Source organism: Pholcus phalangioides, unplaced genomic scaffold, assembly GCF_987345545.1.
Source record: "Pholcus phalangioides strain wild (caught in Gottingen) unplaced genomic scaffold, Ppha-v1.0 ptg000004l_1, whole genome shotgun sequence".
In the NCBI taxonomy this organism is placed as follows: Eukaryota; Metazoa; Arthropoda; class Arachnida; order Araneae; family Pholcidae; genus Pholcus; species Pholcus phalangioides.
This window is the reverse complement of record NW_028301597.1, coordinates 21,442,316-21,563,176: the sequence shown is the minus strand read 5'-3', so window position 1 is coordinate 21,563,176 and position 120,861 is coordinate 21,442,316. Positions and strand designations below refer to the sequence as shown.

Sequence of the window (120,861 nt, the reverse complement as noted above, 5' to 3'; positions counted from 1 at the left end):
CCCGCTCAATCACTTACTCACTCGGTCACTCAATCACTTACTTACTCGGTCACTAAGTCACTGACTGGGTCACTCAGTCACTCGGTCACTCACTCACTCGGTCACTCAATCACTTACTTACTCGGTCACTCAATCACTTACTTACTCGGTCACTCACTAACTCACTCACTCACTGGGTCACTCAATCACTTACATACTCGGTCACTCAGTCACTCACTGGGTCACTCAATCACTTACTTACTCGGTCACTCAGTCACTCACTGGGTCACTCACTCACTCGGTCACTCACTCACTCGGTCACTCACTCACTCGGTCACTCAATCACTTACTTACTCGGTCACTCACTCACTCACTCACTGGGTAACTCAATCACTTACTTACTCGGTCACTCAGTCACTCACTGGGTCACTCAATCACTTACTTACTCGGTCACTCAGTCACTCACTGGGTCACTCAATCACTTACATACTCGGTCACTCAGTCACTCACTGGGTCACTCAATCACTTACTTACTCGGTCACTCAGTCACTCACTGGGTCACTCACTCACTCGGTCACTCACTCACTCGGTCACTCACTCACTCGGTCACTCAATCACTTACTTACTCGGTCACTCACTCACTCACTCACTGGGTAACTCAATCACTTACTTACTCGGTCACTCAGTCACTCACTGGGTCACTCACTCACTTACTTACTCGGTCACTCAGTCACTCACTGGGTCACTCAATCACTTACTTACTCGGTCACTCACTCACTCGGTCACTCAGTCACTCACTGGGTCACTCAATCACTGACTCGGTCACTGGATCAATCACTGACTCGGTCACTGGATCAATCACTCGGTCACTCAATCACTTACTCACTCGGTCGCTCAATCACTGACTCAGTCACTCAATCACTTACTCACTTGGTCGCTCAATCACTGACTCAGTCACTCAATCACTGACTCACTCGGTCACTCAGTCACTCACTGGGTCACTCAGTCACTCACTGGGTCACTCGCTCACTCACCCAGTAACTCAATCGCTCACTCCCTCGCATTGAACTGTTGTCGGTGAATTGCTTTTCCTAGCGGTGAATTTTCCTAGTGGTGAATTGCATGGCGGTGAATTGTCGGTCGGTGAATTTTCCTAGCGGTGAATTGCATGGCGGTGAATTGTTGGTCGGTGAATTTTCCTAGCGGTGAATTGTTGGTCGGTGAATTTTCCGGCGGTGAATTGTTGTCGGTGAATTGCTGGCGGTGAATTTTCCGGACACGATTTCATTGATACTTGGTATATATGGTATTTGTACCATGGGAGAAAGATAACTGCGATAAAAAAGCGCCAATTTTTCACCCCTGGTTGTCAGAAAATTTTTTATCGAATCTTTCTTTACCCCCCATGGTCCATATGTCCTATGTACCACGTTTCGTCAAAACTCCTCCATCAGAATGGACGCTACATATGACTGAGTAGTGACAGTTTATTTATAACCACCCTGTATATTGCAAATATTGATGCATCTATCGTCGGAAAGACAGATGGCAGCACTTTTCGAACACGAAACATGCATGACTCTGACGTCATAAATGCGTTAAGGGCCACATTTATGCATACACACGCACACACCTTTCCGGCATGCACCAATCCGTTAGAAATTCTCCAGATGAATGTTTACGAGGTGAATGTACGGTGAAAGCACAGCTTCAGATTATAATCTCGTAAGTATAATATCGCGAATATTAAGTAATACTAATACGTCTAAATATTGTAGATGCACACACACCCTCGTAAATGTTCCTCAGAGGAATTTCTGCAGAACGTGTGTTCTGAGTGTATATATATGTTACTGCCAAACCCCGAAATTGGCCAGTTCACAAACTGACCAATTTAGTTGCGAATTGACACGGCCAAATGTCCGAATTTCGTGCTTTAGCCAGCCAATTCACGAAATAGACCCCTGACCAAAATCAAAAGACAAATAAAAAAGGTATAATTCGGATCATCACCATGTTGGTGTATTTTTCGTGGTAATTATGTCCACGTTAGCTATGGGACCCATTAAAACCACAGTCACGATGCTGCAACCCATTTTTTCCCAAAATTTGACAGAAAAAAACTATATATACATACTATTTTAATAGTTTCTTCTTTCGTCTGGTGGAGCTAGTCCAATACAGCCATGTGTCACACGTTGGCGATGGGAAAAAAATGGATTTGGGGACTCCCGGACCCGTCTCACATAAGCACATGGAACTTTGGCCAGGGATCTCCGGCCACTTAACGAATTGGTCGGCCCAAGCCCGGATCATTCCTAAAAATCGGATTTTGGCCAATTCGCGAATTGGCTGCACTTCATGCTTTGGCATTAACTCATATATAACTCGTAGCATATTTATTGTTGGCAGAGTCATGCGTGTTTTGTTTTCTGGCGTTTTCATCATCTACCTTCTACATTTTGAAGCGACAAACATTGAAATCTGATCATTTTTGATATTGTGTTACTTATTATGTAAAAATAGATTAGAAATTCGCAGATGGCTGAATGATCATGGAATGTATAATGTTCAAGGTCTGTCTACTCTGTACCGAGAGTTATTTTCAAACTGGTGATTGGCTCACATTCACGTCTCGAAGTTAACGCGAATGCTAACTGAAGTTGCTCCTATTATTATTGCTCATGCAACTCGTAAACATTCCTCTGGGAATTTCCAACGAATTGGTAAATGCTGGAAAGTATTGTTGCGTATGCACACATCGCCCAAACGTATTTAGGATGTCAGGATATTAAATACTGCATCCCAAGAAAAATCAAATCCTTATACTGTGTGGGAATGTTTTACAATGATCATTATATATTTTTTTCATTTTTACGCATACTATTTTTCAGATGGAACATTCTTCACCATGATGTTCATGCAAATCGAAATGCCGAAGCATAATATGCATGTCTAATTCCTTGAGAAGAACATTTTATACACAAGCAAGCAAGAAAACGTAAAATCTCAAAAATTTATCTATTTTATTATATACAACGATGAAGCAGGCACTTTGTACAGCGAGACTGAAATGACAAATTAATTATCATCATCACATATACAAGTTTGTGTACGACATTCACTAATAACAATTTTTTTAATTTACATAAAAAATATAATTTTATCTTCTAAGGCTTTTGTTGGTTAAAAAAAAACAATTCTAATACGTATTTACAACTATGATGCGTGCAGCCGTCGTTTATTAGCTGTAAGTAAAAATATTTTTTGATTAAAAATCTATATGCATTTATATTGATGATCAAGACATTTTTTTTAGAAAAAAAGTCATCGAGGGCTTCTAAGCTTTTTAAATCTAAATCATCTTCTATAATGAAAAATATGCAATGCTGATCGTCAATCTATTTAAATGCAACTGGGCAAAAACGCAAAGTTCTATGCAGGGTAACGCTTAAGTCCGTTTCAGCTCAAATAACTCATGAACCGATATTTATTAGGAACATACTTTCAATCAAAAATGTACCCAAATAACGTGCCCATTTTGATATGACATTTATTTTACAAGGAGCCTTATATGTTCCGAGATGCAAAATTTAACTTTTTATATGTTCTTTCTTTACTGTGAAAAGTTGTTGTCCTGTGTCTGCTGATATCGAGAAAATGTTTTTATAGACGATGATTTTTGCTTCGGGCAAGATGCATGAAATCAATGGGCTATCTGGGTATTAAGCCCAGGTGAACTTGGAAAGATTGTCGTTCTCTCCCAAGCGAATCGAACCCAGGATCTTATACACTCTCAAAAATCATCACCCGTCTTTACTGCAGCCGCCTGGAGGGCATTAGCTGAAGTTGAGGCTATGATAGCTCTACTGAGCAAGTCACGCTACTGTGTGTGCTTAAAGGATCGACTCTCTGTGGTACAACTTCCCTCTCGACATTTTATACAGAGGGAAAAAGTCTATTGATTTCATTCGAAAAAATTTTGTTTCCAAGTGTAATATATTTTGGCCGAAATATTTGGATTCAAAAATGCTGAAAATGAGGGTAAGAACAGAATATACAGCAGCAGTAGGGGGAGACACACGCTGTTATTCTACGTTGTTAATAGGCTATTCTTTATCTCGTTTTCAGTTATTTTTTTTACTCAAATATCTTAGCTAATATTGTGCACTTAGAAACATGGGGAAAACAATTTGTTGGGTTCCGGAGAGAGACAGAGCAACAAATTTTCAATCGAAATTTAGAGAACAGGATGACCGTATAAAAAGCTAATCTTGTATCTCTCGGTACATATACGGCTCCTAGTAAAATAAATGACGTGTATATAAACTGGGCACGTTATTTGAATAACTTTCAAATAACTCTAAGTAAAAATGTACGTTTCTGTAACCAATAGTACACGAGTTATTTGGGCTGAAACTGACTCAAGTGTCCATCCCCTCTACCCTCCACATCAATTTCATTACTTTGTCTTAAATATTAATTTCAATATTAGATTTGAAATATTAATTTCATAAATTATTTAATAAATAATCACCAATACTTAATTCTTAATATAACTAATGTCATTCTATACAACATCGTCATAAATATTAATTTTTAAAATAAAAATATTTGTTTATTCATTTCAATGAGATGAAGGCACAAGAATATATTCACTAGTGACATTTGGGATGATTTTCCGAAAAAAGGTGTATAGAATATATTGCGAATATATTTTATCCAACAATGCGCATCGACGAATTCTCCACCCTGCATTCTTCCGCTACAGCTGATATGTATGGTTACATCTCGGGCCTGATCCTGGATTTTCCGTTGAACCAATATGAGAAGCAGGAACTTCAACCATGGATGAAAGCATTGTATACCAGCCTCAACGGACAATATATTCTCGATCCCGCGGACTCAAACAAAACCAAAGTAAACCTAAGTGCAGTGTCGTCGAATGAAAAGGTGTATCGTATGTCCCTCTTCAATCTCAAGTATTATCTAGAGGGATGTTGGTGATCGGGAGTTCAAGGAACCTCGAGAAATTCGTGTTTTGTTGTTGCTGCTGCTGCTGCTGGTGGTGGTGATGGCGCCTGTTTGTTTTGCTGGAATTCTGATGCTTGTCTTCTTCTGAAATACTGAAATCGTCCAGGCTTTCGGCATCGATCGAATACGTGGATGCGGATTGCATGCGCTTAGCGAGCATCCTGGACGTTGCTGTAGAATAGGACGGTGGTGGAGTATATTTCGGCGGAGGATCATTGATAAAAGCGCTGTTCATGGACCCTTCTCCGACTGAAGAGGAAGACCTGAGCGATTGTCGAGACGTAGCCGAAAGCGGCGGAAGGTTCGGACAGCACAGGATTCGTAGCCGCTGTCAAAAAATAAAACATGAAACTTACATAACGATTTAAGTAGCATTTGGAATGGCAATTAAGACAAATTTAAAATTATCTGTTATTTAAAAATTGGATAAGCAAACGCTGTAAAACCTTTAGAACGAACACATTAAAATTTCATAAACTAGAAATTTGTGGAAAATACATAGCTACTGTATTATTTTGCTTGATTTTTCATTCGCCATAGAAATGCGGAAATTCCCTTTATTTGAACGTACAACACATTATTAGGATTTGTGAAACTTTTAAACATATGACATATATATATATATACAGGGTGTATAGCAAACAAGAGGTATGTCATTTTATTGGCTTTTTTTCCGCAACTTTCCTCCGTTCTTTGAATTCGAATATCTCAGTGAATATGGTACTTTGAAACGTGTAAATTTATCTGTTTGTCCCAGGAGGTGCAGGGCAACAACCTTCTAACTGGGATTTGTGGCCCACGGAGACAGTATAAAAAGTTAATTCATACATATTATGATAATTATACAACCCCTTGAAACGTGAATGATATATCTGACTATACGTTATTTGGAAACTTTTTCCAACTATAGAAGTATACCTCTAGGATCAATGGTTCTCCAGTAAAATTCCATACCTCCGTTTGCTATACACTCTGTACACTCGCGCACACGCACATATATATATTTTTTCCGTTAAGTAATCGATTATTAAAAAACTCACCTCACTAAACGGCAAATCAGATTTGACGACGAAAATTCGTATCACTTGGTAGACGAAGAAAACGGATATGATAAGAAGTGGGAATACTTGCAATGAGGACATTACTGTCTTGGCCCATTCGGGCCAGTACGTGTATTGATCACTAAACTGACTCACTGTAGAAGAATGCATGGAGCTTGACTGGAAAAATGAAATCGCCAGTATCTAAAACAAGCAGGAAAAAAGGAATCAATCTTCTCTTACTGTACAATACGAAAAACAATACCAATAACAGTACTAATAGATAAATAAGTCTGTCCGGTATCCATAAAAGAATATATTTTACTCCAATCTTCTCTACATCAGGGACGTTTGAGCCATTATCTGGAGATGACCCAACAAGCAAACGTGAACCAGTATAATTTACTAATATTTTTAATACAGATTCAAGTGAATTTCAAGTGGTTTTTTGTTTTTGCAAATTAAGGATAATGTTAATTAGCTTGGAATTTAGAATTATGGATTTTGCTTTAAATTGTTTTCATTTCAGTTTGACTTTTCCATTTTAAGAGTGGCCTAAAACAGTTTTTGGCGTGCCAAACGTAGCCCAAAATACTTTTTTTCTTTCACTGTGGCCCAAAAAAAAAACAACACAATTTCACGTCTTTTCTCTACACGTATTTTTCACACTAAATTTACGCAACAATGCGTTAGAAATTTACCCTATCTATAATACAAAACTTACATGAATGATCGGAACAGAAATTACATGAATTGAAATTAAAAATCAATAAATTGATTGTTTAATTTCAATTAAATCAAATTAAATTGGTTTTTTTTATTTTCAATTAAATGAAATTAAATTGATTTTTTAATTTCTATTAAATCAATTTAAATTAAATTGATTTTTAAATTTCAATTAAATCGTTATTCGCTCAACCTTGCAGCTAATATATAAATAAAAGTGGTTTTTTTTTTTAATTTTCCTTAATAAAGAAATACGATCGAATGTCACCAAACAATGTGTGTAGCACAAAATCAGATCGAAACATTTCAATGCACACATTTTCATTTTAATCCAAAAACGCTAAAAAATCTTCAAGAATTATACAATTATTTTTTTAAATAACCTAATAATATTATGTTATTACACAAACAGTAAATATTTTAAACACTTGGAAAAGAATTATTGATTCCATTTTCCGAATAAAACGAAAATAGTTTTAAACTATAATTTTAATAGAAGTATTTGTGCGCGCGTGTAAATTAAAATGCATTATTTTTAAACGGATAAAAACTAAGTATTTCAATGAGTTAGATTTTACATTCAAAGATAATATTAAGAGATAAAAGTACAAATACAAATACAGTAATTCGAAGATATATTCCATTTTCATCATATCTTTTTTGAATTAAAATTTTTATTTCACTTGAGCTTATTGAGTACCCATTACTCACTAGCAGAGCAACGGGGAGCATAATGTTCCACTGGAATGTAAAGAACGGTAGAAGCCATGAGCGAGTCACAGAACTGTGAGTTATCAGCTTGACTAGTTGTTCTGTTCCACAAGGCCTGCCTGAAAATAGAAAGTTGATTTTCCTTTACATACATCGCATATAATCTGCACATGCAATACAGGAGTATTAATATTCAACACACAGGAGAGAATGATCCATTCCCAAACATATTGGTTAAAAGAATAAATAAATTTTCTTCAGGTATTGAAATATATATATATTTCATGGCTAAAAACAGAATCTAAAAACGAAGTTGAAATTCAAATATTTACTTAAATGAATCATTTGAAATTCATGAGTTTGAATAAATAAATAAAATTTAGCGAAAGAATTTGCTCAAACTTTTTTTTTCATAACACTTATTTCTGGACCGAATTTCAATATCGTCACTGATAAAATTGCTATGGTAATAAATGTAGTATTTCTTTGGAGAAAAGAAATCTTTTAAAAAAATACATTTTCTTCAGATTCGAAATCAAATTTCGGAAAGTTTATTTTGACTTCCAAGAAATTAATATCCAGGAAAATGAAAAATAAATATCAAATTATTCACTTAAGCCTCATGCATTTTATATGTAATGATTTCCATAAGTGGAATCCAAAGAAAAAAAATATGATGAATATCGTCTATGCTAAAAAGTTATATTTTCACAAATATCCAAACAAGAATTTTTGAATCAAATTATTTTTTTTCTTTCCATCATATTGATAGAAAACTCGAAAATTTTCAGCTCATTATTACCGTTACAGATTCAATTGAATGCATTTTATCTTCTCTTAAAAAACAGAATTTTTCTGACATGATACGCCCATTCTAGAATAAAAATAGTATTTATGCAAGACCCCTTAAATCGAATGTAATTATGCACGAAATGAAGTTCACTACATACCATAAAATTTCTTTTATCCATTTCTAAACCAGCCTAACACGGGGGGAAAACGATATCTCATTTTCTGATATATTTGCTCATCCGCGCAGATTAAATACATAATTTATTTTTTATCAAATGGAATCTTGAATATTTTTCAAATTTTTAGTAGATTCCGTTTTTAAAAAATAATTCTCCGAAATGAATAACTTATATTGCTTTTGACAAATAGTTTAACTGACTTTTAAAAGTATAGTTAATTTGTAGTTATACTGATATTATGGAAGTGAGACATAACACATCTTGTAATATTTATGTTACGTAAATGTTATAAAAATCGGTAACAATGCATAATCAACGGTTACAGTCAGTAATCGTGTTGTGAATTTGATAAATTTCCCCTATATTTATCACTTTTACCTGTGAATATGCATAATTCCTAATTGAAATTGGTAATTTTGATAAATATGGAAAAATCATTAAATATCACCTAAATTAAGCCACTTCATTGGTATTGTCTGTATGGAGATACGTGCACTACACTAATTTCGCTAAAAAAAATTAAATTAAATGATCGTGAAGGAGATAGAAATATGTAAAAAACATTGTCTCGTAATGGTAGACTTTTTTCACATTTATAAACATGTGAAAACGTAACGAATATTGAAGATCAAATTCATCATTCTTCACTGAAGTTTATGCATAAAGTCTCCGTTAAATTTGAGTACTTCCGCTGAGGATTTTTATCATATCCACCTATACGAGTTGGGGATCGTACATAATTACCAGTAAATATAAACTCACAATATATGAAAAAATGTATCAAACGTACAAAAATGGTCAATAATTATGCACTTTTTCCTCCTGACCAGGTCATGGCCCGCCGCCCTGTCTCAATGAAGAGATATGAGCAGGTGGTCGAATAAGACGGGCCATATTAGAAAGACAGAGAATACTTTTCTTTAAATACTTGTACGTGTTGTACAAGTACATGAAGTTTGTTTCTGTATAATGCATGTTGTAGTGCTGCCATCTGCCATCATTTTTTGTAACTATGAGTGAAGTGTAATGATTGATGCACAATCACCGGATTTATCACATTTAGGGTAAAATTTATAACACTATTGTAAATTTCACAGGACTCCTTGGCCAGCCTTTATGCCGACAGTTGGCCCTTGTGGGCTGGTAATCGACTAAAAATTTAATTCTGGTCTGGTCTGACTGGAAAAAAACCTGTTGTAGCTCCAGGAAAAAAAAAGAATAAATTGATGCACGCTAATTTAATTATTTTAATTGAATGGAAGGGGAAAAAACTCACCTCGAATGAACAAAACTGTGAAAATCATGATGAGGTAAATGGCTAATATCCACCACAACATTCCGACACAGAAGTCAAAATAATGGATCATATGTATCCCAACCTGAAAAAAAAAAAATTTAACATACGAATTAAATTCTAAAAATATCCGATTGCAGTGATAACGCCTCAATTATAACATTATCCACGATTATAATAAGCGTAACTGTACAACAATTTCATGAAATATGTCACTTTTTCCACAATCATACTTACATTCGAAGTGAAAGGCAGTCCCAGAAGAAAAGCCAAGTTGCACGTCACGAAGGTGACGGTTGTTTGCCAGGCTTTGAACACACGGTAATGAATTGCCACAACTGACTCGACGACGCAATACCAAAGGACAGCCTGCAAGATTAAGGACACTAAAATACGTATTTTCATATGAATACTTTATGAGTTTTCGCTCAAACTGCCTCAGGTTGCAAGATGAAAAGCCGCTTGCAAACTACTTCTCGAAATTAATCTACGAAATGCACGTTTATTAGAAAAGAGTAATAATTCTGCGATATCGTTGTTTGTTTTTTGCCCACGTCAAACGGGAACAGGAAAATTGAACTTTTTATGTGCTGCAGTGATTGTTATACGGAATATGTCAACATTTCTTAAGAGAAAATTATTCATTTGCTATAATTATGGTAATTTATTTTCAAAGCCTCCATCAACAGTTGCTTCACTTATACGTATGTTGTATTTCTAACTTCATTCAGTGCTTAATTATAAAAAAAAAAACTAGCTGTTGTTATACCGCGGCTTCACTCGCGTTGATTTGGTTATTCGGCGATGATTCTTCCATACAACATTTGAAACTATCCAGAAATCTTGTTTTAGTGGGTGTCTACACTATAAAATATAATACTAACAAAATTTTATAGTTATAGCTTCAGTGGTTTCAGCTCGGTGCTATGACTGCCTCATATAACCTTTGAACCGCCTTATGACCCCCCCTTAGAGGTTGGCTTTTTTTGACTGAGTTTTGGAACACACGGGGAGTGTATAAAAAGTTATTTTTTTATTTCACTAACTAAACAACCCTTTGCAATGAATGACATATCTGAGTACTACACGTTATTTTGAAACTTTTTCTATTGGAAGTATGTCCTTAACATCAATGGTTCACCAGTAAAATTCCATATCCTCGTAACCTAAGCACCTTGTATAATCCGCACCAAGAAATTTAGATGGTTTTTTTTTTAATTTTAAACTTATAATCCACGGATTATACGTAGGTATGTACGGTGCATTTTTTATCCACACTCTAGAGTAATTTTAATGAAGGAAGTGAACTATTGCTGGAAGTACGGAAAATTGAAGATCAAGTTCCTTGTTCTAAGCTGTACACAGCCGGAATAGCTCATCAGAAAGCTATGAAAATTTGAAATGTCCTTATAAAATATGAAATTTTGTAGCGAATTTTAAATTAATGGTTTTATCTTGTTTCTCGATATCTCCTCATTTCTTCATCTCTCCAGAGACCCCCCCCCCTGAAAGGGTCCACAGACGCCTGGTCAAGAACCCCTGTAGTGATGGAATGACAAGAAGTTTAAGGTGCGGCTCTCCATAAAATTGATTCTAATCAGGCCTCTGCGAGTCACAAACGTTATGAATTCTTTATTTAGTAAAAGTGTCAAAACTGTCTGATGAATACTTACACAGGCAGGCAACTTTAATTACGTAACAATTGTTATAAAGAAGGGGGTTTAATATATGATAAGCTCCAATGTCTTATGGCTATTACATGTTTTGTTGAGTTAATGAAACCTCATGTTCTTGATCACTTCAAATTCAAATTTTTCAAGAAAAAAAAAGCTCATGAGGTTCAAAATGACCTTCACATTGTTTCAAGAGAGTAAAGCCTTTTTACTGAATTGCGTAATATTTATATTGTTTAAACCAGTGGTTCTCAAACGTTTTGAAGCATGACCCCCTTTTGCAAGAAATTTATCGTGACCTCCCCGCCCCATATACAGTGACTATATGTGCAGGTAATTTCACGATTTTTCCCTAGTAAATGTGCTACCCCAAAAGCAGTTTTCGGGACGCCTGTCTCTCTCGGTTTTAATTTCGCAATTATTGACTTTTAACAATATTAATTTTTTTTTTAAATAATTATAAAATTAGTTTTGTTTTTGTGATGTAGTTAGAGTTCCTTATGCAAGATGGAAGTATATTGAGGTGTGTGTTCCTTAATTTTGATATACGGGGTGGATCAGTAAGAACCATTAGATTAAAAAATGATTTTTCGCTTGTAACCAGCCATCCAGTATTGTTCATAAGATGTAGAAATTTTTTTCTTTGATATTCACATATTACTTATAACATTATAACATTCTCTGCTTCTAATTTTGAGAAATATATACCGTCAACCGGGGTGAGATTGTCCTGTCTGGGGGGAAATTTTTCAAATTAGCACTGTCTGTTATACCTTTTGGCACAATAAACTATTTGATAGAGCGCATCGAAGTCTTCAATTTGTGACACAGAACTAGCCGAAATTCAATGTTGTCCAGATGACAGCACCTGTTGTACATTAAAATTACACATTAAACACTTTCATTTTTATTCTGAAAGGGTGACTGTCTCAAAGGAAGATATTTCTTGAAAAAGAAATACGATTTTTACCTAGAAGACAAAGCCACATGAAGAGGAGGTGCCACGAAAACAAAACGAAAAAATTAACTGAATAACCGATTCAACTTATAATAAAGGTGTGAAAGCGAGTCGTTGGGATCTCAACCATACCAGAAAAAGTTTCAAACCAAAAAAAAAGTTGTAAGAGTTCACGTCATAAATAAGCAAAATTCCACAAAAGGTACTGAAAATTGAGATCAAGTCACCGCGGTTGACGGTAATTTTGAACTCGGATCTCTGAGTCACCCTGTATAAGTGTAAACTTTATATATTGATAATTCTGTGCTCAGGTGGCAAAATGTAATGTCACTTTTTCAAAGTTTCATGAGGGGAAATTTGTAAACAATATTTTGCAAAAATGTGATACTGTGGCTTTTTGGCGTAATGAAATTTGCCCCGTTGGTTCCTCATAAACCGAAAGAGATGGACGAAATTTTGTCACCTTCCAAAATTTTGACGAATGAGACTCCAGAATGCAAACAACTCTTTTTTTTAAGAAAAGTGACTTGTGACATTCTGCCATCTGATAACAGAATTGTACTCTAGTAGAATTTGATAAAATTACATTTATATGATACATGATAAGCAGCTAGCTGAATAAAGACATTTTTTTAGTTTTGTCATATTTCCATCCAACGTTGCGAAAAATAAAAATAAATTTCTCATTTGGACGTTTTAATATTGGAAAATCTCACGCAATGGGGGTCGCCTCAATGAATTAGGTGCGACCCACACTTTTGGGAACCACTGGTTTAAACTAACAACTCTACAATGTGTATAAGTGCACATGCATCTCCTAAACTAGTTTAGATATCTCACCTGCTGCCCCAGACTAAACATTATCATAGCAGTGTAAAAGCATATAGACCAGAATGAAGATATGCTCCTGACACCTTCCACGGCCAGTGCAGCTGGGAACACTTCCGTGGCGAGTCTTAGGATGTGGTAACCACTCAAATGAGACGTCACCGTTTTCTCGTTTGAAATGACACTTTCACCGACGAGCATCACAGAAACTGAGAAATTCTTATACGACGATGCTCCGTGCTTCAAAATGCAAAGCGCCGGCTCTTCTTCTGAAATTAACAACAACACAATGAAACAATTATTGACCAATATATGCTGTATGTAACTTTGAAGAAAAAAAAATGAAGGAGAAATGAAATTCCTTACCGTACGACGATATAGACAAGTATAGGTTTTTGTTGACGAGAACATGCGCTGAACATGAGAAGAGAAAAGCCGACATGACTAAAACGAGTATACTTGTTGACGCAACTGCTGCGAGCGCCCTAAAATTCAATGAGAAAAAATGAATGAAAAACGTTTTCCTGAAATTTATTTCATCGCCTACACTTCATGTGATAGATACTACATGTGAAAATACTTTGATAATTTCTTTACTAAATAAAATCCAAAAATAAAAAAATATTCGAATTCTCTCAAATTGTGCATAAACGAAGAGACAGCAAATCGAATCCGTTCGTTTTTCGAATGCTCATTACTGGACAGCAATGATATGTGTCCCACAAAAAAGTATACATATTTCCAAATGATTTTGATCTTTTGAACACGAACATCACCATGGAAAAGTTTTATTGGCCCTTGTTTTTGAGACATTACCCTGTTAACAGTTGAAGAAAAAGTGCTTCGCGAGTGTTGTTGTATGGTGAAAAAGTGGTAAAGACAAAAGAACAACGTTAAGGTACTGGCTGACTACTGTTGGGCAATTGTAAGAGATGCTCCTTACGTTCAGTTCAAGCGCAGCGCGAAAAGAAGAACGTGTCAGACCCCGGTAAATGAACTATTGTGCTGCAATACATTTGCGTTTCTATATATTTCTGTTGTGTTTTTATGTATACTAATGTGTTGTGGCTCTATATATGTACATTGGTGAAGTTTCTATCTGTGTTTTTTTTCTCTGTATATTCATTTTGTTTTCTGGATACTTTTCTTATGTTTCAATATATTTTATCGTATTATCACACGTACATTAAATGCGCAGTTTCCGAGTGAACCATGGACAATTCAGCCTTTCTATGGTCTAATTTATGTTCAGCCCACCGGATTATATAAAAATCGACTGTATTTATTCAGGACGTGGAAATTTTGTCAAAATTTGTTATTCGGTGTAATTTGTCTCACACGTGGTTAGAAAAATTGATGGCAGATAGCAGAACTACACATATAACAAGCATTACACAGAAACAAACTTCACATTAGGTTCAAAACACGTACACACACACATTCTGGAATGTACCAATTCGTTAGAAATTCCGTAGAGGAATGAGTATGAGGTGCATGTACGGTTAAATAGTAGTAGTGTCATTTGTCTCGGGTGCATTTTTAAAGTTGTTCGATCATCATTCCAACTATAGAAAAAATTCAGTTACAGTTGGAGAAGAACTTAGAAAATATATTTGAAATAAGTGCACAAAATGAACAAAAAACTAATAATAAATAAATAGTAATAAATAAATAATAAACTAAGGCAATAATACTTGAGATGAACTATCTATACATAAAAATTAAAAAAATGAATGTAATAAACGAATAGGAGTAGACAATATATATTTCAGTTGAACTATATCTATGAAATATTAAAAAAATATATTATCATAAATAGTTTTTGATTGCAAATAAATTGCAAGATCTAGTGTGGGTGCATTTGATGTTAAATTCTTTTTGCGTGTGATTCAGAAACTGATTCACAAATTTTTCTAAAATCTGTTATCATCATGTAATTTAGAGTGACTTTTTTTCCACGATAGTGTTGGCAGCATACTTACTTTGATATATTGGTCGACAGCTTATTATGACTGCATAGCTGTAACGCGACTGATCCCATCAGTCCCCACGTCAAGAAAACTTCCCGAGCAGCTACATTCCATACCTAAAATTTAACAAAAATAATATTTATAAATATTAAAAGAATAAAATATTTAAAAAAATAAGTATTAAAAATATTTATATTACAAGAATATTCAGAATTGCATCACTATAATTGGATATCAGAGGGAAAAATTTTTTTTTTCCTCAATACAGAGTATGTATAAAAAATTGGCATATTTATACGTATAAAAAAAGCGGTTATTACTGAGCCATGGCATGTAATAAAATAATCTTATTTCAGAATGTAATCATGAAATATGATACATCAATACAGTCGAATACCATTATAACGAACTCCAAGAGACAGGAGAAAGGCCTTCGTTATAACGAAATTTCGTTACAAAGGTTTTTCTAGGTGCATCGTCCCTATGTAAAATTGTCTGGAGGATTAGAAAAGTGTTCGTTAAAACGATATTTTTTCGCTTTAACGGTATTCGACTGTATATGCAATTTGATTAATTTATTATTCAGATATGTACATATATTAAAACGCTATAGTGTAACTCGCAATCTTATTCGAAATTACTTATCAATATTTCCTTAAATTACGAATGACATTTCTTAAAAAGTGTATTTTTCTTAGAAATATTTATATGATGTGAAATTCTCTCGTAGCCATGTTGAGAATGTGAACTTACAGAAGCGTCCATTATCACAGCTTTCCACGATGATGAAAACAGGTACTGAATTCCTTCTCCCCACTGCTGGCACATCCTCATGGTCAGCATTAACAGGAGTGCCACCGGAAGGGTCCCCAAAACATAAACGACCTATAAATTCAAATAGAGTACATGAAAGACAAATCATAAATAAAATTTCTGTGATTTAATTTGAAGTTTCCATACCGAAGGAATACGGTACAGCTACGAATGAACGCATACATGGTGCATACATGCATACCAAACAATGAAAATTTTATGGTTAATTCTCTAAAATCGAAGTAAGATGGGGGGGGGGGGGATCGCCAAACACTAAGGGAAATTAAGATGTGATTTCTTTTTTGCACTTTTGAACTGTACTTAATCGAAAATTTGTAACTTAGTAAAATTTCCCCTATCCACTACTATGTCAAAAAAATTCATGCCGTAGCAGCATTTTAATGGAAATTCGTCGAGGATATCGGTAGTTCTTGAATTTGTTACGACCATCTCCGTTTCTTTGAGAGACGGCCCGCTTATCTGTAATGCGACAATAATCAAGAATTTAATCGTTAAAAATAATATCTCGGCAAAATTTCATCCAAATGCAACGGGAGTAAATTTATTTCCATATTACAGAGAGAGGGGCGCAAACAAATTCGCTAATGTGCAGGTTATCCCAAAATTTACGGGCTGATTTGAAAAATGAATTTTAAAAAAATATGGGAAGTGATTGAAATGCACCGATTTTTGAATTGGTGCTTGAAAACAATAAATTTCCTGCCTGACAGAATTTCAAAATAAGTAATAAATTTTTTCAACAGATAAGCATGACAGTTAAGAAAAAACTTAGACACGATATTTCCAAAATGTCCACCATTTATAGCATTAACGTGGTGTAGTCCCAGAACGAGAAATTCTCAGAAACCCGTCAGGATTTTTAAATACCGCATTTCAGTTTTCCAGACTGCAGCGCCATCTTTTAACGAACTGTGTGCAACTGATTTCGAAATAAGTCTGTCTAAATTCAATGCAGGGCACGTTTGCACGGGTTTCTGCGAAATTTTTTTTCAGAGACTACACCACATTGTTACTGGATTTTATGGATATTTTGAAAATGTTCACATGTGGCAGCTTTTTTCCAGAATACAGTGCCATCTGTCGCAGAATTTCGTAACTAATTCTGAAATTTCGTCTGACTGGAAATTTGTAATGTTTTCAGAAATACAATGCAGCAAACGGTGCGTTTATATTGTTACCCGACAGTGATGGTAACCAAAATTTACTTCAATTTTTTTTCCTTTTGAGTAAATTTTTCTCACATATTCTGCCACAGAAATGTGCTGCCATCTACTGCTGAAAACACGTGCTCAAGTATTTACCATTACCAAACTATTGAACTGCATTTTTATATATTTTTTCTAAAAACTTCTTCCGTTGAATTAACTCCCAAAAGTTCCCACAAACGTTAGTGAAATTTCTAAGTGAAACAATTTTGGCAAAATTTTCCCGAACGTGGAAAGTTCCCTACGAGTTACTATTTTGTTCCCGTTGTGTTTGTATTCATTTTTCGAATAGGCCTGTCAAATTTGTGACACCCTGTACTTTATCATAATATCCCGGTAGTGGCATTACCGCGGCTAAATTCCCTTCTTTTTCATGATTTGTTTTTTTATATTCTATTTAAATTTAAGAATCAACCATAGAATTTCTATTACTTCCGACACTCATCGTGAAACACCCGAGTATAGTGAATGCAGTAATCACACAGGTAAATATACTTAAACTTCAATTTAAAATTCTTGTTCAAAGATTCATTATACGTATAATTCTTTACCTTTCCAAGAGTTTTTGGTCCCCTGCTAAGGCATACGAAGACTAAAAGCCAAACAAGGCACAAATTGAAGGCGACTTCGAATTTAAGCTCTCCAAAATTAGGTTCTTCTGATCTTCGGCCTAAAACACGCCCACTGCCAAAGAATAAAAAAAAATTAAATTGAAAAGCCATTTATTGGACAAAAAAAAAATGATTTTCCATCAGGCAATAAAAAATAAATTTTTACACTTCAAAGGCAGAAAAGAAAATGGAAATTTATAACAGGATTCGAACAAGTTTATTTCATTTTCACGCCTTTGATCTCTCTCGCGTGTGTTCAGTTCTTTAGTAAAATTCACCGCTTTGTCAATATAATTCTTCGGAATACTTTAGATGAAAAGCTTTTGGTTTTCACAGTTTCTTTTTCTCAGCAATGCTCATTGACGTATTTACAGGGTTGCTTATGTTGTTCAGCGGGGAGGCAAATTTGAGGAATGAGTGGCGAAGAAAAATTAGTAGAATGTGAGAAGGGTGCCAAAATTTGCGTTACCCTAAATAAATCTGCCTCTGCCGAGACAGTAAGGTACTGGGTCAACGAGTGGGCGAAAGAGTGACTTAGAGCTGGAGCAAGCATGTGAATGCACAAAAGTGACTTACAGAGCGACGGACTAGGTCAGTGAGTGACCTAGAGCGTATGCAAATGAGCGATCTAGAGCGCGTGCAAGCATGTGAATGATCGAAAATAACGGCATAGAGCATGTGTAAGCATGTAAATAATCAAAAGAGTGACCTATAAAACAATGGACCATGTCAGTTAGCGACCAAAAGAGCAGCCTAGAGCGTGTGCTAGTATGTAAATGACCAAAACGGTATGCAAGCATGTGAGAGACCAAAACTGTGTGCAAGCATGAGATTGACCAAACCGATGTGCATGTTTCAGTGACCAAAACAGTGTACAGGCATGTGAATGACCGAAAATAACGGCATAAACCATATGCAAGCGTGTAAATGATCAAAAGAGTGACTTATAAAACAACGAACCACGTCAGTTAGCGACCAAAAGAGCAGCCTAGAGTGTGTGCTAGTATGTAAGTGACCAAAACGGTGTGCAAGCATATGAGTGACCAAGATAATATGCATGCATGTGAGTGACCGAAACAATATGCAAGCATGTGAGTGACAAAAACTGTGTGCAAGCATGAGATTGACCAAACCGGTGTGCATGTATGGGAGCGACCAAAAAGAGTGCGCATGCACGGGAGTGACCAAAACAGTGTGCAAGCATAGGAGTGACCAAATCAGTGTGCATGCATGGGAGTGACTAAAACAGTGTACAGGCATGTGAATGACTAAAAGAGTGACCTTGGAGACACAGGAGTACTTGCAGGAGTTGGAGGGAGGGCAAGTGGATTATGGAAGAAGTTGACGAATTCGATTTATTAGCCTAGAATGGGAGAAGGACGGCCCAAAACCATAAATTCACCTCTGGCAATGCACATTATTGCTAGTTGTTTTTTTTTCCAGTTCCAGGTTGTTGTTGTTGTTTTTTTTCAATGTCCAGTATTCTCACATTCCCTGCCATCTTCATTTGGAAATCCAATTAAGTTCTGATCCGTGATCTAGACATTGGATTTAAACAAGGAATTATAAGCCAGTAAGCGACGAAGCGGTGACCATGGATAATTCGACTGATAATTTGCCGCGAGAAGTTCCAGGGATTCTCTCTCTCTCTCTCTCTCTCTCTCTCCCTTGATGACGAAGAGATCGACCTTTACACAAATTATCAAAAGCTTATTCGAACGCTTTTAAATGTCATCGGGTGAACGGGTAATATTCTATCACGAAATAGGATCTTCAATATTTCGCAATTTTATATCTGTATAATGATAACGCGATATGACACACTTCACATTTAAAAGGGATTGAAAATTATCAAGATGGGAGGACGTAATTAACGCGTTAATCTTTTCTCGCTAAAATTAATCGGAATCTAATCCATTTAAAAATTGGAATGAAAATAAATAACGTATTAGTAGTGACAGTATCATATTTTAATATCGTGTCAGGATTCATTCATTTTGTATCGTATGTTTCACCGGAATTGTTTTGCATTTTATTATGAGATGCGAGAAATCTATTTTAATTTTTTGTTAATTAAATTATTTTATACACAAGTATTACCTGTAAATTTATGCCATATGAATATAATAATGCTCTTTTAACGCAACAATATCGTACATAATTTTTTGCAGGGAATTCAGTAACTGATATTTTTCTCATTATTGAAAAATCATCGTTTAGGTTTGGCAGTTGCCATCGGCAATCGCTTATTGCACAAATTGGAAAACTTATAATTTTCTTTCCAACATTAGATTTTATATGTGACATGATGTCGCTCTCCACTTGTTTATGCAAGATATGCAGAAAACTGGGTATTGTGTGAAGATGCCGATTTTTTTTGGAAGGAAAAGTTTGCCTCTACCGGGATTCGAACCCGGGCCTCCCTCGTATGCTGGACGAGTGCTCTAACCACTAAGAAACTTTCTATCTCCTCTGTAGCTTAGTGGTTAGAGCACTTGTCCCGCATTCGAGGGGCCAGATTCTAGTCCCGATTAAAGCAGAGATTGATTTTTCTTTCCAAAAAAATCAGCATATAAAAGAAAATCCAAATATCTAAAAAATCAGCATATATATATAGTCTTAAAGTTCACACACCAATAAGTATAACTGTGTTGTAGTTGTCCTCCTACACCATTAACTATAACTGTTCACTTCAAATATAACCGCCATAGCTAGGCCTTGCACATGGTGTGTAATTGCACCTTATGCATCTCTATTTTATGTATTTTTATATGGACTGCAACTTTGCTTTTATCTTCAACTTGACAAAAAACATTCGATTTGGTTGTTTTTTTTTAATTCGATGGTAATACAGCAGAACGTCGGGGGATCGAGCTTCTATTTAGGCTATGGAGGCTAAAGAATTCTCTCAGAAACGATCTGTGTTAAGCCAATGTCAGGGTGTCCCCCACCCCTGATGAGAGCCCTATACATTGGTTATGACTTTTTTCATTTTTGAATTCTTATTTGAATTTTTCATTTCTGAATTCTTCGATTAATTTCTTTTCGAAATTTTCAATGTTCATATATTTTTATTTCTCTTTCCAGTTCACATAATTAATTTGTCTTCAGTTCTTCATATATATATATAAAAATGGAACTTTAACGATGTTTTTTCACTACACTGCATATTACAACTGCCTATGGCACTGGTATTGGTGAGTTTTGTAAAAAAATTAAATTTTCATAATGTACATTTTATATTTATATATATATATATATATATATATATATATATATATATATATATATATATATATATATATATATATATAGCCCTCCATTCGCGTACGCAGAAGATACACGTATATTTCCACCGCATCAATAATTTTAAAAATTAAATTGAATTCTCGATTTTTGAAATATTGAATTCGCTTAGAGATACAAAGCCCAGAAAATTAAATATAAAGTAATTAGCCGGACCTACTTTTGAGTTGGATATCCATGCAATAACGTTGATTTCTACTTTTTATTTATATCTTCTCAAGCATGAAAATCAATATCTCTGTATTGTCTTTTAATATTCAACTGCATAAACTCATTAGTTTAGGGTGTTTTAAAATTAATTATGGGCCCCCAAAGTAAAGTCCACAGCTTTAATTAAGCATGCAGGCAGGATAACTTGAAGTTCAAGACGGGGATCGAAATACCCAATTATATTCACATTTCTACGTTTCTTTTAAAAAAAATCGAAATGCCTATTACTCATCAGAAAAAAAAACTGTTCATTTCTGCCTTTCTTTCATTTGTTTCTCTCATGAGTCGCCATATTGGTTAACTTGGACATGGTTTGTATATCCCTCAAAGAAAGAAGGGGGAAATCACGTGATCCAAAAATCATCATTGAAGAAAACCCGGGCAGCACCGGGTATTATAGCTAGTACATTTTATATTTTGAAAATTTGGATAGTATTAATATATGATATACGTTGTATATCAATGGCGAAAAAAACTTACTGAAAATATGAAGGGACTGACCAACCATAATAATCAGGAGAGGAAGAGTTCAACGCCTTCAAGCATTCTGAAAGATACAGAAACGGGTACCAATCGTATAAAAGAAAATAATAACTTCGTAACTTTATTAACTTTCATCATTTTAATTAACTTTCTAATAAACTTCGTATAAACGAAAAATTATGCATATAAAAGTGGCTGCTAACTTACGTGAAACGCAAGGATAATTAATGCAACGAATTCTTTCACAGTTATTTAGTTATGAAGTAATAATCAACAATTGAAAAATAGTTACCATTTCTCGCAAAGCTGTAATGGCACCTTCCCCATTTGTAGGAGTCTTTCAAAGTGATGAAAGAGTCTTTGAAATACACAAATAACCAAGACAAAGGCACGGCACTGTAAACACCTAACAAGACATACACATACAACAAGGCAAATCCAAGACCTAGGTAAGAAAAATATAAATTTTTTGAATTAATTATATTTTATAACATCCAAAAGCAACAATATTGAGAATTTTCAACTAAAATGGAACATGTATCTGGGTTTAAAGTGTTTTCTGGATAGAGGCAACCTCGTTGAACCAATTCGTGGCCACTCACCCTTGAATGCCGGTGATATGTACCACATATCCATGAGACCAGTTCGGAGATATTGACCGAGCACCATTTGCAGGTAAAGGAACGGAATGCCTATAACCAACGACAGCAACAAGAACTGCAATATGAAACCTCCTAGAAATACCAAACAAACCACTTTCAATGGACAATAAAATCGATATACATATAAAGTAAAACGGCATCTTAACGAACACCCCTCTGATATGGTCACACCTCTTTTATGGCCAAATGATAATTTCCCATTGCATAACAAAATTATGCCTTTGTTTGGACGGATCCTGCTGATATCTTGGGAATGCGTGAGGATCACATATTTATATTTATTTATACCTTGATTAGCTCTCATCCCAATTTAACTGACGAATTTTTTTTTGTTCCGTTGGTGTCCGTAAAAGAGAGAGGGTGTCGTGTGTGTATTTTCTACACAAATCTACAATTTTAGATCGATCGTCGTCAAATTTTGCATACATACGAAACGGGACCCGACTTGAACGATTGGCTACTTTGGGGGGGGGGGTCTCCTACCTTTCAACATGGTAAAAAACTTTATGTACAAATATTATTAAAAATATCATTTATCGATCGATTTATTTCAAAATTTTTACTACATATATTTGACGGTGCCCTATTCCAGTCCAATTTTTTATGGCGCGTATACATTAGCGCTCCAATCTTGCAACGTAGATTCCTTACAACAGTGTTTCTCAACCTGGGCCGTGGCACCATTCATACCGGGCCGTTTCCTTTTCCCCCATTCGTGTTCCGTAAATCATGTGTTTGACCGGGCCTTCCACTTACAGAAATAAATGAAACCGGGCTGCGGGCTTCCAAAGGTTGAGAACCACTGCCCGGGAGCTGATCACAAATATCGAAAAAAGGAATGTATACAACAGTGCCAAGTTGAATATGAACAAATGTGTGATGATATGTCTAACAAGCCGAGATATCCCACTAAACACGAGGATCATCATAGAGCGATAAGATATCGTGCCATCGACTCGAACTAAGTACCTGAGTGTCACTCCTGAACCTCAGGAGTCGTACCAAGAACAAAATCAAAAGGCTCAGATCCTCTTGGAAAATCTATTGAGATACAACGGCCATTAACGGGACCGAGCGAATGTGGCCATTACTGGGAGGTTGCAGTTGTTAGGAAGTTCGGTATTTCCGAAAATATATGAATTTTTTCATGAACTAATTTCGTTCAAAAATTTCATGAACTAATTTCGTTCAAGAATTTCATAAAAAAAATTTCAGAAAAATGCTTACAGAGCTGTGCCGGTATCCTAGGACACGCATTCATTATTCAAATCAGATTCATCCTCCATATAACCTCGTTGGGCATTTTTCCTGTTGTGGCGTTGTATTTGTAATCAAGCTCTATTTTTTTTTGATGTAAGGCAGTATTTCCAATTACTGCTTACTCGATCGCCCTTGGTCAAAACAGCATGAAAAACAAGAACTCTCTGGTCTACATCGTCACTTGAAAAATTTTAACACTAAATTTTCTGCTTCGTTCTTCCTGGAAAGCGTCTAGTGGACCCGTCAGCGTCTACTTGATGAAACTACTGTCCGCGGACCACATTTTGGAAGCCACTGACGTAGGAAAGAACCCAGTTTTTATACGATAATGTATCATTTTGATTTCATTTTAATTCCCAAAAGTGGCCGTTATTCGGAAGTCGTTGTTCGGAGTTAATGTTAATCCAATGGGATGCGTTCTTTTCAGAGAAAATGTGGTCGTTGTTCAGAGGTGGTTATGGAAAGTTATACTGTACATATACAAAATATGTGTCCGAATTTTGAAAAATGTGTATGTGCTTGTGTACATATAACCTACGTATATATAGTTGTAGATGTTCAAACATTCATTAATTCATCTTTAAGACAGTTTCACGTACGAAGACATCAAATACGTGACGAACTGATGGATAAGATAATTTCCGCAAAAAATGTTATTTTCTTTGCTCTCTCCCCTCCCCTTCAAATATTATTTTATGTCGTATTTTATGCTAATATACTCCGAGATCAAAAATAGGGCTCTTTTGTTCTCGGCTCTCTGTATATCGGTCACGGTCACATGCATCAGAAGTTCATAAAAAGTCATGCATTAAAAATTTATTGAAAATTAGTCCTTAGAAATTTATTGGAAATCGTCAATAATAAATTTATTAATAATTCAATAATAATCATGCATTAAAAATTAAATAAAATTCACGCATCAAGTAGGTATTTATTAAAAATCGCTATACATATTAGAAATTTATCAAAAGCCACGTATAAGAAATTAAGAAATCGTGCACTAGAAATTCATAAAAATTATGCATTATACATTTATTTATTGAAAATTAGCAAAAATACCCTGTGCTTCCCGGGTTTTCTTCAATTACTGGGAGGATTGAAAAGTGACAAATCATTATAAAGGCATAGAAACTATTATTCATAATACTTTATAGCATTAAATAAGTAACAAACTATTGTAAAGGAATGTGCATGTCTGAAACGCATTGTTAGGGAACCACGGTAACCAAAGTAAACATTCCGAAAGAGTGATTTTTGGGGCCAAGAAACCATTGTTGCCCGATGATTTCTCACCCATTTCGGGCATTTGCCCAGCTCTGATGAACTTTTAACGTAGCCTATCGTTCAAGTCGGGTCCTGCTTGGTATGTATGCAAAATTTGGCGACAATCACATAATTTCACATTTATATATAAGATGATGCCTTATATATAAATTTTTAATAGCGAAATAATCTTTAAAATTCATAAAAAAGTATTCATTTGAAATTCATAAAAAAGTTATTCATTTGAAATTCATAAAAAAGTTATTCATTTGAAATTCATAAAAAAGTTATTCATTTGAAATTCATAAAAAATTATTCATTTGAAATTCATAAAAAAATATTCATTTGAAGTTTATTAGAAATTATTCATTGTGTGTGAAAAATTTATAAAAAAAAATGATGTGCATATATTTACCTTTATAAATGTATGCCAGAAATGAAAATCTGCTGATGTTGAACAGCCCCAGTACACAGCTAAGGCATGCGAATGTGGAAGACGTTTTGTGCGGCCACCGGGTCAAATGGCCTGGCCTCACACCACTGGACCCGTGATTTCGGCTCGGTGGATCGGCTTCGTCAGAATCACTGCTACTCCGCCGTCTCCTAGTTTCCTGACTTTGCTGCGAAACGGCCGTGTATCGGACGGGAATAGTATTCGGCAGGCTTTCATAAGGCGGCGGCCCCGTACTACTCGAGCCCTGCTGCGCAGGGGGCCTGCTCTGAGGGGTAGATGTCCATTGGGGCCGCCGACTCGTGGACGGATCATCCTGCTGGTTTTGCGAGGCTTCCCTCGGGCATCCCATGATGATCGGCTGGCAGCTGGGATCTTGAGAAACTCGAGAAACAACGGCGCCTTCCAGGAGTGGCCATACGTATCCTACATCCCAACCGAACATGCAGAACAAATTACGGGGCTCGGGTTACGAACTGTGGTAGTCTGGAAATATAACAAAAAATAAGAAGAGATCGTCAATTTTATAGATGTAACATTAATTACATAAAATGCTCAAACACACAATAAAATTAAAACTATTTCGTGAATTTTCAAAACTTCCCTACACAGTACAGTCGGCTCCGCTTATTTAAATCAAGGATTATGTTGTCATTTGAGTGTTGTTATCAACTGGGACTTAGATTTCTATGGACTTTGCATATTTTTTTGCATATCTCGCTATTTTTACGCGATATGGCTTTTTTTCATATTTTTCCATGATTTTCAGAATTTAACGCATGTTTTCATATTTAAAAGCATTATTTTGCGTATTTCAGCATAACGAAGAAGAGTGAACGCAGAAAGTTCCACGCTAACGTCTCACAATCGCTGAATTAAAATAATGCAGGATTAAATGAAAAATAAAGACGTTCCGTTTTAGAATTTAAAAAAATGGAACGATTGAACATTATGCGCACAATCGTGTAGGAAAGAAAAACAGAGTTGTCCCAACAATCTGCTATAGCAGGTGTTGGTTGTCCACACACATTATTACTAATATCCGTTTACCATAAGTGCCTCTCGACCAAACAGTACACTTCTCGACAATACAATGTAAGCTGACATGTATGGTCACGGTACTGGCGAACGGGATTTTTTTTTTTGCCATAGTTTTGTCATAGTCATAGTTATCATTCGGGTATGTTATCAAAAACCCCGAGTCCACCATGCGACCACATTAAGCGGCGTAGACGGAACTATGTAAATTCACCTATAGCAGAGGTACACAACCTCCAGCCGCAGGACAAATACGGCCCTCCAATGATTTCCACCCGACCCCCGAGTAAAAAAGAGGGTTCGGGTAAAAAAGGTATTAATATGCATAACACTATAAATGCTTCGGCTGACCATATTTCCTTCATTAAAGAAATGGAAATCGGGACCCATTCATGAAGTCACCAATTATCACAAAAAAATTGTCTAGACAAGTACAGTTGTCAATTAAAGCCCAAAAAATTGTCAAAAGCAAGTGGAAAAGCCGATTGCAGCCAAAACAATTGTCGAAGGCAAGTATAGCCAATTGCAGCCAAAACAATTGTCGAAGGCAAGTATAGCCAATTGCAGCTGAAAAAATTGTCAAAGACAAGTAACGTTGTAAATTACAGAGGAAAAAGTATTGTCAAAGGTTGCCAATAGTCACAAAAATTGCTGAAAAATCACTATCGGCGAGAAATAGGGAGCTACAAGTCACAATGGATTGGAACGTAATTCACCAACAACAACAAAAAAGTATATGTTTGAGAAACATATGAGACGAATATATTCATATATTAAACATGATAAAGTCATAATTATCAGAACATAATTTATTGATTATGAAAATAATCTCATTCCTTAATTTTGGAAAATATAGTAAGCCAAAAGGCATTTTTTATGGCACATTTAAGCTATTTAGGGATAAAGTAATGCATTTTTCATCAGATCATATTCTGTCGGTTTAAGTCATAAAAATCTTAGCCCTAGTTATCACTTTTCCAAAGAACGGAACTGACCAATATCATAACATGGGGGGGGGGGGATATGTTCATAGTTATCGGGACTTCGGATAATGTTGTCATTTTTTATTCCGTCTTTTTTTCCTTGTATTTTGAAGGTAAGTTGAACCAAATTCATTTTTTCCTCCTGTAAGTTATCGTTATCAGCCTACAAAAAGAATAAAAATTAAAAAAAAACATAATTCCCAAAATTATGGAAAATTCCTGTAAAATACTGGTCATATGGTCACCCCTATTTACACCCGCATATCTAGCCCGCAGACTGATAACGTTGTGCATCCCCTGACCTGTAGTGATGGCCTATGATAACTAGTGTGATTATATGACTGGTGTTTAACCAAATCACCATCACCGCATATTCCTGTAGTTTAATTTGTCCCGACTTTTTTTTTTTAAATTGTCCCGTTATTTCCTGTATTTCAAACGAAGCTCACTTGAATTGGTATCATCACCAACACTAAGGTGACCATACGTCCCGTATTTCCCGGTTGGTTTTTTTTTTTTTTTTCTTTTTTGACATCTCTACTTTTAGGCAAAATTGTCCCGGTTTGTCCCGTTTTTTACATGACGTCTTCTCGAATTTTTATTTTTTCTTGAAGCCAAAGAGATTGAAATTATTTTTCACCTAATAAATTATATTATAATTACAACATACTATAAATAAGAATATTAATTAACTACATTTGTCTTGGTGAACGTATTTATTCTATGGAATTCATTTTAATCCGCTGCAATTTACAGTTTTGCTTCATTTATCGCCATTGTGATTTTTGCACAGAAATATTTGGCAAATTTGTCTACTTTTGGCGTCATTTTTGGTGATAATTGGCGACATTCCGTTTTTTCTTTTTGCATTTGGAATCCCAACCTATAATCATAATCGACATCTTTCCTGAAATCTTGAGATAACTGATGTCATGAACGAAGAGAATTTTCACTGCTTATGAATTACATTACGATAATTATGACTACAAACGTGAATATTTATCTCGCATATCTGGTCATATTTTTCTCTCAACTTCCTTTTCTTTTTTCAGTGAAATGCATTTCAACTCGCTGCGATTTGGAGCATCCCTTTATTTGTTGCAGGTGGATTTTCACCATGATACTTACATAACATGATAATTCAAGCATTTGCCATATTCACTTCGAAATATGGAAGCCATACGGCAGCTCCAGCAAGAACACGAAACTAGCTCAACTCCGAAATATTGATACATTGGGACGGACATCTTCAACCCATTGCTCACGAGCACCGTGATGCTCCCTGAAACACCCAGAGTGCTCGATGCTCATGTCCGATTTCATGCTCGCGAGCACTTGATCAACGTTCCAATTCAACACGCTGTACGAATTGCATTGAAGCATTGAAATCATCCGTGGGGCCTACCATAATTCTGATTTCATGAATTTGTATGCCAAGCTTTCCATAAGGGTACTTTTTTTTTGTATGGTGGACACAGGCAGTGCTCACGAATAAAAAAAGGTCGAAGACGTCTACATTAGGACCACGCATACACAAACGCACACAAAACTTCACTGCATGTACCGATTCGTAAGAAATTCCGCAGAGGAATGTGTACTAGATACATGAACTGTTGTTTCTAACTCATCGACAATTTTAGTAGCAATTTTAACTATAGCTGGAAATTTCTACAATTTTAGCCACAATTTGCAATTTCTGTTGTAATTTTAGCTATAATTGGAAATTTCTACAACAATTTTAGACACAACTTGCAAATTTCTACAACAATTTTAGCCACAATTTGCAATTTCTGTTGTAATTTTAGCTATAATTGGCAATTTCTACCATGCATAACCCCCTCCGTTTTTGGCGAGAATTGGCAATGTTGCATAATATGCAATTGATAAATATTTTCAAGTATTTATTTATCTCCATAAAATACGTGTTCAGCGTAATTGTAACTAGTAACGACATCTATTCGGAGAGACCGAATTTAAAACCGAAACTATGACATTTTTTAACGACAGATGGCAGCAGATGTATCTTCCAAAAGTAAGGTATATTTTACTGGATATCGAGAATTTCAAACGCGCGGAAATTTAGATGATATTTCCTGCTCAAATTCATAACACTTCAAAGAATTAATAGAATAATTCTCATTTTAATGACATATCTTTATGGTAGTTATGGGGGTTTCACTCAATTATTTACTTGCGAATGCCGTTATGAAACAAATGGTAAAGGACGACTTTTTTTTATTGCTGTTACGAAAATGTTCCTTGATTTTAATACGAGCCTTGATCGAATTTCTCGAGGTCAGGCGGGGCCTACCATTGACCTAGAGATGAATATTTCTCTACGTTTCAATGTCAAAAGAAGTCCAACTCATTATTTTCATTTATTTTATTATTATTATTATTTTTAGCTATTCATTGATCACTTGAAGTTTCGTAGCTTTATTTCATGCGAACTGGGAATGATTCCCAAATGTGCACAAATGGGACACATTTGCCCCCATAATTTCGTGGGACCTGAATTCAAACAATATGTATTCATTAACTAACCCTAACCGGTGTTTGACTTCTATTCCCGTGGGGTTCTTCGTGCCTGCTGTAAAGCAGGGCTCCATCAAGTCAGGGCCGTCTTAAGAGCATCATGGGGGGCCGTACCTGGAAATTACCCAAAAAATTCACCTGCCTCTCATTTTTCTGAGACCCCCTCTTCTCTTGAGGCTACCGGGTCGTGCCTGGGTGGGCCCATGTGTTAAGGTGGCACTGTCTCAAGTAAATGTCGAGCCCTGCGCACTGCATGCATACATATGATAATTTTATTTCAATTACTCTCTCTCATACCACGTAAACAGAATATTTATTTCATCATTTAGGAATCAAATCATGATAATAAAACAAAATTAGTTGAAACGTTTAAAAATTTCAACAGGCCTGTTTACCCGTTAATCAATATGCCATAGTTTCCCAACATTTTTTTGTCGCCCATCGCCCCCTTCTTCAGAAATTTTTTTCTCCCATCGCCCCCCATACAATCTAACCCACAGAACCCTATATTATAGCCGTAGCTTGTACCACCCCCTGAAACATCTCATCGCCCACGTTGGGAATTACTGCAATAAGCCATCAATGTTCAAATGGAAGACTAACCCCCTAGTATGAGAGAATTAAGCCTACTAAAAGAATTCCGGAATAATTTCAATTTATTTGGTAAAGATTTTTTACCACTGTATACGAGTTTCTACTGAACATGAAAATATTTGACCATTAGTTTTATACGTACGCAATCTTACGAGAAGGAAATGACATGAAGTTCGTGTGTGTTAAGCTACAAGGTCAACCCGGCATTGATAATGCTCTGATTACCACTAAGAGGCACATCCCGTCCATTGACACCACCACTGCCCGATTACTTCGGTCACTGACTACGCAGCGGATAGCAAAGAGGAAATCAGCTGATTTAATATTCTTTTTAACCGATATCCAATGCGGTCAAACAAACTGTGAGGTTTTAATCGTGACCGAAATCACGCACTTATAACACGAAACAAGGCCGCCCTTATGAGACGCGAGGCCCGGTGCGAAAATAGTTTCGAGGCGCCTTAGCCCCGATTTTATGTTTTTGTGAGGGTTTAGGAATTGCCATCCAAAGATTCATGCATTATCACAGAATAGCAGAAGGCTGAAAAATATCTACTCATCAATGAAAATTCAGAATTAATGAGAGGAAAAGAAAATCCAGAATTTTGACGAAAATTCAGAATTGATACACACGTACACATTTTTTTCACTTCTGTTACCGTAACGGAGGGGCATCACAAAGTACGGGGCCTCGGTACGACCGCATCAGTCACACACCCCTAAGGGCGACTCTGACACGAAATACAAAACGGTCCAATTCATGTCCCATAAATTCGTAAATAGTTAAAAAATTCGAGGAATAAATTGGATTATTCCTCCATAAAAATTGGAGGAATTGGTATATTTGAGTGCGGTTTGCGAAAAAGTTATTCTCACGAAAGGGAGATTTCTTTTGCTACAGAAAATTTTTTTTTCAAATTTTTGTCGCTAGAAGACGTGTTAAAACAGTCCAGCGGGAGAGATAGGACCTCCCTGAACGGTTCACAAATCTCTTCTGTGTCCGTAACGTTCGTAAAGCTTCAGTCGGTAATTCGTGGCTGAGGTAAAACAACTTTACCGATAGTGTTTTATTATCCACCAATGTCAACATCACGATGAAAACCTTAGGTAAGCGCCAGTAACAGGAAAATTCAAAAATGAGCTGTCGATCGTACACCGTGCTGATATTTTATAAGACTCTGATTTGCATATTTCCAGCGATTTGCTTTCGTGCAGCTCTCTCTATCGACAAAATTCAAACTTTTTTTGCGGAAAACGTTACTTTTTTGCAAACCGCATTCAAATATAAAAATTCTGTACACATATCTACAGTAGCTATTTCAAACACAAATTTTTAAACATAAGACTGAATGCGTTGTTCAATGTTGTATCAAATCCTTGCGCGAACGATGAAAGCATGACATCAATGTAATTGACTATAAATTGATTCAAAATAAAGAGAACTAACTGTTCGGTTCATCAAATAAAACAAAAGATTAAAATTTCGTTGACAACTCAACTTCATTCAAAATCAAGCTCAAAAAACATCTAATTCATTTTTTCATAAATCAAATATTTATGAATGGATCTCAGAAATTTTACTTCATTTAATGAACTAAACAGTTTTCTTTATTTTGAATAATTTTTATTTAATTAAATTGACGTCTTAATTTTTTTTTCATTATTCGCGTAAGGTTATAATGTAATATCGAACAATTCAAGTTATCTTAATGTTTGGAAATTTTTTTTCAAAAACTAACTATAAAAGATTATGTATATGACTAAGGTGGGGTGTGTAGCATAGTTTATACCCGTGTTCAAGTTTTTTACACCTGCAGACCGACAGTAGAAATGAGAGAGAAATGCGGATCTTCAAAAAATAAAAAATTTTAGTAATTTGCGGACCGGCAAAAAATAAATAGGAGAAATAATTTGTAGGTCATAAAAAATAACTGAATAGGAGAAAAAAAAACTTAAGGACTAGCAAAAGATATAGGAAGAGAATATATAGGTATCGAGATATATTCAATTAAATAGAAGATAAATATGTAAAATAATTTGTGGACCCGCAAAAATAAATATGGGGAATAATTTACGGACCGGCAAAAAACAGAAAATGAGTTGCGGACCAGCAAAAGATAAATAAATGCATACTAGGTATAATTTCTGGACCTGCTGGCAGCAGAAACAGAAATAATAACAAATTCAGATATAGTAATTTATTTTTCAAATCTAGAATTATACAGCGGCTACATATATGAGGCGAAATTTTTTGAGGACCAGCGGTTGAAAAAACAGTGGTTTATACAATAAAAAATGTGTATACCAAATTCGAAATACATCAGTGGTTACACAATATTTTTGATGGCATTTCTACCAGAGCATACATAGTATTTACATAGCTTTCTGACCATGTTAAACGATATGACACCCCCCCCCCCCCAGTTTCGAAAAAAATTAATTTCATGTAAAATCAAGCAATTAATTTTTGGAGCATATTATTTCGACCTAAAAGGCAAAACTAATCGCATTCCGACTGCAAAAGAAAATTCTTACACCAAAAAAAATAGGTCGAATTCATTTTTTTTTTCTTTTTGAGGTTACGGAGTCGAACTCTATTCAAATCATACAGAAACAAACGGCTGTAAAAAAAATTCAGCATCAAATATACAAATAAAAAAAATGAAATAAAAACCGATCAGAAGTATATGTAATTTCAAATACGTGGATTACTGATAGTATTTTTTTTCTATATCTCATTATATTCAAATAATATTTTTTTTTCTCATTCTCACGCGAACTGACATCTTCAGCTCTTCAGCCGTGACCTCGTACCCTCGATAAGCATCAACACGACGAAATTTCAACACACGGTACTAAATCACCATTTCTCGTCGTATTTGGGTGTAAAAGTCCGTTTCCGAAAATCTTATTTAATTTACCTAGACACAATTCACAATGTCTTCCAAGCAGCTCATATAAGCACTTTCAAAAGCTTCATATATTTCATATATGCGTCTTTTTTTTTATTCTTGGTGATGTCTGAGAAACCGACGCGTTTCGCAATTGCTGCAGACAATCAGCCTCAGGGAGCCCATAAGTTGGAAAAAAAAAATATGATACATGAGAGTATATAGTAATAACAACGGATGAGGTAAGCTTCTGTTTCTCTCTTTTAACGGGCTAGTAGGTTAGCAGTGAAGGTGTTAGGCCGCTTGTTCCCAATAGCTAAAAATGCCCTTGAACGCATTTATTTTTCTCTCGAAATACACCTCGATGACTCATACTCTGAATGAACCCGGAACGTCAATAGGATCTAATTCTAACCCATTTACTATTTTTTTTCAATATTTTTCTACCTAAATAATCGTGTGTTTAGGGAAAAACAACCCCATTTCAGGTATTATTACGAGATATATCGATGACATACATTTTGATGGGAAATAGTGATATTTTGTAAGTGTTGGTCGAAAATCAAATTTTCAATTCTGTTTGAACTTGGTAAATTAAAATTTCAATCTACCAATTTTCTTTATTTACATGTTTGTAAATGTTATGAATATTTTTATGAATAGCAAGCATTTTTGAAAAATTCAAGAAGTTCCAATGAGTATCATAATGTTGCTTAAAGAATTCGTTTTCTATATTAATTTAGTTTTTATAATGAGTTTTAAAATTGTGTTCCCCATTAACTGAAATATTTTTCTTTTGAATAAAAAATATAAATTCATATTATTTCAACATAGTATATGCATTAAGTTTTCCCAAAATCATATATACTCGTTATTATACCAAAGTTTTAATAAGTGAAAAGTGCGTTAAAGTTTGTTAGTTTAAAATTAACTCCCCAATTTTTTTTTCGAACTTCTCAAATGTGAAATTCATATCATTAATAACTAATTACGCAAATAAAAATTTGGTCGCAAATTGAATTACCAGATTCGAAAACAGATACGAAAATATTTTTCCACAATTTTTTTTTCATTTCCTTATTGACAGTTAATTTTGAAATCTTATATAAAGTTTCATACAGTATTATAATGGAAATTTCCTTATATCATATTCATTTGTACGCCTATAGGGGCAAGCCAGGATATTGCTTGTGCTTTTCATATTCATCGAGGTTTGTGGAAATCGGAGGAATTCTCAATGAAACAGTTTTAAGTAAATAAAAATTACCAATCTTTTAACAGAATTTTTCAATTTACATAGTAAGATATTTTTAATGCATGCCGGTACAAAGCAGTTGAAATTCCGTACTTCTTGGCCTGTCCGCCCCGGTGCTTATGTTACAACATAATTTCAGTGGATTGAGGAAGGACACTTACACCGTTTCAAAAAATACTATCCTCAAGAAATTGAATATGAACATCAATCAATTGTACAACATTCAATTTTAAATTAATTATATTAAACTATTCAGAATTGGTCCAGAGTATTTATCAGTTTTACAAAAAAAATAAATTGTTTGTGGAATGCAAGTGGACGGTATCTAAATGAAAATTAAATCTCATCCTTAAAATTGCGGTTGGTACACCAATGTGGCACTTTCGTTAAGCATACAAATATATTTTAATATTTTTTTTACTTACTGCGGAGCATACGCCAATGCGGCGCTTATTCCGAGACACGATAGAACTGATTTGTGATATTTTATTATTACTGATGATTCAGAGAAATTTTATTGCTCTTAAATTAGCCATAGCTTGTTAAGATGCAGTGACGTCTTAACGGTTGGGCAGCAAACGGAGGTCAGGGACCCCAAATCATTGGTCATTCTAATATTTTTTCCCCTTCGCGCAAAATAATCTATTTCTATTTATTCAGCGTTTTTACTTTTTTTCCCCCCTAGAAATTGAAAAAGGCCCTTTCAAAAATATTTGGGCCCAGGGATCCCGAACTCGTCAAGCCGGACGGGTCTGTTTGAAAATCATACACATTTAGTGGTGCTTATACCTCTTAAATTGCTATAACTGCATTGCTAAAAAAAAAATCTAAAAAACTCAAGAACCTTTTCGAGACATTACTGTCTTCTATTTTTCTCAACATTTCTGAGCACTCATATAACATTTTATCCTGGATAATCGCTTATACTTTTAGACTCAGTGATTTTTTGAGTACAAAGCTGGCTTATTGTCTCCGTCAAATTTTTTCTAGACCATACGTAAAACCATTCATGGAATAAAAGTGGTGTCAAAACGATCACACAAACATATGGCTGCAGCAAGAAGTAGCCAACACCGAATGGTCAGAGCACTAACCTATCGGAAGAAAAAACCATTCAGAATCGGTTATAAACTGCTGATCTCGGTCAAGATTTTAGGGGTTCTCAACGTTTTGCATTCTATTAGACCTCTTCTATTAATAAAGCACGTTGTATCATTGAGAATCTTCAGAATAATATTCAGTAAGGAATATAATATATTTCTCATTATGCCAGAAACATGAATGTGCAAATTTCAAAAACCTGGGAAACACATGTTTACTCTGCCCACGTTACATAATCGATGTTTTTTCCTAAAATATATATTGTAACGTGTGTTTTAATAGGAAATTAAACACATTCGCATTTCTGGCGAAACTTACAAAGCAGCATAAGCAGTGCCATCTTAACGCATGGGCCCACCCGGGCACGGCCCGGGGGCCTCAAGAGAAAAGAGGTCTCACAAAAATGCGAACTAATTGAAATTTTCGAGAATTTTCCAGGAAGGGCCTCAGAAAATCCAATTGGCCCAGGGGCCCATGATGCTCTTAAGACGGCTCTGAGCATAAGGGAGAATTGTGTAAAAAATAATTAATCAATTGTTTTGTCATCCAAGCCCCACGGACCTCCTGAAAAGTCTCCCAAGGGGTCTGAGGGCCACTAGTCTAATGTGATCGTAAAATGACTATCCGCTCAAAAATGATAGTACATAATGATTTTTCCCTTTTTGGACATAAACTGCAAAAAAAACAACTTAATTGATTCTAATATCTGCTGAATATTTAATCCAGAATAAAATGTGTGCGCCCAATATCCACAATAGCCCAGAAATCCATACATAGAAAATTAATCATAATTAAATAAATGACTAGGCGAATTGTGAAAGCAAATACATGCAATGAGACATTTTAGCATATATCAATTGTATCAATTATCTATATATCAGTGGTTGGTAGAACCATTCAATAAAATTATTTAGGAAATTTTAATTCGATGATATAAATTCATAGGAGCACAAAAACAATCTTAATTTCACTTTTTAAGAAAAATTCAATAATTTCAATTTGCAACTCGGGTTTATCATTAAGATATTATTAAATGTAATTCGTATTTGTATTATATAATGACAAAAAAAATTATATATACTGATTTTTCCTTAAAGTTTCCCACAGAAAAGTTTCATATTTTTACTCAGTTGTAAATATTTCATAAATCTATAAATTTCGTAATTTCTCGTGGGTAATGATTCGTTCTATTGTTGATAAAATAAATAGCCACTACTATGGATGCACACTACGCATGCAGGTTATTTAATTTTAAATAAAATTGATATAAATGTGTAACTAAACAGAACGTGAAATAATTCAATATCAATGAACAAATTTATAAATTACGTTACAATGCATTTCAAACTATACGTCAGAAATGTAATAGCAAAAAAACAAACATTAAACTGACTAAATATATTATGTAATGATGTCACTTTATTCAGTTCAAAAAAAACAGTTTTAGGGAACAAAAAACCTAGAAATCCATTTCTTCTAATATTTTTTTTTTTTCCAACAAGAACGCAATGCAGTAAATATCTTAATGTGTGTTGTTTTTTGGTAGCGGCCATGAAGGGGTATCTTTACTCAAATAGTTCAGAGCGGAACGAAAATAAAGCGTTCAATATTATTTCCAAAGCAAATCAACCGAAACCGAGCTCCGGGTTATATGTTATCGAATATATGTATCATATCACCAGAAAAATAAAGATATTAGGGAAAATTATATATATCAGTGAGATTGAGACCATGCTTCTTATTTTTCAGGGGGGCTAATCTTCGATATGTATCAGTGTCAAAGGCGTACACAATTCATTTCCAGTTTAAGTTATCTCACAAAACAGTAATTTGAAGGGGAAAAAAAACATTTAATTTTAAAGTTCTTATTTTTTTTTTTTTAACTTTAAAGAATTAGACACGATGCAAATCTTAGTAAATCAGTAATAAAGGGTGGACGAGAAATCCAGTACACATTTTAAAAATTAACAATAAATCATTCGATCGGCATAAAAAGTGCGGTTCCATAGAAATATACGACATCCATATCTGTTATGGGAATTTTTTTTTCAGCCACTTCGTTGGGCATTTTCCCTGTCATGGCCTCGTATTTGCATTTATAAATTTTTTTTCTCTAAAACGAGAACTCCACATTACACGTAAAACGCAACACAAACAGTGCATAATTAATGTTCAAAAAATTATATATAAAAGTATCATACTTTTTCAATATAAGATGTAGCCCTTTTAGCTTGGGCTGCATCCAAACGGGTGAGAGGGTGTTCCTGCTCATGTTGAGAAACGGTAGTTTTATAAAACGAAAATTTTGATAAATATTAATTACTGTATTTTAATGTGTATAAGTAACCCCTCTCCTATTTTTGGAACCCAATTTTTCGCAAAAAAGACGGGTGTCCATTATGCATATTAAAATACGGTATACACTGTGTCACATTTTATGTGATGTGCCGAGTTTCTCGTTTTACGACGCAACCTGTGAGTGAAATGTGAATTTTTTTTAATTCATCGAAAAAAAAACAGAAAAACTCTAGGCCATGACGAAGATTTTAGTGCAAACTGCACCTTTTTAAGCCAATTGGTTGATTTGATATTAATTTTTAAAATGGTCCAAAACTTCTCATTCACCCTGTATTATCATAACAATCATACCATAGCTAATATTTGGGATCTCCCAAATACCCACGGATTACAGTCGAGTAATGCTATAAGCGCGACTGATTTTATGGCACATAATATGCATACTTTATTGCATATAATCCAGCCTCTTAAACGCTTCCGTAATAATAATAATTAACAATAATCAACGAGAAATGAGCTTGGGGTACACAATATAACTGGAGAATTTATTTTTCTAATTAAATACTTCAGTAGTTCACAAACTTCTCTGCCACCAACTGCTCCTCTACCCTAACAAAGGTTATCTTCGTCTCTCCTCAGAATAGTCTCAAAAAAGACAAACTTCAAAACACTGAATAGGGAATCATCAATGTCTACAACTCGCTAAAACGCCTTGAAGACCAGGAGTACACTACAAATGTTTGATAAAAGATATTTTATAGAACTTAAGAGAACAACCAATAATTCCACTGGTTACAATCACTCGAATGTATGTGATGCGTTTATTGGTTCCTTTTTTCTAGTTTCATAAAATAACTTTTCTAAAACTTTTTATACAGTGTAATCCCGGCCTAATAAAGGCTAGCGACGCACTCTTCGAGAAACATTAAAATACTGTATTGAAGATGCCTGATATAACAATTTGATTTTAATTTGAAATCAAAAAAATGAAAACTGTGGGGAAAATTAGTAATAGTATTGTAGGCTGGGATTACACTATAAAAGTTTCATGAAAGAGCTTTTACAAAACTTATAAATAACAAGCAATGATGAGCCTATTGTTACATTTACTCGAATGTAACCCAAAACACTTATTGGTTGCATTTTCAAGTTTTATAATATAACTTTTATCAAACTTTTAGTGTAATCCCGGTCTTAGAGAAAACAATATAGTTTATTTGGTTGGAATTCATCACCATTCATTTGAATCCACCATTCCTTATATACCCCCCCCCCCCCTTACACTCTCGTCATTGTGACGTACTATCGGCATCATCTGGTGGCTTCCTGAAATTTGCATATCATTCTTGCAGATGTGTGTGATAATTCTACAGGTGAAATTTTTACTTTAGATTTCAATTTCCGTGTGATTCTGAATTATCCTTAATTTATGGACATGAGTGTATTTGATTAGGTAGTTTCAAGTTCTTCTAAAAAAAAATTTGCCAAAACGCTAATATTTTTCTTGAATTTGTATAAATATTTTATTTTTCACGACTTTTTTGAACAGACAAAGCCACTTCGTTGCATCGAAACTCAACCAATTTTCTATAAAGGGATAAAATACAAATGTGGAAAAAAAACAAACATCATGTTGTTTGATTGCTAATCGATAAATTTCAGCGAAAATTAACTTTGGAGAAACAAAATCGATTCACTAAAAAAATAAGAAAATAGCGGAAATTGTATAATAAAAAAATGAAATTATTGAAAAGAAGTGAGATAAGAAATTGGAAAAAGAAGTAAAGTGTGAAGATGCTTTACAAATAATAAAAGATGAAATTAAAAATAAATAGATAAATATGATCTGCCTCATTTTTGGTTGATCATTTCACCACACCACGCTAATTTTCATGGGCATCTTTTTCTCAGCCACCTCGTTGGGCATTTTGCCTGTTGTGGCGTTGTATTTGTATTTGAATACTTTGAGCCTGTCATAGAATGTAATCCCTTTCAGACCTTGCATGCACAAATGTGTGCGGGTTGCTTTTTTAAACTGCAGAATTTTTTTTTAACCTCAGGGAATAAGCCCTAACTTAAAGGACTGTTAGTGTTTTGAGATAGAAATATGATAAATATGAACTTTCAGGGACAAAACAACTTTCATCAGAAGGCAGTACTTAATGTTGAACTTTCAGAGGGTTTTAAGATGGCTTCCAGGAGAGAAAGTGCTCACGGGAAAAGTGTGATTAATTACAAAAAATTTAGCAATAAAATTCTGGAAAAAATTGATGGATGAGAAGATAAATATACCCTGCATCATCTTAGCTGAAAATGTTTGAACCAGGTGAGAGTAAAAAGGTGAAAAAAATGTCAACTTTTCTACTCGAGTCTATGCACCTTTATAAATCTTTAAAGAAAAATACTTATTACAAATTATTATTTTTTTAACATTTCTATTCTAACCTCTAAGAGAAAAAAGCGGCAGATAATACGCAACGGTACATAATCTTCACTAAATAATTCAATTTTTTTCTTTTTAACGCATACTTCAAGGATTATACTTGACAAGGATATACTTATTATATACATACAAGAAAATATAAGGTAATTAGCTTTTTTAAAAAAATATAATCTATATTTTCCAGGGAAAATTAAAATTTGCTGAAAGATATCGACGGCCCAGTTCAAAAAATCTATAACTAAGAAAATTGCATGAGAACATTTTTGAGTCGCGCAAGCCATGAGAACGGTGGGAAATGCCTCTAGATATTGCAAAACGGCAACAACTCCTCACTCGGCTTATACTCTCCCTACTGTAATTAAATCTGAGTTGATTTCCATTCAGTTCCATACAAAGTGAATCTTTAAAATGTAATAATTCATACGTGAACAACTCAACAATACATAGAATTGTGAATCGGTGGTTTTTTTGAACTCGACCGTTTATATAATTGACCAGCGACACCGTAACTGTCACAATTCGAATCCCTAAGGGTCCACGGATCACGATTAAGAACCATATCCTTTACCAGATATTGCATGCATACTTCATTGCATAATATCTTAATAAATAAACCTTCAATATAATCAATCAGAAAAATGCTCAATATGAGCTATACAAACAAATTATTTGAAAAAAAATGCTATAAATTTCTATCAATTAAAGTAAAACTTTAATTGATAGAAATTACCCGGTGCTGCCCGGATATTCTCCAAATGCTGGAAGCGTAAGAGACATACCATTATAAGAAACGTGCATAAACATGTAATAAAACACGTTGTTAGAGAACCATTGTGTTCAATGTGTTCATACATTGTGTTCATACATTTCAAAAGTCATTGCTGAGGTCAAACAACCATTGTTGCCCGAAGTGTTTTTTTTTTTTTTTTTGCCCATTCGGGCATTCGTTCAGATCTGATGAACGTTTAAAGTAGCATACCATTCAAGTCAAGTTTCTTTTGGTATATATGTTACGGTAAATATGATAAATCCGGTAGCAATGCATAACTGCCGAGTTGATAAATTTAGGCAAGTTATTAGTTAAGCAAGTTGATAAATTTCCCTAAATTTATCACTTTTACCTGAGATTATGTCTAATACCCAAGCGTCGGTGGTAAATTTCATAAATTTCTCTAAATTAATCACTTTTAGCAGCGATTATGCATAGTACCTACAGGCGTCGTTGGTAAGTTTAATAAGTACTAAAAAATTATCACTTTTACCGGTGATTATGCGTACTACCCAAGCGTCGCGTTGTTGATAAGCATGATAAATTGTACTGTATGATATACTACACATGATAATTCATACGTGTACTGTATCATTATATCGGAGTGCGATCGTATAATTTGGTATCATTATATCGGAATCCGACTGTATTCATCATACCAGACTCATTTGGAATTTTTTTTTTCATATTTATCTAATTCACCAAGAGCACTAGGGTATTATGCGTAATCAGAGATAAAGGAGATAAATTTTAAATATTTATCAAATTCGCCAATGATGCTTGGGTATTTACATATCAGCCGGTAAAAATTATAAATTTATCAAACTTACCAAGATGATTGGTAAGTATCGTAATAACCGATTATTACATTAACCTTAACATATATATATGTATAATTTGGCGAAGATCAGTCTAAAATTTTAGATTTGTGGAACATGTCTATGTTCTCTGTACAAATCTACTAAATATAACTAATCACCGGTAAAAGTAATAATTTTTTAGTACTTATTAAATTTACCTAATTTTAGACTGATCTTCGCCAAATTTTGTATACACACCTACAGACAGACATGCACACAGAAGATAAATTTTATATATGGACGAATATTTCTGAATTTACAAATCATTATTTAAAATCAAAATTTGTTATAAAATGAATAAAGTAATAAAATAAATTAACAGCAATAAATGAATAAAGTAGTAAAATTACTTTTTAATTTGAGGAATAAATTACAACAACCACTTACCCCCCGAACAAATCCCTAGACAAGAACCGGCACAGAGCTGACCACTCGCGCACGTACACACACACACACCGACACACAAAAACAAACACGCGGATCTCGCGGTCAAGATACAAACAAAAAAAACCAACTCAGTTCAAAGCCAAATCGATCCATTCACTCCACAACCACACAAAAAAATCTCTCCTTTCCTCTCTCACTCACACATGTGAATCCTTCCTAATAACAAAAAAAAAAGAACAGAGAGAGCAGCGCAAGAAGAAAAAGACCCCGGCATCGACATGGCCGTAAACAAAAATAAACAAGGAAATAAATAAAAATAAAATAAATAAACCAGTCGAGCATCACGTGATTCTCATACGGCCCTTAAGGAAGGGAAAGGTAGATGTTAGTCAAAAGATAGTGTGTGTGTGTGTGTCCCGGAAATGCCCTGCGCGTACTTACTCGTTCGCTCGCTCGCTCACTCACATGCATGTTGTGTTGTGAATGTACGCATGTGATCGCTCTAAGCACGCACCCCAAGAACCTGGGAATCGCACTATGGCATCATCGCAAGGTCAACGAACCTCTCACAACACACACATAACCGGCGTATTTTTTTTTTTTTAACCGCGACCGTATTATTGGCATCGTAACCGTGACAAGACACGGGCAAACATCTTTTCTCTTCCTTGAAGAAAAACTGTTTTCTTTTCACTTTGATAATCAATGCCATCATTATCATCCTAACGGAGGATAACCGTCCGGTACTGTTATTATTATTATTATTACAGGATTTACTAATGGTGGAATTGAAAAGATAAGAGTGCCACTGACAAAAGTTACGGTTATAGAAGAAAAAAAAAGATAACCTGCCGGAAGAAAGAAATAAAGCACAAAAAATGATAAGAAATAAAAAAGGATAACATGTAAGAGTTAATGTAATCTCGTTCGAGTTTTGATAAGAAATGTTTTTCCACAATTATCTCGATAGCTATTTAATATTTACTTTTATTCCGTGTGAAAAAGTATCTATGTGAAAACCAGGAAGGATTATTGCGATGTTTCGGAAATACGAGAAATAAGTTTACTTTAAACTGAAGAAATGAGGTTATATTCGTTGATTTGACTATAAAAATGCCGGATTTGAATGATATCAAAATAAATATATACCTTGAAAAATAAGGAAATGAGAAAAAAAATATTTGGGCAGAAAGTAGGTAAATCTTAAATACAGTAAAACTCGGTTGTATTCGAAATTTTGGTTATAACTTAAATTGATGTTGGTTTGAGTACATGCTATCATGAATTGTTTATTTCACCCGAATGTAAATAAACAAATCTTGTATCGCCCCCAAGGAGATGCAAAGCACAACTTGGAAATCTGGGAGAGACTTGATGAAAAAAAAAAAAAGTATAGTAGACGCCGGTTATTAAAATCACGGACCAATATCACAACATGGGGGAAAAATTCGTTTATGGTTATCGGGACTTTTTTTTCTTAAAGTTTTCTTTTCGCCTATTTCGAAGCTAAGGTTGAACCATACTCATATTTTCCCTATAAGTTATTGTTATCAAACTGCAAGACTATGTAAGAGATCAAAAGCCTCTCCTGTTGACAAAAATTTCCGTACTTAGGTTCATAATGTCATTACTGGGCCGTAATAACCGCTGTGATCCGTGCACGTGTGTATCGCTGCTTTTTAATCTCTTACCAAGAGTGCAGGTATGCGTTAAGCTAAAAGGAAAGGTCCCTTTCTCTTCAGATCATTGTCAGTTTCTTTTAACTGACCACATTCACAGTTCCCAGGCCGGAATATTTTAGATCCAACTCCAGCGATAGTAAATTCCTCTACGGCGATACGGCTGGAAGTGAAGTGCTTTAAAGTAATAGTGTGTGTTTCTAATCACGTATAATACATCTGCGACACAGTAACATGCATATAGCAAATGTTGTATGAATGATGATAAATAACATGTTAATATTTTGTTCATTTTCATTTTAATTTTTGAATATATTCATATTATTATAGGAATTTTATTTGTTCATGTCATATTACTTGAATAAATTCAATATTTCGAACTGGTTTGCGTCAGTATGTTCCAGTCGATGTTTGATGTATATGTGTATGAATGTATATTTATTAAAGCAATAATGAGGTCTTAATGTAATAACCTCGGGAGCATGAAATTCTTGCTCGCGTGATGTTGTTAATGGTGCTGCCCGAGGGTACAATGTAAGCTGTAATAGTGGTAGTAATCTTTTGTTCTGTTATTTTAATTGTAATGCAATGTAAATTGTTTTAATTGTTTTGTAAGGTGAATTGGAAACCTCGGGGCCAATGATGCTCCCGGGGGTAGAATGTATATATATTTATATATTTTTTTTAATTGAGAAAATAGATGCTTCTTCCGGGGAACCCCAGTACGGCGAATCACATTCGCCAGGCCGGGGTAAATAACTCTGCGAAACCATTAAACTTTCACATACAGTCAACGCAACAGTTCCATTATAACGATGTCCTATATTTTCCTATTCGTCCCATGTTATTTTTATTCAATATAACGGCTTGAAAAGACCGTTCAACCCAATACAAAGTTCGAATTAAGCTCTAGCCCAACTCATTTCTGCAAAGAAATAAAAAAATCCATGTTTTTCGTCCGTCAAGACTGTGTTCCGACGGGCGTCATTTATATCGGAGAATTCGATATCTAAATGCGTGCATGTAATATAATTATTACAATTTCATCATTATTTTCTGTTATGATGCATTTTCACTGCAACTACTTAGTTGCATAAAGACAGAAAGAAAATATAACTCTTTTAAGAATTTTTTTTCAAACTTTCGATATAACGTACGTTTTCAGTGGTTTGAATGCTGTCGTTATGTCGTTATAACGAGTGTCGACAGTATAACCTATTTAATTTTTTATCTTAAATATATTTCAATTCTAAGCTTTATTACACAATTTTTAACTAACAAAAGCAGATAGAATAAAAATTTCAATTTCTATTATGCAGGGTGTCCTGTAACTGCTAATGCGGCCTTTATCTTATCAAACGTTCGTCACACAGAGGTATGGTTTCAATATAAAAAATTCTCAAAATGTGTTGAAAAATTACCCTGTACCAGTTTTGGGAGTGAAAATACAGGGTGTCATAAAATAAAAAATCTAAATTTTTATACGGTCCCCCCCCCTGTTCTCTAACTTCTAATTAGAAAGTCCGTTGCCCTGTCTTTTCCAACAGAAGAGATCCTATGTTTTTAAATGCAATATTCGCTAAGATATTCGAATTAGGAGAAAAGTCGGGAAGGACAGCTTAAATGAGGGAGAAGAACATTGTCGTTAGTTTTTTGCTGTTATTTCCCAACTTTTCTCCGATTTTTGAATTAAAATATATCAGTGAATATTGCAGTTAAAACATGAGATTTTTATGTAATTCATTTATTTATTTTTCTGTTGGCCTCGGAAGATGCAAGGCAACTGCTTTCTAATTGGAAGTTAGAGGACTAAGGGATCGTATGAAAATTTAGATCTTTTTATTTTGTGGCACCCAGTATCTTCACTCTTAACACTGGTACATGGTAATTTTTGAACGCCTTTGAGCAGTTTTTGAATTAGAATTATACCCCTATAATCAATGGTTGATGAGATAAAGCCGCATTAGTACTTACAGGACATCCTGTATAATTTTCCAGAGCAGAAATCAGAAATACAATACAATTGAATACCTATTCTTTTTCTTCTTTTCTGTTTTTCCTATTCAACGAATCTGACATAACACGCCGTCTCATGTCCTTTTGCATTAATCAGGCCATTGCCCGGCAAGCACGCGTCATCGATCTTGTACGTAATTTATCACAACGGAAAATGACCGTTATCTTTACTCCTCTGCTTTACTTTTTAGGATATAGTATTGCTTTTAATACGCGTCTTGAATGAATATCGGCTCGTTATAAGGATCGAGGCGAACGTGATCTGAAATCAAATAGGAATTTTCACTAAAAAAATAACCGTTACATAAAACGGATATTCCAATTATTACGTCTTTCCAACGGAATTCTAAAAATGCAGGAAAAGGGTGTTTATCGGGTTTTTTTTATATCCTTGAAATTTTAAGGATAAATTTTTCCCAGATTTATTTAAGGACGAGAAGAAAATCTGGGACAAATGTTTTACACAGAGGGATTATTAAATTATGAGCCCACTTTTTCAGTACATACATTTTTACTTTATAGTTAAAAATTTACCGTGTTTACACCATGATAATTTACACCAATATTTGTAAAAGATTTAAAATCATTATTTTTCCATACTAAATAAAATAGTTGAATTTTTTCTGACGTCAATTAAGTAAAATAATTGATTATTAACTGAACGTGGCATTGCAGAAACACAATGTCTAGAAGAGTTAATGCCACATAACCGTTAAGAAAAATACAAAGAGACGCTTTGTGAAAAAAATTTCATTGGATAATTCAATGAGAAGTCTATCAAAAAGAAATAACTTATTTTTGTATGAATGATCATTTACAATTGCAGAGATATTTAAAATTTGCAACTTTTTTAGTGTTAAATTCGTTGCAAAATTATTACTCGATAATTGCATAAAATAAATGTATAATTATTTATTCAGCATCAAAATGTGGGCTCAAGATCCCTTGGCTGTTAGTAGATTTTATGACAAATCTAAAAGCACCTGCCAACCAAGTCTGGGCCGTTACCATAGCTCGAGTCCCTGGTTAGTGGACTTTTACGACCCATCTAGGAAGCCCCTGCGAATGAAGGTTTGGTCTTGATCCATAGCTCAATATTCCCTGGCTTGGACTGGATTCGTCCGATCCTTTACGGAAGTCCCTGCGAATAAATCTTGAGTCGGGACCCATAGCTCAGAGTTCCTTGTTGTTAGTGGTTTGGACTGTTTGAATTTTAACAACGGCCCATCTCGCAAACCTTTCCGGCCCACGTTTGGGTCGAGACCCATACGTTACAAGAACACCTGCTCTAGTGGTTCTCAAACTTTGGAATCCGCGGCCCGGTTGATTTCTTTTACGTGATTGGAATGCCCGGCCATACACGATTAATGGGAAATAAATGGATAAAAATGAAACAATAAAACACCCCCAGTCCTGTCTGACACATATCAGGGCCCGGCGATTGAGAAACACTACTTTATAGACATGGTCTCCAAATCCGTACAGGTCCGGGATGAAATGGAATTATAAGTTTGTTAAAAAAATTCCTAAACGCGGAAAGAGAGATCCTAAAATTTTCATTACAATTACGTTCCTTTCATTTCGCTATAGCTAATATTTCTGTAATTCATCAGCTGTAAGGAAAAAAAATGTCACTATAGCTGATATAAATATAATTACAGTTTCTTGAACTAAGATCATGGTCGCATTCATCCATATAAAATCTATTCTGATGCTTCTTCAATATCGTTTTCTATTAGATCCAAACTCTATGTTAGGACTTTCCCTCTAAATATATATATTTTAATCTACTTACTAATAATAAATACATAAAATGGTATGAACTATGTTTAGAGCTCGGTGCGTGATCATTGAAATCGCGTCAGTGTATATAAATATTGAAATCACGATCGTTGAACTTGAACTGGGTTTAATCTCATGAAAGCAAAGATTCGTGCAATTTTCCAGGCTTTTCACACGAAATCAAATACTGTTTTTTTTCGCTTATGCATTTTTTTAATCAATGAATATCATATTCAATTAAATTATACTATTTCATGCTGGATTTTAATAGAAGTAAATCGAAGAATATTATTGCGAGGGGTCTTATTGTGGTCGAAATTTTTATAATAGTCTTTGCCTTATTTTAAAAATATCTCGGTCCACATAATAATTGGAGAAAGTTTCCTATTTTAGAATTATTTTATTGTTTTCATTTTCTGAGTAAAAATGTGAAATTTTAATAAATTTTCTTTTATTTTGAAACGTTTTAGAACATGAAACTCAATAATATAGCATCACATATAAAAAAATTATCATTTCATATGAAAAATGAAATTATCTTGCCATGTAAGGAATTCAGTCTCGTGTAAGAAATTAAATAACTAATTAGTGAAAACTTTAAATCATTTAAATATGTTGGCAATTAAATTTTATGCACGAAATTAAATCGAATACTAGAAATTAAATTGTTTTTAAGATAATCTAGAAATTAAAATGCATTATGTAAGAAATTGAATTATATTATGTAAGAAAATACATGACCTTAAAATGAAATTATATCATGGAATTATATCAAAAAAAAAGAAATTAAATTATATCATGTAAGAAATTAAATTATATCATGTAAGAAATTAAATTATCTGAAAATGTAAGAAATTAAATTATCTGAAAATGTAAGAAATTAAATTATCTGAAAATGTAAGAAATTAAATTATCTGAAAATGTAAGAAATTAAATTATCTGAAAATGTAAGAAATTAAATTATTTTAAAATTCTAGAAATAAGATTACGTTGTGCAAGAAATAGTTTATATTATGTAAGAAAATAGAACTTATAACTTTAGGATGTAAGAAGTACGTACGTAAGAATTTTTTAATCAAATAAAAAAAAATTCTGAATAAAAATTTTACTTACCTGATAATTTAAAATTTTTAAAACAACTTTTACTCTGTAGTTTCAAAGAGAAGTGTACCTTTTAAACTTTCACATATGTTCTAATTATACTATTAATTATGGGGAAGAATCCAAATTTTAAAAAAATATATCAAAATTTCTTTAAAAATCTGAAATGGATTTGGCTAAATTTGAGGGGAAAAAATTTAATTTCACGAGAAATTTTTCTCAGTGTCTAAAAATTTCAAAACATAATCAGCAATGAGCGGAAAAACCTGATATTTTTTTATGTTACGGTGTCTAATTAGTCATCAGATATTTGTTATCACACGAATCTATAATGTTCTAGAAAATAAAAAGAACTATGCAACGGATGAAAGTTCATTCACATGGCGGATGGATTCCTCTTATCTGACGGGAGTTGATGGCGTGTGCCTCTTGTGTACTTATCAAAGAACTCACTATACTCATGAGTGAGCGCCAGCAGGTGATTAACAAAAGTGATGGCTGCGGCCGAACAAAGTCAAGCCACGAGACTGTTACTCATTATAAAGAACTTAAAAAAGCACGCTAACAATACACTGCACAAATACGTCTCACACGTGTGAGCGATCAAGAGAAGTATCAACTAGAAAGGAAAGCCAAGAGTTTTTCTTTTCCTTCAAGATGCTTTCGACTGAAATCGGAAGTGGAGTCGCTCTTGTAGGAACTCATTCAGAACAACAACAGAATACGTTTCACGAGTTTTTCTTCATGTTCCTAGAAACTTGCGAAGCACGAAAGGATGGGGGAGGGGGGGAAAGAGACGCTAGAGATACGAAATAATCCGGAAGCGCAATACAGTCATACCTCGGCTTACGAATGTTTCGGCTAACGAAGATTTTTTTCGTGATTTTCCCCTGCCTCGGTTAACAAACATTTTCGTTGATATGGGTGCCTACGCTAGTCACTCGAGTCCGATTCATTCATATCTACCTCGGAATTTTTTTCGAGATATACCTCCATTTCTCTTTCTGAGAGTGAATCATTTCATGGAAATGAAAGATTCAGCTAATACAAAATGCATTAAAAAAGGGGGGAGCCTGGCGTTCTTTCAAAGTACAAGACTCAACATCAAACTGAACAATCTGGATCAAAGCTTCGATCTGGACACTCTCAAAGCTCGTCTTTTCTATCTGGAAAATTATTAGACACAGAAATGAGCTGACTAAATCGTAAATGGATAGGGACACCTACGAACGAACTCGACTGGATTGTGCCAATACCAGCCTAGTCTACTAAAGCTGGTGTTGCTTGTGTACATAGTGTAAAATAGAAAGATATCTTCGGTCTCTCATTTTCCTGGAAATTATCATTGATCCGGTTTTTTGAAGCTATTCATTTTAGCCTTCGGTCAGTTTTTGTCCTTTTTAGAACGCTCATTGTGTTTTAAAAAACTTGCCTTTGAATTTTGGGCAGTACCTGGAATGAATTAAACGATTTTCCATAGAAACCTATGGGGAAACCACGTTTCGGCTAACGAAGGTTTCAACTAACGAACGTGATTCAGAGAAACGAATCATCTTCGTTAGCCGATTCGTTAGCCTGTATCGCAAAACGGACCAAACAAATAATATAATCAACGATCTAAATTCTGGCGGAAAAAAAAGTCAATTTTCTGTTTCAAACAAAAAATCCTCTAAATGTTTAAAATTGAAAAAATTCCGGTAATTAGTGTGCGTATTGACTGAACCCTTTAGATACAGTACATGAATGAATTGAAATACAATAGTTGATCCATTCTAAAAAAAGAACCTAATTCATCATTACCATTACTATCACTCATTTTCATTCGAAATTTCGTGAAAAAAAACTTTTTGGATGAAAAGTGATATTATGATATGGATATGCTTTGATAGCACTTTAAGCATTTTCCAAAACCTATAGTAAACAGCCTCAACTTACGCTATAATGGGGGGGGGGAGTTAAAAGTAGTTACACTACCCTTCCAGGTTCCTTATATTCCTTCTGGCACACCCCCGGGGGTAAACGGCCAAATTAGCAATTTCACACCAATAACGATTGAATTTAGGTCAAAAAACGCCGTTTTTTCATCATATCACCCACGCTCATTCTGGCACACTCCGAGAGAATCAGCCGAATAACCACACCTATCGATCAGAGCAGGTCAATCAATGACCAGCTTTGCTTGCCAAAACAAATTTAAAGCAGCGAATGGAGCGAGGTGAAACGGCACCAAAAAGGCAAGTCTACTGAAAAAGTGATGGCCACATTTTTTTGGGATTCCCAAGTCGTTGTTTGTACAGACAGTCAGAAAATTGGTCAAGGGAATTGGAGAACATTATGCCATACTTCTGCGAAATTTGAAAGAACAGCTGCAGGTCAAACGACCAAGATTGTCTTAGTGAAATTAGGAGCTTTATTTATGCGCCAAAGTTCCACTTCACAGATCCACCATTTCAATGGCCAAGTTGCGTGAATTAGGCTTTGCACCAATCTCTCATCTACTGAATACTACAGATTTGATCCCATGTTACTTTTTCCAGTTTTTGAACTTGAAAGTTTGGCTTGGTGGAAAAATTTTTTTCCATCAAATGAAGAGGCCATCGCAGCTATAAATGACTACTTTGAGTGGTTAGAGGAAAAGATAAATTTCTGACGGGATAAAGAGTTTTAAAAATTATTAGATACAGGGTGGGGGAGCTTGGATCAGACAATATGTTGAAAAATAAAATATAATTTGTGCTAAAATAGTTTTTAAACTCCCTTTTTCACCTCACTTATCAACGACCCTCGTATAACAGTATTTATTAGCGTGATATTCAACCTAATTGAAAAAGTGTATATTCAATTTGACACGGAACCTGTAAAATATCAAAATGGATAGAAACTTGCACATCCGAGAATTAGAATCATTGGTATTTTTTCCATCCACATCCACTGGAAAAATTTCCGTCCAAGTCCCATTTTAGTCAATTCGGCTGTAACACCTGTTCATAAAAAATACGTAAATTGCGTTATGAGACTGAGTAAATGTATCTGAAGTTATATAGTATTGTAACCATAATCGTTAAAAGTCTTTTGTTTGCGAATAAAGCAACAGAACCTTGAACCTCGAGTCTAATTCGGCATCACAGCGAGCGGCAAATAGACAGGCGTGATATATAAGGAATACATTTCTCTCTGTTATGTTCTTTTATAACTGCCAAAAGTACATATGAAAAGAGAGCCTTGAAAGCGCCATAAAAAAAAAAGCACTCATACAAGAATGAAGCACACTGAAGTAATGACACTGGAGGTAAATTCTGTACCCTTTCAATTAATTTGTCGACCGTGACCCATAATAAAAATGAGAAGAAAGAAGAAATAAAGCTATTCGAAATGGGATGAAAATTGAGTTGAACTCCCTCGCACCGAAACCTTCACGAAATGAGCAAATAGGCGAGTCATGGGCACTCGTTACGTATGTACAAGCCGGCGTTTTGAAACGTAAGTTTGAATACAAAAGAAACAAACCTTACCAGCTAAATTAAAATATTGGAAAACCCAATTTTTGAGTCTGGGTCTGGGTCAAGATGCATTCAACTCAGTTAATTAGATTGAAAGCAGAGACTTCTCTCTAATCTTACAGAACATGTTTTAAATAAATGTACTACCCTTAAAAAAGATTTAATTGGAAGGGAAACATGCACACACATTTCATACATTTATAACAATTTGAAAATTATTACAATTATTGAAATTACAAAATCAAATATATATTTTTCTTTATTCAAGCATGACTCTATAGTTGACCCGCTTATACAGGACTGTCCCATATTTCATTACATGTCCCAGTATCTGGATTTCTAGAAATTCGTTATTACGGATAGAAAATTTTTGTATTAAGAAAAACCTGGTTCTAACGTGTTTCATTGATTGTATTATTGTAATACTCGGAATTCTACAATGTTACCTTTTGGTATTTTCATACTGTTCAACAATCAGTTTTTAAAATTCAGCCCGTCTTTTTAGAACTTTGAAATAAGGGCACCAATTCCAAAATATTTATAGTACATCTGTTGTCCGGTCTTCCTATAATGTGTCCAGTCCATTTCCATTTCAAACATTCCTGTCGATGGAATCATAAACTTTTGTTTGACTTCCAGTCAATGTAACTCGTTCTCTAGCGCTTCCCGTGACGCTCAAAATATAGCTTTCCATCATTTTTGAAAAGATGTATTCCTGTCTCATTTTAATCATATACATCGTGGAATAACTCGCGAACAGCTGATCCTAGAAGCATACGTTCGATTAGAAAAAGTATCCGAATAACGTGTAGATCTCAGATTTTCGTCATTCATATTGCATGGGCTAGTGTAGTTATTAAAATATAAAAATTAATGTTTCATTTGTTCATCCTGGCCTAAAAAACAGAATTAGAAATCTGTTGCCTTGTCTGTTGCCAACAAAACAAACCCATGTTTTTAAAGTGCGATATTCGCTGAGATATTTTAATTCGAAAAATCTCTGAAAATAACAAAGAATCTCATAAACTAGCGGACAAGCACATTCTACGCTTTTCATATGTTCTTTCCCTGATTTTCATCGATTTCCGAATTCAAATATTTCAGCGAATGCCCCACTTAATAACATGGAATATTTTTTGTTGGGCTCGGGACAGACAGGGCAACAACTTTCCCATTGGGGTTTTTAGAAAAAAGTGTGCGCGTAAAAAAGACCTTTTTTTTTTTGATTTTAATAACTATACACTCCCCTTGAAATATATTTAATGTATCTTCAACACGGTGCTCCCCGAACCACCCAGAGTGCTCGATGCTGCTGTCCGATTTTGTGCTCGTGAGCACTTGATCAACAATCCCAATTAAGCAACTTGTACACATTGCATTCAAGGATTGAAATCATCCTGATTTCATGCATTCATATGTCAAATTTGCTGTAAGGGTGCTCTTCTTTTGATGACGAGTACAGGCAGTAATCGCGTCTAGAAAATGATTGAACACCTCTGCGCTACACGTTATTTGGAAACTCTTCTAATTCAAAGTATGCTTCTAGGATCAACAGTTCGCGGGTTATTGCAGGATAAAGAGACTTTCCTCTGCACTTTGTATGTCAGTGAATATGTTTTTTTTATAATAAACATATATAATATTTTTTTTCCCATTACTATCTACCGTAATTAAAAAGACACAGATAATCAATCGTAATTATATCACGACATCTCTCATACCTTATGCCGTATTTTCCTAATAATGATGAATGGCGTTCACGGCTATTTAATGCACATGCACCGATATTTCCCATGATTGCGTGGATTCTCAAAAGCGATTTTCGTAATTCCTCTTTTTTTTTAATTCTAAGAATGTTTTTCCTGTCATGCGGTTGTTGTAAAGTATACGGGTGATGTGGAAACAAACGATCCATATATTATGTTTGTTTTGTACTCTTTTTTTGTTTTTTACTATTCAACCCATTTGCCATCATAGCCAGAGGTAGAACAAATCCTCATACATTACTTAACCATGCGTTGCACGCTGTTTGAAAAAAAAAAAAAAAGGATTCTGAAAACGAACAAAAACTTTCTGGAATTTCGTACCGAAACGTTAACTTGAACTAATCTTAATTCTAGGATTCCCGTGCTCTCTTTCAGTCCCTCTCACTAGATGTCGGATTAACGATGACTTTTACCGATACGGATGGAAAATCATTAATCCCTTTCAGTTCAATTGATTTGTAAGATGCCGACAAGATAACGGCTGATTTACCGAAGCTTTTTCTTGTACAGGGTGGTTATAACACCACCGCAACACTAATAATGCTTAGATACTCACAGTGCCTGTACTAATGAACCGTTTGAAACTTCATGATCTGTATGGGATTTATACCAAGTGCCATACGAATCGGTTCATTAGATCAAGCACCATGAATGTCTAAGCACTATCATTTCATTAATAACCAACCTGTATGTACGCGTTGTCCCGAATATGGCAAAATAATTTAACACGGGTAATCCTTCAGAGATGTTCCATTCGGCTGTTGATTGTGCACAGAATGCGATTCCTGGTGAGCAAGAACTGCAGCCACAACTAAATACTTAGGCAGCTGGAGCTAACGCGCATTTTAGCGCCCCTGTGTAGTATTGACGATCCAGTAAAGAGTGCAATTGGCGCCCCCTCATGTCTGGGGCACCAAACGCACCTAATCTCCCCTGTAAGAGCGGTGGGTACACATGACAACAATGAACTTCAACTTCTTGAATAAAGCATGATATTTCAGTTTATACATGTAACCTGCAGTTGAGGAAATAAAACCAGTATAATATTTCCATTCCGGTTCTTCTTCTTAACCGTGCATGAACCTCATATACATTCCTCTGCGGAATTTCTAACGAATTGGTTACAAGCACAGAAACATATGTAAATGAGTGGCCTGGCAAAAGAACATCAGAAACAAGTTCTTTGCCAAGCGCGCCTGGGCCGACCACCGATAGATGGCGATATATGACCGGAGTAGGAGTGCTGTAAAGCTGCTCGCATTCGCTCCTTGAAGTTAGAAAACCAATTTCAGCTGACCACCACTGTGCCATCAACGGAGTTTGAACATGTATCCTCACGGTGACGATTTTTTCTTGCGACCCATCTTGTCATCCCGGTTTTCAAGATCGAACTAAAGATGGATTTATATGATATTATAATCAGAGCTAGATTTTTAACATGGACAAGTGGGGCATTTGCCCAAGCCCCCCCCCCCCATTACTTTAGTGACTCCAAAATATAAACATATATTCCCTTACTAACCAAACATATTTGACCTGGTGCCGCTCACCGAATCCTCCTGCTTTGTCCACGTTCCCACACTTTTTTGAGACCCCAAAAATCATAATATTTACAGGAAAACGAAAAATCTTTTACCGTGCTCACAGGGTTCCTCCCATAATTCCTGCTTTGTCCAACGCCCCCCCTCATTCCAAAGTTAGGCCGAGTATAATCATAGCTTGTATAGCAAATCATCCCCTCCCCCTCATGCCAAAAGCATGAATGTGCAAATTTCCAAATCGTGGGAAAGGACGTTTGAATGTTTTCTCTGCCCATGTTACTCTATGAGTGTTCATTTCCCTAAAATGCTTTGTAACATGCGTTTCGATACCGGTTAAAAATTCGCGTTTCTGACAAAACTTAGCAAAATAAAGGATCCAATCAGCTGATATACCCAAAAAGTGAACATTCGCACATTCATGCTTCTGGTATGAGAGGGACGAAATATGGTAGACTATAAATATCAAGCGAGTTTGTTTTTTTCGGGCGTTATTCTCTCCTGCACGTATAACGCATATTATTCACACACACCAAAGTAGCCTGTAATTGTGGGCATACTCATTCCCGGTATTTTAAATTCCGAATATTTCGGGTGAAAATGAAAGATAAATCTGATGTTTTGTGCATATAATACGCTGAGAGTTATTGGGCAAATGGCGACAGACATAATGACGGCCAATTTCAATGGTTCTACTAAATGAGGCAACCTTTTTTCTCTCTCTCTCTCTCTCTCTCCGTCTCTGTCTCTCTCCGACATGACCTTAGCATTTCCGCGACAGTTGAAATATGGAAATTCTGTCGCGACGACAAGTACACGAAATTATTTTCATTCGACTTATGAAAGAAAGAAAGAGAATCATGGTCAAAAAATATTACTTTGAGGCAGTTATTTTAGTTCGTGCCATCATAGATGCGTTGGGTGTGGCCCCGTTATTACAGCTTGGCAGTATGGCTATTTTTACATAAACGATATCGATTTTTTTTTTCGCCATCTTCCTTGAGCTTTTCACGCGACTATGTATCTTCTAAGGTATCGATGGAATGTGATTCGTTTTGTGTATGTGTGCATACAGTATATACCGTGAAAAAAAATGAAAGCTAGATAATTATAATAAATATAGAAAATAATTATTTTTCCTGATGTTAGTTAAAGGAAACCTGAAAACAAATTTACGGAGAAGAATATATATTATATAATTTGTTAAATCATAAGTAAAAATAAATAAAAGTGAATGTTGAGTAAAAGTTATAACATTCACATAAATAAAAATGCATGTTATTTCGTAAAAAGCCATCAGAAGCAGAGACAGAAAACGAATCACTTGGATAAGAAGCCACACAAAGGTATGTGATATAGAAAGAAATAAACTTTAAATTGGAAATGGCTGGACTATAGCCATTTTAAATAGCTTTAACTTTAACACTTATAATTCTTATCAAGGCGCCTTAGGCTGGACATATTGCAAGAAGATAGGACAACAGATGGACCATAAGTACTCTTGATTGGTACACCAGTGGCGTTAAAAGTCCGAGAAGGCAACCCCCAAACAAGATGGATTAACAAGATCCGAAAAGTGGCTGGAGTCAAAAGGTTGGCAAAAGCATCAGACAGTGTAAAATGGCAAAATTTATAGGAGACCTTCATCCAGCATTGGATCAAAAATAGTTGATGATGATGAAACCATAAGTTGAATTTAAGGGGGGAGAAAATCAAGTGCATGAAATTCAATCCAAATTTTTGAATATTTCTTAAAAATAGATAAATTATCCCGTAAGAAAGTACGGAAAAATTTGTACAACACCCCCCCCCCTTAAATAACGGCGCAAATTGCTAATAATATGTAACTTCTATTAATATGCAAGTGTTGTTCCGGACGTCACAGATTTGTTCAGAACAGCTACCTACACGTATTCACAAGTAGCGATTTGACAATACACGCTAAACAGACAGTTTTATACCGTAATTAAAAAATTTTCGAAAACGTTTTCCACCATTCCCGCGAGATCTAATTCGTTCCTTTTCTTTGTATAAATTTCTCCGGTGCCATGACGTCGCCAGATCATCAGAGTTGTCACCAAACTCGTCAAGTTTGTTGCCAATTTTGCGAGATTTACAGAGGAATGAGTTAATTTTCATTTTTACGCAGATAGTGACTATTTACAGGCGAAAATGACGTAATAAATGATAAATAAGAACTATATTCACACACTTTTCGTAACAGTATATAATTAAGTATATAATTGTAATTTCTAACTCAAAATACGCACGTAATGTCGAACGGTTTCGTAATAAATGAGTTTTTTTACGTGCGGTGCATATTCAGATACACACCAGCCCATAAAACAAAGGTTCTATACTAAGGGTCCTTGAAAACATTTCAGGGGGATCCATGAGCTTTGATAAGAAAGAAATTAACTCGTTTTTTTAAATTGATAAAAAGTGAATGTTATTTCGTAAAATGGTCCGTGCTCTTCGTTTCATTGGCTGCACGCGGTCCGTGGCATACGAAGGGTCAAGAACCCCTGTCATAGAGGGTTACGACTACTAGCTTGATATGGAAAAAAATATATTAAGAAAATAATATTATTTTGAATAATTTTTGAAGTTTTTTTTTAATGCAATTCACACACAAAAATGTAATCAAAATACAGAAAAATTTATTTCAAAACATTATAAATGATAATTTAAAAAAGAATGGCGTGTTGACAGTTGTAATATAATAAAGGAGAACTTTTCAAGGATGAAAAACAGCCCAACAATGTTTAAGAAAATTTAAATTACTCGAATTAATTCATATACAACGGAATCTTTTTTCTCTCTCTCTCATTTGCAATTTTTCTTTTGGTACAAAACCAAGGCTTAATTTCGCGTCCTTGAGTTAATCACAACCATCTTGACTATCAACCAGATTGTTTTCGTCCGTTTCAGTCAACATGATAAGGGGGAATAGACAAAACTTTTTCAGTCTGCGGATCAGATATACGGCATTTTTCTCACTCGCGGATCAGAAACTTGTAGGGATGACCTGTATTTTACTGGACATTCCCATAATTTTGGCCGTTCCAACATACGTTAGTTATAAAACCGTTTTTCCCCTGATTTTCAACAAGAATTACTTGAACTTCTGAAATCAGGAATTAAGATTACTTTCATGACTTGGAAATTATATTATGATAATTATGACGATCATAAGTCATATAAATATATCCACCGCACAAATTTGTCAAACTTTTCTTTTTTCCTTTTTTTGGCGAATTACATTTTTACCCACTATGACTTGTAGTCAGCGTCGCCAACTGTTATTTTCTAACTAGATATGTTCTTTTTTCAGGTTGGAAAAAATTCCATCTCTGTCTCTCTAGTTGTTTTTCTAATTTATTTCAAAAAAATTTCCCTGTGTACCAGTATTCTATTATTAAAGTACGTAAAAATACGGAAATGTCCTGGGAAGTATGGAACGTATAGTCATCTAAATATTGACTAAAATTAATTCTGTTTGTTTCGGTTTCTAGTTGCTTTTGATGAAAAAGATCTAGTTGGGGGAAAATTTTTCGACTGTTAGCAACACTGCTTGTAAGTAGCCTTTTATTTTCCGCAATTGTCGATTTTCAGCAATTTTAGCGATAGATAACTAAGCTTGCCTTTGACAATTTTTTGGCAGTAATTGACAACTTTACTTGCCTCTAACAATTTTTTGGCAGTGATTGACAACTTTACTTGCATCTAACAATTTTTTGACAGTGATTGACAACTTTACTTACATCTAACAATTTTTTGACAATGATGAGGCAATGAACGCCAGGGTCTCTGCCACCGGACTTATCCCGTTGCCGAGATCTCTTCCAGCCCAGCTTCGTGGCAGAGTCTGGAACAAAGTGAGTGTGTACACCTAACAGTCTGAGTGTGTAGCTAGTGTTGTGTATGATATTTCAGTGCTGCCATCTATACTTGTAATTGTGAGTGAAGTGTAATGATTGAATATTTGTAACGTTGTAGGCCTGCTGCTCTCTGTGGCGAGACTTTTTAACGGGGAGATCGGCTTGCATTCGCGCCTTGAAGTTGGGAACCACAGAAAACCAACTTCACCACTGTGGCCGACCACCACTGTGGGGTTCGAACCCGGATCCTCGCATCGCGAGTCCGTCACTATAACCACTCGACCACCACAGCGGCACACACAATTTTTTGACAGTAATTGACAACTTTACTTGCCTCTAACAATTTTTTCTGATAATTGACAATATCCCTTTTGCATCCCGATTTCCAGTATTTTTATGAAGAATATATGTTCATTCCTAAAGCATTTGTCGTGTTGAATATGTTGATAATTTTCAACCGGAACACCGTTCGCGGGCCGGATAGAACCCCTAAGCGGACTATGGCTCGCGAGAAGGAGATTGTGCGCCCCCTGGGATAGATGGTCAACACATATTGGTCATCAGCGTAGTACAGAAAAAAAAAAAAAGATGAGACCAGCAGCATCAAAAGAAAAAAATACGCGGGCGGTCGGTCGGTCGATCATCAGATCAGCCGGTCCACTAAAAAACTGGTTTTTCCGACCGCTAGTACTCCACAAGTTCAGGTCAACGAAAAAGTAAAATAAAAAATCCCGTTTTGACCTCGATGTAAAGCAAAAAAAAAAAAAAAAAAAAAAAACAGCAGGCTTCTAGGTCAAAACACCGGCATCTGTGACTAGTTTGCGAATGAAAAGAAACACTACATTTTATTATGTATAACAGTAAGTAGATACCGTTTCCCTGATGGGAGATGAGCGTGTGACCTCCAAACGTCGTGATCGTAATTCAAAATACTGCCAAATATAATGTCGGAAAAATAGTCGCTCCCGCTATTAATTTTTAATTCAATTTTACGGAAGTAGATTTTATGATACATTGAACTCTTTCTATTACTTTTTCTGTATCGCTGAATACGTTTTAATTAAGATTTAATCGTGCACAGACAGCCTTGACACGTCTTTTTTTTTTTTTGTTCCTTAATGAGGTTCATAATCAGCGAAAGAGTTCAATATTATGAGTCACGATTTACACAATTTCGTAATCTTGTATATTGTTTAAAAAAAAACATGGACATTTTTTCTTCATTGTAACAAAGAAAAACAAAAGTTTTAACGATGAAATCCCGATATAATGATATTCTAAAAATCGTTGTAGATGGATTATCGTTATATACCAAGAAGCACAATAATTGTCGTGAGCGCAATCGAACTTATGCTGCCATATTTACACGTCTTCTAAATCGGTATTTTTGGTACCACCAGAAAATGCACTTATAAATATTTATTCACCACAAAATAATATATTCGACTAAACAGAATTTACTGCATTAGAGTTTGGAAATATATTGAAGGAACACCGTTTGAGCCATTGAGTACAATGGTTATCATGATTTTGGCTCTCGCGTCTTCATTTGTACTAACAAACACTTACCAACATTTATCTGTTCAATTTGGTTCATTCGATAATCATTTCTCTTGCCCTGGCCCGGTTTTTCAGCAATATGATCTAGCCAACCTATCCTAGGCCCGCACCGAGACCACTCTCGTATTATAACTTGGTGACTTCTTTTCCGACGCCAATAGCGTTGACAAATTTTAGAATTTTCATTGGTGACCATTTTTTTTTTTTCATTTTTCTCATTTCTTTTAAAATTTCGATTAAAAAAATTATATCACTTTTGATATCTTCCGCCAGTTTGAATTAAAATGAAACTCAAGTATATAAATTCAGTGCTAATATTTTTCTGGCATATGAAATATTTATTTGGGTATGTATTAGTTTAAGTTACATGTCCAGTCGGGCATATAAATTTTTGGAGATTTTTCTAGCCCTGCATCAAAGTGATATAACAATATACTTAACCATGTTATTTCATATACAGTCGACGCTATATCGACACCCCACGTTATAGCGACCATTCCATTACGACTGGTAGGATGTCCCAAATGTTTTCATATAGAGACTATCATAGATGTCTTCCTTTCCATGTAACGCCCATCTTATATAACGTTCGTTTTCAGTGGGACGAGTGGGGTCGTTTTAAAGAGCGTCGACTGTGTGCATATCAGTCATTTTCAAACTAATTGAAAAACAGTTGGGTAAGTTATATAACCCCAGCAAAATCACTGTGTAGCGAGTGCATCCGCATTCCCCACTCGGTGCGACGCGAAAAGTTTAACGACGATCCCTGAGAGCTACGACGCACACTTTGGGAGCCTAGTGAGATATCAGCTGTGAAATTATTTCATCAATTACGAGATCATTGCCACCTCTAAGAACGTTGATATTTTCATACATGCAATGACGATGCAACTGAAAGAAAGCTGTGAAGAGAGTTACTAGTCCACGATGAAATCGACGGGGTTAGCGGGACAAATCACCATTTCCAAAAGAGTACGTGACTCGAGGATTAATTTTTTTTTTTTTTTTTTGGCGTTGATCCCATCAGTGCGAAGTTGATGTATGGTCCAAAAATTCTTTCACAAGCATTGTAATGTACCGTATGCTACAACAAGGTAAAACTATCTCTTGCCTATCTTTTCACGTATTTGAAATGGATACGCTCTACTGGTCGGTATCAAGGGTATCAACGGTGACTTATGAACATGTGTCCGTATTTCACGCTACGGTTAAGCCGATGGTATCTAGTAGCAATCTTGTTGCAGGCTGTATATAACATTTCTTTTCATCCAGGTATTTATTAAGGAATTAAAAGCTTCAAAGGGTCATCGATGGAGTTGTAACATGTAGACTAAGTAAAGATAATATAACACTGATAGCACATCCGGCCTAAATGCGTTGTTTATTTGTGACTAGTTGGCATCAGCATCATACTTAATAATGGGCTACTTTGATAATCTATTCATCGGTAAAAGCAATAAAAGTTTTCCTTCGTTCAATAAATTTTGCGGCTTAACCTAATTATCAATGTATCACACTTACCATGCTTGATAATATATTTTGAAAAATTCGGTCGTTGAAAAATTATCTCAAAAATCCCCTTTCCTCCTGGAAATAAAGGAATGAAACACATATTATATGAGGAACACATTGTACAAATTTGTCTCGTTTAAACAGGAAATGATAACACTGCTCAACACAATCATTGAAAAATTTCATTTTTACTTCATTTCAAAAACTAGAGCCAATCTGACAAAACCAATACCAGATTATGAATCAACGCCCCCGAAATCACTCTAAAATCACTGAAATATCTCTGAGAACAAGATCAGTGTTGAGCTGTGTACTACGTATATTGAGATGAGTTATTATTTATTAAATCATTATTTCCAAAAGATTATTGAAATTCAACTATAAACTTTAATTCTATCAAGTGCAATATTTATAAACGTCTTCTAACGTTAACGAAATACAACGACCTCGGATATAACGTCATATTTCCCATTCATTTAGTTTCCACTTTTGATGTGCTTTTTTTTTATGAAATTCTCAAGAACAAGGTTGTTCAACACATAAAAAACCATGAATACGGTCCAATAAGCAATCTTTACCTAAACATGTGAATGAATATTTTACTAATATTTTTAATAGAGTTTCATATGAATCTCAAATGTTCTTTTTCCACTAAAGAGAAGTAGAATGTGTCAATTTTATTCGGCTTGAAATGATAGATGAGTGTTAAAAGAACAATCGGTTATCGAAAGTAGTAATTTTTCTATCAATTATTTCGGAACTATTTTTTCCCTTGAATATATATCCCAGTAAAGTCGAATTGTTAGGTACATACGCTGGAACAGTTCAGCTCAAACCACCGGGAAATATAATTAAATAAATGCATCTGCCTTTTTCTATCAATAAAAATGACAATAAAAAGACAGGATTTGTTGCGTAATTGTTGATCATAATTCAGTTTCTTTTCATTGTACCTAACTACCTCGAGCTTCTAAAAGTCATGGACTGCACGATTAATATTTCTTAATCTTCTTTAGTCGGTGTTATTAAGTGATCATCGTTGAAATTTGTTACTGTATAACACATAGCAAGCATTACACAGTAACAAACTTTAACACAAACATAGTCAAACACGTTAGGTTCACAACACGTACACGGACATTCCAACACGTACACGGACATTCCAACACGTACACGGACATTCCAACACGTACACGGACATTCCAACACGTACACGGACATTCCAACACGTACCAATACGTTAGAAATTCCGCAGAGGAATGTGGATGAGGTGCATGTTCGGTTTGTTTAGAAGTAGTAGCAGTCATCTCTCTAAAGGAATCACTAACATTAGTCTGTTTAACCTCTAATTAAGTATTTGGTTCGAGGACAAACTACAAAAATTAATTTTAGCCTTAAATAAGGTTCAAAGAACGTTTTCTTAAAGTTTCCATTACTATTTTAAGCGTCAAAGATGTGTCTGTATCTCTGTATGCCTATACGAAGATGGAATTTCAAGATTCTTTCACTCCTGCATAATTTATATTTGTATGAAAAGCCATTTCACGATAGCATCTTATTGTACATTATCCATCGTATTTTCCTGTGTATAACCTGAAGATGAAAATTTCAATACATTCATAAAAATATCATTTAGTCCTAAGTGTCATGCCACACGCAAAAATTTCATTCATCAATAATGAACTCATAAAGAATGGGAGGTTTTTTAAATTCACGGTTTTGAAGAAAATTTTTCGTTTTTTTTCCTACTCGCATCTAAACGCCATCTATGAAATCTTTTGAAAATAATTATTTTCAGCCCCCCAGGGAAAAAAACTGCAGATGAGAAGCAGCGGCATATAACGTCATCGGAGAATTTCCGTAACTCCCCTTTAATACCTTATAACCCCCAACCTCGATTATAACGACACATTTTCCATAGAACCTTCAATATCATTACAGCCGAGTGTGACTGTTCCATCGAATGATATCTGGGATACAATTACTAGTATTTTTTTCCAATCCGTTCATCAGTGATTAATTAATTTATTCGGAAATTGAATAAGTCTCTCCAGGAAACGATACGCAAGGCTGAATTTCGTGCTTCATGCGTTCTAAAGGACAAGATGATGATAAAACTCAAGATGCAATCCATCTCCAATGATCGATCTTTTATTCGATTCGATATACACGAGTGTATATAAAAAAAAAAGTTTTATTACCGTGTATTTCTACCCCGTTATTGCGTGTCATCTATATTAGATAACGTATGTTTACCTAATAAAAAATATTACGTAACTTGGATCTTTATTATTTCTCGCGGTTTCTTCACGTGTGGCCTCGATCTTCTTTTTTTTTTGTTTGATTGTACATCGTCACTGTCTAGTCGTAAAGAAATCGGTCGACTTACGATCGAATCCGTGACTCGAGTCGTGAAATTCTCGCCCACTAGATTTAAGTGACGGTTATTTTATCTTTTTTTTTTTTTCATGCAGATTTCGAAGTAGCTACTGATTTCCTCTTTAGTGTTTCGAGAATCGGAAATGTAGAATAGCTTTCGGAGAAGACTTGCGGTCATCATTCATGGTTTTGCAGCTACGATGATAAATGTTGTCATCTTCAAATATCGGACCGGTGATTAACCCCTTATCTGCGTCGCCCACTGAAAAGTGCATTATCTGTGATTACACAATTATTCTTGTGACGAGGAAATTTGTGTTTTTTCTTCGTGAAGATTTAAAAAAAATTGAGTTCTCTTTTTTTTTAATTCATATAATGCACCCAGTAATTATTCAGAGAGAAAAAAAATTCCTTTTTGTTGTTTTTTCTGAAATATATTCCACAGGTTAAGAAGTTAATGTTTCTATGGGTAGAGCGTGGGTATAGCACGCATTATATCTATGGTCTATATTCTCACTAGATATTGAAATCTTTAACACATGTGATCCAGACTTATTTGGTTTTATATTTTTAGATTCGATTCAAAATGATCGTTTCATTCGATTCAAAATTATCGTTGTATTCGATTCAAAATGATCGTTATATTCGATTCAAAATGATCGTTTCATTCGATTCAAAATGATCGTTGTATTCGATTCAAAATGATCGTTATATTCGATTCAAAATGATCATTATAATCGATTCAAAATTATTTTTAGATTCGATTAAAAAATTATCATTAGACTCGATTAAAAATGATTTTTAGATTCGATTAAAAATGATTTTTAGATTCGATTAAAAATAGTCGTTATATTTGATAAAAAATGATTTTTAGATTCGATTAAAAATTATAATTAGACTCGATTAAAAATCATCAATAGATTCGATTAAAAATGATCGTTATATACGATTAAAAATGATCGTTATATACGATTAAAAATGGTTTTTAGATTCGATTAAAAATGATCATTAGAGTCGATAAAAAATTCAGAAACATGCAATTAGTATGAGATTTTCAAATTCGATATCAATCAGTTTATGAATGAATTCGATTGGAAATAATTTATTCTGTGGTTCATATTCGATTAAAAACAGTTTATAGTGGTTTAAGATCCGAATAAAAACACCTTTTCGAAGGCTTTAGATTTTGGTTCGATTACAATTAATTTCAAAAAGGTTTCAGAATAAATAAAAAATAATTTTTAGACGTAGGAAAGAGATTTTCTGGATATTTTGCTGAGGCCAGCTTCCGAAAGAAAAGTTTGTTGTCTCTTCGGGGAATTGAACCCTGGTTTCCTTGCAATATCCAAGCACATACACTGACGAATACACCATAGAGAGATACATCTTGATTGCCTTTATAACGCGCGTAGAAGTGTGATGCACTAAGTAGAGAGCCTGACCAAGATAATTTTTAGATAGTTTTAGATTCGATTAAAAATTTTCAGATGGTATCAAATACTGATTAAAGAGTTTTAATTAATATAATAATTAATAAAAAAATTGTCACATATACAGTATATTCATTCCTCAGTTAACGTTTATTCTTACATCATATATTTTGTATCTCGTAAAGTCGTTGGATAGTCAAGTCCTGGGATGGGGGGGGGGGGGGGGTTTCAAAGGGAGTCTTTAGAAAAGCAAGTGTTATTGGGACTACAGTCAAACCTCGTTAGTGCGTCACCCGGTTAACACGTCACTCCGCTTACCGGGTCACTTTTTGTAAGTGCCAATTGTCCTCAGGTAGGAATTAGGAATTGGCACAGCTATGGCTTACTCCGTTTAACGAGTCATGTTTTTGCTCTCCCAAGAGTGACTCATTAACGAGGTTTGACTGTACATGACTAGGGCCAAAGATGTTTTGTCAATAAGGGGCCGTTCAAGTATTGTGTAAGCAAATTTTTAGCAATTTTTGACCCCCCTTCCTCAGCAAAATTTCGTCATCAGCTCTGCCCCTCTGAATCCTAACTCATATTTTCATAAAGGGTGGTTGATGACGTAAGCGTTATCCAAACCCCCCTTCCCCCTTGTCATAAAAAGTCAGCAAATCGGAAACCCCCTTTCCCCTGCCCCCACCCCCATCGATGATGACGTAATACTTGAACGGCCCCTAAGTAAATATACAGGATATCCAATGACTATTTTCTGAACCGTCGGTTTTAGAGACAACTTTCGATTAGAACAAATGTTTCAAATGATGTCACCCATCATCTTCAATGCCCTTCAAATGAAAAAAAATGTGTAATAAAAAAGTTACAAAATTCAAATTTTTATACGGTTCCCCTCCATTTCCCTCTAACTTCCAAAAAGAAAGTTGCTGCCCTATCTCTCGAGGCGAACAAAAAGAAATTCCATGCGTCCAAGTGCAATATTCACTGAGATATTTGAATTCAAGAATCGGAGAAAAGTTGGGACAGAACAGCATATAAATTATAAATGAGGGAGAAAAACGTTGTCGTTATTTATATATGCTGGTCTTTCCCCTTTTTTCTCCGATTTTTAAATTCAAAAATCTCAGTGAATAATGCACTTAGAAACATGAACATTTTTTGTTGGTCACAGGAGAGACAGGGCAACAACTTTCTAATTGAAAATGGGGGGGGGGGGGTATAAAAATTTAAAATTTGTAACTTTTTTATTGAAAGGCACTTAAAATGGGCGACATCATTTGAAACATTTATTTTTCCAGTTGAAAGTTGTGTCTAAAACCAACGGTTCAGAAAACAGTCATTGGACAACACTGTATATTGTTTTGAGTTTTTGGGGCTTCTAAAGCGTAGGGACCGTGAACAAATGAGACATTGCAAAATCAGCCCTTAGTGAATGGTTAAAACTTTTTGGGCTGTTAGGGTATCACCTACGAAGAAACTGGCCAATGTCTCTACATTCAGCTACCGTAGCATTTCAAATAATAGCACAGTATAGAGAAGGCAATGAATCATATAAATAGCCAATGACAAGTCTATATATTGCGCTTCCAGAATTTTTTTTCAAATGGCCACTGTTGATATTCTTTTGGCTGCAGCTCTTCGATACACATAATAATACTATCCACATAAAAATCGAGTAATAAAATAACATGCATGATGAAGGACAATATTGTACCTAAAGGGACAGTCGAAATGCACGATAATAATAATTATAATCGTTTAGTTTGAATAATAACGAAATCGATTCGTGACCAAACATGCACACACGATCTTGCATAATGCCGTTAAACTCTGCAGAATAAAAATTTTCATGATTTTATATCTTTATAGAAAAAAAAAACAATTTCACCAATTGTGAAATTCATACGTATTTTTTTTTATTGAAATAATGAAGGCGTTTTAGGTTGAACTATTTCCATATAACTCTCAGGGAAATAATAAATAACGTAAAATAATAGAAATCTAAACAAAGAGAGTTGAGAATTCTACTTCTCCACGCAATATTGTATACATGGCAGATAAATCTACGGAGTTTTTGTGTTTCTTTCAGTAAAAAAGACAATAGCTGAAGGACACTGAATACAAATTGCTATGAAAATTTTTGAAGGAATAGGGAAAGCCTCTTAAAAAATATACTTGAATTATACGTCCGGGAAAAACTGTTTTATCATCGTACGATTCTTAAATAAGAATGATGTCAGAGAAAACAAATAGTACAATTTATAAGTTTTTTTTTTTTATTGTTGTGTCTTTGTAGATGAGATGTGAAGGTGAAACCTAAAGTCTGAAAATTGGCAAGAGGATATTTCAAATCTATATTAAATATTTCTAAACTTTATATGTTTCTGGTACCCTTCGGAGTTTCAAAAATTTCTCGCGATACTCATTTTGATCTCGGAAAAATCATCGGCAGCACCTTAAAATGCAGCGAAACACGGGTAAATTGCCAATTTTTATCATTTTTATACTCATTGCGCCTCCAAAAATATTTTGTAGCAAACCGGATCAGAAACCTTCACTGGACAATCACTTGGTCTATCAATATCCTCCTAACAACACAAGATTTATTGTTGTTTAAAAAATTCTTATTTATTAAAAACTTACAAAGCTTCATATTTTAAAAAAAAAAACCAAAAAAATTGCTTTTGGCTGTACGTATACTTTATTTAAAAAAATTTGGTGAGAAAAAATCAAATTAATTTAGATTAAAATTAAATCCATAAATGTGTGTGTTTATTACCTTCGCTTTTGTTACATTCGAATTTATTCAATAATACAGCAATTCGTACCCACAAAAATAATCCAAACTATATTTTAAAATTAATAAGTAGTAATTCTCGCTTTTTTTTTTCTAAATTAGATCCGGATCAGAAATTTATTCCTTAAAAATCCTTCAATTGAACTTTTTTCTTTTATTAATCTTTTGAATTAATAAATCTTTTTCTTGAATCAACAAAAAAATATTGTTTTTTTCTTTGAATTAACAAAAAAATTATGTTCCCTTGAATTAATAAATGTTATTTTTCTGTGAATTAATAAATGTTATTTTTCTGTGAATTATATATAATAAATGCTTTTTCTTGCATTGATGAAAAAATTTCCGTGAATTGATAGTTTTTTTTAGAGTTAATAAAAGTTTTTACTTAAATTTATAAAAGTTTTATCTCCGGGTAATAAATAAAATATAGTTTTTTCCGCTTTTACTTGAATTAATAAGTATGGTCTTTTCTTGAATTAATAAAAATATGGTCTTTTTTCTTGAATTAATAAATGTATGAGAGCTATTTTTCTTTTAATTTTTTTGTGTGTGTTGTGTGTGTTGTCTTCCTGTTGTTTTGTTTTTTTCATTGGTTATCGTGATCACGTAGTTATATCACACATAGTTTTTCAATAACCAAATTTCTCATACAGTTCATATCACCGAATATTTGTAAAATAGCTTAAAATATTGAACATAAAATTACTCGAAAAATAATTTGGAATAAAAAAAAAATATTATTCTCCGGATAATATTATAGTGTTTTATAATATAATCCAAAAACGATTTTTTTTTATTCGCAAGTTAGTTCTATAAACTGTAAGAACTATCACGAAAGATACATCAAATTTTTAATCTTACTTTGGTCGCGTTTATATTCCGTTCTTTATACTCTGATAACAAGAATATCAATTGGATGATAGAAATTTCAGATCACATCAAACGAAAACATTTCAGTTTGAAAACATGTCTTAGGAGATCCTTCTCTTTTGTCCTACAAAGTGTTACGCCACTGACTTACTAAACAGAAAGACAGAAAAAAAAAATCCATTTCCGTCACGACATCTGTGCAACGCCATAAGCGTATTTATTCAGCAGGTGCCTTTCACGAGATGTGTATTTACTGGCAGGTCAAGTTTGTCTCAAGAAATATCTCGGAATTTCTCTATCGGAGAATCGGGAAGAAAATTCTGCACAATAGATTTTGAATTTATTAATTCTGCCGAAGTTTCACAGTTTCCGTGGCTTCCTTCCCCCACATAACAACAACCGAGTTTCCATATCCTTTATTGATTGAAATAATTCCTGAAGACGTAATATGAAATGAGTGGAAATTATGACAACTATTTTAATTTTCTGGTGAACGGATTTTTAGATTTTAACTAAAGCTTAAACACATTTGAGATACACGAGGGCTAATTAGATCAGTAATCTGGTTATTCTGAATAGCTAGACAGAAGTCGTGATTGACACGCGGGAATTGGGAAATGAATTTATTCTGGCAGGGAATGGAATTAATTGTATTCGATTGTCCCGGTATATGACTGCCATTATTCGAATAGACTGTCGTGCCGAGGACAATCTAGACCGATTCAGATCAAGAGTGATTACAAAACATTTATCACGTTCAAATATAGAATTTATAGATCACGGTAAAGATGCAGGATGTGTGGCGCTATAACCAAAACTTCCCGGGAGTGAACTATCTGCAACCTTTACTATTTATTCACTGGAATGTTTGGGCATAGCCTTAAAGGGATTATAACGGAACAAAAAACATTCAAGTCTTTGTTGTTGTTTTCTCCTCAGCCCAATTGTCTGAAGGACAGACTTTTTTTTTGGAAATTACGCAGAGGTGAACTCGAAAAGAAAGTGTACTAGGCTCCGCTGGGAGTCGAACCCAGTCCGTTTGCAATCGGAACAAGTGCGCAATTCATATACACCGCAGGAGACATGGAGTTGGTGACCCGATTTCTGAAGTTAAGGGAGGAACTATGCCTCTCTCTACTTCAGCGCGTCACGCTAGAGCTTAAATAAGGAAGGAATGGTCATGTCGCCTATGGTGTATATGGATAGCGTATTCGCTCGGATTGCAAGAGGACTGGGTTCGATTTCCGGCAGAGACTAGTAGACCTTTCTCTTCGAGTTTGCCTCGCATAATATTCAGAAAAAATTATTGTTTAATCAGTATTTAACACAAATCAGTTCCAATATGGAAAACATCTCGCGTATAAGAGGCATTACAACATTAAGGAAAATAACCGTTCAATGCCAGTTTCTCACTGCCAATTTGATACACAGATGGCAGCTCTAAATCACATAGTATGCACTGCTATTAAGTAAAAAAAATGCACGCGCGCGTTAGGTATCGTGATAAATAATCCGACACAGACACCTTTCAGGAGGTAAAATGTTAATAAATTGCCTGTATGGCAATTAAACAGTTTTACGTACATTTGGTAAAGTTCTGATGCTGACCAAAAGATGGTGTTTCCTCGTACAAATTGTGGCATACATAATTTTTGCAACAGTGGGATCCATCTGCTTGAGCTTCGTGGTAGTATAGCTAAATATGCATCTTCATCTCACGGTTTCCAATCTCATTTTTAACACGTGTTTGCAAAAAACGTGCTTCACTGACGAAACTCTTTTACGAATGATGAGTTTCCTCACATGAAACAGAAAGATTCTTTCTCACTAAATTAAGACGTTACAAAAGTTTCATAGCTTTTTGATCGATAGTTACGTCTGAAACTGTGATTACAGACGTCCTGAATCCAGAACAGTTTTTGTTGTTTTTTCACCCATGACTCCCTTTGAACTTTATTTTCTCGTGTATCCCCTGCGTGAATAAAGCCCAAGGCTCCAGGAATGAGACCCTTTCTATTTCTCAAACTGATTTTTGAGAAAGTTTGAGAGTGTACAAAAATCTTAGGCTTGATACCCGTCCGCCTCCCTCTCTGGGGGAAGGGCATGCTTTTTCTTCGCATAATGTTTCACTTAAATGTTTCAAGTCTATGATTTTTTTCAATATTTTACTTAGCCCTCTCTTCCAATCACCCACCGTGGATCCCATTTTATTGGATTTTATCCCATAATTTCGTTAAAGCAGGGGTGCACAACCTTTTCAGTCCGCGGACCGAGATGAGAGGAATATTAATGAGTGACCATATGACCAGTATATTATGCGATATTCCCGCAATTTTGGCCTTCGTCCGAACTTTTTTTATAAAATATCCCGTTTTTTCCCTATTTTCGAAGAAGCTTAATTGAATTTTCAAAATTAAGATTGTTGACAGGACTTATAAATTGCATTATGATAACTAAGACCCTGATTATCATAACTAATTATTGTCATATAAATATATTTATCCCACATATTTGTCAATGGCGAATTACATTTGACTTTAGTATCCATCATTTTCCGCAATTCAAAATTTTTTCGGCAATTTTAGTGGTAGCTGGCAGCTTTACTTGCCTGTGACAATTTTTCCGGTCGTGACTGACAACGTTACTTGCCTTGACAATATTTTCGGCTATATCCCGTATTTTTATGAAAAATATGGTCAGCTTATAGAGGTATTTATCTTGTTTGTATTGATATACTTTTCTACTGCAGCAACTTTCGCGGGCCGAACAGAACCCTTTGGTGGGCTGCATTCGGCCCGCGGGCAGAAGAGTTTGTGCTCCCTGCCTTAGAGCATCCCAATGGCAGCACTTGAGCTACATGGATCGCCCGGGTCGAGTGCCACTAAAGTTTCACGTTGAAGGCTCAAATGTAATAAGATACCGGCATCAAAACAGGACAAAAATGAAATAAGCTGAAAATGAAGAGTTGGCCTAGTTTTAAAACGAGCTTCTCGTTCCGTTTGCCGTAATTTACACCAGCATCTCATTATATTTGTTTTCATCCTACTCAGCCCATTTGAGCTGCTCTTTCATTAGGTAGAAGTGATGCGCAAGACTGCCCACTAATTCGGCACATATTATGCCATTCATTATTTTATGCTACTCTCGTTGAAAAGATTAAAAAGAGCAATTTAGAAAATTCAAATAACGCTTGAAAAGAAAAATACAGAGAGCATTCCTTCAACGGCAAGCACACATGAACAATCCCCGTATATAAGTAATAATACCGCTCAGCTTGAATAGAAATGACCAGCATTGTATGAAAGCTTCTCGAAGATTCGCTCTTAACCGAATGTAATTAGGAGAAGGATTAAATAAAAGTCTAGCGGATTTAGGACACTTTTTCTGAATGCACGTGACGAATTACCGCACAATTAGATTATGATCAGTTCAGTGACAAAACTCCGAAAAACCCGCTTGTTTGTCCGACGTGAATAAATACTCCATGCATGTTATTGTATAGAGAGTGAGAGAGAGGTTTCTTATTATTATTTCTGGTGACATAACGAAGGAATTGTTTCACGATTTATCTATTTATATGATCATCTCCGTCCTTCACGCCTCAGAATAACTGTGGTTAAGGCGACTGTAATAAGCCTTATTGTAGAGAGGCTATAACTGTGGTCATATTGATATTCCGATGGCGTAATGTGCAGTGTATGTTCGATTGAGTATTCTTTTGTTTGTGTGAATAGATTTCAGTAAGTTTAAGGTTGATTCTGTCATGATATTAATCACTCCTGTGTGTGTGTGTCCGAGGAAATTATTATTATTATTATTAATTTCTTTGCATGGAGTCTTTTTTTTAATACATAAGTAGTATTTAATTTAATTAAATTTTGAAACTTTTATAGAGCGTGGGTGCACGAACTTTTGGGCTTGCTGCCGATATTTTGCCAAGGACTACATTTAAGGGACATAGGTCGGCTCCGCTTCGTCGGATAACGGATACTCTGCTTAAGCGAATAAAAAATCCTCCTTCACCAAAATTTCTCCCATAGAGACAATATATGTTAAAGTTCCCCCGCCTAATATGATAATTTCAGCTACTTTTTCCTGGTCAATCGAATATTGCGCTTCACACGTCGACTGTTCATACACATCAAACACTATACGCAATATTTTTATTGAATGAAACATTTGGAATAGTAATGAAGAAAATACAATAGTAAAAAAAAATACAATTGAGAGTAGGCACTGTCTTCAAAGTATTTAATTTGTCTTTAATGCGTGCATTTAATTTATTTTTGTTATCTGTTAAGCCAACAAAGGGCGCTGACTTTCCTAATGAAAAGTAAAAATCTTACTTGTGATCATTGAAATTAAATATTTTCATTTTTTATGTACGATTTATTCGAGAAACTTCATTGATATTGATCCTTCACCAGTTTTCCATATGCGAACTATATACTAACGTTATAAAATGGCAACTGAATTATTCCCCGCATAATCGGATATTGTGTGCGGAAATCGTTGATATCCGATTAAGCGTTCCGATTATTTCACTAAAGATTTCTTTTCCGAACCATATGCCGCACTAAAGGTTATTTTTCCAGGCTGTATAAAACCCGGCACATCACAGTGGTGGTCGATTGAAGTTGGTTTCCTCTGGTCCCCAACTTCGAGGCACGAATGCGAGTCGATCTCCTCGTTAGAAAAAGTCTCGCCGAAGTGAACACCGGGCCTACGACGGGACAAATATTCAGTCATTAAACTTCTTTCATAATTCGAAATATAGATGACAGATGGTACCACTGCAAAAAGCATTACACAGAAACAACTTTAAGCACAGCTTCCAGCATGTGGGCCAGGTCTTCTACAATCTGCTTATATCTCTTCATTGAGACAGAGCGGCGGGCCATGGTCTGGTTAAGAGGAGGGCGCATAAAAAAAAAGGTGTAGAAACTAATAAAATATACTTCCTTATTGTATGTATGTTTAAGAACATGCATTCTTCGTGAACAGGAGAGAAAACTTTTCAAAATATGCACGTTTATCGTAGTAATATGTACTGCCGTAGATTTCCATACAGAAATACAACGGTACCTCTAGCTATGAGTACCGTATTCCCCCTCATTAGCCAATATGCCGGATAATAGCGAGGAACACAGCATATCAGGAATACCGCTTGTTTGAAACAGTTCGCGTGTAAAATGAGCTTTTTCTCATACGTTTCGAGCTTGATGGGGGAAAATAAACAGGTTCTCCAATAGTCCCTACATGAGCCACGTACTGATATGGCCAGAACCAGCAATAACTCACATTCCCAACTTCGAGGCGCAAATGGAAGCCCATCTCCCAGCTAAGAACGATCATAATAAGCCGATCTCCAGTTGAGACTAAAAAGTCTCGCCACAGAAAGGAACAGCCCTACAAACAGTACATTTCACTTCTGAAATATAAATGGCAGTACTGAAAATCATACAATAATAGATACGCACTCCGACTGTTAGGTACACACACTTACACTTCTAGCACAGCTCACTAGGTAGTAAACTGTCGATAGCGGTAGACCTTCGAGTTGTGCTCGGTTTGAAAAAAAAAGCTCGCTTGTGGTCTCCGGAGACCACAATATAGATTTTGCTTGTAATTCGGATTACGCGGATCGAAACACCAAACTCAAAGTAGGGCTCTTTGAAACCTCAAGCTCATCTGTCATGTTTGAGCTTGAGTGTGACGTCAACATTATCGCTGTAGCCATTCGTATAGCCACTGAATAAAACCAGGCATACTCGTCATTAGCCATTTACGCGCAGTGTTACGTCAGTATTATCGCTACAGGCAATAGCTGTCCCTTATGCGTTGTTTTTTGTTTGCGTTTGTTTAAACAATTATACGTCACTTTGACGTCATGTTAAACAGAAAAAACTCGTTTTTCCACCATTGATAACTACACTAGGAATTTTTTTAATTCGTCTTAGCCACTTGTTGTTCCCTATCCTGCTTTTTTTTTGTTACGATTCAACGTCTTTTCGAGCTGCAAAACAAGCAATTCAGTTCAACGATAGGGAACGATTAGTTAGCCCTTCTTTCTAGGTGCCTAAAGTTTAGAAAGCCCTTTATTATAGAAGTCAGCTTTTATTCAAAGCCTATAACCATTATGTTGGTTCTTCCCCCCCCCCTTCTATTTTACGACCTATATGACAAGAGACATTTTTCCCCTCTCTGTTTTACAACAAGGCATACAATCTGGGCATTTTATAGTTGTATGTAGAAACGTGATCACCACTTAATGATAAACGTGCCATCAAAACCCAGTGCCACTCATCGTATTTCACACTTCAAGTGAGAAAATCTCTCTTGAAGTGATAGGTGCATATATCCTTTCTAAAAAAAAATACCTTGCACATGGGACAAGAAAAGTCAGACATAGCGTATTAAGCTAATAGCAGTTATTCTCATATTTGATTGAAGGAAAACCCATAACGTACTAGATCCTGGAACATGTGCTTCATTATGTTTTTACCACTAATGAACATACCACGAGAAAACCGTTACAAAACAACAAACAAACATTACGCGAAATCTCGCCTTCCATTTCCTCGATGTCCCGTGAAAGCGTTCATTGTATTGCGCCCAATACAATAGTCCCGACATAATGCCATTGTACGGTAATTGAAAAGAACATTTTTAACGATTGATATACAGTCGAAAACAAAGTTCACAAGTCCCGGTACTCCTCCCTTCGGAAAGTACTTATTTTCCTGTCTCACAACACACACAGACATTCACAAAACAAAGGAAACACTCGCCTTATTTTATTTTATTTTTCGTTCCGGCCATTGCACGCACCATATTCCACCATAAACAAAAAACGAAATCTGGATTTTCATCCGCATCATAAGATTCAGGGCAAGTTGTTCTTAGAATTCATTGTAAAAATATATAGTAGAAATTTCATGGGGTGGAACCCTCATCCACGCCCAGTCTTTGTCGCAAACCGGAACTTTATACTATTTATATTATAATGTATAAAAGAATTCGTGAAGTGTATTATTGCTGCGCAGTACGCATGGAAGCTAATGATCGGACTGATAATATAGTCTGTCTCAAAAGTTTAAGCCCAAAATAAAACAAATGAACTTATGATATTTTTGATAATCAGGTGCCTTAATATACCATGTCCGTAATTAATTGACAAGATAAGTCACAAGTAATAATTCAATCATAATTTTTGATATAAAATAGAAAATTGGACATCGGATTTGTCTCAAAAATTTAAGCACAACAAAAAACACCCAGTCTCAAAATAAAGTGTCAATGATGTTTTCCTGTCTCGCTGTGTGTTACTTCAACCAAAAAAAAACGTGCTCCTATTGACAGAATCATATTTTTAAATATTCTTGGCTGGCTTCAGGGAATGCCAGCATCCTCGATAGCCATACTGAATCCTTCCAGCCGGTTATTGCTCCCCATGATTATAAATCCACAAGGATAAGAATGTCATAAGGATTCTTTGTCAGGTTTAGAGTCGAGCTCAGTGCTGTTCAGTCTGAATTTAAGAAAATTTATTTTCCCAATTTCTTTTGTTGGACTCACAAAAAAAACAGGGCAACAACTTTTTAATTGGAAGTTAGAGGACAGGGAGACTGTATAAAAATTAATATTTTTATATTTTGTGACACTGTATTTTCACTCTCAGAACTGGTACAGAGTAAATTTTTGAACAAACTTTAAGCATCGTTTAAATTGAAACCATACCTCTACGACAAAAGAACATGGCCACAAATCATGGTCACATTAACACTTACAGGACACCCTGTATAGTCCGTCTCAAAAATTTAAGCACAAAAGAAATACGGCAAATACGCAGACAAATCGAAAGCAAATAAACTTTTGATATTTTGCTAATTAGGTACATTCACATTATGTTCATGATTCCCATGAAAAGTCACAAGTAATAATTCATTCGTGATTTTTGTTGTAAAATAGAAAATTGAATATCAGCTGTCTCAAAAAGTTTAAGCATCACACAAAAAATCCTGATACAATACAAGAAATTCCAAAATAAAAAGTCAACCTCCAATAAAGCCACTGCTTTTATAACTTTAAAAACTAATTAATTTTTAGCTCTAATTTTAAGCAACGACCTGTTCGACATCATCTTATTTTTTCCGGACATTCTAAAAATCGATGGGTTTATTTATAACTAAATTAATACGGTTGAAAATTTCAGGAGCAATGGAACTTACGAGGACTATTTTTTTTTGGCATCATATGACAACATTCTATAAGGTATTTTTTATAACTCACAATTTATAACATTCTTATTAGAGTAATGCTAAAAAAATGGACTTTTTTGGATTTTTCTTACAGATACGGGGAGTTCTGATCAGAGATCTGTTTGAACAGCTTTTAACGATGTGTATTTTCATCGGGGAGCACTTGCTTCAGTGAAAAGAACGCATGTTGGCCTTGCAAATAGCTCGTGATTACAGAGTTTGTAAAACGAAGGATTCCAAAACGCATTTAGCTGTTATTATACTTTACATGTGACGTTATTTATAGAAATCGACTATACCTTCATTTCTGTGCTTTTCGCTTTCTTTTTGCTTCGATAGTTTTTCTTATATATATAATTAATGATCATATAATCTTGTTTTGAAAATTTGTAACATCGATTTCAAAATATGTAGAAGCGATAAGAAACGAATAGCTAAAGTCTCATTTCAGTCTAGTACGCAGGGCTGCAACTATGGAGGGGGGTAAGCAGACGGGTCTGGTGCTTCAGGTGCCAGACCAGAGGAGACGCAAATAACACCCTTTAACCTCCCCTTAAACATTAATGCCTGCTCGCCCTGGCTGACCAAGTTTAAAGCCCTCCTAGTACGTAAAAGTTCCTCGTATTGAAGAGTAGTTCAAATTTTCAGTCAAATTTTTAATATTCGCTACAACTTGTCGAAAAACTAAAGAATACAGCATATCTGTATGCCGGGGGTAAAGAGCACAAGTCCTGTTTCAATATAAATCACAGAGATATTCACATAAAAACCGTTGTTAAAGGTTGTTGTGTGAAAGTGTATCACACGTTTCTATAGAATTTTATACATGTTTGAAAATTCATGATTAAACAACGTCAATAAGATGCCGAAAGTGAACGTGAATGAAGAATCTTGATAAAACATTTATTCAGATAGGTATTCCGATAGGTTAAGAACGTCTCGAAAAAAGCCAAGGAATCAATTAATATTTCAGATATTAATTTAGCCTCCCTCAGTCTTGGTTTTCAGCGATTAACTTCGAAAATAAAATAGAGAAAAGCATGCGAGTGTTTGTGTTATAAATAGGGATTGTTTTTATATACTAGAAAATGCGTGGCTACACATATATCCATGTATGGAATATCTTTCTAGCCTCGATTACGTTTTTAGATTTCCTGGCGTTTTCCGGAAGAAAACACTATTTTTTAACTGATAAGCGACGTAATACATAATTGAAAGAAAAATATTTGCTGGCCGAAAATAGGCCTGAAAATTGTTTTTTTCTTTCCAAAACGGTTTTTTTTTCCTGTTTTTCTTGTTCCAAGAAACTCGCACGGACAAAAGCTAAACTAAGCAAACTCCGTATAATTTATAACTTGATAAGGTGTTGTTTTGCTGCTAAAAAGTGGATCTATCTGTAAGACATCATGGATGTCTGCCTACGTGTATGCAACCAACGGTTATTTCTAGCCTATGTAGAAAAATATGTATATTTTTCAAAACAGAGTCTTAACTGTTTAATTTATTAAGGTGTATAAATTATATAAATTATTCAAATATATATATTCTTAAAAATTCAATAAGATTATTTAAAAAAATTGATTTAAGAGCGAACTTATAATTAATAATCTTTTTTGGAGCAGCAAAAAACTAGGGAAACGAAACCTTCAGTAACTCGGAAAGCCTCAGGCGACGCTGAAAAAAATATGAATGGTCTTGAGGCTTTCAACAAGTTAATCAGATTAAAGGGAAGAGAAATGTTATTCGGGCAGGAGGTGATACAAGTCATTTTGACAACCGCTAGACTCAGCCCTTAAGGCAAAAAAATACCCATTATATGAATAAAATTCCAATTAGAGGATAAAACGCTTTAGCCTTGGAAAAAAGATTTGTTTTCAAATATGATGATATCTAGCGGCTAATTCATTATTTATTCGGTTTATTTCGTCACGAACAAACCTGTATAAAACGACCAATTGGCTTCCGGTTCCGATCTGATAGTACATATGACATTCGTAGGAACGAATACAATAACAAATTATATCGCGTTCATCCTTCCCGAAAATTGTGTCCTTCGAACATGATTATTATCATCACATTATCAGTGAATATTATCCTTGTATATAATTTTAAGTAATGGATAAAGCCCCCAATAATTATGTCTTATAACTACTTTCACTTTCATCAGAAGAAGATTAGTTTTTCCTCACGTATAAATCTGTTTATCTTTTTGATCTTTCCTGATAAGCAGAGAAATCTGGTAAAAAAAGAATATTATGTACGAATTATAGTTTTGATCTTTGCATATTAAACAGCATATACGCTTGCTATGGTACAATATTAATAACACAAACGTCATTCGCGTAACCATGAATCTCAAAAAGAAAAATCTCTGATTTTTACGGTCGCGCTTCGAGTTACGAAAAAAAAATTATTTTGGTGGTTAGGGTGAATCTCAGAATGATGCCTCTCAGCGGTACTTGACGAAAATGGTTCTATCTTGCTCCTTTCTGGCGCGGTGTTCCCAATAGTGTGCGAGATCACCTGTTTACATTGTTTTCTATGGGATTTTGAAAAATGTTTGCCCCTCAAAGGGTTATCTAATACATAAGACGCGATAGTGATAAAACTGCGGTGGAGATTTAAATTTATTGGCATTAGCAAATTTAGTGGCTGATCTCCATAGCAGTGGAAAGATTATAGAGACGAAATACACGCAGCTTGCAAACAAAGCCTCAATTGTACCTCCCTGAACTCATATACCTGTAAGTGGTTGTACACAGAACTAGGTAACGCTTTTGATGCTATACCAGCAGCAGTTGTGTATTCAAGGGATGTATTTAAATTTTATCAATGTGTTATCATGCATGAAATTTTCACATATGCTATGTTACATACAGTAAACCCCCCCCCCCATGTAACCATGTCAACGGACACCCCTCAGATGCGGTCACCCCCTACTATACGGCCAAATTATAATTTGACCCCCCCCCCGGCCTCCTGCACAAGAAAATTATGCATTTCAAACCCGCGATTATCAATCACCCTTCTTTTACGGACGAATATTTTTGTCCCCCCCCCCCGGTGCCCGCAAAAGAAGTTCTACTGCACTTTAATCAATGGCAACAATATTTTTATGGACAGAGTGTATTGTACCTTTAGTTATTTTAGAGTTAATTCTTCTGAATTATTCCTAACTTTGGGTTGTTGTATTTGAGCTACTGCAACTATATTTTGAATGGGGGAGGGAAGGCCTTTTCTCACCACCTTTTTTTTTTTTTTTACCATGTATTATATACAGGGCGATTGTAAATTCATGGGACAAACTTTAAGTGATTATATAAGGCTCCTAAACAAGTGTTTGAATGGGCGGTCGAATCCCAATAGCAAAGGTGGTAGAGGGTGTTTTTGGGGAGTACACGATAGTATTTCACCAAAAGCAAATATCTTATTTTTCTGACAGATTTGCTGCAGTAAGTGTAATCAACCATTTGAGGGTGCAGGGTATTGTAATGTGATAGGCCTTCTCATGGTTCAACCTGGGTAACGAAAATTCTACCATAAGTCATTATGCTGCTTAATCATTGTTCCGCGCAGCATAATCTTGATGTTCCTCGGGTTGAATATAATAATACAAACCAAATAAAAAAACCAATATAAAACCAAACTCCTATCCAATCCGAAGGTGCATATGCACCCTCGAATGGTTGATAGCACATATCGCAGCAAATTCGTCGGAAAAATATATTTATTTTTTGGTGAAGTGCTGTTGTGCGCTCTCTGGAACACCCTTTACCGTCTTTGTTATTTCCATTCGACCATATGGCCAAAAATGCTTGTTTGGCTTTCTTATATCGCTTCTTAAAGTTTGTCTCGTGAATTTAGAATCACACCCTATATATATCGTTAGGAAAATTGCCAGTTGTTAGCTTCTGATTTTGGGCAATATTTGTATATGTATGCATACGATATATGCAAGATCAGCGCGAAAGGCAAGAAAAATGCACGATTCAGAATGCACATAATTATCATTGCCATTCTTCGTTTTCTATCCAGATTCGGCTACCTGTTGCTTGTTGCAATTTTCATACAGCTCGGCTATATATACTATACCAAGTGGTGAACTTTTACGTTCACGTCACTCTTGAGAAGCAGATTAATGTCCCAAATTACGGACTTGCGGAAACCACGTCTGGTCCCGAAGCATTCAGCGGCACCCTACTGTAGACACGCATCGGTTGTGAATCACTTTCTTAATCACTAAGTGCATTCTATGTAATAATTTTGACCCCAAAATTTCTCGCCACACATCTGGACGATCTCTTTCTATTTTCAAAATACTGTTCTAGATGCTTATTGGTACACTTTCAACGTAAAGAGCAATTCGAATTGCCATCCTATGTTCTGAACGGAACGCGTTCGCAAGAATGGGATTGGCTTGGAGCTTTGACGAATTCGACACCAGCATAATCCCATATTAGCACTGCTGTTTGTTCTAATGCTAAAAGTGTTGATACATTTTCAATTCATATAAAAACACACGCGTGCTGTTTTCTGATTGGCTGTGCGGTAATAATAATGAATTCCGTATTTTCGGTCTCAATGATGGAGAAAATTTATGTAAACACCTTGCACATAAAATCAACTGCATGATGGAAAGGTTGTGAGAAATGACTGTCTTGAGACGGTGATGAAAGAGATAATTGTAGAAAAATGGAATTTCTGTATCAATTCGAGATCAAGAAAAATTGCGTGCAACATTACGAAATTCATATTAAAAGTGGATGTAGAATTAAGATGAGAGGGGAAAATAGGCCTTTGTTTATTCCGCATTCATTTCCCACGAATAGGAAAAGAAATACTCAAATGCCAAATTGGTTTTGAATGGATGAGTCAATAATTATCCATTTCGGCAGCGGGAATCACTTAAGAAAAGAACCCATTGATTCTATTGTAAGAAAAATAATAGAAGAGAGAAATGAAGACTGTAATTGAAGCGATATTTAAAGGGATGAGACATGTTGAAGGAGCGTTAAGATTGTGTGAAGTTCAACCACCCCAAGGGGAAAGCTACATGCAATGTTAAAAAAAGCTCTTCCTGAAGCGTTAGATTGGCTACGTGGGTGGTCAATCTTCTCTATTGGGCAGGTGCTGCCTGCAAGAGATGGGCCTAGTCATTACCATTTATAGGCTTTGAAACAGAGGAAATAAAAATGAGCGAACAGAAAAAGGAGGGCGTAAAATAAGGCGTCGGTGCATGAAAACAAAAGGAAAAAGGCGATTGCTGCTGATGCCAAGTTGATTTGATTAGCTTAAAACTTCCTGTTCTATCATCAATGAATATACCTACGTAGATTTCAGATATTCGGTATCAGTGTTTCTCATCTGGGGTTCTCCAGAACATCACAATAGTTTTCGTGAGGAATAGCACCGAATAGCAGGAACAAATAGTTCTAGTTGGAAGTACCGCATTTGTATGGGAAATAGAAGTTCCCAAATACAGTAAAGTTAAAGCGGTGATTCTCAAACTTTTGTTTTGCCTTCCGCGGCTCCCTTGGCATAGTCATCGTTCTGCCGCAGCTCCCAAGAATAATCTAGAAAAGAACCAACTCAAAGCATTGAACAAGCATATATCAACGAATGAACTTGTCGTGCTAGGAGCCGCGACGTACATTCTGAAAAACACCGAGTTGGAAACAAGAAACCCTGTCGATTGTTGGAGTTCCCTGGACAATGGATGTTATTTTAAGGGTTTCTTGGATCATGGATGTTATGTTAAGGGTTTCTTGAATCATGAATGTTATTTTAAGGGTTTCTTGGATCATGGATGTTATTTTAAGGGTTTCTTGAATCATGGATGTTATTTTGAACCCTTTCAGACCCGAGTATTCATTTCTTGGAATTTTCAAAATGTTTTTGCGTTTTTGATACGCATTAAAAACATAAATGTCGGTCAATATTTTTTTTTCAGCCAAGACGATGCAGGGTATAGTCATATTCACATACAATTTTTCCGAAATTTTATTGCTAAATTTTATGTAATAAATCATATATTTCTCAGAATTACTTTCTCCTGAAAGCCATCTTAAAAATCCCTGAAAATTCAACTTCAAGTGCTGCCCTCTGATGAAAGCCCCCCAAAAAAGTTCGATTTCATCATATTTCTAACTAAAAACTTATACAGTCTTTTAAGTCAGCGCTTATCTCCCTGAGGTTGAAGGAAAAAAATTCTACGGTGAGAAAAAAACAACCCACACATTTGTGACACCAGGGTCTGAAAGGGATAAGGGATCTTATCTCTCTGAATCATGTTCATAATTTTCAGGGTTCTCTCAACTTAAATACTAATTCAAGAGATTTTTTAAAGCATGGATATTTCTATCTGTTAAAGAAAAACAGTAGCCACCGCTAATAAGAATCGCGTTTGGTCCTCCCATTTTGATTCTTAAACGGTTGGTTCTAATAACATTTGATTCTTATAAGCGGTGCGGAAACAGGAGAAGTAATTTGCTGACCGGCAAAAAAATAAATAAATAAAAGGAATAACTCGCGAACTGGCAAGAAATTCCAAAGAAGGGTTCGCGGACCAGAAAGTTGACGAACGCCGTCCTACAATATTGACAGCATTGCTAGGGTGCGAAAAGGTTGCATAATGCAATAATATATTCTCCCGTAATTGATTGAAATAACGACCGACTTCCTACAAGAAAAACTAAAAGAATAAATAAACTACAGAAATAATTTGGGACCGGTGAAAATAAATGGAAGAAATAATTCACAGACCTGTTGGCTGAGACAGAAATACAAACCAATCTGGTACCATACCAAATATAGTATAATATTTAAAATTAAATCTAAAATTACTTAGCTGCTACATGAATTTATCGAAATGTTTCGTGGACTGGTAGGAAATTCGCACGGACCGGCAACAGTCCGCGGACCAGTGGTTAAAGTACGGGGTGATTATAAAAAAACTATCCCGACATATGGGCCCCTAACTATCATACCATTCACAGAAACTGAATGAAATTTTGGCATAAGGTATTTTGAGGTATGCGCTCAAGAATGATATGGAAAACAACAGTGTCACTCTAACAGTTACGGTTACAGTGAAAAAATTTCGAAAAATTTCGAAATGGCAACACCAAGTTTTTTGTATTGGAATGCGATCTCCATACTGAAAAACACTAAATAGCGTTGGAATGGCACCTGTAGCACGAAAATCCCCGGAGCTAGGCAAGGGAAAAAGTAAAAAGGACTTTGCCGTGAGCATTAATGTTCGTTTCATTCGTCACACCGTTTCTTCGGCTGAGATCCCAGCCTGATTAGTCCTCGCTCCACAAGGTCATGTGGAAAATTTGTGAAACACAATAAAATGCTTTATTTTATGCTGCTTCTCTGTCCTTATTGGTTGTCCTCACTTTTAGCCTATCTACCGCCGGTGATTTTCATGCTACAGTTGCCGCTCGAACGCTATTTAGGGTTTTTCACAATGGAGATCGCATTCCAATACAAAAAACTTGGTGTTGCCATTTGATATTTTCGAAATTTTCTCACTGTAACCGTAACTGTTAGAGTGACACTGTTGTTTTCCATATCATTCTTGAGCGCATACATCAAAATACCTTATGCCAAAATTTCATTCAGTTTCTGTGAATGGTATGATAGTTAGGGGCCCATATGTCGGGATAGTTTTTTTTATAATCACCCTGTATATTGACAGCATTACAAGCGTGAAAAATTTGTTGAACGCTGCTCAACATTGTGTACGGAATTCACCTGCTCCATTCAAAAAATGTTCATCCGTCCCAACGTGATGGAAAAAATATGGTGAAACGTTTAAGTAATCGTGATGTTATGTAATAAGGAGGCAGATCATTTGCAGTTGACTCAAAGACCTCAGTAAAAAAAAATTACAAACTTTTTGAACCTAATTATTTTGGTCACTGGTTCAATGCATGTGTTTACTCCCCTTTCCTTTTCTTTTTTCCTCTGCAACAAGACATGCATCCTTCAGCATGTCAAAAAAGAATCACGCATGCACTTGAGAAACTGGCCGAATTATAAATGATGCAATAATATATTCCTTCGAAATTGACTGAAATAAGGACCGACTTCCTACGAGAAAAACGAGTATGTAGTTCTCTCGTCGTTATAAGAATATGTATTTGGCCTGCATTTACAAGAGGAAACTGAGAAGGTGAAAAAAGGGGGGGAACGGCGACATAAAACATTGAAAAACAAAGGAATGGACATTGAGAATGGATACTACCCATTCCACGTAATAACTTACACAAGGTACGGTCACAGCGTGACCTAAGTTTCTAAGAAATAGCCCACATGCTATAACAAGAAAGAAAGAAAAAATCAGTTGCACACAAACAAAGGACTTAAGTACATGATATTGAAGGTGGTGGTTCCGAGCTATAAGTATGTTGTACCACGAGAAGAGTCAGGGACTTTTTGACACCATTTAACCCGGTGTCAGTCAGTACTGATAAAAAGGACCTCAAAGCTGCATAAGAGGAAATTGAGAAGAGTTTACAGACCTTGGCCTATTTTTTTTTTATGGACAATACGTTCGCAAACTTGACTCTTCTGTGTTTGTGTGTGGAGGATGGTTTCTCCTATTTTTCGGTGAAACAATAGAGTATGCACCACTATTTCTAGAAAATTACCGTTTCTAGAAAATGACCGTTCGAACTGTCTGACCTTTCCTTTCCAAATATAGGAACGTTTTTCTATTCCATTAGTAATCTTGAGAGTTACTTTTTTTTTTATTTTCCAAAATATTTTCTGGTTATGCATTTTTTAGGGGGTGAACAGATTTCAATGAGCCGAAAGAAATCGACGACCGATCGTAGCCGCAGCTGATCATCTAGTAATGATTTACAGCCAGCTACTTCACCATGATATGGAATAGCTGCATTTAAAAAAGTAAAGGAACGAAATGATTGACGAAACCATACAGCCTTTTCACCAATTTTTTTCCTCATTCTGGTCAAATATCACCAATTTTCACCGAATAATTTCCAAAACATGAAATTTGATCAATGGTCCGAAACCGAAACATACAGCGTTTCTCGCCGAATCTTGCCAAATATCACTGTTTAAAGCCAAAATATTCCCCAATTCTTTCCAAACATTATTAATTCTCTCCTGCTCCTCACCAGATCATGAACGTCACTCTGTCTCAATGAATATATATATAAGCAGGTGGTCAAGAAGACCTGGATCATGCTGGGAAGTGACTCATGTTTTATGAACCTAATGTGACTTTTTTTCATTGTGTAATGATTGTTGTAGTGCTGCCATCTGCCACCAATTTATTTAAATATGAGTGAAGTGTAATTATTGGATATCATAATGTTTTAGGCCAGTGACTTTCTAATACTCACCAGAAAAATCACCAATTTTCGTCAAAAAATTACAAAAAAAACTAAGAAAAAACTAAAAAGTGTGTTTTTTTTCATCATTTTCATCCGAAAAAATCACCAATTCCTGCCTGCACTAAAAATACTTATTATTTACCAGACAACAAGCTTTCTTCACCCTAGACAACTCAAAATTCGGCAGTTACACCGAGACAGGTCATTCTCTAGAAGGTCTGGAAAGGCTATTACGAGATTTCATGAATAGAATGTCACACAAGAATGGAATCGATGAAGATTCAAAGGCCGAACGTGTGGTAAAAGACTTGAATGATATTATTTCCAAAACCAGTCAATCTAAGATTACATAACGAAAACTAGCAGTTAGTGGTATCATTCTTACCTGAAGGCGATGAGAAGTAATACGTGAATTCCACTGTTTCCTCTTCGCAATAACAGCCAAAAAAAATTAATCGATCAAATAATCATTTGATTTTGAATGTCGATGCGATACCTATTAGCCAATAACTGTGGGCTTTATCTTTTTCGTTCGCATCGAAGAGATATATATAATCTGAATTATGTATATATATATATATATATATATATATATATATATATCTTTTTTACATAATAAACTTGAAATCAGAGATATTTCATTAAAATATACGAGACAAAATTGGCGAGAAGATATAGAAAATTTTGGTCTCATTAGCGATAGAAATGCAGTAGAATCTCGACTATCCGGCCCAGTCTCTTGGCGGCATCATATAGCCAAATCATCGGAGCTGTCACCAAACTTCGCCAAGTTTGATGCCAGTTTGGCGAAATTCAGAGAAATGCATTAATTTTCGTTTTTACATAAGATAATGGCTATTCTATTTACAGTCGAAAAATGACGTAATAAATGATGAACGAGAACTATTTACATAATTTTCGTAACAATATATATATTCTTGGACTTCCTTTTTTCCGTAATAAATTTTTAAAATGTGCAGTATATTGCATAACTAAACAAACATTTACATTATACATGTATATACATACATTTATGTATAAAGTACTGACCTGCGCCAATAGGTCACAAAATATGAATACGAACGAGTGGTTTTTGGTAATGATGTTTTCGATGGTGTGGGGGATAGGAAGTGAGCATTTATAGAGCTCCGGCCTATCCGGTTTTCCTGTTATCCGGCCCGCTCTTCCGCCGCATTAGGTCGGATAGTCACGATTCTACAATATAACGGTTGTCTAAGTTGATCAGAGTTGAAGGCCATGACCTTTATGAAGATCAAGGATATATAATCACAAGATCATTAATCTACAGACAATAGACCAAACAAGCTACAGCGAAAATAAAAACTGTCATCAACAGAACTGATCACACAGAATTTTTATCAAAACAAGTAAACTTACAAGATAAATGATAAGAAGTGCGCGATGGAAAAAAGGCCGCCATTCCGGTGCTCAAAATTCAAAATGCGTTGGGGGCGATGGGACAAAAAAGGTTGGGAGACACTGGTCTAAACCCTTCATGTAGTGACCAGTAACTGTTGAGTCACTCCGTGAAGAGGCCAATGTTGGAAGTTGGCTGATATGTAGAGTTACAAGTTCGTATTTCCTGGGAGAGTCCCGGTTTTTCCTGTTTTTCTGGCTGTCCCGACTTTTTTTTTACAAAAATATCCCGGTTTTCACATATTTTCAACGAAGACGACTTGACTTTTTATTCTTCAAGTCAACGATTAAAATTATTCTTTCAATCTCAGAAATTACATTACGATAATTACGACTACGAGTCATGCCAAAAGTAGGCAAAGTTGCCAATTTGTGCTAAAAAACCAGAAAAGTTGCCAATCACAGGAAATGAAGAGCCACTTAAAATTGCAGTGAATTAAAAAAAAAAAAAGAAAAATGTATCAGATGAAAAATATTCATCTCATATATTTGTATTTCTTTTTAATTCACTGCAATTTTAAGTGGCGCTTCATTTCCTGTGATTGGCAACTCTTTTGGTTTTTTAACACGAATTGGTAACTTTGCCTACTTTTGGCATGATTTTCCCGCATTTCGAAGCCCAATTTTCCTAGCGCCCAAGTGTGCTAACCTTGCGCGGTATGCAAGGGGACCAGAGTTTGATTCCCGGAGAAGACAATTCACTTTTCTTTCCAAATACTAGTTTCGGCATAACATCCAGAAAATTCAATTTCTCAGTATATTTCGGACCGAAAAAATACCATCTATTAATCCACTTTCCAGTATTTTTCTAAAGCAAATACGGTCAGTCTACTGATACGCGAAGTGACCGGCTGCTTCGTTGGTCAGACTTCAGATTTTGGCTACAACATGAATGTTTTCACCAATACATCCTGGCTTTTGCTTATATGACAATTCGTCAGAGTCCCAATTTCACAAACACCATTCAAGAATTCGACAAGATGAGTAAATACAATGTGTAACCTCGCTACAACGTTTTTTTTCTAATCTTGTCTATAATTACCTATAGTCAAATGTTAAACTCCTCTCGATGCAACGATATCCTTCATATCATCAATCCCTCTGTAACGATATATATTTTTTGTGTATTTTGAAATCACTACAACGATATTTTCAATATATGTCACTCAAAATCGCCTCCAATATATTTTGAATTCCTCGCCTAACTTTCGACGATGGTCCATTACATCGGTATATTGCAATATTTTGTCTAGAAGTGTAAATGAAGTTGCCGTGAAGCCATTTTCTGTGTAGTACACGAAAGTGTTGAGCGGGATTCTACTTTACATATAGTGAAACAACCAACTTGATGATGAATTTTATTTATCATCAAACAAATTAGAATATTGCGAATAAATGCTTAAAAATTCATTTTTATCGTTGGACTAATGAACGTCAATTCAGAAGAGATGCCAACAAAAGCGCCTAACTCGTACTAAATCTCGAAATAAAGATAAGCCCCTCTGCAACAATTTTTTTTCTTGGCTAGCAATATATCGTTATATCGAGGTTTCACTGCATGTTGAATAATTTTTAGGCCCTTGCGAGAAAAAGGACACACTGTCTGTATATCTGAGAAAGTTCCAGAGAAGAAAATCTGCCATTTGACATCAGCTTGTTCTTGGCACAGAGCTCGAGTATCTTTTGGTTTATGTCTCGTTACCAAACTTTAATATCTTTCTCTTCAATATGACTAGCCTTTTTATAATGTCAATATATACATATAAAGATTGCAGAAAATTTACAACTTAACATCATTAAAAAAAAACAAAGTAAACACGATATGCCGTAGAGATAACACAGACACTCAGGAAATAACGATAAAAGAGTACGTAATATAAAAAGAGAGAACTTTCGTCAAGGTGAAATAAAGTCAACACTCCCATTACACGTGTCGATGGTGGATGTAAAGCAGGAAGATTAAATGGAAAAAAAGCACACCCTTATAATGAACATTCAAAATTATCTTCCCTTCCCCCCCCCCCATTGTTAAATTACGTAAAGGGTGATCTCGACGAAGCAGTCCCCAAATAACATATGTTGCTGTTTGAAAACTTAACATTTTCAGCGGCAATCCCGAGATATCTCGTTAAACTTGATCTGCTTTATTTCAGTCACCCCGGAATATCGCGGCTTCTAAAAACGCGTTGAAGTTGTTTTTACAGACAAACATGTGTTTTCCCCCCACCCCTCTCCAATCGATCAACTGCCAGTGGGTGAAGTCAGCTTTTGTTAAAGGTAGATAAGAGAAGGAGCAAGAGAAAAATTATATAGAGTGTGTGTGTGTGTGTGTGTGTGTGTGTGTGTGTGTGTGTGTGTGTGTGTGTGTGTGTGTGTGTGTGTGTGTGTGTGTTCACCCCCCCCCCTTCTTTCAGTATAAAAATATACGCTCGGTGTAAATAATACGAAAAGGTTTTTCTTTTTCTCCAAAACAAAGTATTTCTCTCTTCTTAGAATTTATGTACGTATATAATATATATATATATATATATAGAGAGAGAGAGAGAGGGAAATGAAATCGATGGGTGGAGTCAATTTTCTTGTTTTCTCGTTGGGGAGGGATAAGCTGTTATCAGCTTGCAATCGGAAAAAAAAAATTCTTGAAAACAGGTGGCCATTTGGGGAAGGTTTCACAATTCCCAATGTGGTACTTATAATGCGGATCATTAAAATTTTGAAAACTGCTTAGAGAGTTAATCAGTAAACGTACTTATTGTCTCGCAATCCCACACTAATTCCGCGACGATATCTTATATATAAATGTGAAAGTATGTATGTTTGTTCTTTATATACAAATCTACAATTTTAGACCGATCGTCACCAAATTTTGCACATATACCAAACAGAACCGGGATTGAACCATATGCTACTTTAAAAGTTCGTCAGAGCTGGGCGAATGCCCGAAATGGTCAAAAACCCGTAGGAAACGATGGTTCCTGGGCCCCAACAGTCACTTTCGGAATGTTCACTTTGGTTGTCGTAGTTCCCTAACAGTGCGTTTCAGACATGCATATGACTTTGCAATGGTGTGCCTCTTCTTCAATGTTGCCAGTATTATGTGTAATAGTTTGTTCCTTTATATATATATAATGGTTTGTCACTCTTTCAATCCTCCCAGTAATTGAAGAAAACCCGGGCATTGCCGGGTATTTTTGCTAGTTTACAATATATAGGTCTAAACGGAAATTTCACGCATGCGCAGTGCCGAAGGAGTGCCATTGAATTACGAGTCTGTCTAATTGCAGTATAACACTATACCAGTGTCTTTTAAAGTGTGAGTCCTAGGGGCGTTGCCACGAACTCGAAATATTCATGTATGTGCGCCTTTTTATGTTTTGAAGTGTTTCTTTTATGAATGCACAATATGTACTAAACCATTCTGGGAAGCCTCAGATGAACCATTAATTGCACAATTACTTTTTTCCGTTGTTGCCCATTGTACGGAATCGTTGATGTAATTCAAGTTTCAAAATAAGGGAACCCAGTTTTGCCCATCCTTAGGGAAACGCTTCGATGTCTTGTAAAAGATCTACGGATGGATGAATCTGGTCATGTCATGAATACGGCAATAAGCCGCGAGTGACAAAAATGTGAGAACCACTTCACTATACGACTACCGTGAAACGTCTCTATCGAAGGTTTCATCATACCACTACACATGGCATATTTTTCATAGTCTGGAATTTTAGCAATACACATTTTTTTCACTTTAATAGAGTGGGCCACCTCTATGGAGAGCTGGTTCGTTGAGGGAAGAAGGCGACTCTCTTAGAAAAATGTTATTGAAAATTGCAATAAGTATCGTATTTTATGCCTTAGAAATGCAATTTTAAAACGGTGTTGATACTTATGAATCAAAATGGCAAAACATGGGGAGTGAATCCAGATAGTTTCGTTCAGAAGTTGAATAATTGCCAACATATTCAATTATTTACGGTGTAAAGGTATTATTTTGTAAAGGTTTCACTGCAGTTGTACTGCTCTATGCAAATGACCAGTTCCCATTTGCATAATTCGAATCTTCGAGATAGCGTTACCATAACATCTGGGTTTTACAAGTTTGTCCCGGAAATTTTCGAATTCGTCCCGACCTTCATAGAAACATCTCGGAATAAATCAGTTAGGCTAGCCGTTCACTGTAGCAAGAAGTGTGTAACAATAAATATGTAAATAAAAAGCATTGTTTCAAATGGGCGTCTAAGTCAGGACCTCTTAACCAGGGGTCCACTTCCCTTTAGGGGATTTTGCAGAGTTCTCAGAACGTCCGTGAGCTTAGATGTGAAAACAAAACTCATTGCTTCGGAATTATTAAATATCAAATGTTATTCTGTGAAATGGGGTCCCGTGGCATTCATTTTACTAGCACAAAGGGTCTGTAGAACACCAAAGGTCAAGAACCTCTGCGCCAGACTATCGAAGATCGAGATCGTCCACGAAGGAAGGCTGTCATGAATGAGTCAACAAAGGTAAAGAGTCTATTAATTTGCAAACACTTTTACAGACTTGAACTGTGCGGGATTTTACGATAAAACAGAAAATAATCAACATTTCAGAAGAAATTCCATTCGGCAAAGAAATACGAGTGGTCAAAAAAATAGAGGCAATTCGAAAATAATCACGATCATAAATAATTTGCAGTGATTACTTATAACCGATTTCTGGTTTTCGAGTTGCAATTATGCTTCTTTCAATAATTAGAAAAATTCTTTAAACAGGCACCTATATTTATGATATTCATAATTTGAAGGTTGTGCCTGCTTACTGAGCCTAAGAATTAAAAGACTGTCACACTTTCAGCATCAAATGTTATGGTAAACCTGATTCGAGAAAACTTAATGGTATTAAAAAGGACCTTCGTAGAATCGCATAAAAATAATGAAACAACATCCAATCCCTGATAAAGTGAATTATGAGAGGCAAAGTAAAAAAAAGCATGTTGCAAAGAAAAAGACGGCAATAAAAAGACAAAAGAGTCAGGAATGCATTAAAATTGAATCCTCTTCTATGAAGGTCAATAGTGTTATTCCTATACAAGGATATTCTTCTTCAATGTTTCTGTCTCCCAAGGTTTCCGGATGAATATTTAAAATTTTTCCAAAGGAAAGTTATGTCCGTAATAATGATCACATTAAGTCACCAATGGTTAAAGGGTGTGGCGGCCGGACTTTATACTTCATTTTTATATCCGAGTGGTCACACCCATGTACAGAATATAAAGAAAAGAGTAGAGAAGACGTCAGTTTTAGTGTAATTTATTTTTTCCTCGAGTTTGAATTTCGGGAAATGGAAGCTATGAATTATGGAACTCTTATGAACTATCAATGACCACAAGAGAAACAAAATTCACTTCTTTTATTCCTTTCCTACATCTAACAAAAGTTTCTAGTTTAGGGATTAATAATTTATTGGAATAAAATACAAAAATATCTGGGGAATTTTAAAGCCACACTGACGAATGGTACTATATCACGTGATCGTCTGACCTAAGAGGGTAAGGGGAGTAACAATAGATCAATTTTTGAACTTGGAAGGAATATTTGAGTTTCACTCGTCAGTATCATTCATCTGTATATGCAGGTGCAATGTAACCCTTTAACTGGCATATCAGATATCCCCCTGTAAAATGTCATATCTTTTTCCTGAATTAGGCTCTCTTCTCCGATTTTGAGCCGGTACAAAATAAGAGAGACAGGAAAATATGTTCCGTTCAGAAATCTTTTAACTTTACAAAATGTCTGGGCTTGTCATTGCTGAAATTAAGGGCTTTCAAGAAGGCGAGATATCTCGTCAGTGCCTGTGAGATGGTTAATAAGTACCGGGTTCCCGATAAATCCATAAATAGTTTAAATATTCATATATATAAAGGCAGTTACTGTATTTAAATGCGGTTTGCGAAAAAAATCTTACCAAGGGGAGATTTCTTTTGGCACAGAGAAAAAATAGTTTAAATTTTTGTCGATAGATGGCGCTTTACGCAAAACATTAGTTGCCAGACCTGACCGTTTCTTCAATCCCTTCTGTGTCCGAAACGCTCGTAAAGCTTCAACCGGCGAGTCGTGGCTGAGGTCGTGGCAACTTCACACCAATAGTACTTTACCCGTCAATGTCAACATCAGAATGAAAACCTCATGAAAGCGCGCCAGAGAGAGAGAAAGAGTAACAGGAAAATTCAAACATGAGATAATCATATATCCTGCACATTCAGAAGGACTCTGATTAGCATATTTCCAGTGATTTGCTCTCATGAAGCACCCTCTATCGAAGAAAATTCAAGAACTAAACTTCTTTTTCTACCAAACAAAAAATCCCCCCCCCCCTCTTCGTGAGAACATCACAAATCGCAATTTAAATATAGCAATGCTCTGAATTTTTATGAATTTTTAAACTTTACGAATTCATGGGACACTCTATACACAAAATTGTAATAAAAAGAACCCAAAATAATGAAATGGCCTGATTTTTACACAACGAAAATCAATTTATTAAAGGGGGACCCCTATAGACCCCAGAAAAAGCCCCTAGACCAATTTTTTTTTTACTTGATAAATTGATCCACTTGTAAATTTATGGTTTAAAAAACAGTGAAATAAGTATGATCGCCCCCTAGGCACCTCTGAGGCTCCCCCTTGGCGGGGAAGTTATGAACAGTACATATAGTCTTTCATGCCCCTGGAAGTCATTTTACCACGCCTCCTTCAGATGTAGGTCCATCGTATATATAAGTAACGTAAAAACCATTAGTTCCAGGGGGAAATAAAACTAAATGTCGTTCAAGGGCAGAGCTATCTATCCACTGGAGAGGAAATTAATAACAACACTGTGTGGAGGGGAAGATTAATGTCATTTTTCTTTCCCTTCTTCTTAAGTAGTGATTTGACTTTGAGTACAATGCACAGAGCAAAGTGAAACCCCCTAAAAGGACACAATTCTGATTCGCTGAACAAGGGACAACTCATTGAAGGAAAAACGTGAAGGTGAGGTATTAATTGGTTATTCGAGTTCAAAGGACCATTTCACATCGTTCAACAACAAAGTCTATTTCGCACATAGAAAATTCATACGAAACCTAGAATCCGAAAGCTATAATGAGAGAAATCTTTAGATATACTGTACAGCATGGCATCTTCAACCCGTTGCTCGCGAGCACCATAGTGCTCCCTGAAGCACCCAGAGTGCTCGATGCTTGGGTCCGATTTGGCACTCGCAAGCACTTGATCAACTTTATAATTAAACACTTTACACAAATTGCGTTCAACAATCGGAATCATCCTGATTTCAGGCATTCGTATTGTCAAACGTGCTGTGAGGGGGTGCTCTTCTTTTGATGCAAGGTACAGGCAGTGCTCGCGACTAGAAAAAAAGGTTGAAGACCTCTGCTGTACAGTGTGAAAATCTTGTGTAACGGTGATTGCCAATACAGTGTAACATCCCCTAACGGAAACCTCCCTTTAACGGGCACTTTTCTGATCCCCGGTCCCGTGGAATAGGGCTTTCATATATTTCGCCCCCCCTTTAGCGGACATTCTCGATAGCGAACAGTAAAATCAAGCAAACTCAGACAGACGTATTGAAAATAAATTTTCTATACACAAATTATATAATTAATTAGAATAAACAAATTTATAAAAAATCATATTTGTGTGGCTACTGGTGTCTTAGAATGAAATTTTGTTTTGGTGCCTCCCAGAACATTCGACTGGGATTATACTGCAAAAAAATGGTAAAGATATCGCATGCGTCGGTCTGCTGTATACAATGGCTACAGATGAAATAACTTCTTCAAGACGTCACGAGCTTCGCGCGAAGGCTTTCTGCTCTTTCTGCTATAGATGGTGTTGGCCAGATCCACATATCCAGAAGGGGGTGGGGTTGAAAATCTATCCCAAGAACCGTATTATATGAGGAAAAATTGATTCGTGATGATCAAGCGAACCTGCATGGCAAAAATGAAACATAAACCTGGATCCAAGCCTACCCTCGGCTAGAGTGAGCTTTTTCCCCTTCTTGGGGACGGGGGGAGATTCTATGCAAATCAATATTGCTGGTCCACGAGCAAAGTATGTTCTAAGGGGCTGATACTCGGTTGGTGAATTCACAGTTTACACATTTTCATACTTCTCGTGAAGATTATAGTGACAGACAGATAGTGACAAGTCTTCTATGGACGTGGCCCCTTTCACCAGATGTCGTGGCTCCCCACTCCACTTTATTTTCACTCGTGTGCCCCCCCCCCTCCAGAATATCCAAGGACCGCAAGGGGTCGTCCCGGTCATTTCACCTGCCCTGAGCGGGTGGGTGACTAAATAAGTGGCTGACTTCCACGTTTCTTTTTTTCTCCTTTTTTGCTTTTCCGGCTGTCTTGGCTCAGCCCGGAATGAACCAAGTGACTGACTGCGTGAGTAACCATATAAAGGGTGAGTGTATGAGTGACGAAGTGAGTGTGTGAGTAATTGAGTGACCGTTTTCGTGATCAAGTCAGTGACCAAGGAATGGCCATATGAGTGACCTCACTCACTTGGTCACTCATACGGTCTGAGCAGGTGAAATTTACTTAAACCATATGACCCAAGGTTGAGAACCACTGTTCAAGGAAAACCTCTGCTTCACAGCATGCAATTTTCAATCTTTTCAGCCATCTTTTTTTTTTAATAAAATCAGTCGAAAAATCGAGACAAAAAGTTCATTTACACACAGTTATTTCACGCGAAAAAATTTTGTGAAAATATGTTTACACAATTTCTATCCGCGATTAGAACTTGACAAAAGCCTTGACGGCATCACCTATCGAAAAGGAAATTGCACACTCATAATTAAAACATGCTCCACGTTAAATGTTGTGTTTTGGTGTTAAGACTATCACGCAAACCACCGCCACAATCACACGTTCGAAAGGATATCCAAAGGAAAAGTTGAAAGATACAGTATGTAATTACAATAGGACAATCTCTACAGAAGAATGTCTTTCTTTTCTTTCTGGGAAGCTCTTCTTACTACAGTATCAGGGTGTCAATGCAAGGCCAGTGTCAGAGAAAGCGAGCTACGTGCGGAAAAACATCGTGAAAAGAAGCCCTTGAAATAAATATCCTTCGGGACTCAGCCTTGGGAAAAGAATGAATTGTTTTCGAGGAATTTCCCGCCAAAGTTAAAAGAGGAAACAAAGTTTGAAAGAAAAAAAAATGGAGGGAAAAGGGATTATGGGAGTTTTTTTTTCCCATCAGTCTTCTTTTCTTTCTGGAGCAGCAGTAGCACTCGTTTTTTCCGACACCCTTTATTTGACGACACGTTAATGACTAGGAAAGTTTCGTTTTTCTTTTCCTTATTAATTTTTTCCAAATTAGATTTTCTTTCCGCAAACATCTCGATCAGCTCATTAGTAGAGGGCAACTGTTTCATAATTTCGTCAACGTATCTCTTAGGCTATGTGAGGTTCAAGATCTCTTTCTCCCCATGACGTTTGATCAAAGCCATTTTGAACACGTTTGTTTTCGAAACATTAAGGCTAACAACTTGAATGGCTCGAATTGAGCTGCGCCATCATTGGCTTGGAACAAAAAACCGCGTAATGCAGTAATGAAGTTCAAACGTCGCAACTGCCGCATTACAGTCGAACTTGGTTAATTCGAAGTACAAAGTCACTGGAAAAAGAGTTAGAATTATCCAATTAATCTATCTTGGATCCGTAACATGACAACAAACTGCTACGTAATCATCAGGATTCGCGAATGATGATAATTATCAATTATTAAAGTTTTACCATCGGTTATGAAACTGTTTCCTCAAATTTTAATAATTTATCGCAGCTGTTCCATTATTCCACAGTTCTAGAATCAGCATCACTGCGGAATTTCTCGACAAAAATCCTGATTTACGGAAACAGTTTATGATCACCCGCTATGAAACTGTTTCCCAAATTTTTGCTTATGATTTCTAATGATATAAAAAGAAATACACTTTCATTAACTATTAACATATTACGATTTGTACTTTCCAATGTTTTCCATACTCTTAAAATAACGATAGAAGTGTCAGATTTTGAATGTTACACCTTGATCTATAGGTTGAAAAGCATAAAATCGGTATTAATTGCTACACAGTCTCGATGCACTCTAGCTGAACAATGATAAAGCAAAAAAAACAAAAGTAGAGAAAAACAAAATTTTTTAAACTTATTTGCTTTTAAAAATTTGTTGTTTAACAGCTTGATCTAGGACAGCAAATTCTGACCTCTTGCGGAATTTTTAAACTAAATTTGCTCACACAAAAATCGTGATTTTTCCCCCCTCCAACTTCTAATTATCAAATTCGAATTAAGTTCTACAGTATTTCCATATATGAGATTGGTCATAATCATCTTTACCGAAGGGAAAAGATGTCGTGTAATGCCGTAGATAGAATTAATGAATAAATTAATATACATGCGTACTACCAGGAAAAAGAGAATATTTTCGCGTTGTTTCCGTCAATTAAGCAAATAAATGGCATTTGTCAAGTGCATTCAATGACTAGTTAACCTCAACCTCATCCTCCTCCTCGTAAAGTTAAATCCAGGAATTCCTTGTACCACAGATCATTAACAGATGTTTCGCTTGGATTCCAACTCTTCCTGTGCAAATTTAGTTTTCTTCCTTTCGACTCTTTTTTTGAGTTATGAGAAGAGAATAAAAATAATAACAACACGCACACACGCAGACACAAGAGTACAGTACTATCCTGTTTGTAATTGTTACACCCCAGCAGCTGTGATGCTATTGGACATCTTCCCACTGGTTTTTTTCTTCTCATCACTCATCCTTTTTCTTAGTTTTTTTTTTATTTTAGGAGCTACAAGTGGTGTATTTCCTTCCTTGTCAGTCATTCAAGGGGTTATAATAGAACAAACAAATAGCCAAAAAGAAACGTTTCTTTCCGCTAGATATATCTCGAACCCGTTTCAAATGCAAAAAAAGAGAGAGATGGTATCTCGAATAGGTACAGGTTAGTTAGCCTTTTTGTACACGGTTCATTATCTTCGACTTGTTTGATGATCATCGATTTGTTGATATGTGATAGATCATAGGAGGACATAGGGCGTGTATAAGGGCAATCGAGCGTATTCAACCGACCCCGACGAAGTGAGAAGAAAAAAAAATGTAGCGAGAATTCCTGAACTTTTCTGTGATATCGCACCATCTGCGATGTATAACCCTCTCAGTGGCATTCACGAGATACCTCGCCAACTTGGTGTGTTTTTTACTTCAGTAATTACCGGATACTGTATCTCGCCTCCTTAAAACCTTCTTATTTCAGAAATGACAAGTACAGGTACTTTGTAGCTTTGCTTCTTCTCAGAACATGTTCCTAAAGAGTTTTGCGAATTCCGCTCTTCGCCGTAAATTTCATATTCCCCCAACCTGTCAGATAAGCTGCCAGCGAGCAAAGTCAGTTTTTGTTTCCATTTTAATAACAGAAGGGGAGAGATGGTGTTTGATATATATACAGTCGAATTCCGTTTTAACGAATACCGTTATAGTGAAAATCTCGTTTTAACGAACACCTTTTTAATCCCCAAATAAGTTTGCATAGGAACAATGCTAGGTAACCTGGAATTCCTTTATAACGAAATTTCGTTTTAACTAAGTGATTCCTCCGGTCACTTGGCTTTCGTTATAACGGGATTCGACTGTATATACACACATATGCCTTTTTCCCCTTTCCTTTCGGAGTAGTGTATGAGTATTAGAAAGAATTTTTCTCTTCCTCGATAAATTGTTCTTGGACCTTCAATATGATATTTACATAGCACGAAAACTCAAGCATTTGCCATCTTCATTTCAAAATATGGAAGTTGGTTATCAGCACCAGCAAGAATACGGAGTGAGCACAACTCTCTGACGACAGAAATACTGTATGTCAGAGGCCACACATTACACCGAGTACGCACATTCCGGTATGTACCGATTGGTTAGGAATTCCGCAAAGGAATGTGTATGACGTGCGTGTACAGTTAAGTATCAATAGTAATTGTTTTCGGAGTTTAGGGGGGAAGAGCAATATAACCTGCACAAAGTTGTGAGTCTTATCCGTGAAATAAAAATGTCGCACTTCAGAAGGTTATCTCTCCACTGTGCCAATTATAATGCGGATCAGTGAAAATTTTTAAAATCACGGGAAGGCTTAATTGTTACAGTGTTTCGTAAAGTAGGAGATACCATCCGTCGAGGGGCTGCAAACGCTTCAAATACAACCTGGGATCGTTCTTAGGTCAGTATTAATCTATAAAAGTTTGATAAAATCCCTTGCATAAAACTCAAAAAATTCAACCAATAAAGTTCATAGGTTACATTCGAGCAAATGAAACTGATAATCTTATTGGTGGCATTTTACAAGTTTTATAAAATTACTTTTATCAAACTTTTATAGTGTAATCCCGGCCTTAGCAAAGGCGACGATAAGATTTTTTTTTCTTTTCTGAGAATCGGATCGATGAGATAAATATATTTGGAAGACTAAATGATATATTAAAAGTCACCAACGAATATAAGGCAAGCACACGAAAAATACAAAAATACAAATACAACGCCACAACAGACAAAATGCCCAACGAGGTGGCTGATAAAAAGATGCCCATAAAAATATGGATGTCATATATTTCAAAAATACAGCAACCCAATTAAAAATGCAATTAACACAAATTATAAACAATATATACACAAATGTATATATTACAATATATACACACATATGTACAAAAACTCCTAATGTATTTTTGACACACAATGTATGTCGTTTTCAGAGGGAAAAAATGTATTTAACCTCTAACCACGTTGACTGAGGATCCCGTTTGGGTTGAATACGAAATCTTAACTTTCGGTTAGAAAATAGTTTTTGTATTTTTCGTGTGATTGCCTTATTCGTTGGTGACTTCTTAATATTCTTGGCAAAGTTGATCTGCTCTCTTCCATGAATTATATATTTATATCTGAATTTCAAAAAAAAAATGTTTTATCTTTCGATCTCCACAAATATATTTGAATAATGTTAAGGATTCAAAACAGGATGCAAAGCGAACAGAGAGCTTCTGTCGCGCGAGCCAGCTGCATATTATCTAATTGAACTTGATTTTTAACATTCTGTATTTTGGAATCTTAAATACAATTTTGAAAATTTAAATGATGCCACTTTTTACGTAAAAACCCGGCAAAAAAAAAAGACTTTGTTAGTCTTTCCTATTCATTTAACGTTTTGGGCCATCAAACTCTGCCCGTTTATGCATGAATAGTATCGAATACATAGATTTCTCTCATGAATAGAAAGTGGTTTTAAAAGGCATCAACTAGAAGTTGGGGCTATTCGTAGCAAAGCGTGACATCAGACGCGGCCTGTGTTGAGGAAAAGTCGGTCATTTCACTTTCGTGTGAAGTTTTCATCATTTAAATGAATTTAATATTTATTTCTAACACTTTTCTGAATGACCCTCCACGTCATAAGATAACTACATTTCAAAATAACGAAACCAAAACGTTGCCGATGCTCACGAAATATCACAAAGTTTGACTAAAAGATGCCTATTTACGACCAGTAGAACGAGAAAATTGCATGTTACACATTATATTCTTCCAGAACAACTCAAAATCAGTGGGTTACCAGCGCAGGTCTATCAAACCAAGATGTATGGCTACCCTATACCGACGCAACTATTCCTATAAATACAAAGCAAAAAGTCTGAAACGGGAATATGGAAATGAAACTTTTTTGTAACATAAAAACACGTATCTCGAAGTATTCGCTAAGTTTGAAAAGCACGAACCACGGATTAGAATAAAATACGTTTCCTACGGAACATAGGAGTGTTAGGGAATTTATCGTCCATTAAGGTGCATCGTCCATTTAAGGTGTTTTAAATGTTGGGAATTAAAATGTTTTGGGCTTTGCCATGCCATTGACCTGTAAATTGGCGGAAAACATGCAAAGAAATGATTGCCACGGCAAATCGAGCTGCCACGATGAGTAAATCTTGATATAATCCTCATTTGAATTAACTGTAAGAGATTGTGATTCACAAAATAGACATGAAAGAGAAAACTGCACGCGTGTACCAAAACCATTAGAACGGAAAACAAGGAGGCTCTTGGTGGTGCGAGGTGGCTGACGTGTTTTCAATGGCCAATTTAAACGCTTGGATCTTCCGTTTAATCCTCGCGTTCAAAATATTGTTCGACTTCGTTCTTGCGGATGAATAGACGTTTCTCATTCGGTCATCACGCATTCCAGAGATTCCTCTCGCATTTTATTGAACTGATACCCGTATATACCAGAAATAAAAAAATAAAAATCGATAGTTATCGCTTTCCAGAGACTTGAAAAATGCTATTATCGATTGCGGAAAAACAGTGATTACCCAGCACAAATCTTTTTGAACGAGATAGAGAGAATGCTCTACTTCCTATTATTTTCTTGATAAGACCCCTGAAGCTCTTTTGTATTGGTCATTCATCTTAATTGGAAGAAAAATTTCACTTTTCTAAGTTGCATTTTCGTTACTACATAAATCGGATATGTGTATGGAGCTGAAATAAAAAAAAAATATTTTTCATATGGCTTTTCTGAGTCGTTTAAGAAGTATATGCATATGTACAAAACGGAAGTGCAAAATTGGTATTCATTGGTTGTGTAATCGGCTGTTATTTTCGTTCTTTCAACGCATCTCAAAATTTCAAGGCTTGAGATAACATATTCAATCGGCTTTTATTGATACCATAATCCACGTCACGTAATCCGAAAAAAATATTCAATTCTTATAGAAGTTATAAATAGTCTAGACTCTAGACCACCGATAACAAACTATTAGCATATTTGGTAAGTGCACGTGTGAACGATTCCATTCCCTAAACATTCTGTGTCGTTCTCGAATCAATATTGAGCACAGTATTAAATTTCTTCAGATATTTTTATCAAATTACAAATGCAAATCATATATCAAAAACTGATTTCTTATCGATATCCAATACCAAAACATGAATTCTGAAATACAGTATCTGGATAGGATTTCTGTAGTCGCGTATGTTTTATCATCAGAAATAAAATCTTACAGAAATATTTTAATGATTTTTAAACACATGAAAAAACTATTATGCTCCGTACTTAGTAATTCCTCAAAAAAAAACCTTGGAGACTCCTAATCTAAACCGAGAATTCCCTCAAATTTCTGCATCCACTGCTCCTTCATAACTTAAATTTGAATGTCAAATGCATGTCGTGACACCCAACCTGATCTAGAGACATTTTAGCGGCAACCTAGAACCTAAAAAACCGTGGCACAGGTTGAGAATCACTACCCAATTCATTATTTTTGTTATAGTGTTTTATCCTCCTACAGCAGCCCAGATAAATACATGTATTGGTTGATAATAATAACAATCGATAATATTTGGTTGCACATAATTTGGAAATCACTGAACAGACCAACGTTTTTCAACCAATGGGTACTAATATTGGTCACACACCATCCCGCGAGAGGCTGTCTTGGGATTCGCATTCGTAGTTTTATCTTGCAGTAGTTATATTTATAGTCGCGTGTATAGGTTGCTTGCAACGTTTATTACCATATGCATCGCTCATATGAACAGAGTTCAATTACTGCGATTCAAAGATTAACATAAAGTATACGGCACTGATTTATTTATTCGGGTTAATTTTTTATTTATTTGACAAATACAAATATTGCGTAATTCATTCAAAAAATTCAAAATAAAAAAATCGAAACTAAAGGAACTATGAGAAACATAAAGGAATCAATGGAATACCAAAGTTTATCTAAATCAGTGTTCTTCAACTGCTGGTCCGCAAAAAATTACGCCGAATTCACACAACTTCTGCATATAGTTTATTTAAATATTACACCGTTTCTAAGTTGGTTTTTATTTCAATCTTTGATTTCGGTTTTTCTTCAGCTGTCAGCAGATCAGGGAATAATGTCTACTTAATTGTTTTTCGCGCGGTGGGCAAAATTGTTCCTCCAGTTTATGTATTTTTGTAGGTCCGCAAATTATTCCTTTAGTTAATGTATTTTTGCAGGTCCACAAATTACTCCTCCAGTTAATGTATTTTTTGCAGGTCCGCAAATTACTCCTCCAGTTAATGTATTTTTTGCAGGTCCGCAAATTACTCCTCCAGTTTATGTATTTTTTGCAGGTCCGCAAATTACTCCTCCAGTTAATGTATTTTTTGCAGGTCCGCAAATTACTCCTCCAGTTAATGTCTTTTTGCAGGTCCGCAAATTACTCCTCCAGTTAATGTATTTTTGCAGGTCCGCAAATTATTTCTCATATTCATGCATTCACCCTTTTTATTCATTTATTTATATTTTTACCTGTGCGCAAAATTACTTTTTCTCCCATTCATTTATATTTTGCCGGTCCTCAAAAATTATTTCTCCCATTCCCGCAGATCCGCATGTTCCTCAACTACTTTCACCGGTCCGTAGTTATAAAACAATTGAATAACACTAATATAAAAAAGTTACACTAGTTCTCAAAAAAAAAAATGAAATAAAATCTTTTAAATTTTGCTGAATTTTGCAAAATTTAGCTCCAGAAGAAAATGCGCGTAACAACCTTTTCAAAGAAGTAAATATTTCAATGGAATTATAATACGTAGTTGAAAAAAAAACTTAATTTTCACAACTTACCAAATATATAAAATAGGGATATTCCGTCTGAAGTTCCGCACCCAGTGTTACAGAAAAACACGTTCAAACTTTTTTTTTTTTTTTATCTGTCGCAGGTATTGCCTCAACCTGAAACCGATGGACAATAGCAATCACGCCCATCCGTCCTCTGACATATATGAAAGGCCAAATAAAAAGCTGACCTCAATCTCTCAATGCGAAAAAAAAAAAAAAGCGGCTGCGAATGGAAGCCGTACTGAGATGCAATATGAAATACATATTATGGTTTTTTTTTTCCTCTCAATGGGGCTATTATTTTATGTACTCTGAAAAAAAAAATCGGGTACTGTAATAAGGGCAAAACAAATGGCAGTGACCTCACGATGTTTTTCTACTGTGTCACTATTCCACAATGCGGAATAATTTGACCACCCCTATAAACTTTAGCGATATTACAGTATTACGAAACTACGTGAGAGATACACCCTGGATATTTCCGTTTCATAAATGACTGTTACGACAAATATGATAAATCCGGTTATTATGAATAATAGCCGGATGTTATGTATAATCACCGACCATTTTGGTAAGTTTAATAAATTTCCCTAAATTAATCACTTTTACCGGTGATTATCCATAATTACCCAAGCGTCGCCGGTAAATTTGAAAAATCGAACTAAATTCATCTCATTTGCCGGTTATAATGCATAATCGCCATTTTGAAATAACTCATAATTAACTCCCATTTGACGAATTCTGAAATCTGACCTCGATATAACGAACTCATTTTCAACAAATTTTACGATCGCATCCCGATATAATGGTTTTAAATTTCACAAATTTTGCAATCGTACCCCGATATAACGAATGAATAAGGAAAGACTTGCTCTACTCATCTTTTCTTTTTTGCTACATATATTTTAGAAAATAGATGTCCGTTTTGAAAATGCAGTAGAACCCTCGATTGAACGAACCAAATAAAGCCGATATTTTTATTCGTTAAATAGTCGATAAAAATCATTATAACGGGATTGCGATCGACACAAATATTCGTACAGGGACAAGATTCGAAGAAAAGTCGTTAAATCATGAAATACATTGAATGGGTACTCGTTATATCGGGGACCGACTATTTTTATCAAACATGCTACCGAGACTCATTTGTGAATTTTTTTCACATTAATTAGATTCACCGATTACACTTAGATAGCTATCTTCAACCTGTTGCTCATGAGTACCAAGAGTGCTCAATGCTCATGCCCGATTCCGTGCTCGCGAGCAACGTTTCAATTAAATACCCTGTAACAATTGCCTTCAAGAATTACGATTAATACGGATTTCAGGCATACGCATGTGAAAGTTGCCGTAAGGGGGGTGCTCTTTTTGAAGATAAGCATGGGCAGTGGGGCAGTATGCATAATCACCGGTAAAAGCGCTAAATTTCAAGTTTATTATCTTAAGTTATTAAATTTGTCAAATTTACCAGGTGCGTTCGGGTATTATTATCAAAGGTAAAAAGTGATAACTTTTTTTATCACTTATCAAGTTTTATCAACGACGCTTGGTTATTTATTATGCATAATCGTCGGTGAGTATAAAAGTGGTGAATTTATCAAACATACCGTGGCGATACATGATAACCGATTTATCATATTTACATTACGTAGGTATAATAGTATATAACAGTTAGGAAAGCGAAAATAGTTATTACTTAACAAAAAATAGATTAATTATGTATGACATGTGTATTAATGAATGGGAGTATTTCTTCAATCGGTTATTTCCTTCCATTGGAACGGGAAGAGAAAGGGAATCCTTCAAGGAAATACAATAATTACCGAAATGAAAGCAAAAAATATGTATAAATCGTAATTATTTACGAACCAAAAAGCACGTCGCAATGCGTTTTATTTCCCCGTTTCGTGATTGGTCGTTGATTTTTCCTTTTAAAGTTGTCTCGTTAGCATATTTATGAAGAAAATATAATTAAATATTTATTTTTCATCGACAGAAAAGAAAAAAAGCACGCGCTCGTATATACGCGTGAAAAACACGTTTTCGACCATGAAAATGAATTACGTTGATATCTAATGGAACGCATGATTTGTTTTGTATCAAAACAATAGGTTGGAATTTTATATTTATCGTTCTCGTGGTTCTATTGGATTTCATTAATGGTGAAATACTCTGTGTTGTGTATTATTCTCTTATTAAACTGAATTAGCCTCACGTTGAATGCTTGAAATTCTTTAATGGTGTGCTTTCAGAATGATGAATATTTCTTTGAAATCTATCGTGTTTAGTAAAATCTTTGAAATCTATTGTGTACGCTTTCGTCGATATTAATCGTTACGAAATCATGCTCGGTTAAGGTTGCCGCCTGTTTCGAATCGGATGAGAAATTCTGATTTTGAAGAAAATTTAAGCGTCACGATTTGCTCTTAAGCCTCTATGGTTCACACCATTAAAAACGTATTCAAAACTTTTAGTAGTAAACTTTACGAGGTAAAAAAAAAATGCAATTCAAAACAAGAAAACAATTCGCTTAGAGTTACCAGTGAAGTGTCTCGTAAGAGAGGAAAATAAAAGACACAGCTCGAATGTGTTTCTTCCACCTACTCTGGGTCGAGATATCTCAGCCATGTACGTAAAGATGTTATAGTTGAATACACAAATATTGAATGGAAATTGTAGGATATCTACAATCAATTAAACCGAAATTTACAGCTTCTTAGAAAGGCAGAGGTCACAGAGAAATTTTTGCTTGCAACTATGGATATCGAAGGAAAACCAAAATTCAAGGAAAACGTGAACCAAAACGAATAAATTTTCCAACATTGATATTTTCAGTCTGAACACCTTTTTTTCCATCGTTACTAAAATTCTACCTATTTGGAATTAGATGACCCAAAAATTGCCCATCTAATATGGGACACATAATAAACATCAAGAGAGAGGTATTTTTTACTCCCATATCCCTTTCGGACCAGAAGCATTAATTTTTGGAATTTTCGAAATGTTTTTGCTTTTTTTGATACTCAAAAAAAAGCATTAAAAACATAAATCTTGGCAAATCTTTATTTCTAAAATTTCCATTTTTTTTTTTGTGAGGAAATAATTAATTTCATTCAAATTTTTTCAGCTAAAACAATATATATATTCATCTTCACATACAAATTTTTTACAGAACTTTACTGCTGAATTTTATGTAATAAATCACACTTTTACCGGAGATACTTCCTCCTGGAAGCCATCTTAAAAGCCCCCCTCCCCTGAAAGTTTAACTTTAAGTGCTGCCCTCTAATGAAAGCCCACCAAAGTGTATATTAACCATATTTCTAACTCAAAACTTACACAATCCTTCAAGTCAGAGCTTAACTCTCTGAGGTCAAAAGAAAACATTCTACAGTAAGCAAAAGCAACCCACACACATTTGTGGTACTTTCAGGGTATGAAAGAGATACAAGACAATCCTTTAGTTTTAAGGAACGAAAATTCGGGAGAAAGAAAAAGTCATATAATCGACTCAATATGGTATATTTCTTATTACAGTAGTAAAATTTACGGAAAAGAAAATTATTTTCTCTACATACTTGACTACTTTTCCATAAATATAATAATCCGAGAGAAAATGGTCCTTGAACCACAGATGTAATAAAAAGAGAAATCCTCCCAGTAATCAGGTGTTATCGTGATTATTTAGATGCAGTGACTCGTGGCTTTGATTTAAGAATCTTTTATTAGATACGCTTGTGACTTCACACGAGGGGTTATTATAATGAATTCCTTCATAATCGTCCTTGAAAAAGATTTTTTTTTTTCAAGTGCAATCCTTCGAAAAGCCAATCATAATTGTTTCATTACTGTGAATGCAGAAAAAAAAAATCGGAAATTAAAACACGTGTGAATCGGACCACGGTCATGGACCTTCTTATCATTAAAAAAATGCATGTTATCGACTTATTGATGTGTAAAAAAAATAATAATAATGATGGGTATTATAAAGTTCATAGCACGTAAAGAAATGTATGAGAGGAAGGGTAAAAAATGGTACGCAGATTTATTATCTAACGAGAAATGTGTTTTTCTTTTTGGATGCTGTCAAGATATGATTTTCGTAAAGATTATTTTAAACTTCGCAATATTTTCCGATAGTTTATTATACAGCCATAGCCCAGTGATGAGGCATAACGATTATCACGATGGTATCGATTCCAGCTCTGATTGCATAAAAAAAACTATTGGATATTGAAATCGCGAAGTGGAGCCATTTTGATCGGAAAGAGCGAAAAAAATGATTGGGCACCGGCCAAATCTGGAAAAATTTGAACCGGAGAAGGGCTATAAACAAATTTATGTAGACAAGAGGTTATTAAAACTGATAAATTGAACGAGAAAGAGATAGTGGAGGAGAGAGAAGAATTAATTAGTCATGGTTGGTAAGCTAACTCAAGTCCTACTTTAGTACTCGAAGTTTTCGGAACTGGTCAATGTACTCGATGAGTTTCGGAAAGCACTAAAAACGTTCGGTACTAGTTCTTGTTGAAGGGGAACTTCTGAAGCCGGGCGAGAGTGAATTTTTGTGAGAGAAAAGAAATGCATCACAAAAAAGTGAAACACTTTATTTTTCCTTAAAACCCGTTCCGTAGGATAACTGATTATGTGATGAAGTTCCGAGAAGCAGATGGGTTGTAGTGGGGGGTGTCAATAAACATTCGGCCATGTAAGAAAATAAAGTTGGGGGGGGGTGCTTTTTTTGACGGTTTGTATCCGACAAAGATAGTGTACTACCTTTCCCGACACTACCCACCGTGACGCCTCACCCCTTGGTCACATGAGAGTATATTTTGCGCACGGCACAATTTTTGTGACGTCACAAAGCCAGCTCCTAATAGGCTGTGCTGTCATAACACAGAATACATCCAGAATGCTTCACTTTTTTTCTTATTCTTCGCTCCTGTATTATAGCACCAGCCCTTCCTCCCCCCCCCCCCAATAATTTGGAGAAAACCCCGATTATCGCCAGAAATTTTTAGCGAGCAAATCTGCCACACATGGGATTTGCAGAGGGTTTAATTATGATTCCATATGACGCCAACTTACCGTTAGAATTCCACGGGGTAGATGGTGTCTTGGGGTTTAAGGGGCAAATTAGGTATAATGGACCAAGTCTAGGGAGGAGGAGGCTCAAGAGAGATAAGGGATCAACAAGCTCAATCTTATTTAAAATTAAAATTTCTAAATTCAATTTTAAATAATTAAAATTAAATTTAATTGAGATGAATCTAGTCATGTCACACCTAGAAGTTTCACCTCTATCGCATGAGATGCTCACGTTAATTTTTTTTTCTAGCTCTTGCTCGGTACTCTAGTACCAGAGGTATCCATGTCCGTGAGGACAAAGGCCGATATCGCCGTAAGGCGACGTGGTCTGGGTACCCCCGGATCCAAAATGGTATTATCACCGGACAGTGAATATGACTGTATCGATTCCAGTCCCGTCCTTACTAGGAATTACGAATGATGGCGTTCAAAAGTGTGATATTTACACTTTTATTTATTTCTACTGGACTATCACACACACTAGAACGGAATCTTTTCATTTAAAATTGCTTTAATGAATTTTAAATTAGTATTAATTCACTTCATTTTCTCTCGATATTTAAGGGGAAAAAGTGCTTGATTCGTGGGTTCCGGTGCAACTTATGCAGATTTCTTTTCCTTATACACCAAATTTTTCGATCCGTCAGCTACCAAATTATCCAGTATCTTACCGTAATAAAAAAAAAATTAAATATCTCTATTTTTTCATCACCTTTCATGAAAGCAGTGACCACGTGCTAAGTTACAAAAAAATTATTAAAATTTGATTTTTCTCTCCCGATGGTCAACAGGAACTCCTCTTCCAAACGAGCTCTAACGTACGGTATAAAGAAAGGAAAAAGTACGGTAATGATCGGCCTGGATGAGCGTTGGCTCGTGTCCTAAAACACATCGGTACGGGAAGTGATACCCGAAACAAATAGTGCATGTTAATGGTAAGTAAAATGCATGACGTGCTGTACGCTTATTAAACTGCCTGCCGGTTAAAAACGTTTTTTCTCTCTGTTTTCTTGGCTTCACGCTGCTCTTAACTCACTCTTAAAAAGCCACTGATTCGTTATCCAAAAAAAAACATACATGTTGAGAAAAGAGTTTAAAAACGCAGGAATAATCTACATACGTTCAGTTCGTATAAGGCGCAGGAGTAAAGGAAAGATCTTTAAAAAAAGAAGTGCATACGGGACTGGCACGTGAATGTGTTTACATAAATCTCGTTGGAGAAGCTGCTGCTATTTGCCCATGAATATGTTTGTTTTCTTTCTTACTTTCTTCTTATTATTTTCTGTACAATAGTGTGGGCTACCGGTAAATTAGGAAGCGTAAGGACACTCAGCTATCTTTACTCAGCCCGAGGTAAACCAAGCGTGTGCGCGCCAGAAAAAATAAACACACGAATAAACACGTTTGTTTCCCCGAGAGATTCGAACGTCTCGAGAGCTTCGGGGAAAAAAAATTGTAGACTGTGATGTTGTGAAATGTATATATTTTTTTTAATATGGAATTTTTATCAGCATTTCAACATTTGTGTCAGGATTCTTTTTTTTTTTTTGTGCATAATCGTTTAAATTTTTTTATACAGAATTTGCCAAATAGATGACTCAAAATTTTCTTGTCTCGAAACATTTTGTGGTTTGGGCACGGGTTGAAGTGCAAACATCTGGTGGTTATTGATAAAAATCAGACCATATGTGAAGTTTTGATTCATTCCCTAAATCAAGTGCGATCAGCCTTTACTAGAGTGAGGGGTACTTAGTTTAGTGCTTTTGGAACAGCACCGCGGGTCACTTGAGTGATCTATAAATTTGTCGCGGCCGCTTGAGCGAACCTTGAACTGTACCGTGGGTTATTTAAGTGATCTGGAAATGTCTCATGGGTCACTTTGGTGATTTGGAACAGCACCGCAGGTCACTCAAGTGGTTGGTAAATGTGCCGCGGGTCACTTAAGCAGTATGGAAACGCCGTGGGTCACTTAAATATTGAAAAAACGTGTCGCCGGTCACTTCAGTAGAGTGTAAATGTGCCGTGGGTCACTTAAATGATATGTAAATATGCTGAATGAATGAACGCCAGAACTTTGCCGCTGGACTTATCCCGTTGTCGAGATCTCTTCCAGCTCAGCTTCGTGGCTGAGTCTGGAACACTATAAATATGCTGCGGGCCGTCTGATGGATCTGGAACTGTGCCGCGGTATCACTTAAGTAGTGCGGAATGTACTGTGGGTCACTTAAGTAGTGTGGAAATGTGTCATGGACTACTTCAGTTGAGGGGAAATGTGCCGCGGGTAACTTCAGTAGAGTGGGAAATACGCTGCCCGCCACTTGATGGGTCTGGAACTGTGTCGCGAGTCACTTAAGTGATATGAAAATGTGTTGCGGGCCATTCGAATGCTCTGGAATTGCGCAACACGTTACTCAAGTGATATGTAAATATGCCACTGATCACTTAAGGGGTCACTCATACCTTTTAACATGGTGAAAAACTATGCTCTAGAACAGCGGTTCTCAACAGGTGCTCCGCGGAAGCTCGAGAAAAATTAAAAAAAAACAGCAAATTTGAAAAAAATATATTTTAAATAACAAAAATAAATCAGTAACATTGATGAATAAATAAAAAATAGGCCTACGGGGCTCCGCCATAGAAATTGCAGATCAGAAAGGGCTCTGCGAGTCAAAAAAGGTTGAGAACCGCTGCTCTAGAAGAAATATCATTAAAAATACTACTCAAACATTGATTCATTTCAAATTTTTTACTCATATTTTTTTATTATACAGGGTCCATATTTTGAGGTAAAGATGGTAGATGCTAGAATTACATGTTATTATAAGTATCGTGCAGAAAGTCTGCTGCTTTCTATGGAGAGACTTATTCAAACGGGAGCCTTACAGTTGGAAAACCGCAGAAAACCAACTTCAGCCAACCACCACTGTGCGTCGGCGGGGTTCGAACCTGGATCCTCACGATTGAGAGTCCAGCACGACGCCCGCACAGCAGCGATTATATATACTGTTTTATGTCAGTACAAAGTTTTGCATATCTCTAATACTTGAATTTTTTCAAATTTTCAACAAAAAAAAATGCATTAAGAACGCGTGTGATAAAATAGCGTTACATCAACGTGATTGAATAACAATTGATTCACAAAATATGTGAAGGAAAACTGTTCGTGAAATGAGGCAAAAGATTGAGATTTCATTGACTCAATTTCATTTACAATTAAGTTTTGAATTTAATCTTATTTTTTAATTTCAAAATTTAATTTCAATTTATTCAATTCGGTTTTTAATGCATTGGTTTTTTTTGAAAATTTGTAAAAAATTAAGTGTTAGAGGTATGTAAATTTTTATACTGACATAGGATAGCATATACAATCAAAAATATGTGTAAAAAATTTTGAAATAAATCAATGGTTAAGTAGTATTTTCAATGATATTCCTTAGAGCAGGGGGGTTCTCAAACTGTGCGCCCGCAACCTTTGTCGGGGGCACCGTGGGTGGGAAAAGTTTGAGAACCCCTGTATATTAGAGCATAGTTTTCGCCATGTTAAAAGGTATGAGATTCCCTTAAGTGATGTGGAACTGCGCTATTGGTGGCTTCAGTGATTTGTAACTGTACCGCTGGTCACTTAAGCAGAGCCATGTGTGCCGCCGCCACAACTGTAAAATTCGATAATTTTGTAACGGTGTTCTTTATTCCCACGTGAAACTGTCGTCCCATAAATTTTGCCACCTGGGGTAGTTGCTTTCTCCCCCCCCCCCCGGCCTCCTCTAGCTCAGGCCCTGACTTAAGGCATCTGTTAGTTAGCCGGGTAATTGATTGACTTGATGTCATGGGCCGCATCAGATGACTCCGTGAGACATTGGTTGAGCATGTATGCTCAAAATGATTCTTCACAGGATGTGTTTACAGCTACGACATGCAAAAAAAAAAATTAATTACTTTTTACTCATTACACAATAAATCATTTTACTGTGTCTTTTATTCTGAGCTGAGTGATAAAATACGATTTCATGACTTTTACTCTCTTCACAGGATAGAAAAGAAGGATTATAAACACCAATGATGGAAATCCAAGGCCAAGGCCTGCTAGCCAAGGTCTCTGTGGTTCTCTTTTTTTGGAGGATAAGCCGTAAATAGTGGGAAAACGAGCAGGCATCATGTGCCGTATGTGTGTGTGTGTGACAGGCGTTGAGAACCATGTACAGGGATGAGTGATCCTTGCGAGTGCGTTATAACATGTCGTTCCACCTACGAATGAAAAGATTTTCGTGACGAGGTTTTGCTAAGAAAAGAAAAAACTAACAATCTTTTCCTTTTCTTCTGATGCAGACCGATCATTGTGTGTGTATATGTAGCTCTATATTATATATAAATGAGCTTCCGGAGCTTTTATGGTGTCCATTAAACAATCGATACAACAAGACAGATACATAAGTGAAAATAGAATGGAATATGGGAAGGAGGTGAAAATGCGTGTTATACTGGAGGGAAAATGATTGTTTTTAGATTGGGATTAGATCAACGTATTCGTGACATCGTAAGATTTCTGAAAAAAAATTTCACATAATTTTTAGGAGAATTTTATATAATTATAATTATTCAAAACTTTCACACATAGCATTCAAACATTTTATACAGAGTTATTTAAAAATTTTATGCAGAATTATTTAAAATTTTCGTATATAGGATTTTAAGCAACATTTCATGAAGAATTATTAAAAATTTTATGCAGAACAGAACTGTTAAAAAAATTATATAGAATTATTTACAGGATAATTAGAATAGCACAGTATATCTAATTTTATAGTGATTTCATTTATTTATTTTATTAATCTCCAGGTGATTTTTAGAACATGTGTTGCTTCAAGGTTTCTCATCGGTATTTCGGGTGCAGCGAGAACTTTTCTGAGGGGTTCCGTGGCATAAAGAGTGGATTTTGAGAAAGACGTACTCTCCAAGAGGAGTTGAATATTACAACCCATTGGGTGTGAGCATATACAGTCAAATGATGATTAAACAATCCACCATTTATTTCACATTATTCTGACGCTATAAGTGTGGTGTTATATTTGAATCATAGTTGAACCTGTGTAATCCCTATGTGTGAAAGATTTTCTCACTGAAAATTTCTGGCGCTAAGCGAGGCTTGCGCTAAATCAGAGTGCAGATCACAGGATTAGACTTTATTTGCTTTCCTCTCGCAAAATGAGAAGTGGGAGATGAGATTTATATAATGATGGGGGGGAATGTCATGTTGCCATATGGGAAATGGTATATATATGAATGGTGTTAGCTGGAGCCACCTCGCTGGGTATTTTGTCTCTTGTGGTCTTGTATTTACACACCAAGATATAGCTACAAAAAAAACTGGCTAATTTTGTAGAGATACTAATTTTTGAAAAAATTTCATCTCTGCCCCTACCGGGACTCGAGGGACCCGGGTTTCAGTCCCGGTAAAGGCACAGACATGAAAATTTCCCAAAAATTAGTATCTATACAAAATTAGAGTTTTTCCTATGTATCGTGTATGAAGAGTGGAATCGATGTTTTCTTTCGACCGTCCAGTGATAATTCTACTTGTTCACAGCTGCGAAATATTTCACTGATATATTTGGTGTATTTTGGTGTTTTTCTTTTTGTTTTTTTTTTTTGCGAAATTTTTGTTTTTTTTGGTTCCGCAGAACAGTCTCCTAACCGTCAATCGTTCCCCCGTGAAAAAAAAAAACATTACACACCTTTCTGTTCAAGAACTTGGATACTGTTTCAAATACTCCCCATAACATGCGTAATCATCTCAAAAGACTAGTAAAAATTTCGTAAAACGCTGTTCTAACGTTTTGAATATGTTAACCCATTGAATTTAATTGAAAACTGCTGCCGATGAAAATATTGATATCGTTTCTATTCATCCTGATGGTTTTTTTATATTAGTATCGTCAAATAAAACTCATTAGTTGCCACCGAAATTTTGGAATTTTTTTAAATTCATCTTATTTCCGAATAATGAATGATCTTGATTGCAGGTTCTGTCTAGACTGCATGTAGGTTTTTGTTTTTAGATACTTCCCTTGATGTTTTTCTTCAGCCAAAAAAAAATTCAATAGAAAGTTATGAAAATTATCGGCATCAAACCTGATCAATGTGAATTATACTTTTCTCAAATTACATTCAATATTTCCAAAAGATATCGGATCTCAAAATCCGTACATACCTTCACGTTGCCAGACTAATATAACTCCACAATTTCTCTTAAAAACTTTTAGAGGAAAATAATTTGAGTTTCGTTGATAGAATGATCAAAGAAATCAGATGAACGTGAGATGCCGAAGTGATTAAGTGACTCCAGATCAGACCAAGCACGTGTAAGAAGACGTGGAACGAGTAACCGGCTCCCAGACTCTACACGCTGTTAACATCAATCTAATATAAGCACACGCACAACACACTTTCACCACAGCAACCTTGTTCCGATGAATACTTTCAAGACAAGTGTAGAAACCACGCGCGAAAAATCTGTTTTTATTTTGTTTTGGTTTTTTCCCCTTCTCGGTTTCGGATGAATGAGAGCACTCGCGGTGCTGCCATCTGCTGGCAAGCGGGCGAAACAAACCGGTGTTAATTGGGATGAACGCAAAATTTGCTACAGATGAAGTTTTCCTTTGAAATTTAACTGTCGAAAGACAGCCGGAAAAAATGGATGAGCCTCGCTTGCGAAATTTTGCAAAAAAGAATTAAATGCTTGCAACTGAAACTGGAAATAATCACCATGGATTCATAACGAAACTTTTAACGCGATTTTGTTAGATAAATTTATTGGAATACCATATATATATATATAATATATAATTAACAACGATTCCAAAATCGCGTGCTTAGGCGCTCTTCACTCTCTCTCTGGAGCACCAAAATTTTTCCGCCTCACTAATCTTCATAAAGTGAAGGTGTCGTCTATGTATTCCCACATCAAGGAACTATCTCAAAACTACAGTCGAATACCGTTATTGCGAAAATCTCGTTTTAACGAACACTTTTCTAATCCACCAGATAAGTTTACATAGGAACAATGCAAAAATCTGGAATTCCTTTATAACGAAATTTTGTTATAACGAAGTGATTTCTCCGGTCTCTTGGAGTTCGTTATAACGGGATTCGACTGTACTTCGAAAAACAAGAAAGGTCGTATCACCAACATCTGAGACAGATCAACTATGATGCTCGCGAGTTTCTGAAATATCAAAGGCCTAAAAACATACTCCATACTAAATATGTATCCGAATTTTGGAAAATGCTTATGCGCTTGTGTATACATGTGTGTATATATATATATTCAAACATTCAATAGACCATCTTCCAAGACAATGTTTAAGACTGTCTCACGAACGAAGATGTCAAATGTGTGACGAACTGATGGATATATAAGGCAATTTTCCGCAACAAAATGTCATATTCTTTTTTCCATTTTTTTTCTCCCCTCTTCATATATTATCATTTTATGACAGTGTAATATTATATTACTCCAAGGAGGAGAATAGGACTCTCTTTTGAGCTCGGCGCTCTGTATAACGTTCAATGGTGACGATCACATATAATTACTAGAAAATCGTGTGTGTGTGTGTCACTTGGAACTGATGATCATGATATTCGATCATCCTAAGGTCAGACCGCTTTGTGAATTTGCAAATACAGGGTGTCCCATAAATGCCTAAATAGTACAAAAATTCATAAAAATTGTAGGAGTCGGAAAATTTGAATGCGGTTTGCGCTAAAGTTATTCCCACGAAGAAGGATTTTTTTTTTTTTTTTGTACAGGAAAAAGATCATATTTTGGACGATAGCGGGCGCTTTAAACCAATCAGGCAGGAGTAATTTATCCTGAACTTTTCTTCAATGGCTTCCGTGATCGGGATCTTCTTAAAGCTACACGATTCGCAGATGAGGTAAAACAACATCACCAAATAACTAATGTTACAACTTCACCAAAGACACGGGGATACAACAAAAAACGGCGACTTGACCGCAGCAAAAAATTTCTACCGCAGGGAGTCCCCCATCGAGGGGTTAGCGCACCAACCTCTCGATGAGTATAAAAAACAAGCATGCCGTTCGGAATCGGCAATAAATTGTAGGTCCCTGTCTAATTAGCCCTCGTGTGCAGAAAATGACCGTGGTGCGACAAAAATGATCAAATGATCAAACTTCACCAAAATCAACTCCCCACCAATGTCAACATCACTGTCAAAACCAGATTTGAACTAATTTTTGTGTACCGGGGTGTGTGAATAAAACTGAATCCTATAGCGATTTCTTCAAAAAAAATTTGTGGGTCTATAGTTAATTCCAAAATTCTTATGATATATTTTAATACATCTTATAAAATATATATATATATATCATGCAATCTTATGAAATATTTTAAAATTAATTTATATAATAATTTATATAAATTAATTTTCGACTATTTTTCAATTATTTTTCATTTTTTTAAGGGTTCGGCCGGATAACGGTCTGTATTAAATTTTTGCGAAATCTGGTTTTTGACTGAATAACGTTCCATGTATCTTCTGTTACACGTTCTTTACGTAAGTTCTTGCAGAAAGCATAGTTCTTGCAGTACATAGCTTTACACAACTACAACCCATGCAAAAAAGGGTGGTTTTCCTAATCCAGCGATGATTTTTATTGCGTGCCTCCTATAAAGTTTAAAAAAACCACGTAGACCGTTATTCGGCCGAACCCTTCGATTTTCAATTATTTTTCATTAATATCAGAATTATTTCCTCATTAGTTATTTAATCATTCTCCAAAAGTTATGGATTTGTTTTTCATTAAAAATTCTGGAATTACTTTGTTCTTTAGTTTCGAATTCTCATCATGTCAGGATTTTCATCAATGTTTGTGTAATGAGTTCACATATTTTGTATACAAGTCTAATTCTGTTTTGTTTTTGTTTTTTCTGGAAAAAACCCATGAGACAAGTTTGGATGCCGTCATCATTTTAATCTCAGCTTTGCTCTTTTTACAAAATCTTGTGGATGATTTTTTTTTTTTAATGTAATTTTCATGTTAATACTGTGAAAGTTATTTCTTTTATTAAGAAGTCACCAACGAATATGGCAAATACACGTTACAGACGGCAACGGGTTTATCGTGATGAATACTTTTAAAATCTTTTCGCAGCTACGCGTGTATTTGACTTATTCTTTGGTAACTTCTTAATATTCTTGGGCAAAGTTTATCTACTCTTCCAGGTATTTTTTTTTTTCTTGCCTCCAAATTAAATGATTTTACTAGGACGGGATTTTGGGGGGAAAGGCCGAAAAGTTGCTTGGAATCGTGAGAGAAAAATAAAGGGCACTTTAAGGAGTTGTCTTAAATACAGTGTCCCACACAGGGCCGTCTTAAGAGCATCATGGGCCCTCAGGCCAAGTGATTTTTCTAAGGCCCTACCAGGAAAATTCTTGAAAATTTCAACCAGATCTCAATTTTGTGGAGCCCCTTTTCTTTTGCGGCCCCCGGGCCGGTCCCCAGTGCCTTAAAACGGCAATAATTCAGGAATGATTCTTAAGACGGCACTGGT

The 120,861-nt window shown here is 35.4% G+C and overlaps 1 protein-coding gene across 3 annotated transcripts; it reads right to left on the bottom strand.

Annotated features, from left to right (window-relative positions):
• Positions 1-2,986: 2,986 nt before the first annotated feature.
• LOC149086750 (sodium-dependent transporter bedraggled-like) lies at positions 2,987-117,777 on the bottom strand. 3 transcript variants are annotated; one of them, XM_089231111.1, is made up of 16 exons: positions 117,496-117,777; positions 62,968-63,033; positions 25,434-25,955; positions 22,436-22,567; positions 22,126-22,278; positions 21,831-21,897; positions 17,775-17,907; positions 15,938-16,069; positions 15,197-15,300; positions 13,581-13,699; positions 13,227-13,483; positions 9,993-10,124; positions 9,738-9,840; positions 7,491-7,609; positions 6,054-6,257; positions 2,987-5,341 (listed from the first exon to the last, which is right to left on the bottom strand). In XM_089231111.1, the coding sequence occupies exons 3-16, from the start codon at positions 25,912-25,914 to the stop codon at positions 4,958-4,960; spliced, it is 2,520 nt and encodes an 839-aa protein (XP_089087237.1). In that variant the 5' UTR covers positions 25,915-25,955; positions 62,968-63,033; positions 117,496-117,777; the 3' UTR covers positions 2,987-4,957. The 3 variants fall into 3 exon arrangements, with proteins under 3 accessions (XP_089087237.1, XP_089087238.1, XP_089087239.1); XM_089231112.1 differs by lacking the exon at positions 117,496-117,777 and adding an exon at positions 70,426-70,563 and having other exon boundaries at positions 4,814-5,341; XM_089231113.1 differs by lacking the exons at positions 62,968-63,033; positions 117,496-117,777 and adding an exon at positions 42,624-42,716 and having other exon boundaries at positions 4,814-5,341.
• Between the last annotated feature and the right edge of the window lie 3,084 nt (positions 117,778-120,861).

Bases quoted from the DNA above. Each gene is read 5' to 3' on its own strand.
- LOC149086750 (XM_089231111.1), bottom strand. From the start codon at position 25,914: ATGTTCGGTTGGGATGTAGGATACGTATGGCCACTCCTGGAAGGCGCC. The intron at 22,568-25,433 runs GTAAATATATGC...TGGTATTTCTAG, and splicing joins TCTGGCATACATTTATAAAG to GAGGTTTCATATTGCAGTTC. The intron at 16,070-17,774 runs GTAAAGAATTAT...TTGAATTTATAG, and splicing joins GACCAAAAACTCTTGGAAAG to GTCGTTTATGTTTTGGGGAC.